The following is a 110093-nucleotide window of genomic DNA, read 5'->3' on the forward strand; positions in this document are numbered from 1 at the left end:
TTAATCAGACTTATTGCAGGGCCTTTTGATTCAGTTATCACAGAAACTATAGGGCCCGACCTTAATGCTGCCATCAATCTGAGGCTGGCTCTGCCAGGCCCCCTCAAAAAATACACTTGCTACTTGGCCTAACAACATTTCTGGGGGAAACCCTGAACTCTGTGTTCATAATGTAGATACTGCCATTTCCCATCAATATCCCCATCACTAAGTACTAGTTAAAGGCACTTCACTTTTGCAAAACACAACTCGAACTTGCTGACTCACAGGTGTTGTAATATTTATACACAGATTAAAAGTTTTGGCATCCATCATAATAAACAGGTAATCTGGTTATACATTAACAACAACAACAACGACACTGCTTTTCAGAGTTCTAAAAGACATTTTACATACTAAATAAGAAAAAAGCAATCATTTCCCTGCATGTTGCCAGGTTTAAAAATAATGGAGAGTGTTGCCTTATCTTAATCATGCAGGAATTTTAACCCAACCGTAATCTCCCCCTAAACAAGTTGATGTTGACCATCAGGATGTGAGCAGTGCTCTCTTGTGTCAAAATCCAACACTATTACCTTCATTGCTCTTGATGGTGAACGCGTCTTCGTCCCTTGAACTTAAGCATTAACTGAATTGGATGATGTTGTCATTGTTCTTGGGAGGCCAATCTCTCCAATCTCACTGATGGGAAATGAGAGAAACCCCAGAGAGAGTTGGGATGAAGCACAAACTATAACTGCTCTGATGTTGTTGGACAACTGAGCATTAGTTTCTGAATTATGTCTCTATTCACCCCAAATTGCACACTGATGGGGAAACAAGCAAGCTCATCGGACAGGCCAGTGGTTAGGCTGATTGGGGATAGAGTCTTGAGCCAGTGACTCTGCAAATAAAAGGAGCTGAAAACCCTTACAGTGCCATCAAAGGGTTGAAAGCTTATCAAGTGAGATTTGTCTAGAAATAATAGACCTGGGGTCCATAGTACAAAAAATGATTTCTGCTGACAGGTATCTTTGTGCCACAGCAGTTGAGTGGCAAGATTATGAAACTACTGGGTCCAAATTTCAGTAATGTTCATTCGTTATGTGCCATCATGACAACTGAGGACAATTTTTTTACCGGAAAATTGCTTCTTCAGGTGTCCATAAACCGAAATAACAGAAAGACGAGAGAAGCCACAGTCACCTCTCTTGGCCCAATTTGCACCTTACAACCTGCGGTGCACTCATTTAGGTTTGGTCCGAATGTAAAGACTGTAGTCCATTACCTGGTAATGTCAAATGAGCTTCTGAAAACAGCCACAAAATGTAATCACCAAAATTGGATTTTAAGAGGTGAGAAATGAGCGCATCGTATTCTGAATGATTATCCCGCCAGGTGTAACATCGGTCCATGACTAGGGAGAAAGCTTTACCTATTTTTCTTCAGAGAAAATGGCAAGGGGGAAAATGCTCCATCTGACAGACACACACACACACACACACACACACACACACACACACACACACACACACACACACACACACACACACACACACACACACACACACACACACACAATCCTCCTGCTTCCTGGAGAGAGCAGGTGTAGAGGGGAAATTGAATTTGGAGAAAGTATTCCAGGTAATAGAACTTATAAATGGGTGCATTATGTTCTATTTGACTTCTCTAATTACAGCAGAACATTCTTGCTTTTCTATTTTTTTTCCCTCTAAGCATATTGAATCTGATCTGCAGCACTAATTAACCTGCTGTTACACCACAGTTTGCAAGGGCCCAGTACCTAAACAATGGGAATGCTGCAATTAGCAGTAACTAAATTGGAATAGAAGTGCAATCGTGCAATTTGTACAGCAGCAATTTGTCCCAAAGTGTTCATCTCAGTGGGGTGGAGATGTACCAGAGAAACACTATAAGTGTTTGAAATGTGTTTGTCTATGAAAGTGCATTATGTAAACTCAAAAGTGCATGTGGTGGTTTTGTTTTCAGGTGCACATATAAAGACAGTGACAAACACACAGTACAAATCTGTGAATGTTCATTCAGTGTTTTTTTTAAAAAAACAGCACGTCATCGATTTTACATATAAGGTTCAGTTAACTTAACAATGATAGATTAATTTACCTTAGTAAATTATTAGAAAACGATGTGCGTAACAGCTTATTCATGTAAGTTAAAGGTGCCCTGCAGAGGTTTTGATCACTAGTAGTGCTACAGAACAATACTTTCAGGTCACTGTTTTGTTTATGTTGTCCATGCGTGTCAGCATGCAGGCAGCACGTGGTTGTTAGTTTCACGATATCCCGTTGATTGACAGTTGATGGCAGTAAAGTGCTAACACATGTAGTAATGCATCCCCTTGCATCATGTTACGGTGGTTTTTATTTTATTTTATTTTTTTAGTTTTCAAGAACTCCACAATTAACCTTGTAAGTTATTTTGAAGTACAAATACCAAACATTTTCTGTTTTTTGTAACATTGTAAACAGCACATGTTTTGGACTCCCGGAGATGCCACATTGGGCTCTCACAAAGGACATTTTGCATTATTTTGTATTCTAAATTAGGTATTGAATAATTGAAAAAGTATTGCAGTCATCTGTATTAGGGCTGCAACTAACGATTATTTTCATCATGGATTAGTTGTTGTTTTACAGATTAATTGATTAATCTGTGGGTCGATAAAGTGGCAGAATATTATGAAAAATGTCCAAAGTGATGTCTTTTTAAGTCATGTTTCATCAGTCCAAACCCCAAAGATATTCAGTCTATTATATAAACCCGAGACCCCATATTTGAGAGGCTGATGACAGCATTTTCTACAATTTTTGAACTTACTTTAATGATTGATCGATTTTCAAAATAGTTGCCTATTATTTTTCTGACAATCGATCAGTGGACTATTTGTTGCAGCTCTCATCTATATGCATTTATTCCATATCTGCTGCAACGTGTAAATCCCTGTTTATGCAATATTACCAATGATGATAGTCTCCAGTTGATGAATGTCATATGGTGAACAACCACCAGCATTTCTTTCAAGAAAGTATGCTTTTCCTGTTTCTTTATTTACACTCAGAAATAACTCACTAAGAAACAAGAGTCCCTTCATACCAACTCTAAAATCTAAAGAAAGCAAAAAAAAAGTAAAGCCATTATGCATTTCTGCTGTTTGCTCGATCTTATTTATGATCTACAGACAATGGACAACCTGTTTAGCTGGATTTTGCCGCTGCTGATTCAACTGTGTTCACTGAAGAATTTGCCTTTGCACAATCCCTCTTGAAAAATGATTAAATATCATTGTTTTTTTCAACACCTCCTTGCAGTCGGTTTGCTACTTTCGCTTCAGAATAATAGGCAATTTCCTGCCTGGAGTTGTTGCTAATGAGCTCAGTGTTGAGCAGAGGTCATACTTCCACAGTGCTTCTCAGTGAGAGCCGGCGTTTAACACACCACTTGTCCAGACGTCTGTAAGGCCAAATATGCTCTGGTGCATAACTAATGCGTAAACACTGTCACTGGTGCATGAAAAAACAGCATGAGGAGGTAAACACATGACAAATAGAACTCTATGACAATTAAATGTCCCAGTTATTATTACATTTGCCTTTTTTCTGTTCATGACAGCGCATAAAGCAGATACCAGCCTCTCAGAATCAGTCATTAAGAGATCCAGTGTCTCCAACAACAATAATCTCAGTAGATTAAAAATGCAGCTGAAAGACGGGCTGAAATTAAAAGGACTTAACTTGGCCCAAGATGTGTTTCTCCTGGTGTGATTTGAGGAATGGGTGACCCTTTTATACTTCTCAACTGTAATAAATTCAAACTCCAGGGTACTACAATGAAAGAGTAAATAACACCTCCGATAATTAGATATTTTCTGTAATTTGATGAATACCTTTAACAAAAGGACACCTTCTTTAATTAACTTCATTGTATATTGATTGTATCACGAGTCCTAAAGTTTTCTTTTAAATGTGAATATCAATTAAAGTTAATATAATTCGAACTGATAATGTGTTCGTATTGTAAAATTATTGATTAATTAATACAATAGAGGATTCTCTTTTAATTTGGACGCATTTGAACTTTATCTAAAGAAGAATGTGACCACTCTACTGTCCACTTTCAGTTGCACCCACAACATCCATCTGTGCACGTTGATAAATCACAATTGTTACTACACAATTGTTCACAGCGCAGTGAATGCAATTAGTGCCAACGTAAACTCTCACCCAGTAGATTGAAGCTACTCAAAATGAATGTATTTATAAAGTATGTTTCTATTTTTTCAATGGTTAACAATGAAGAGAAAAGGAGGAAAGATTATGTTCCACTGGACTTCCTGCTGCTTTGCTTACATTTGACATGACTTTTGGTGCCCTTAAATAAATAAAATAGGTAATAGGGTAAACATCACAAGTAAAATAGATCAAGCTACAAACTCTCACTAAGATGACTTCAACATTGACTGTATTTGCAATGTATTTGCTTATGGAAGAGAAAATTCAAAGCCAAATAATAAAATGGAAAAATATTTACACGTACATTTCTGCAAATGATGTGTCTGTCTAGTCCAGAACCACCTGATTTGTGTATCTGTCTTTCTTTGAGAGGAAACCGTGAAGTTAAACCAAATAGCCACACGTAGGAGATCAGATTGATCTGGCACACACGCCAGCCAGGAAGGTGTGGTTTATTGTGACGTCTTTGAGAAGCTTTCCCTGGGCAGCTGTCAAGTTCACATAATAATATAAAAGAAGGAACTAAGACGAGTTCCTTCAAAATTAAAGCACACAAATCTCACACTAAAGGTTGGTTTGGTTTGGGGGCTTGCCATCTTAACACTTCTTCTGTTTACTAGTGTGTTATTATTTTAAAAAAGTTGATCCGTTATCTATAGACATCACACTCCAAACTAGAAGGAAACAAATAAATGTAGATTTAGAAGAGCTTATTCTCATTTTTAGGCTATAACTGTACAAAGTACACGTGTGGCTCTTTTGTTTAAATGTAGCTGTAAAAACATGTTTTTAACCTTTGGTTGGGAAGTGTTGATGCACTGTCTACCTTCAAGATATTTATATCAAGCAAGCAAACTTTACTTAACTTCTCAAAGTTGAAACTTGGGGATAAGAGGGACTAAAAAAAAACATTATACAAATCAAGCAGTATTAAGTAAATTATGAAGCTATAAAATCTAGAGAAAGCCAACGAAAGCATGACACTAAATTTAGTATTTGGGGCCACCAGAAACAGTTTGACACTTTGGTTATTGTTTTGGTCTCTATGCCATAAGCACAGATTTATGAAGAAAAAAATAACCTCTCCTAAATCTTAAGAGAAGAATAACTGAATTTCTATTGGTGTATTTTTCCAGTTTGCTCATGTGTGTCACATTTCATCATGATAAGGTTGATGCCAGTGTTGATATAGAGGGTTACATTGAAAAGCATGCCCCCAGTGTACAGACTGGATGTGCATTGGGCCTGCAAAGTGGTTATTAAGAGTTAAATGTAGATGTGTTGCACTTTGCCAGAGTTACAGAGCACCTCCCAGTCCACTGATGTGCATTCAGAGTGGGCATGATGAAGGATTTCTAAAAATAAAACCCAGAAAAGTGTTCATGAGGTAGCATTTTATTTTGAAGGTACCGGCTGGATTGTGTGCACCTTGTTCTGTCTGACTTAACCCCATTTCCCTCCGGGCGGACAGCAACAGCCGTATGTCTTATATGAACGCAGTGTGACAGTCGGTGAACTTATTCTGTGTTCGGCCTTCCTGCAGCTCACAGCAGCTCCTCACGCACAGTTTTTATTTCACTTCACCAGCGCGTGACGTTGCAGCCGGACTTCATATTGTCAAACTTTGTCTGCAGCTGGTGTTTGTGGAGGAAGAGGTAAGAATAGTTTCATGTTTATATATACAACTTATTCATGTTGTTGGTAAATCAGGGGACGTGCAGTGCTGCAGGCAGGACATTAGACTGAGGTCTCAACTTTCCCTCTGATTTATTACTAATGTTGAGGCTGCAGGCGACAAGTAGAAGGCCTGTAACTGTGTATATGAGATGTGCTTGGTTAATAGGTGAAGGGAAAAACTCCAGCAAGAAACCATTTCCAAGAAGGTGCGATTACTAGATCTCAACTGGATGATCAGCATTTTTTAACAGCTTCTTGAAGACTTGGTATGAAAATGATAAAACTGCTAAGCCTAGAACAAGGGGTCATGTGGAATATGATTTGAATTGTGCAGGCAGAAAAATCAATGCTGCTTATCATACATGTATTTCTTCACAATTATCTCCTTAAACATCTTTTACAGTCTTAAGGTGTATCCATAATCATCTTAGAGCATCAGCACGAGTCCCTGATCAGATTTGTGTTTCTTTGTGGGTCAGTAATGTGGGCTGAGAATCTGTTTTTCGCATTTAAACGTGCCTAATGGGAATATTTGCCTACTTCAAAAAGCACTTATCTCCTGTGTAAACACGAGGCCGCTATCAGCCAGCTGCTGGATGCAGAGGAGCTCACAGCATTGACCCCACCTTTTTTGAACTGTGCATCTAATGTTGGAACACTAACAACATTTTCCAGTTCAATCATTGATTTATTCAAGTATTTTTTCATCATCAGAGTACTCACGCCAAACATACTACTGTCAAACAACAATTATTCTGGTTTTGGACACACCAAAACATAAATAGATGTGTGTTTGAGGTCATGCTTGCAACAGCTTTTTCAAGTAAGTCATTTTGATGGAATTTGTCATTTGTTTAAATACTTTCACTGTGAATATCTTAAAATGTACACAGTGTTGTAGTACAGTGTATTGCAGTGTACTAAATAATAGGAAATGAATACACTAGTGTTATATTAATGTAGGGAGGTTAAAGCTTGAGGTTCAGAAGTTGCACTTGAAGTTAACTTGTCCTCCCAGAATGTACTTGTGTGCTGAATTGAATTATTCATCACTGTCATTAAGAAAAGAGTATCATTTAAAGCATGTATCCAGTTATAGGTAGAAATTACCAACATTTCTGTCAGTTACTGCAAAATGACTAAGGTTCTCAAACAATGAATTTTCAGAGGCAAAGTTCTTGAGGGAACCCCCCCCCCCCCCCCCCCCCCCCCAAATTGCTTGTGATGGACAGAACAAGAACAATGTTTTGTTTGGTTTAAAAATTAAAATAATAATAAAATTGGGTTACAGAGACAAGGTAGTGACATATAAGATGGACACAAGAACAGTGAAAAACAGTCATGTAACACCAGCTGTATTACAGTCCACAAAACATTCACACTACAGGTAAATAGCGTACATATTTCAAGTAACAGATGATTGATTACTCACATTAAGAGAATTCTTCTTTGTATAAAACGTTTTCTTCAATTGTATTTTATATATGCAAATGAGGCATTATCTAATCTACAATATTTCCACTAGTCTGAAAGAAGATGTGAAATAGTCCAAAAGAATCAAAATTGATTTTCTATTTAATTTCATCCATGTTTTCTCACCCTAAACAGAATAAGGAGGTGAATCACACAACTTTAACTTTTTTACTACCCAGATCTCAAGATATAGTCCAGACCAAACTACTTAACAGAGCTTCTACAAAAGGTTGAATTACAGAAATCAAAAGTTGAACTAAAATGCCATTCATATTTTAATCATATCTGTCTTATCCACAGTAACTGCGGTCAATATAAAGCATAACTTGAACACGTAAATCTTTCAGCTGTCGTCTTGAGGTTTTTCTTCCGCGGGGCAAACAATCCAATGAGATATTTCACATTCTCTGGCTCTAATCACCACTCGTACTCCCTAACTGTATATAGTAATGCACGGCTTCTTCTGCTTCACATCCGTTTCCGTCAGGAGGCAGTGAAATTTTAGGATGGGAAAACGACATGGCCTTGAGCTTTGTGTAAAAGGCATGCACTTCTGGCTAATGACCAGGAACCGTTCTAACTTCAGATTTAGCTTCATTTGGCTTTGACCTTTGTGTATAATTTTGGGGGGGATACATGCCGTGTGTGTGTGTGTGTGTGTGTGTGTGTGTGTGTGTGTGTGTGTGTGTGTGTGTGTGTGTGTGTGTGTGTGTGTGTGTGTGTGTGTGTGTGTGTGTGTGTGTGTGTGTGTGTGTGTGTGTGTGTGTGTGTGTGTGCACAAGTGTTTAAGCTAACACATTTGTTCAAACTGTGTGAGGAGGTTGCCCTGTGTCTAATCTGCCGTACAAAGCCAAAACGCTGTAACTAGCCTACCTTTAGACCAGAATCTTAATGACATTTTTTTCCCATAGAAATGTCAAAATATAAATGAATACAGCATCCAAATCGCAGTGACTCACCCAGGCTAGTTATGGCTAGCTGGTGTGATAGCATTAGATACATTTCTCCACTTTATACCGTTTCCTACAGTGGACAAATCTATTTTGGTGCTCAAACATCTATACCGCATAAATGTGGCAGTTGCTAAATCAAATGATGACGTATGCAACTGCTCGGGAGAGTGCAGACGCTTTTATATATTTTATTTTATTTCATCTAATTTCTAAAATATAAATTTATGCTAAACGTATTTATGTAAATGTCATTCTAATTCTTTTTTTTTTGCCTTAGTACAGTAGGTCCTGACCGATATGGGATGTTTTAGACACAATTGATATTGATTTTCACCGATTACTGTTGTGGTGGCTGAAAGTTGAGCTGGAATGAAAACGGACCTGTTCTACTTGGATTGTGCAATAGGACTAATCTAAGGTACTCAAAAGGCTGCTTTCTTTAACAAATAACTTTATTATTACATCGTCAACCAATTATATAAATGAACACTGAGAAAGTATTACTCAATAGCTGACCATCTAAATTATAGTTAAATAGTTATATGACATCATTTATAAGTCACCCAAGCATTGTTTTCTGCAGTTTTCTGGAAAAAAGGTTTTCTTAACAGTGCATACTGGAAAACATATACGCAGATACTGATATGTCTGTGATGGGTCGATAGCAGTCCATAATATCAGCTGAGCGGTATTTCGGTCTGGCTCTAATGTAAAGCATGTTGAACTGTGTATGTGTTTGAAATGTGCTACATAAATAAAGCTGCCTTTGACCCATTGGAACATGGTCTTGCTCCTTGTGATAGCCCTGGGGCTGTAGTACTTGAGACCGGACTCAAGTCCACTTCTTTGAAGTCTTGCACTTGTCTCTGTCTCGTGTCTTGTTGGACTCGGCTATTGAGAACTGGTCAAAGATTTCCTGGCTGCTGATTCATGATCAGTTGCCTACATTCTATGCATTGGTTAGTTTGGATGTTAGAAGATACACCAACTTGTTTATAAATCCATCCTAAATCCGTTGGACTGTATTAGCATTGGAGATACATTATTGCTTAGTATGGTCTTGATAAGGCCTACATTTTCTCTGGACTTGGTCTTGGACTTGTCTTGGACCTGTTTAAGTTGGTCTTGACCTCACCCCTGGGTAGCCCTGTGAGGCAGTAATGTTTGGAGACCAGATGGTTGATGAGACTGGTTGTTGTGGTATTTGACTAACATTTCCCAACTGGTGTGGTGCTCTTCATAAAGACCTTTAAGTCATAGCTGAACCTAACACTTTAAAACTCCAGCTCAATAAATGAAAAACTTTATTTTTTGGCATCTGTTGTTCATGTTAGATGGTGTCAGTGGAAGCAGGATGAGTGGCATTGTGGAGGAGAGTTGGGAGGTTTTCTTTCACAATGAGCTGCCAGCTGCTTGAGAGTGTGTGACAGTGAGGAGGTTTGAAGGCAAGGTCAAAGCTTCAAAGGAAACAAAAACTCTTCCACATCTGCTTTTACCCCCAAATGGAAATTGAAGCAGCCAAATCTTGCCACAATCTCTTTTCTTTTCTTCTCAAAGTGACTCATTTGTTTTAGGAGTCAGTTCACTGGCGACGGACACAAGGTCATTGGAAACTTTGTGAAACTTAACAGCACTCTTTTACAGCACTTTTTGATGCTTTCAGCAACATACAGGATGGCTGTGGCTCAAAAGGTAGAGCTGATCGTTGACTGTTCGATCTCCTGTACGAACCCCAAGTTTCTCTCGATGGGCAGGCCAGCGTCTTGCTTGGCGTTGTGAATGAGACGCAAATTGTAGTGTTTCTGTCCAGTAAGGTAGAAAGGCATCATAAATGCAGCCCATTCACAATCTGTAGATTATATACAATATCCCTATCCTATGATCGTAGGGTTGCACATGTTGATGAGCCAGTGTATTACTTTATATCATCCATCATTCCCCATAATTCAAACAGAAACAGATGAGCTGGCGGGTGGTGTTATTAAAAATTCAGACAGAATAGCTTGAGCTCTTTGATTTCCTGGTATGTCATCAGTCTAGATGTCAGGTAGAGACTGATAAACCCATCGAAGCCAGAGGTAAAGCCATCCTCCCACTGCCAAGACACACTTGGTAATATCAGCCAGTAATGGATCGTTTGTCAAATGTCATTTATAGAAAAAATATTCTGTTGCCTTCCGGCTGTTGTAACAGCTGCGAGCAAGGTAACCTCTAAACTGTTCATTGTGTGTGTGGAAGCTACTGTGTCTGAATCAATAATTATCACTAATAACTGTAAAAAAAAAAAGTGCCAGGCTGAATCACAGTAGTGACTTTACAAAAGTACCTAAATGCATAGTGGCTTGTTTCATTTAGCATTTAAAGACTATTTTGTTGAAATGCTTATGGGATTTCAAAAATAACATTAACTGTTTTTTTCCCACTTTGCAGTGCAGTAAGCTGTAAATGCAGTATGGACATGGTATAGAGCAACATTAGCATTCATTTGCAGTTGTGTTCACTAAATACAAATCCAGTCTTCACTGTTCAAATTGCTGGGTGATGGAAAAGAGCGTCACTAATCGTGCACTGCATGTGAGTTTTCTCAGAAATGTCGCCAACCAGTTTGTGATACTGCAAATGCAAAGGTCTTAAGTCTGTGGGCCACAAGCTCAGTCACCTTTGCTGTCACCTCATTCGGCAATTGAAAGAAATATATTTAAATGAAAATCTTCAAGATTATTTCTTTAAAGATGTTTCAGTACCACACCCTAACAATAAATGTAGCCTGTTCATATGAACACCAGTTCCTGTTACTTACTTCCATACTTTTTCTCTTCAGCCTCAAACACTGCTAATTAATAGATATTAATCTGAACAAAATAAATTGTTCTAAGATGAGATTTGCCTGTTACAACTAGGCACTTATGTATAGATGAAGCTCTGTGTTTATATATATTTTTACAAAATGTGTTTGCTTCTTCCATATGCCTCATTCAGCATCATCTTTTCAAGAAAAGTAGAACATCTGTTGTATAAATGATAACCAGTCTTTACCCTCAACTTGTGCCACTAAAAAGAAGGACTGTGTTCCTCTGTTATGAAGGGAAAATTCAATGTAAAGCTTTTAGAATTTAGCTTTAATAATAAGACATTTGTAGACGCTTCAACAATGAAGCAAAGGCTCTAATTTGTGTGTAAAGCATCAATTTAAGTTAAAAATAAACAGTTATAGAATATGTGAAGAGTCAAAAGTAAAAAAACTTTGTCCAGTATTTGATATTTGTCTTAACTTTTACATACAGTAACTCAAGAAGTAGCAGACAGCCGGTAGTAAAAAATAAAATAGCTGTGAGGTTGTTGAAGAAAGTAATAAAATAAAAGTAATGCTCCGTACGCCTAAATAAGTCCATTTCCCAAAGTGTTTTCACAGCTGGTAGGGTTATGTCTCCGGTAACATTTTAATGTGATATCGTAAAAAATGAACATTTGTATTGGGCACTTTCCACAGTATTCATAAAGAGTTAATGGTCACTACTCGTTGCCGCTTTGTGAGTTTGATTACTGCGGGGCTCATTTTACGCTTACAGCACAAGAGTCCAGGTACTCCTACGGATTATTGAGTTTTGTTGGCGGGCAAAACTAAAGCCTTTCTCAGCCATTTGGGAAGATTAATTGACCCCGTTTTCTTCTGGGTGAATAACGCCTCCCTGAAGTGAGCTTTGTGCCAGAAAGGTGGAGACAATGTGACTTCTGCCACCCAGGAATGATTAACTCTGCTGGCTCAGTTTTTTTTCTGTGTCGTAAGAGTAAACTAACATGTCCTTAGAATACTGCTGTGTGAGTGTGTGTTGTATCTATTGATCTACCTGTCTACATTATAAATCCAGATTTTTAATTCCTCGTTATTTTTCACATTTAGAAGTTCTAGATCTTATACAGCGTGTGTCTGAATACTTGCCATCATCTGTTTTAATCCACATCATGAATATTGCATGCAAAAATAATAATGTTAGAGGAGAAATATCGAAATTCTTATAACAAGATTTTTGACAACAGCCAGCCAGACACTGTATTTTTAAAATGTGTCAAAAGAAACGTGTTTGATAAACTCTAAGGACTAAAGTTTTCCTGCATTTTCAGAATTATTCTTTATACTTTTTCTTCTTTTTTACTAAACCAAAGAACTACAATTATAGGTAAAAGGAAAAATATCCATCTTTTATTTCATTTTGCAGATGGTGATCTTTTCATTAAAAGAAATAACATAATATAAATTAATGCAATCATTGGTCAAATCTTGTTAGTAGAAAATCACTTGACATTTTTTTATTTCTTTAGCGACTAAATCTGCAGTTCCCTGGCAACTTTACGGCAGGGTTAGTAGTCGCAATTTATCTTGAGCCAAAAGTAAATATTTGACAAACTGTGTTGTTTTGTGTTATTTTTATTAAAGCAAAGCAAAGCAAGCAAAGGGAACTTGGTGTCATCACATTGTTCATGTAATAACAAGTGGTCATCATACCTGAGAAAGTACTCGGTGGGCACAGCTTCTAGTTTTTGGGAAAAAAAACCTAATTAAGAGTCACTTACAAAATTCACAAATGCAGTACACAACCACTGTTTCAGTACTTTATGCTTTCTCTTCATCTTCCAGGTCGTCTCCGTGACTCTGGCTCCACTTCAGGATGCCAGACTGCGCTGAGCGTCTACCCAACTGTCTTCTCTATCAGCTGGATCATTTCACAGCATCAACTCCCCCTGCTCATCAGGTTGATCATGTTATCCGTTCCAACATTTCACTGTGAGCCCAGTTATAGCAAAGTCAACCACAGTTTTGAATGAAGTCGCCCATCATTCTGGGAATTTACAATGTGAGCTTGTGAGTACCATTTAACATCCCCGGCCTGTGTAGGTAGATCTCCTGGTCTTTTTTCTTCTATTTTTCAGAGCCAGTACCTGCCATTACCATATAATGGCATTACCTTAGTGAACTTGACACCAGCAGAAAACTATATCCTAGACTCAGATCTTCATCATCTTTGTCGATGATGTGGTAAATCTTGTGATACTGAGACCATCTGTAGTTGCGATGGCCACTGCCTCCTCTCCGGAGAAGGATCAGCCCCTCCTCCAGCTCCAGGAGGTGGACTCCAGCCGAGTTAGCTGTTGCGTCCTCCCTCCGTTACTCAGCTCCTCCTCCACCTCTCCTGGCTTGTCCCTGGAAACCAGCCAGCCCATCTGCATCCCCTCTCCTTACACCGACCTCAGCCACGACTTCACCACAATACCTTTCTACAGTCCAGCTATCTTCAGTTATGCAGGTCCAGGTATTCCGGATTGCCCCTCCGTCCATCAGTCACTAAGCCCCTCTATATTCTGGACCGGTCATGGCCACGTGGGGCCAACCATACCCCTGCACCACTCCCAGGCTCGGCCTCAGCACGGGCAGCCGATCCAGAGTCCATGGGTGGAGCTGTCATCCAGGGACAGTGCCTTTACAACCAGGTAGGATGGTGCATCACTTCCTGACTGGCATTCTGTTTTATCTCAAATCACCCAAGCTAACCAGTCAGTAGCAGGACTGCAACTAATAATCATTTTAATAATCACTTAATCGGCTGATTATTTCTCACAGTCAATCAATAGTTTAGTTTTAAAAAATGTCGGCGTATTGTGAAAGGTGCTTGTCACAATGAGACAAAGGTTATGTCTTCAAATTGTGACCAAAAGTCCAACACACAAAAAATCATAAATACACAACAAGAAGTGGTTCCTCACATTTTACAAGCAGGAAACCCCAGATGTGAAGAAGTTTTGTCTGATAAATGACTTGAAGCAATTCTTACCTTTTGTGCATGTCTCAGTTAGAGCACTCAGCGCTTCCCTCCAAAGTCTCACCCTCTTAGCCCTGCCTGAACTCTGACGCTCCCTCCTCCCTGGACACGAGCGTTGAGAGGGAAAAGCTGCATTCAAGTGCCATGGGAAGTCCAAAGTTTTGGACCTCCAACTAGGAAATTTACAATGGAATGATTGTCAAAGTCGAGCCTCCTTATAGCAAATTCAAGGGAGATCGACCTACCCCAAGTAGTAGAAGGTTCACTTTGACAGGTATTCCAGTGCAAATAATTTTTATCGGACCGAATAAATGATTGGTCAGACTTTTATCAGAAATATATATAAGTTGGATATTGATGAGTTTTAATACCTGGTGGATTTTAGTGTGCCAGACAGTTTTTGGGAGCATTTTAAGATTACAAAAGAAAAGTGTAAAAAAGGCCAGAAAGGTAAAGAATAGCTTTAACTGATTATTAAGAAACAAAATTACAGACAAATATTTGTTGACCGACTAACTGATTAATTGACTAATTGTTTCAGTCCTAGTCAATATTCAATTGTATTTTTAAAACCCCCAAATTCTGACTTACCAGTCAAAATATACTGCTGTGAAAAAGGATCATGTCTCCTGTCTTTCTCAATGATTTTTTAAAATGTATTTTCTATTTGATTTAGCCTTTTATTTAACCAGGAAGAAGTTAGATGTGGATTTAACTGCTTCAACAGTCACAAGTCGACAGGCTGCAGTCAGCTAAAACAATCTGTAATCATACTCTTGATGTGGTAATGATCCATTAAAATGGAACATGCAGCACACTTCATCAAACAGCTTTGCGCACTGAGACCAGATGTTCTTTTGTCTTGTGTCAAATCATGACTGAAACTTATCTGTTAGTAAGAGTGTGAGGAGGCATTCTCAGGAGAGGGAGGAGGCCGTGGTGTCATCCGGCGGGAAGGCGGACCTCCACTTCTGTGCTGTGTGTAATGACTACGCCTCGGGCTACCACTACGGTGTCTGGTCGTGTGAGGGCTGTAAGGCCTTCTTCAAGAGGAGCATCCAAGGTGAGACACAAGCATGCTTTACTAGCATGTTGAGGAAAGGCTTTTGAAACGATCCCAAAACCAAAGAGAAACAATACAAGTTTGTCATCAGAGTCCTTCAGCAGTCGGAGTCAAGCTCCTGTGGCATTTGCAGGAAAGGTCGGTCATCTTGTCTCTTTCTTCTTCTTCTCCTGTTTTCAGGACACAATGACTACATCTGCCCAGCAACCAATCAGTGCACTATAGACAAGAACCGGCGTAAGAGCTGCCAGGCGTGTCGCCTTCGCAAATGCTGTGAAGTTGGCATGACCAAGTGTGGTAAAGGAATTTTTATTTTTTATTTATTTGGGGGTGACGATTATTTTTTTTAAAAGGCTCTCTGTGTAACTTTCAGAAAACTCTTATTATCAGCGACACTTGTGGCCACCAGTGAATGAATGAATAAATGAAATTACATTTTCATGTCGGGTCATGTTACCATGACCCATCCAACACAGGATTATACAGACAATGTATAATATGTATGTTCACAAACTGAGCATTAAACTGATGCGTTTACATGTAGGGTAAAATATAGCTTTCAGTTTCATCAAACCACAATAAACTACAAATATGGAAATACAATAAAATATACATGACACCATGGTCATTTAAAGTACAATTAGCTAAAATGGGTACAGTTCTGGTTTTCTTTAACCTGCACTTGACCTATATTTATCAAATACTTTATATCTGGAATTAATTGGATTTCAGTTGATAATGTGTTCCAGAGCAGACCGCCCATCATGGAGAAGGCTGATTGTCCAAATTTATATCTAAAATGTGGTATTTTACAGTTCACCAAACTCCCAGTTACTCTGTTACTGTCTTGTTTTTGGATATATCTGGAGAGAAACTCGAAACCAGGCCATCACTGTTCCCTGTGGCTGTGTTTGTTCTCAAGTGTTTCCCTCCTTTTCGCAAAGCAACATGTACCCACTCCAGCAGCCAGGAAAGGTGGTCCTTCATTTCCATGTACACTTTATCTGTTCAACAGCTGTATACAGTGGACAAGACTGCTGTTTGCTGAAGGGGATTTCAAGTGACCCAAACTGTATTTATCTTTTTTTAAATCAACCAGAATACATTTTATTTAACAACAATTTATCCCGTCATCTTTATGGAGCCCAGAACTATACTGTATTTCTTCACCCTCACTGCTCCCGTAGTGTTGCGCTTGACCACAGCAGGCGTTTTAAGTAGGATTTAAAACGATAAAATCAACAAATCAATTGCCACATTTCACAAATATGTTGTGTATAATACCGTTTCTTCTCAGGATTACGAAAGGAGCGCGGAAACTACAGGAACCCCCAGATGAGGAAAGTCACCCGTCTGTCTTCAAAGGGCAGAAGCAACGGACCAAAGGCGTTAACCGAGCCAGCGGTGGGTTCGTTAGAGGCGCCCCACCCTCCTGCACTGACCTCAGAGCAGCTGATTGCGCGGATAATGGAGGCGGAGCCGCCAGAGATCTACCTCATGAAGGACATGAGGAGGCCGCTGACTGAAGCGAATATCATGATGTCGCTCACCAACCTGGCTGACAAGGAGCTGGTTCACATGATCAGCTGGGCCAAGAAGATTCCAGGTGTGTGTCGGGGGATCCTTGAAAAAGAATAAAGGAAAATTACTATTTATTTTAAGTCATTACATTACATTCGTTTGGCAGATGCTTTCGTCCAATGTTACTTATAATAAGTGAAACTACGTAGGAGAGGGTTTAGACATGATGAAAATTTGAAAGTTCATCCCTCAGGGACACGGTTTGCAATTCAGGTACAGGGGGATTAGCTTAATTGGTTTAACAGCATTAGTTCTCTGAAAATCTCTTTCATATCCAAGTCAAATCGGCCGGAAATCGAACTGGGACCTTGTATTTAACTTTGGGACTTTAATCGATCTTGGGATCCCCAGCGCCAGGATAGGATCATTATTCAAAATCAACGTGTATTGAGATATGTATCGTATCGTCAGGTTATAGGCAATAGCCAGCCCTAATGTGTTTAAAACCGACCAAATCTCATGAAGTATGGGGAAAAGGCGCACTCTGAGGTCAATGGTAAGACACATTTTGTTGCGTTTACTTTAAGTTTACACAAAATTCCTTCAAAAAAGCATCAAGATAAAATTGCTTACTGTGGCATGTGACTACAGGGAACACTGAAACCCCTTCATTGTGCTTCAGGCAGAGACTTTTTACTTCACCCTAAAGTGATAACAGCATCGATGTGCTTGTTCTTAGCCTGCACTGTTAACAGTTATTTAAATGTTTTTCTTCTTTGTTTTCTAAATAAATGTTTTAGTTGACAAAATATAAGCAAAAATTGGAAAAATACTCAGAACCCAAGGTGACGTCTTCCCATCAAGTTTTAGACAGTTGGTCCGACAAAAGCAAAGATATTAAACAGTGCAATACTACAAGACAAGCAGCAAATCCTCACATTCAAGCATTTTTGTTTAAAGTTTTGCTTGATGAGTGACTATCAATTTCAGAATAATGAATAAATATAATGTCTGTGCGGAGCATCACTAGCAGCATCACTCACACTTTTGTCGTAAGTCTGCCCAAAAGTCGGCCATTTCCCCCGCTTGGGTTTTCGTCAAACTGGAAAATAAAGAGGTATTCAGATCAGCTGTATGTTGGCGGAGCGCCACCTACTCTACCGGAGGTCGAGTTACTCTCCTCCTTTTCCCATTCATCCCCCGCTCATGTATACTGGGGGAACTTCAATAATCAGATTATTACCTTAACCGGGGTAAGGCCATTTTCGGGTCACCGATGTGCATGTAAACGCACTGACAGTTGCACGTTATTCGTGTCTTTTCCTCAGGGTTTGTAGAGCTCGGCCTCTTGGATCAGGTCCACCTGCTGGAGTGCTGCTGGCTGGAGGTGCTGATGATCGGACTGATGTGGAGGTCAGTGGACCATCCAGGCAAACTTATCTTCTCCCCTGACCTCAGCCTGAGCAGGTACCACCGCCAACATCTCAGGCAGTTGTTGTTAGTAGCTTGGGTTAACCCTTTCCATCATAACCAGTATTTACTGCAAATGCTGTGTTCTGAGATAAAAAAAAAAAAACGGACTTACACAGCACATTTTGCCCATCACAGAATTGCTGTTAGAGAGGTGAATACAGATATATTGAGACAGACAGTTTGAGGGAAAAAAACACCACACAATGTATTCTTGAAAATTAAAGGAAAACATGTTCTAATAGAAACCCTGAAAGTACTGCTTTAGTGCCATCTTTTGTATCTTAGTGGAAGTTAAACCCATGCAGCGTTTTTTGCAAAAAGTCACCATTTCTTCCCAAATAGCATGGTTTCTAATAACTGTTGGTGTCTTTGCACGGTAGAGAAGAGGGGAACTGTGTCCAGGGCTTCTCTGAGATCTTTGATATGCTGATAGCTGCCACGTCCAGGGTGAGAGAACTCCAGCTTCAGAGGGAGGAGTACGTCTGCCTCAAGGCCATGATCCTCCTTAACTCCAGTAAGTGCGTGTGTGTACGTGAAACCACAGTCGAGTGTTTGATTGGTGTCTCAGCATGTAATCTTGTCTGTGCATGACTCTGCTCAGGGTTGGCAAGGGGACCGGCTAAATAACTCACCAGTGAAAAGCCTGATGGGAACACTGTGTACCAGTTTTCTCTCATTGGTTATGCTAAATGCCCGGAGTAACAGGCAGTGCCTGTTTGAGACTGAACAGGGTCAGAGCCTCTCTGGTGAGCAGCTACAACGGGGAGTAATTATCGTCAGACTAATGTTTCTGTTTTTATTTGCCTCCACCAGCGTGGTGGAACAGGGATTGTATTTTTAATGACTCTATTTTTAATCAACATTGAAACAAAATTAAAAGGTTCGATACTGTGTCACCTTTCACAACCAGGATGTAAAAACAAAAACCCTCACCAGCTGCACAGTAGTTTACACGGTCATGGCTGAATTTTGCTGACACATTCCTTACTTACAGACATTTCTCATGTTTGTTTTGTTTAACCTCTTAGCAGAGGTTTCCAGGGGGAGAGAAAGCAGATTGACACTAGATGTCACATAGAAGTGTTATGTATAAAGGCTTATTATTATGAATTATGATGGAAGTTTATGATTCCCAATCCAACACTCACTTATGTCTCATAAGTTGTTGCAGCAATATATGGAATAGCGTAGATGCTGCAATAGCATCTGTTTTACCAGAACTGGAGAGTTGTTCTTCATTGAAAGAAGAGAACGACACAGAAGACTTTTCTCAATGGAAAAGATGTCTTCGCTCTTCTCCTGATTGACTTTAGCGAGAGTTTGATCATCCAATCCAGTCAGGTATGTTTCGAAAGCTCCTGCCCTTTCCCAAACAACGTCCTCTTAGATGGTTCTGTGAAACAAACCATCTGTCGAGTCAGGTTACAAAAATCCCTCAAAATCCCACATTAAGACACAGAGACCTCGAGGAACACATAGAGAAATCCGTGCCGTGATTTGGTTATCAAACACTTTGGATATTTGGAGATTTCTGTATGAATTGCATTTTTGGCGATAGAATGGCGAGTGCTTGTGTTCTGGAATCTGCTCACAAACCCCCTTATTGTAAATATATGGAAGAAAGTCATCCATCCTCTGAATGTCCTGAGGCTAGGATTATCCTAGAGATCAAAACGGCTCATTTATACAGTGAGGTCAAGTTTCAAAAAATGCTCACTGAAATGAAATGGCAACTATGTCAACTAACATCATGACACATAAACACAACTGGGTTCATTCATCCACAAGAGTCTCAGCTTCAACAGTCAATGTATGCCATTCAACACTGTTTGTGGATCCCAGTGTGCGGAAATATTCAAATATTTAAAGCCAAAACGTCTTCCTTTCTGTGTGTCACCAGATATGTGCCTCAGCTCAACAGAGGGCAGCGAGCAGCTGCAGAGTCGCTCCAAGCTGCTGCGTCTTCTGGACGCTGTGACGGACGCTCTGGTGTGGGCCATCGGCAAAACCGGCCTCACCTTCCGCCAACAGTACACTCGCCTCGCCCACCTGCTCATGCTGCTCTCACACATCCGCCATGTCAGGTAAAAGGATTTATTCATTTATTCAGCGTTGGACTTTTAAACTGATTTTGTGCACTATTATCATACAAGTGCTTCTAACATCTGACGCCCCATAATCATCTCGACCAAACATTGTCATCGTCATTACGCCCACTGCTGTGCCACACACCTGCTTTTATTACTGTCTTCTTCTTTCTTTCCAAACGTGCAGTAACAAAGGCATGGACCACCTCCACTGCATGAAGATGAAGAACATGGTGCCTTTGTACGACCTGCTGCTGGAGATGTTGGACGCTCACATCATGCACAGCTCACGTCTGCCTCGCCAGCCTCCCCAGCAGGAGTCCGGGGACCAGACGGAGGGTCCTGCTCGGCCACACGGCTCCGGCAGCGGCCCCTCAAACACCTGGACTCCCAGCAGCACTGGAGGTGGAGGTGAACGTCAGTAGTCGGATACAATTAATTGCACAAAAGCAGTTCACAAGACTGATGAGTTTTACTGCAACATTGTGCTAGATTCTGTGAAGTCTCATAGGTGAAGCTTTGACACACTGTGCACTGATTCCAGCGAACTTTTGACTTTGCAGAGAGACCAAATGTAGCAGTACTCATTGCCTTATCGCCAGTGAAAACAAACTGTTGTGGCCATTAGCACCAGTTCATGCTTAAAGGTTCTGCGTGTAACTTTTGTATTGATGTATTAATCAGTTTTATTGCCAGTGGGCGAATGGCTTTTATCAAGAGTTAAAAAATTGTGGACAAAGTGCTAGCTAGCTGACATGAAAAATACTATCTTGAGTGGGTAATTCCGGCTAATTCTCCTGTGGATGATCTGGCTAGCTGTTTGCACATAACTTTTATGAGCTAACGTTACGAAGCAAGCAATCTCCGCGTCCGTCGGCTATTATTTCGGTCTTTCTGGTGTAACGGGCCAAGACTTCCTCTTCCAAACGGTGGCCATTGTTAATCTGATTAATTTAAGCCACAAGAATAGAGTTAGAGTTGAGAGATGGTGTCTCTATAAACAGATGTCTGTGTATGAATGCAGATCAATAATAACAAAAAGTCTTCTTCACATGACACCCGATGTTTTCCGCCTTGTTTACTCTCTGCACACTTGTGATTGGTAAAATACTCTACACAAACAATACTACAAACGGTGACCAGACCAGACCAGACCACTTCCTCAAACCAAATTTACGAAAAAAAACCACCAGATCCATGCAGGCTAGCTAAGTTGCAGCAAGCTGGCTAACCTTAGCATGTGGCTCGGCTGCACGGCATGTATCTGCCATCGGCCGCTTCGTGGTGTTGGCTGATGGAGTGATTTGCAAACAGCAAGCTAGCATTACTCTATGATAGTGATCGACTTTACAGTATTCTATAAACACGATGCCGGTTAATCACGGTCAGTCTCACTGTTTTGGTTCGATACGCAACAAGATGCTGTCTGCAGTTCACATAACAGCCACCAGTGTCGCTAATAACAAAATGTTTTCTAAAAGTTACACAGAGAACCTTTAAATGTCCATGTAATATGTCACTGCCATGATTCACATCATATTCATATATATTATATTACAAAAGGCTGAGAGACAAAGGAATTTTTCTGGCAATCCAATTTTCTAAGTCTAATTTAAAACATTTAATGACTTAAACAGTTAAACATGACCTGACCTGTATCAAATTATGAATATTGTCATATTTGGAATATTAGTGGAATATTAGTGTGCATGTAAAGGTAGTCAGTGATGCCAGTGAAAGTCTGGAAAAGTAATTGAGAACTGAAACCAGCCGTTCTGTCACAGCAGACCTCCCGTTGACCACTAGAGGGCGCTTTACAGCTCACACTCGCACTGGAGGGCAAGAATCATAACCACTATGGCTCTTAAAGACAACGTTGCACTGCTGTCTTCTTCATTTTTGTTCGAAGAAAAGTAAATATTTTTGTATGTTTAGTAATTTGTTAAAAGATAAAGCTCCAGAAAAAGCCAGAAAGTGGGCCTTGAGTAAAATGAACTTAAAAGTGCTCTTAACATCCGACTAGATTTTCATTTGTTTAGCGCATTAGTTCAATAAACAACGATTCCAGATATCCAAAATATTTTTTAATTCAATCCTGTATTGAATATTAAAATTAAATAGAATAATATTTCATAAAATGAATAGTTATTTAAATATGTTTATTTGCATTTTTCCCCACCAGAGTTTCATGTAGGCTGAACCAAATGTAATTTTATTTTTTACATTTGAAGCTTTTTTTGAGGTGTTCTAATGTCTGTCCTCATATTTGATGTGGGGGGAAAATCCTCAATTTGAACAAAGTGATGCAACAGATAAAATTGAATTAAGCTTATGCACAAACTAAAGTAAATAAAGTTAATTACCTCCAGGATCTAGCTCTGTATTAAATGTCCGGTAAACATCCAACTCTTAGATACATATATAGAAAACAAATCCCCTCAAACCCCTAAAATGTATCTTTTAAAGAGAAACTTTTGGGAGGTAATTCTTATTCTGATTTGAATGTTTTTCAAAAGACCAAAGAATATACGGTATCTCTCTGTCAAATGTATATTTATATATTCATTGTTTTTCATCTGTTTATGCAAATTGTAAAAAAAAAAAAAGCTTTGAGAAAATTGTTTAGACAATCAGTGTTTAATAGCAGAACATTTGGAGCATATTTCCACCGTTTTGTTATAAATAAGCATTATATTAATACATTCTGTACATACACATCATCCTGCTAAATCTAGTGTTTCAACAGTGCACATGGTCATGTCTGCTCACAATCTACGCAAGAAATATAGCATCTAAAAAAAATCATGGATCTACAATTGTGTGTATAAAACTGCCATTTTGTACAGTTGGCTTTATAAAGATTACAAATTTCACCAGTGTCTTTTGTTGCAAAAAATAAAACTTCAGTCCAACCTAAAAATACATCAGGCATGCTTTTGTTTACAGGGTCAAGTTAACATGTAAATGAGGACATTTTTATACTGTTTATATAGTGACGTTTAGACCATCAACTTTAAGCTTTAAGCACAAGTTCATCTTACTTTGTTTCCACCTCATTATCCAGTGGAATATGTTTTCTGGCTTCTACAGTAGTTGAAGGATATTTTAAATATCCTAATGGTTATTATGTGTCTTTGCTGCCACTGCTACAGTGTGTATGCAGCTTTACGCCCTCCATGAATGTCAAAACACCTTATCTACTGTCACTCCAAAAGGCTGCGGTGATTGAGTTCTTGGTCGGGCAGTTTTGTCCTTGAAATAAATACAATCTGTTCAAAGATCAATGTTTAAAAACAGAAATCTAATCTCTGAACTTTGGACTTCCTCAGCTCAGCAATTCATCAATTTTCCTTTTTTTTTTTTTTAATGTTTGTTCACATGTGACAAAAAGGTGGCTTGTGTTTCTCAGTAGGTTCTTTTTCCTCGTCCCAACTACATGACTATCAGGTGGGTGGTGGGCCGTTGGTGTAGTGTAACATGGGGTAGAAGGAACGGGCAAAGTTGTTGGCCCCAGTACAGCCCGGGTCGCCCTCTGACTGGGGGATCAGGCAGGGCAGGAGCAGGAGGAACAGGAAGAGGAGGTGGAGGGGGAAGGCAGCGCGAAGGACCCGGTAGAAGAAGGAACGAGGCGGGGACATGTCCCTCCTCTCTCTGCACGACACACAAGACACAACAGAAAATACACACACACTCCTGAGTAACTGCACTGAAAGAAATCAAGATAACTTTTCATCTACAAATCACAATTTAAAACACCACTGAATATTACTGTGTACCTTTGAGAAGAGGAACCTTTCTTTGGATCTGCAGAGGCGCTTTGGTCCTGGGCGTCTGACGCAGATTCACCATCCTGAATTTGAAACAAAGAAATGTCAGTGTTTCAACATCTCTTTTTCAACATTCACAGGGTGTCTGTAGGACCTCAAAAGGTATTAGAAAGCTTTGAACACCATTTTTCTGAGGTAATAAATTTGTACTAAACTGACTTATTTCGACAAATCAATACTAATATACTATACTATACTATATTATGCTATTTAATACTGTGACAGTCACAGTAAAGTACGTTGAAAAAAGTCATAAAAAGTCATACTGTAGTATGTCAAAAAAAGTCACAGTATAGTATGTCAAAAAAAGTCCAAATATATTATATCCAACAAATGCTTAAATCAGTCTTAAAGTTAAATTGCAATATCGGGGCAGCTTTTTGAGAGAACGTAAAGAAAACTTGATGGTAAATCCCTCACCAGGCGCTGTTGCAGGGTGTTGAGGTCCTGGTCCACCTCCCTCAGCAGCAACTTCAGTTTGTTACCCGTCACATGGAGCTTCTCCTGGGCCTCGTCGCTCTCCTCAGCCTCGTCCTCAGGCTGCAGCTGAGACCACAGAGCCTGGAGTGACGCCTGCTGAGTCTGCCTGCCCTGCAGCTCCTCCTGCAGCTCCTGCAAACCACAAACCACAAGAGATGGTGACGGTGCAGCCTAGCAGGAAAGGGAAAACTCAACAAAACACAATAGTCTGCTCACAGTGAGTGTGCTGCGGTGTTGTTGCAGGGCTCGGACAGGTGTGTCTGGGTCACTGATGTCCACTGCATAGCGTCTGCTGTCTGCGTGGGCCAGCCACAGCAGCAGTGAATGGAGGGTTTCATGGAACTCCTAAACAAAGATAAGAAAAGCGGAAGTCTATTAAACTTAATAGAACAATCCATCTTCTGTAATGCTTAAAAAGAACTTACAGAACAACAGCAATGGCATAGTTAGTGCAAAGTCATTTCACCTCATAAAGTCATTCTTATTTAAAAAGACCACAAGACTTGAGGCTGCTGTATTTCATAACAGTCTGTTAATATGAATAATATAAATCTTCTCACCTGTGAGCGCATCAGTGTCTTCCTCAGACTGGTGTCCCACTGATGGAGGCCTGTAAGCGCTCGGCTCCAGTCTCGGTTCATACAAACCAGTCTCTCCTGTAGTTCTGGGGCTTCCTGAGCTCGCAGGTTGACTGACAGCATGATAGACTTGTAGTGAGTAAACATCCTCTGCATCTCCTGCAAGAGAACGTCCATGAATACAAAAACACACAAGCTGCTCCTCATCAGATCGGCTGTATTAGGTCTTAAGCGTCACCTTTAGGTCTTTGGCTCTGGCTTCCATGTCCTCAACGCTGGCTGCTGGGTCGGACTGCTGGAGGCGCTCTAGCTCTGGGGTCACCTTTTCTAACCAGGAAGTGATGTCGTCAAGGTCAGATGTGAGGTGTTGTGGCTTCTGAGGGCCGGTGTGCTGGTCGCTCCTGGACTGAGCCTGGAGCAGCTCCCAGCGCTCAATCACACCTGAGAGAGCACAAACATTTACTGATGGAGAAGTTTGTTTGTTTTTGTCACAAGGATCGATGAGAAACTCCCCGTCACTAGCCATGGATCCTGTGAACGCAGAAATGCTAGTTTGCAGCTTGTCAAACAGACTTGAACAGCAGCAAATGGGGGTTTAGTTTACAGAAGGTTTTAAATCAAAACACAACACGGAATAACAACAAGGAATACATCTTTAGTGTCTTTCGGGTGCGTGGCTCAGCTCTCAGTTTATTTTTGAATACTAAGTTGTGGTTTAAATATGTTTTATTGACTATCTAATGCTTGCCTTCAAATGGAAGTTGACTTGTGGGTATCACATGGGAAGTCTTGCTCAACATACACTTTCACTATCGCTAGGCAACCTCACCGGCAACACAGACGCCAAAAGACTTCTCTAACAATTTAGCTAGCAAGCTAGTGAGAGGGAAACGAAACGTTAATGCGGGAAATGTAAAGATTTAATGAAAGAGGGAAAAGATGAGCCTGTTGGGAATATCAACATTTTCTTCTGACATATTAGAAAATTCAACTCTAAACTCTAAAATCAACTCTATACGGATAAAATTACTAATATATGAACTTGCAATCCATCGAAAAACAAACATAAAAACTAGGATGTCAAAGTATCTGCTGCATTCCTGTGGTTTCACATTTGTTTCATGCTTTGTTTTTCTACTTTAAATGCATGTTTTTACTGGTTCTATTCTTTTGACCTAACTATTTATCAGCAAATTTATTGCCACTCTCTTGTGAAATCCATCACAGTGAACATCAAGTCATTAATCACAGCGCCTCTCACCTGACTGTTTGTCTGAGGCAGTGAGTCCTGTCAGACCGAGCTCCTCTGGCTGCTCATCCTCATCCAGGATCAGAGAGACTCTTTTAATGTCCTCGATGCTGCCGCTGCACTGAGACATGAGACGTAACTGCAGACAAAACAAAATCACTTGTCAATGACAGCTGGGGATGCAAACAGGCTGCACACACTGCTATTTCACAGTTAACTGGTACTGGTTTTGACTTAACGTACGTAGCCCTGCTTTAGAGGGGTGCTGGTGAGGGTGGGCGGGGCCTCAGTGTGGCCCTCCAGATCAAGGTTCAGAGACTGTGTTTCCGTGTCCCCCTGCGATTGCCATCTTGGAGACTCATGTACGGCCATGCTTGAAACTGCAACACAAACAAGAGAAGAGGTTAACCACCAAGCCAATCTAAAAGCATTTACTACCAAATAACCTGTGTAAATAAACACTTGAGAAAAAAACCCACCAGGATCAAATTATGACTCATAATATGGCATGAGCCACAATGACGACACTCAGGGAAACATGCATACACGTTAACGGAGAACAAAACAAGGGTGCCAGCCAAGCATAAATCACCCACTCAGGAAATTGAAGAGCTTGTTAACTGTGTGGTAATGTTGACTTAAAGCCATCACATGCTTGAGCAGCAGGAGAGAGGGATATTGGCACCAAGAGCAGCTGGAAAATCGTCCACACCAGCTCTTAATTAAGGCAACAACTTTTAAAGATGTGAAGAAAAAAATTCAATTTTAAGAAGCAGTTTAAAATCCATTAGTCAGTGTAGAATGCTGATCAACGGCGTCATTAGGGAATTAATTTAAAAAATGGTTTCGCATCTTTCAATGGAATCGTATGATGATGAAATCACATATCGTGATACATAACTGCATCATCAAAATTGATGATAAAAAGCACATACTTACTCAATTTGTTCAGAAAACCTGAAGCACAAAGTTCTTAAGAAAATATTCTAGTAATACTCTGGTATTATATATATATAAATGGTATCATGATATAGCATTTAAAATAATTTCATGAATAAATAGTCTATATGAAATAACCACATGGTAAAGCCTATTTATCTATCTATATATATATATATATATATCTCGTTATTGAGATATGAAATTATCTATATTGAGAGTTTGCATGGATTCCCCGTGACTGCGTGGGTTCTCTCTGGGTTCTAAAGGCCCCTATACATGATATGCGATAAAAGTTCCATTCGTTTCCTATGGAAGAGGCGGTAGCGCCCATATGTAGCAGCAGCACTAAAGATGATGGATGATGATGGATATGGGCCATATCATCCAGCCCTATGTGTTATTTACAGTTATTAAAGGTTTGTCTAGAAATGAATGCAGGAGTGGAGTAGATGAACAGAAAGGGTACTAAGTCACAAGGGAGGAGGTAAATGAGGTAAGGTAAAATAAAAAGGAGGAAGTTAAACGACAGGATGTTACAACAAAACAAATTGGACTGTTGCATGCAAATTCTGTTTTTGTGGAAAAACTATTGGTTGCAATCGTACTTGCAAAGGCTGATAAAAACATCACGGTCACCCAAAAATGAAAAATATCTAATGACAGCCGCTGTATAAATCATCTGTCCAGCCAATTTCAACCCAAATCCGACCAAAATACAGAGGCAAAGAAAATATGCAACCCCGAACGAACACAGTACATGACATTTAGAGACTTTTGGCCTTTAATCACATCCAACCCATTCACCAGTAAGTGACCTTTTTAAAATTCAGAACAGTGTTTCTAAAATGAAGAGTACCTCGGAGAAAGAAGGTAGAAAGTGTTTGCTTTGGCATTGAAGGATTCTCCAAACCACAGCTACAGAAAGCAAAGTATCAGAGCAGCAGCATGACAAGCAAAGTGACGGATGAGCTGCTTGTTGGAAACTTATTTCACCACGAAAAGCTGGTGAGTGGATTTATTAAGTACAAGGAGAAGATGCTCTTTTGCCTACCCGGTGATGAGGCTCGTAGGGCCTCTGGGGCTTCGACAAATTCCTCCTGACTCTCAGTCAACTCCACATCTGGGAGGAGAGAGGGGTCAGACTAAAGGCGTATGGATGTCTAGGATTTTGTGTGTGTGTGTGTGTGTGTGTGTGTGTGTGTGTGTGTGTGTGTGTGTGTGTGTGTGTGTGTGTGTGTGTGTGTGTGTGTGTGTGTGTGTGTGTGTGTGTGTGTGTGAAATGGATGTTATATTTGGTCTTTTTCTAGCTTTAACATCTTAGAAATCCATAAAAATCTGACACCATCAGAGGCCTTTCCAGCCACCAAGGAACATTTTAGGGACTCAAAAGCTTTTCTTTCTTTACTTTTACTTAATTAAGGTTTTATAACATTTCTCGGTTTTCTCGAGTTTCCGAAACACCACAGTTGTGTTTCTGTAAATCTACCTGAAAGTGCACTGAAGTAAGTTCTGTCATCGTCATGTTCTGCCTCTTCCTCATCATCCTCGTGTGACGACGACCCTCCTACATCTCCGGTATGGTCCCACTCCAGTGGCAGAGAATCCACGCTCACCGGTGTCTCTCGCCCAGAACGCTCCAGCGGAGAGGCCAGCAGGTGGGTGGGAGTTGCCGGGAGGCTCCGCCCCAGCCATGGTCGGCCAATCAGCTCCAAGCTCGACTCAAGGGAGAAGGTGGTACGAGAGAGCTCCGGTTCTTCTTTGATCATCTAAAAGGCAAAAAAATAACAGGTCTTCAGCCAGATGTTTGAACCATGCAGTTATACAGTATTTTATTCAGTCCAAAGGCTTTTAAAAACTCTAAAGACTGAATCTTTGCACAGCTCGACAACCACTCACCTTGTCACTCGTCCATTTCACCAAATTTGCAACATGAAATAATTTGCTCTCTAGTTAATTTACAGATGTTTCACTCATCAAAACAACCACCATACTTGCAAACCATGTGTGAGGAAACAGGAGCCCTGTAGGACTCATTTGTTATCTCTATGTCAGCACTGCTCGCAAATCACCTTTAGTGAAACCAGCCACATGCTACTGTAGGAAAATCTTTACAAACTATTTTTTATAGAATTTGAGTTTGTTTTTTGGTGGTAGATTTTGTATTATTCTCCTCTTTGTTTTAGTTTTTTTATTTTGTGCTCTATTTCTAAAAAAATAATCTTGTCGTGACATTATTTATTATATTTTATTGACACTCAAGTTGGTATTACTGTTAAGCACTTTGTAACAGTTTTCTCTGCCCATTATTCAGCGTGGGCGATACTGTGATGTCTTTTTACTTGGATATTCTGTTTCTGATTTGAGTTTGTTTTTAATACAACTTTAAAGTGCCAATTTTGGAATACAATATCAAGTCAGTAAGGAGTTAAAAACTAAAAGCTAGCTTAGAGCAAAAGGAAACAACACATGAACTGAATCAGAAATGTACCAAATAAAAACTGAGAAAATAAATAGAAAATAATTGCATAAATCAAGTTACGAACGGAAGACAGGATGTAGTGTGTGCGTGTTTGATCCAGCTCACCGGTGGCTGGCTGAGGCGCTGATGGAAGCGGTCCACCCTGCTGAAAACCTCCTGGCAGTAGGAATGCAGCCCCACCAGCTCCTCTTCTATCAGCGCCGCATCCTGCGGTGAGCTCTTCTGGATCAGACCCTCTCCAAACACTATCAGTCCGTCAATGCGCTCTGTGTTCAGGGTGATCTCCTTCTGGAAACTCTGCAGGAAAGAAGGTTGGATGGTTGGATGGACAGAGATGAAAATGTGAAGAATAGAACACTAAAGCCAATGCCTTAACCATCTTAACATGCGTTTCTTCTTTAACGGCTACAGGACATAAGCCCCAACAGAAGTGACTGAAGAAATACTTTCTTCGGTCGTAATGGATTTTTTCTCGAAAAGACAAAAAAAGACTTAAATGTCAAACTGATTAAAATTAAATATGAACTGAGGAAAGCTTTTTTTCCTCACACACAGTGTGACTTGCAGTTTATGCTGTCCCTATAAAACATTTGTCTGTATGTGACACATCTGTATGGTGGCGGTTTGTCCTCACATTAAGCTGTTGGATCTTGTGATGGACGTCGCTCTCTGAAAAGTGTTCCACGTTTGTGAGCTGCAGGTCCAGCTCGGTCAGCCACACCAGCATGCTCTCCCTGGTGCCTTCAAACTCCTCCCTCTGGCTGGTGAAATGCTGAGAGACAGGTGAGAAAATAGACAGGTTTGTTGACATTTTATGACTTTTTAAAAAACTGTAAACAGTAGAGCAATGACAGGTGTGGTTCGCGTCATGTCCTCCGTCCTCAACTGTACCTTGAGTCTGCGGAGGATGGAAGCCACTCTGCGGTGTAGGGTGTCCCAGCGCCGGTTGCCTTCGTGGACCATGACTTTGAGCTTGCTGGCTCGGTCAGTGCGGTTCTCCCTGGCCAGGCGGCGGTACTGGATATTCACCAGCTCCAGCTGGGTCAACCGCTCATGAACCTGCCTTTGGAAACCCTACAAAGAACAGAGGAAGATGGGACAAAACAGGTTACATTAAAAAGGCCTTATTCCTTCAAATATTATTATTATATTATTGACCAGTTTATTTACGCTATTTTTTACAGAAAAATGGGACAAATTTGCTGGTTCTAGCTTCTAAAATGTGTACATTTTCTGGTTTTCTTAGTACTCTATAAAAGTAGTGTATCTTTGGGTTTTAAAAACAAAATATTAAACTATATAAAGTTGAATTAAACAAAACATTTAATATGTCAACTCTTGGAAACTTTGATTGCTCACTTTTGAATAGAATATGAACTGACTTGAAAAAAACTTTATTTTAACACCAGAAAGAACATTATGGAGAAAAGATATCAGTGATTGGTAATACAGTAGAAGTGGGTATTAAATTGATATTTGAGAATGAGAATATGTCACTTTGAGAAAACAAACAAAAATCAGAGACACTTCCGTCTGCCGTCCTCACAACTGACCTCAAACTTCTTGAGCTCCTCCTTGGCGACAGTATAAAGGATGTCTGCAGAGTTGGGGTTGGCAGCTGTGCGCTCGGACATCTTGAGCCAATCCTCAAATTGCGAGTAGTCATAGAGAAACTTGCACCAGAGTCTCCACGTCTCCTCGATCCTACAAGGAGATAAAGTGCTGGAGTTACACCTGTTCTCTGACATGGATGAAGGCTTTTATGACTTACTGTATGCAAGTGTTGCCTGAATCTTGAAAAAGATCATCTGCAATCATTTAAATTTTTGAAAGTTTAAGCATTAAATAAAAGTCCACAATCAAAAAACCTGATTTAAGTGATTAATTTGGAAATTATTATTGTGTAACATCCTAAAAACTTATTTGCATGTAGTGATATGTGTAAGATTTATGACACCATACAGAGTGAATGTGTGTGTGTGTGTGTGTGTGTGTGTGTGTGTGTGTGTGTGTGTGTGTGTGTGTGTGTGTGTGTGTGTGTGTGTGTATGTGTGTGTGTGTTTTTTAGTTCCTACCTGAGCCTCCTGTCCAGAGCCATAGCACAGATGGCCCTCCAGCGCTGGTCCAGGCTGTGGCTGGTTTCCTGCAGGGAGTCGCTCTCCTCCTCGGTGCCGCCAGCAGCATCTTCGTCCCGCAGCAAAACGTCGCACAGGCTGAGCACTGATGCGACGCCCTCCGTGTGCTGCTCGATGTCCCTCTGCAGCTCCTGGACAGACACGTGGACGGACATAAAGACAGACATCGCATCAGTCCACGCCGGTGAAACCATGTGTTAAACATCAGTCCACGGGCATACAGATGGAGGACAGGGGCTCACTGCATGACACCACCCACTCCCAAAATTAAACAAAGGACAGGAATGAATTATTAATCATACAGAGAGACAAAGACTGAGTGGGAGTGACAGTTAAGCAAAATAAATAATCAATTTAAAGTGCAACAATACAAACAATAAAGAGACAAAGAGATTACAAGAAATACACATAAAGAAATAAAATAAAAACGAAGAAGAAAGTTCAAACAAAAGAAAGTAAATTTCAGGAAAACAGAAAAAACTAAAATCCACACTCAGTTTAGTGTGTGTGTGTATGTGTGTGTGTATGTGTGTGTGTGTGTACCTGCTGCTCAGCCAGTCTCCTCTTGATCTCCTGTAGGTGACACACGCTGTAGGTGATGGGTCTGGACAGCTCGGCCTCGATGCGAGAAAGCCACGAGCGAAGGTTACTCATGTTCTTATCCAGCTGCTGCACTGTCACCAGAGTCTCCTTTAGCTTCTTCACCCTAAAACACGCACAGTTTTATAAACCGTCCAAAAATGTCCTATGTGGTAATCCATATTCAAGAAAGCAAGCCAAGTGTTTCTAAACCCTTTTAACATGTTACCCTAATGTCAATGGTTGCATTCTTTTTTATCACTTTTATTTATTCAGACGGGAGTTTCACTGAGAGCAACGCTCTCTTTTCAGGAACGCCCTGATCACATTCACACCGGTCTCATCTGCTGGCTACTGGAGCAGGTGGGGTGCTAAAAGGACGTATCAGCCACAAGTTCACTTCGGCCTCAGATGCCCAGAAAGGTTATTGAGTGACTATTTTTTTGAAGGCCTGAAGAGGTGAATTTGCCATTCACAAGAATATCTGAATATTGAAAAAATGGTTTTATACAATTTTGTCTCCTTACTGCTTATATTTATCTTATGACAACCCAGGACCACTGATCCTTTGTGGTGTTTATTTACCTTTTTAAAACACATAGACAATGAAAATACAAAAACAACAAAAAAGTCGTAGACAAATCTGGTAGCAAGCATCTCTTCCCTTTTGTATGTATATTTTTGACAGATAATTATAATTATATATATATAAATATAATTATATATATAATTATATATATATATATATATAATTATAAAGAAAAGAAAAAAACAAGATTGACAGACTAAAAACTGAAAAAAGACAAACCCAAAGACAAATAAAGGAAGACAAAAAGAGAATGATTAAAAAAGGGGAAAAAAAGAGAAATTAACGTAAGACAGGACAATGAAAAGAAAAAACACACAAATGAAAGAAAGAAAGACAGACAGTAAGAAAGAAAGTACAGTAAGAAAGAAAGACAAAAAGGAAAAAGAGTAAAAGAGAGAAAACAAAGTAACTGATAGAAAGAAAGAAAGAAAGAAAGAAAGAAAGAATGGGAAAGACAGAAAAGACAAGAAAGATAGAAAGAAGGAAGAAAATAACAAAAACAAAACCAAGAAACAGAAAGAAAGAATGAATGATAGGAAACACAAAGAAAAGCAAAAAGGAAAAAAAGAGAGAAAAATAAAACAAAGAAACAAAGAAACACAGAAAGAGTAAGAAAGTAAAAAAAAATCAGCTCTTCCCTAACCTAAACACTCTCAGGTATCTTACAGTTGAACTTCTAAAGTCGTCATGGCAACTGTTCCCCTTGTGAACACACACACGCATGCACGCATGCATGCGCACACACACACACACACACACACACACACACACACACACACACATACACATACACATACACATACACATACACATACACATACACATACACATACACATACACACACACACACACACACACACACACACACACACACACACACACACACACACACACACACACACACACACACACACACACACACACACACACACACACACACACACTGGCTGGTGTCATGGTAACGCTTGGGACAATAAGAGCTCTCTTCTGAGGCCTAAGAGCCTGAAGTGTGCCCCATTTGGGAGTGGGAGTTAATTTCCCCATTTGATCCTTCCTCTACTGTCGGGGTCCGGCAGCGAGACGCTCTCCTCCAAAATAACAAGAGCTAAAAACAGCTGTGAGTGGAAGTGGCAGGCTAAAGAATGCATGAAAGGGTCCCAACGGATGCCTGACGTTGGCACGACCATTAGATGAGTTGAGTGTGTGCATGTGTGAGAGGATATTTGTCCAATTGGATGGTTCTTACTACTTCAAGAGGTTGGTTTAGATTTCAGAGTAGAATCAGGTTTAACATCATAATCAGTCTTTATTGTAAGGAAATCCTTAAAAATAATGGATTGAATAATTGTATATTGTTGCCATTTGTAACAAAACACAGGTGTTAGATCAACTGATTCCAAGCCCTAGTTCAGGAATAATGTATCATTTATAGTCAGTGGACGTTTATGTGTGTAGTTAATGTGGCTCTGTGTCTATGTCCGTGTAATGGAGACAAAATAGTCCGTGTAAACTCTAACTCAGAAAATACTCTTCCCCTCTGCAGATAAAAACCATCTTTGTCAACTAAATTGTCTCTGTCTCTCTTTCACTCCCTCTCCACCTCTGACAGCCTAACAAAGGCCAGCAGCTTCATGCTGAGGCCCAACAAAGAGACAAAACCCGGTCAGGGGTCCTTGCACAGGAAAAAAAGGACAAGAGGAGAGTGGACGGAGGAAAACGGAGCAGAAAAGAGCTGCAGGATAAGGGAGATATGGCTGAAGTTAAAGTACAGCGGACCACAGGAGGGCTCAACATGTGAGAGAGAGACAAAACTCTTTTTCATGTTACTGTACACGTGCTTCTTTTATGTTTTGTGAATTCCATCATTTCACTTTTTACAAGTTTAGGTTGCCAGTCGGGCCACACAGCGAGCGCCGCCGAAAACTGTTGCTTTTTTATTTTTAACATCTAGAGATTTAAGATCTTGCCTATTTGTATGACAAGCACACAGAAAAAAGAGACATACTGACATTATAACATCATTTTCATTACTGTTTCAGTGTGAATAAATGTAGAATATGTCACAGACATATATTTTTACTGAATATTTTTGAGTTTCTGTTTGGTTGCTGTCAACAAAATCTGTCTAAAACAAATATAAACTACATTTGAAATGAAATGAAATATTCTATTATTCATGGCCATTATCAAAGGCAAACTCAATGTAGAAAGGCAGACGGTGCAGCTCTACTGCATGTGTGCACACGCACTGCTCATGCATCTAATGTGTATTTCTAAAATCAATATTTAAACATTTAATTTTTTAATATTGATTTCTATTGATTGATTTTTACCATTTTATTGTTGCAATGTTTTTGTAAATTTGGAATACAGAGTTACAGTAATCAACCTCTTCTTGGAGGGGACCTCCTTTTAGAGAATCAGCGATTAATGCATGCCGACAGACCCAGGCCCCTCCCTCACTTCATCCCACTCTGACAGACTGGCAAGAAAAAGGGGGGGGGACTTGACATGGGGACATATGGTACTGTCTGAGACGTAAGCGCAGCTTTTTTTGTGGTGGTGGGGGTAGCTTGGATGTGCAGGTCTGTATCTCCAGCTCTTCCACAGGGTTGTCCATCTGTCCCAGGGGGGAGGTCGGGGGAGGCAACAGTTTATCGTGACAGGGGCTTAACTTACAGTCTGTACATTAGAAGCCATGTATTCCTGACAGCTGCAGAGCACCACTAACACAACAGCAGGTGGATGAATTCACATTAGAGCGATTGTTTAATTACAGGCTCCCAGTTAAAGCCTCTCAGTCCATAATGATGCTCTTTAATGTAGAGTGGCTGTGAAAGGTGCTTGTGCATTAAGGCTAATAAGGAGATGACATTTGGGACATTTTCAGGGACGTTTTTAAAGTGAAAAATACACACACATACTCAGCCTCTGTGACAGCTGTGACTGCTCTCACCTGGCTTCGATGTGGTGGAAGAGATGGTGCCACCGCTGGTTGACCTCCTGCAGCGAGCCGTTCACCTGCGTCTGCTTGGCCTCGTTGCTGGCTAACAGCAGCTGCTCACCTAGCTGCTTCAGGTGGCTTTTATTCTCACTGAACAAGTTGATTTCCTCCATGCAGTCCTGGAAACGTGACATGATATCATTTTGTTTTATAAACATGACGTCCTTAAGAATCTTTGTATTCTTGTATTTATTTGTAAATAATACTAAATAAATGTCATTTGTAAACATTTCTACTAGAACATTTTACTTGCCTTAATGTTCAAAACACATTATTTTTCTCATACTGTCTGTCTGAATAAATCTGTACTCACCCTCTGTCTGAAATGCTCAGTTTTAGCGCCTGTCTCTTTAAGACCCCCTCCCCTAAAAGCTCACTGCAGCCGGAGAATAACTGTAATGGCACTGTAGCGGCACTTTCTACCTACAGTTTATATAGTATACTGTAGTTCTATACTGTAGTTGGGACATCACAACTGTACAGAAGTTCTGACGGCTCGTTCAAAGGCTTTAAAGTTTCTGAATACGGACTGTTTGCATTTCTCTGTGGAAATATCACTTTTGACATTATGGGACCTTTAATGCCCAATTATCATGAAGCATAACATTAGTAAACTGCTTGTTTTATATTCAAAGGTATCTCTTTGCTTCAAAAATAATTAATACTTCAAAGTTTCAAAAACTCCTTTCCTCAAACACCTGTTTCATTGCCCCGGAGCTCTCGTCAGTTATCACATAGGAAGTGCCATCCTTAGCTATCCACATAATTAAAAAGGGACTATCGAGTGCCACTAATTTTCTCATCTCATCAAACAGCCCTAAACAACAATCCTGCAACATTCAAACCAATTATTATCTTGTTGACTAAATGAGCATGCTTCATGATGAGACAGGAAGGTACAAAAGGCTCTCAGTCACTGAAAGGGCAACTGTTGTGTCTGAACAAAAGAGCAGCACAGCCATTCCATTCCAGGCCACCATCTGTTATTAACAACATAGTTCATGTTGCTCATGTGTAGAATTTAACCTACACAAGTGGTGTCCATGCCCTGAATCATTGGTTGATTGTGGGAATTACAGAATGTGTTATTAATGGGGGATAATGTGCAAGTAGTATCCTCATGTGCATAAAGGACCGTATCAATTAAACAATACCTGCAATGTAAGCTCTGATCCAGCAGTCATATGTGAAGTTAGGGAACTTCTATAACAGTCCGATGTCATCTAAATTGATTTTTAAATACTTCCCACCCAAACCAATGTTACGTCCCGTTTTGGAAAAACATTCTTCCATGTGTTTGCATAGGAAGATGCTTATATCAATTACATCTCTCAAGAAGTACCTTCTTCAGTTTCTCCACCATTTCCTCGATGCTCAGATCCCCGCTGTGGCACACCTTGTTCTCCATCTGAGTCAGCCAGTCACAGAACTCTTTGTTCTTGTCGTTAAAGATGGTCCAGGCATTGAGGCGGTCTGCGATTTCTTGTCTGCGCAAGGACACCTGAGAAAAAGTGATAAAAGTGGCATTAAGCAACTTAGCAAACTTTATGGCAGGGAGACAGATATCAGTATCAGTACATTACAAATAATCATATCTTTTATGATTTAACTTTCACCACACAGGAGTATTTATATATTACACACTTCAAGGGCTATTCAAACACTTGACTTTAAAGAAATATAAACCTTTGTAGCGCTTGCAGGACACCTGGGGTACCAGCTGCAGTTAGAAATGGACTGATCCTTTACCTACAAGTTACAAACACTGCATGGAAACTAAAATTGTACCGGCAGCATATCATTTTAATCTTTGCGCTAGCAACTTTGGATGACACTGTCATGCTAATTTAGGGTACCCAAATCCTTTTTCAGGGACAAACCAGGGATTATGGTCCCCCCTGAAGCAATAATTATAATTTATACTTTTTAAACAAACCATAAAACATATACAGCACAAAAAAACCTGTCTCATTTACAAAATTAGATACTGTATTCACCAAATTCTCAGACTTTCTTGGAAGAACTGCATGGAAAAATGTCTCGTTTAATGTGCACAAACAAAAGATCAAAAAATCAATCGAGTCTGAAACATGGTTATTTGTTGTGCTTCCTGATATTTATCAGGGATACTCTGACCTAATTCTACCACACAACAGTACATTCTGTAGATTTGAGCATGATTCAAAGGAAAACACGACCTAGGAATAAAAACAGCAAAATTAACTGAATATTAAACCTTTTTTTTTCAATGCGAGTGCCATGTAATCTCTTATCAGAGTCAGTAATCAACTGAATTGAGAGAAATCCCCAGGAGACTGTTCTGGCTGTTTGATAAAATTAACAAGGCCCATTTTCCAAATGACAGCTTAAGGCCATGAAAACACCCTATTACATAGCTGTGGAGGGGGCTGATGATCTTTTTGAGGTTAGCAGGGCTTAGCAAGACCACAGGGCATATTTGAACCGGCTATATTTTACTGTTCCGTGGCATTTATTTGATTTAAATGAGCCCAGCTTTGATTTTTAATGCACTAACACTGCAGGGCCTTTTGGGCTCTGGAGAATTTAGGGGTACATTGTGTGCTGCAGTCACCCTGTGAGGACCTTGTGCTTCCCTTGGAACAATAGAGCCTGTCCCCTGAATCCCTTTAGCCCAGCCAGGCCATCTGGTCTGCGGACCCATTCCAGTGGCTTCCCCCACCTACAACCTGTTAACTATGCAGAGGAAACGGTTGTGGCTCTGATCAATGGCCATGTCAGTAATTAATATGGATGAAAAATCTTCTGTGTGATCGAACAGCTGAAAATAGTCTATGCTTTCTCAAATAACCTTTTCCAGCAGCTTAACAAGTTATAAAAAATAAATGATAAAAAATAAATTTCGCGATTGGCTGGAGTATGTTCTTTACAATAGGAAACGACAATGATCCCACCTATATACAGCATGGATGTAGGCTTCTACATTTGATACTCAACAGTCAGTAACTGGAAGTTCTTTCCGTGATGAAGTAGTAGCAGGTAGTTAGGATGAGCAGCTACCATGGTTTAACAGATAACAAAGAGACTACATACAGAACACCAAACATCAACAGAAAACAGACTGGCTGCTGTTGCTGCATCTGTGGATCCCAGTAACTCGGGCCAAGACAGGAGCAGGTGGAAGCAGTCAGTCTAACGGTGGACCCAATTAGCATGACTGCAAATGATCCCATAACCCTGATAACTGACAAAAAATGTTCAGAGCGTGTCACAACCGTTGCTTTTCCAAAGAACAAGAGCGTGTTTGTGTTTAAGCCAAAAGACTTAACTGTAGGAATTTGAGCCTGTTTCTATACAGTAGAGCTAATGCAGTTACAGAATTAACAGCCTGTTCTGTTTAAGAGTTTCATGTGATTGTTCTGTCAGCACAGTGGATCTGAGCCAGGAGCTAATTACAACCTGTGAAGCTGGCAAAAGAATATTTCAAAGCATGCAAAAAGGCTTCACTTTTCTTTATATGCTGATAAAAGACCTTGTAGACCTTTCCCACACAGCGTGCATCTAATCCAAACACAAAGCTTACGTTTTGGCACTTTTGCAGAAGAAATATTTAAAAAAAAATAATTAATTTGAACTGTATGAAGGAAAGTTTCTAAAGTGTTAACAAAAGGACAAGATTTTGGAGTTTTCCCTCCATGTTGCCCCTTTCTCAAACAAATGAGTGTGTGTATGTGCATGTGTGTGTGTGTGTTCAGCTCCAGTGGTGCAGAGGCTTTGTGCTGCTGGTCACCGCCAAGACACTGCTGGTAGCAACTTTTCCCTCCTTCAATTCCCCAACCATTTCTCCCCTGTACCTACAACATCGACAATCACCATCTCAAAGTCTCTGGTTCATTGTAAGGCCTCCCTTTTTTTCTCTCTCTCTCTCTTGCTTTTTTTCTTTTTTTGTCAGTTCTCACCTTCATACACAGCTCTTCCCATTGACTGTGGAGTTGCTCCAGCTGCTGTTCCAGCAGAGCCGAGTCACCAGCCGTGACGTACTGGGACAGGTCCGTCTTCATGGTGGCCAATTCCTTAAATCCACTGGCCAAACGCTGCAGAGAGGTGTCTATCTCCTGCATAACACACACACATACACAGACAGACAGTCAGACAGCCATTTACAAGCTGCATGCACACGCTTCTTTACCTCTTTCTCACTCTGACCATCCAGATTAAAGGGCTATGGACTGGACAGGGGGAGGGTAGAAGGGGTAGAAAAGGGGGAGGGGAGTGAAAGCATGGGGGTATTAAATAAGGGAAAGGGGGGTAAACCCAGAGGCACTCTGGTGGGATAGTGGGTTGTTAATGATGGAGTTGAGGGGTGGGGAAACTTTGGCCGAGATTTCAGTGCAGCTGAACTGACCAACAGATGCATGCTGCTGATTTAATGGGATTTATAAAGCAACTTTATGCCTTAACATTACACACATTGTACAATCATCACTTGTTTTCAGTAAGATAACTCTCTGATGAAACCATTATTTTAAAAATGTTCCTTTGAAATTTCCATCCAAAACCATGACAAGTCTATTATTATATCAGGTTATGCAATAATCACTGTTAGTCACTCTTAGTGCCTGTTTTTCTGCTAAATCCACCATGGATACTGAGAAGTCATTTGGGCATTATATGATAATTCTTTAACAGCTTTTGCTGAAAATTCATCGTAAATGGGATCCTGCTCTTTAATGCAATGAGTTTAGGGAGAATCTCTCTTTGACTGCAGTTATACAGATTAAAATTTTAACTACAGGGATGTAGCAAGGATTTTAGAAATACTAAGGTCATGAGTTTAAGTGTTTTTCAAGTGTCAAATTGCATTTGAACTTACACCAAATTTATCCTGAAATCAGCCTGTAAAATACCCACCATATATATACAGTATATATTATATTCTAGTAGGATGAGCAACCAATCTATATATCAGGGACAGGTGGATCATTTGTGTCAGTGTTGTCATATTCAGGAGCCAACTGATAAAGGCTTTTAAAACATCATGTGTTTCTTTTAAAATGGCTGTGAAATAATGTCTTTCCTTTATGAGTAAGTGGTGTTAGGAATACCTATTTTATTCCTATTAAGAATAACAATACAGTCAAGGTTACACACAGACTTGCTGTTTTATAGTTACCTGAATGTGTTTTTCGCCAATAGAGTCCTGTTGCCTCTCAGACAGCAGCTGTTCCAGTGTGGCATTGAGCTCATCCAGTTCACATGCGATACTGGTTATCCCGTCCTGACACTGAGACCACTTCTAAATAAACAGCAACACACAGAGAGAGCAGATCTCAGGAGCCAGTTTAACAAATATCTGACACATTTTGATCATCACATCTCAAAACAACAATCACTGCAGCTGTAACCTGATTTTATGCAAGACATTCTATATAGTTATGTCTTAAAAAAAACATTATGACTTTCTGTTGCGGTTGCAGTAAAGAGATTAGAAAGTGTGCTCCCTGGAAATGCTTTTGTGAAACCATGTAAAAGGCAGAATTGTTCTTAATGTTTAAATATTTCCAAACACAAATCTCTCACATGGGGAAAAGAATGCTTTGTGAAGCTTAATCATTCATGTCAAGACCAAGACCGCATAATGTTTTAGTAACTTAAGTCTAAAGTGTGGTCATAAGCTCAATAAATCCACTTTATGAAGCAAAACCACAGCACCCACCACAAGTTTCTGTTCCTACAAACCTTTATTCACTTTACCATTATATGATGACCAAGTTGGTCTCTTGCTTGTCAGTTCTACTTTGTGCATTAATGCTATTCTCTCTGATCTTTGACATGTTGCTCAGAGGGATTTCCCTTTCCCGGGTGGATCATGTTCAGCTTAAAGGGTTAAGACAACTTTCCCTGACCTTTCTGGCCTTGGACAACAAAACATTCAGATACTGATATAGACACAGCTCATAAACACCGGACAGCATACTGTAACCCAGAGCCTCATTTGACTAAAAAAACAGCAATGTCCTTTGTCCAACATTTCTGCCTTATCACAATAAAACTGCAAGAATGTGAAAATACAGCTCTTTCCTCTATATCCTAAGCCCCTCCCCTAGATGAGCATGAGCACATGCAGGCACTCCATCCAGAAACCTGAAGAACTACTGGTCATTAATCTAAATCGGGGTTACCCAAACTATGTAAGCTCAAAAACCGAAAGAGAAATTGATGTCTCCCCCGGACCTAAATTTAAAAAAATGCATCATGAATTAGTACTAACTTTGGGAAGGACTGATCTAAGTCTTCCCAATTTTAATTGTTATCCAGATGCTGTTATATAGCGGCAATTCTATATGATTTTCTTTGCAAACTTATAGGTTTGTAAAGTCCTTTGAGATGACGTACTGTGATTCAAGAATCTAGGCAGCTATATAAACGTGAACTTGAATTAGCCGCATCTAATCTATTAGCAATATTTTCTCTCCACTTCTGAAACGTTCCCCGATATTGACAAGTTTTGTTGGGTTTATTGTCAGTCTCTCTTTTAGGTTCTCGTTTGAGAAGACCATCTTCCTTTATTGGGGAGTGGCTTTGCAGTGTAGGCAGTTGTTGCCAATGCTGGGGATAGCAACTTTTTCTGCAGGATTTCTTGCCATTGAATCAGGCGTTCACCAGGAAGTGCAGGGGTCTAGTTTTCTTCCAGAACACTTGAATTACAATATGTTGAAATGACGCCCAAAGAAAACCCTAGAAACAACTGCCAACCTCCAGCTTTAAAAACAGTATGTCCATGTCTTCCTGTATATGTGCACTGCTCTGTACAGTGATGGAATGAAAGGGACAGACACTGATAACCAGCCGTCTCTGGATGTGGATCATGGATAGATCTAAGCTTCTCTTTGATCCCTCTTTGCTGGAGGTCTGTGCCAGGGCATCACACCAGGTTTTTTTTTTGTGTGTGTGTGTGTGTGTTGGGGTAGGATCAGATACTGGATATGGGTCATGTAAGCGGACCCCTCCTACTCCCTTGTTAATACTGTAACACATGGTCCTTTTTTGGATTGTGTCAGTCAAAGCTGCTTGATACACTAAAACTGTGGTAAAACTATGGTTTACAACCACATCTGCAGAAGAAGACTGCCCGTGCAATATTAAAAAACTAACTAAAAAAGAGGAAGCTGAATCCATGGACATTTGAGGAAAATAAGGTCAGTGGAAGAAATTGCCTGCAAACACAGTCAGTATTTATGGTTTCAGGAGAACACAGGAGTGGTTCTTTACTGATCATATAGGCGCTGACCTTTTCCCAAAATGCCACTGGACAAGTTTTAATAAAGTAAGAAATGCCACACCAATAACTCTGGCTGTAGTTTAGGCTGAGTACAGAAGCTTAAAGGTCAAATCATAAAAAGATATATTGGTAGGAGTATACCATGTATATTTTATTTACATTTTTTTATTGTTTTATTTTGAAAAGCGTAATATTTAAGGTTTCCTGGGCTCTCAGTCGTCTGATCAAATAATAAGAGTAACAGGGAATAAGTAACATAAAAAATACAATAAATAGATAAATAAATAATGTAAGTGTTTTATGGAAATATGACTGTCACCTGAACAGTTGTGCTGAGAAGGTGTCTCCTGCTCTCCAGCAGTGAGGCAGTTCGTTCCCAGGCCTCCTGTACAGCCTTGAGCTCTGACTGCAGTTGGCTCTCACATTCAGACTCTGTCATGGTTTCACATAAATGTCTGCCAGCCTCCAGCGTCCGGTTGTACACGGTGGAGTGAAGACCCAGAGCGTCTTCAACACACTTGGAAAGATGTGGGGAGACATAACATTAACATATTTTAACTAATGTAAGAAGCTGTCAGTGCACTCTCACTGGCATCCATACATGCTGACCTGGTAATCATCCGCGCAGCTTTGAAGCTGCTGCAGCGTACACAGAGCAGGTCCAGCAGGCGGCAACAAAGCGTCAACGTCCCTCAACAGCTTCCACAAAAGTTTCGAGCCACGATGGTAGACTCTCCACTGGCCCAGTTGCTCTTTTATCAAGGACCTGCACTGTCCAGCCAGAGCCACAGAGTTAAACCAGCTCTCCCTCATACCGGTCACTTGTGCCATGAATTCAGATCTGTGAAGAAGCAACACAATCTCTTTGTTATATTTTGGAAATACAATCGTGCTTACTGTAAACTGTTCTGGCATCTATTGATATCTATCCAATGAGTGAAAAAAAAGAGTCAGAGAAAGCAATGGGGATGTATAGATTTTAGCATAATATGCTTTCCTTGTAAGAAAAATCAACACATAAAATGGTAGAGAAAAAATACAAATGAGTCCTTTTACAGGCAATTGCTAAATCAGAACAAAATCAGCAGGATTTTAAGACCGTCTTGAAGCCTTTAGTAGTGATCCCAGCAGGGGCTAGAGAAGAGACTTTCCATCAGTTCCTTTTAAAAAAAATAATGAGCTTTCCAAGACTGTAAAAAGTGATTTAAGGCAGCTTTGGGGTAAGATACATGGGACAGTTCCAGGGAAGGAAACATCTGCACACACTGCATTTTGTTGATCGTCTGCAGCGTTGACCCCTTATGAACGATTCATTCGAGCAAAGAAAGAAATGCAACAGGAAAAACTCAAATCTAATCTCTCTGTGACGAGGTCTCTCTAGAATGAAAACCTTGAACCTTGACAACAAAAAAGAAAGGGTGAGAAGGAGCAAGAAGAAACCACAACAGCCAACAAAATATGATTTCTTCAATGTGCAGTCTTGAACTATTTAATAACTTAGAATTGTGGGTGCAATTTTGATGCCAATATAGTGCAAAACACCTGCTGTTCTCACGGATTAGACTGACCAATCCAAGTGAGGAGTGTGCTGAACTGGGCACACTCCTGAAACTGAGGAATGCTATGATGCTTTGGGAATGTGATGACTTCATTCTAGTCCTGGAAGAGATACAGATGAAGGGGAAAATGAAGGCTTAAAGGAGTAAGAAGATGACCCACTGCTGTACAGGTGCATGCAGTATTTTGGACTCAAGCTTATTAAGTATGTTAGATGTTTAAAGGAGTTTAATGAAGTATCACAAATTATATTTAATGTCTCCCAAGACTTTTCCATCTCTGACCTTTTGTCTCCTGTTTCTGTTTCCATGGACACGACTGCATGACAGAGAAGACCCTGCAGAAGCTGGTGTCCAGTAATAATTTCAGCCTCAAGCCTCTGTGGGAGAGAAAGATAACAACAGGAGACATATTTAAACGTATCTGAGTCATTGCTGTACCACCACAAAAATGTTTTGCTTCAAAATAAGAGGCACTATTTAAATGAAATGGCACCTAAGCTTTCTAACGTACTGCCATAATCACAGTGATATATTAAACAAGTGTCTCTGCTGATGCAGTCATTAATTCAGCTAAATCAGGCCTTTATTACTAAATACGTCTTTGTCAACATGCTTATCATCTAGTAACTGATGGGCAGAATACAGATAAACGGTTGATCTAGAGTTCAGACTAATATGCAGATACAGGGGAGAAAGGGTTTCTATCAACAAACAACAGAATTTAACACTAGTTTTCCAGCAACAAGTTCAAATAGTTAGTGAGTTAGCTTTGTTTTTTTAAAAAAGACTGTCATTTAAATATAAGTAATTTGCCTTTTAGAAACTGGTCTCAGTTGGTCCGATCCAAATCTAATTAATGTTTCTGAAATGATAGAAATGTAGAGAATCTGAAAAGTATGTCGACAGAGGCTGACTGTACCTGATGGACAGCCAGCACTTCTTGGAGACTGGAGAAACTTTGAGGCTTTTTAGACGTTGATTCCTCCACAAGCTTCGTCTGGATGGACGTCAGGTTCTTACACTTTTCCTGGAAGTTCTGGGAACGGTGGTGCTCAGCTTGAAGCATTCTAGTAAAAAAAGATACAAAACAGGACAATTAGAGCCACCTGAGCTTCTTTCAAAATGGACACATTCACACAAAGCAAAAATAACTGAAATTACTGGGAACCTTCAATTTTAGGAACCTTCAAACAGCAACAATGACAAAATACACAACCCATTTGCACACTTTAGGGGTGTTTATTTGTGCAATATTTTTGAACTGAACTCTCTCACATGTTCATGTCGGATGTGCGAGTCATGCTTTCAACCCATTGCCCGCTGAGCATGTGCAGTCTCTCCGTCTCATGGTTGTTTAGGGTAACATGACCACTCATCTCTCTGACTTCAACCAGTGATGGAAGCAGATCACTGAGCTCCAGGAAAACCTGCTACACATACAAGAAACAAAAAGGCATAAAGCACATATTTAGTTAACTGTGGATCCCCTCCAAACAAACTTAAACTGATTTAAAACAATAAGCCACTGCTTTATCAGAGCACAGTCATTGTACAACAATGGCAGCCTATGAAAAACTTTCATTATTGTTTCACAGCCAGGAAAGATACAAACACGAACCACTTTTCAAAACCTTTTACCATCTATTATTAACTTATATTTCACCAAACTGCTAAAAACCACAAAGTTTACGTGGAGCAAATTGTCAGTTGGATCCTTCATTTTGCATTGCATTTGGTAATCAACTTGAATGGACTTTACTATAAGAGGATCTGGTACCGGGGCCACTAGGTAAGTCTTTCACTCTTTTAATAAACTCAAGGTTCACTAACTATGTTGAGTTTTATATGTAGGGACTCTTATCATGCTGCTGCAGAGGTTTGGTGTTATTTTGAGCAGTATTAGTGGTTAAAAAAGCTGTTTTCTTGCGTTCCCTGTGCTGCTCTGAGCTAAGCAGTGTTAGCCGCGGCCAGCTGTTTCTCCCGGATTTCTCTGTTAATAGTTCATACACGAAATAAATTGTCTCGATGGCTTATTTAATGACTGTATTTGCTGAAAAAGAGCCTGGGATGTTTTTACACCGGAATAACGCTTAAAGTTTCCTTATTTTCCAACCTATATTTGTTTTCATTTTTAAGTATGCTGAATTAGCTATTAGCCTTTCCTGTTTGCAATGTATCCATAGAAGTAAAGCCAGCTATCACTGGATTACTTTGATACTGAAGAAAACCTAAAAATGTGGTGATTTTGAGGCAAGTTTTGGAGTTTTAAGTAGGGCTGCAACTAAGGATTGTTTTCATAATCGATTATTAATCGGATAACAAGAAAAAAGCCTAAATGTACCACTCGCAGCATTTGATTAAGAGAACTAAAATGATTACTTGTCTTTGGTTAGTGCTCTTTTAAACATTTACAGTTCTATGATGATGCTGATGCAAGTACAGATAAGGCCACTACAATTAAAATAATGAAATACAGTTGTAGAAACAATAATTATGAAATTGAAATATACAAAGATAGTAAAACATAAACAAAGGAATGGAGAATAACAAAATCAAATCATATGGAGGAACTTTTTTCTATGATTTCTAAATGGATTTAATCAGGATTGAAGATTATCATGATATTCTTAGGAAGTTTAAAGCACCTTGAATTTAAAAATATATGTAGCACATCTCTCCTTTCTTCCTCCGCTTCATCCTTCAACTCTTTTTTACAGTTTGAAAGCCTCTCCTTTATATTTTAAAGAGGATGTGCAGAAGTAATAAACAGGGAATATAATTCATGGGAAATAATACAGATTCTGACCAACCTTCACTGACTCTGCGTCATTCAAGCTGGCCTTAAGTTTATGTTGTGTGTTCTGAGTGTGCTTCTCAAGGGCCTCCAGTCCAGTTTGAAATTGTTTCTGTTGCTCTATATCCTCCTGCACACAGACAGAAATGTGATAATGTTAATATTAAATCCTATATTTGAACAGTCTCACATCAAACGTCATTAGAAATTAGACAAATTAGATGTTAAGATGAAAGGTCAAGCAGGAAAGTTTCGATTGATTTCTTTACCTGAAGACTTTTCTTTTTTCCTGACATTGCCTGGCTCAGAAGCAGGACGTCACGTGACAGCAATCTGGTCTCTGACTGGATCAAATGTGCGGCCACTGGTTCCAGCCGTCCAGTAAGAGGCTTGGAAGCCGCAAGCACATCTCCCACAATGCTTTGCAAATCATCAGCAGCGTCCTGCAGCTTCTGAGTGTAAGAAAAGCAAAACAGTTAGATGGAGGAAAAGGAGGAGAAGATAAGTGCTATGGTTTAAACTATGTGTCTATTTCATGTTTTTACTGTGACCTTTAATGGAATTTCATTACCTCATTACAATTTCATTACTTCTATTTCCTGCTTTCCATCATCTTTAAACTAATATATTTTCATCAAATAACCTTGAACTTAAGCTCATAACATCCTAGCTGCTTTTTATCATCTTGAAAAATGGAAATGCTTTTTCCCCGAAAGATTCCGACTCAAATATCTAAAAAAAACAAAACCTTTTAGTGTACCTCTGAAGTGGGAGCAAATATAAATGGAGGGTCTAAAGCTTCATTGCATAAATGTGCAAAACATCATGTAATGCAGCATCTGGACTATTTGTGCACAAGAATAGGAAACTGAGGTAATGAACACAGCAGACCATTACTGATAATTCAGGGGGGGCGTATGCATTAACCACTGAGTCACAGTATACAGTGTATGTTGATATTTTGTAATCAAACTAAAATACACATCAACTAAAATACTAATTTTTTTATAAGCTGTGATCAAAAAATGATCTTTACATAGTTGTTTCTTATAAGAAAGGAAGGAATTGTAACTTGTCACGTAATTCTTTTCTTAACAAAAATGTTTTGTACATGTAATGTGTTCATGTAAATAAATGATTATCAGCCAATACAGCTGACTCAAATACTGAAATTGTTATTGGCTTCAAAATAAAAAACAATAGGTCAGGCTCTAATCCTTTCCATCCTTCAAGAATGCTCTGTTGAATTACATCATGCATGAGTGAGATGATAATTCTAATCAACAATGACTGAATTTCTGAGTACACACTTTCACTGCACATTCTAACACACCTTCACGGAGTTAAATGTAACCTGTGCCTCCTGCTGAGGTGAAGCTCTCCACAGCTCCTCCCACTGATGCCACAGTGTTTGCAGGTGAAGGGAGCATCGATCAGAGAGGCGAGTGTACTCCTGCCAGAGGGAAAGCGTCTCTCCAGTCTTTATGTGCTCATCCTTTAGTTCCTGCACCACGTCCTTCCACCTAAACACAGTAGATGAGTACTCTGTAACCGTCTAATGTTTTTGTGCATATAGTAAATCTTTTTTTTGGTCTTCTTTAAGTGTGAAAACCACCAATTGTGTTTCAGGCCACTGACCGTTTTCGCTCTCCTCTCATTTGACCATCGAGCGCCTGTGCTGTTCCATGATGAAGCGTCTTCACAAGACTCTGATATGATTTGTCCACAGACGCCCAAAGCTCTTCCCCTTTTGTAGCTTCCTCCTGGAGTTGCTGTGCAACAAAAAATGCATTTTTCATATTTTCACTTCAGAGGTGCATTTCCATCCATCCATGATCTTCAACCGCTTGTCCCTAATGGGAACGTGGGGGGCTGGAGCTGATCCCAGTTGACATTGGGCGTAAGGCGGGTACAACCTGGACAGGACGTCAGTCAATCGCAGGGCACATAGAGACAGACAAACATTCACACTCACATTCACACCTACGGGCAATTTAGAGTAATCAATTAACCTAACATGTGCATGTCTTTGGACTGTGGGAGGAAGCCAGAGAACCCAGAGAAAACCCACACAGACACAGGGGGAACATGCAAACTCCACACAGAAGGGCCCCAGCCCGGATTCGAAGCAAGAACCATCTCTCTTGCTGTGAGGCGACAGTGCTAACCACCACAGCACCGTGCCACCCAGAGATGCATTTCCTTCCCCAAAACCTATAGTGACTGGGAAGTATTGAGGGCTGTTTCAGAGTAAAAAAAATACATGTGGTTTCTTCTTGTAGCTGTAAATCCTTTATGTGCACATATAAAAAATATGATAGTGCTTCTGCTCACCTGGAGGAGGTCCATGTATCCTTCTGCCAGCTTCAGCGAGAACAGAGGCTGATGCTGCAGAGCACAGCACACCCTGGTGGTGTGCAGGGAAACCTCCCTAAGATTTCTCTCAAAACAACTCCACTCCTGCACATTCTGCTGCAGAGCTGGTCTCAGAGCTTCCATCTGCAAACGAAGACATGAGAGTATTGGCAAGAAACCCAATCTAGGTCTTCACTTATTATGCCAACACTTATATAATAATAATAATAATAATAATAATAATAATAATAATAATAATAATAATAATAATAATAATAATACCACCACCAATAATAATAATAATAATTACAATAATAATAATAATAATAAAAATAATAATAATAATAATTAGAAGTTGGGGGTTCGTACTTAGGATTTTATAATTTTCTGTTGTTGCACTGGAGGAATTCCTAGTTTTTATTACTAAATCTTTTTCAGGTGAGACAACTGCGTAAAGTACATTTTATACATTTTAACAAATAAATGTGGAAAATTTGCATGAACTTGTCTACAGCTGGAAAGTAGGTCTACGCTACTGTATTTTACATCTTAATAATGGTGCCGGTACTTGGAGATGATGTTCTGAGGAGGTATGCAGTTTAAAAAGTTTGAGAACCACTGCCATAGCAGATTAATTTTTACCTGTTGACTAAGATCCTCGTAAGCCTGACAAACACTCTCCGTCTGGCCAGAGAAGGAGATATCACAAGGATGATTCTCTCTGTTTTCAACATGCACTCGAGTGGCTTTCAACTCCTGCAAAGCTGCAGCCGCCTCTCTCACTCTGCCCTCAACAGCCTGGAAGAAAAAAAGGCAGGAGCGGTCTCAGATCAGAAGACAGCAGCAGGAGAGAAAGTTCAAACATACACCTGCTTACACCCTGTTATCATACCTCCCACTCCAACAGAACCTTACGAGTCAGAGTTTGACTGGTGGGCTGTTTCCACTGATTCAGCTGCTTTTTCTGCTCTTGAATCCAGCCGTGAAGACGCCGCAACCGCCTCTCTCTGTCTGCGCAAGTGTGATGTATCTGTTCAGCTTCATGGGTCTGAGAGGGAAAAGCCAAAGAGGGGATGATTCATGTGTAGGAATAAAAGTCACAAATGAAAAATTACATTTCTTTTTAGCCACTTTGGAGATCCGCACAGTAAAAGCTTTTTCCACTGTTGTTGGCATAAATTAAGTTTGTGGTTTGACTTATGGGTTCCAGTGATTATATAAACCATTAGCCAAATATTTGTTCTGATACAACATATTTGAGCTTTTAATAATTAAAAAAACTTTGGATTTCTTTGACTTGGTTGTATGGAAACACGCATCCAGATCCAGATCTGAGCCACCCAACTGTACTGCTTTATTCTTGTCAGATCAGCTCTCTTTCACTATATTTCACTCATGCATTTCACATATACGCACTGCAGGAAAAATACTGCACAAGAAAAATAATCAGTATATAGTTGGATTATTCAACTGGTCGTGGTGTTTTTTATTGTATACCGGTAGATGAAGAACAAACCTGTATCTCCAGCTCTCTCTGAAGGTGCAGCCACTGCAGTCTGAGGGCGCCAAGATTCTCTGCAAACATCGTACGTTCAGAGCGGACAGCCAGGACCTCCACTCCCACCACCTGAGGCCCAGACTGGCACAGGAAATCAAGAAGTAGCTGTCCGTTGACCATGCCTGCCTTTAACTCCTGAGACAGAACATTACAGAGAAAGAAATCAATACAGACACTCATATAAAAGAAAAAATAAATACTTACATATTTTTACCCTATATATTATGGAGGCACCATATTGTGCTTTTGAATAAGTTTTGACATACATTCCTTTATTATTTCAGGTATCTGACCAGTAACATATTTCCAGTGCAATATGTGTATTTCACACATTTCCTTACTGTTCTTTAGCGCTGTGAATCATTGGTGGTGTTTTTACTGCATTAATAAATATCTACTTTTTCCTTTGTTACCTTTCAAAGTAATAATGTCATCATGTTACTCGTTAATCCCAAATAAAAGAAAAAAAAAAGTTTTAATTTATGTTTCGAATATAGATAGTACTGTATGTTGACATACTGTAACTGCAGAAAGAAAGGGATGAAACAGAGTAGTGTCTGTTAAGGATGAACAAATGTGTAATTTTTATCTTCTTATCCACTGGATGTCAAGGAAATGTCTCTATATTTAGTAAATAGACAGTGTTTAAAGTAAAGACGCTGATACTGAACTAGCCACTCTTAAAACAGATGACGAGAAAAATGTCAGAATGTACAGTGGAGGTATAAGTACCTGGTAATGCTGCAGGATTTCAGTGATCTGAGCAGGGTCTTTGGCCTTGAGGACAGCTTCTTTCTCCTGGTTCAGCCGAGCCTCCAGCTTCTTCAGCCAGTCCTCTAGGTCAGACAGCAGCTCCACCGGCGGCCATGCTGCCAGCAGCCGCTAACACACACAAGACAACAGAAAAGAAAACAATTTCAATATACATGAATATTTTTTCTACATGAATACTTTTTTTATTTTTACCAGACGTGACAGTGATGCTGGTGTGTGTGTCATCATAACATAATAACATTGTGTTCTAGAGACACCTGTAGCAGGATCTAACGCAGATGTGGTTTTGAGTGCTCTGCAAGGTGTCTGTCTATCTGTGGACATATTTTGACACCATGATAACTTCACTATTGTGTAAGATACAGTCAGTGTAAAGGTATGTAGTTGAGATCAAAATGAAGGCTGAGTTCAAAGATGGGTGTGGTCTGATCAAGGGCGCTGGAGGTAGGGAGGCAGAAAGTAGAGAAGAAGCCCTTGGCCTTCCCCTGAACCGAATTTGGCATCATAGCTGGTGTGATCCCATCGCAAGAGGGTCTCTAGTTTATATCATGTATCAAGCTAGGTAGTCATACAATAAAAACAGGCTGTTTTTTAATCTGATTTATGTGCCTATCTAAATGATTTACTCTTTATTCTGTAGAAGAGATCTATTAATCCTCTCCTGAGGCTATTGCCAAACTGTATGAACCTTCTACAAGACAAACTTGGCAGGTCAGGTATAGTAATTATTATGTTGTAGAAAATCTGGTTCCATTCACTGGTGATAAATGGTGAGGAAAAATTAAAAGTGTCCTTCACCGCCTCTTTATGTCCTCCCATATTCTCTGTCCTTAATCACCCCAAAAACTGATTTCAGCAAGGATTACACTCCCATTCCTCAATGCCTAATTATTTCTGAAAAACCAACAGCCCTTTCATGGAATTTAGACCAGTATATTTTAATTGAAAAAAGTAATGTTCAAAGTTAATAAGACATTTGATGTGATACAGCCGTTTATATAAGGTAATGGTATAAAACTGTATCTATTCATCTTACAGTTACTGTGAAACTACTGTATATTTGAAACTGTGTTTTTTGGAAACTCTTTGTATCAACTGCACCTGCTGCAGCTGGTCTTGTATCTTGGACAGGTCAGAGGTCAGCTGGCTCCAGTTGATGTCCAGCTGAGTGAGCTGAGCTCTCAGCCCGGGACAATCAGCTTCCCTCAGGTGGAGCAGCTGAGTTGCTTCCCTGGATACGGAAGCCCTCTGCACTGACATGGCCTCAGTCTCCATGGAGAAGTCCTGGGCGATGTGTGAACAACCAGCGTCAGAAAACACGTCTATCACTTGTAATTCATGCACTTAAAACTGCTGACTAAGTTTTAATCTCAGCAGCTGGAAAAGGCCATAGTTGACAGTAACTTGTTTACGATTTATAAATATACTGAGTTGATAGGAAAGCCTTACCAGCAGCTTGATCAGATTGTTGTGAAGACACTCCTGGTTCAGGTCAGAGGTGTTGACCAAGTTCGACCAGGTCTTCTGGTGTTTGTTGGCACCAACCAGCCATTCACTGACCGAAGCAAAGTCAGTCTGGAATCTGTGGGGAGGATGAGAAAAACAGATAACTCATCCAATGGGGCAGAACATGACTGCTCCTTAACAAAGCGTGAGCTAAGGACTTAGGCATGGGTCCAATACTGATAAACAAGACTGCAAGTGTGTTTTATTTTTGTTGTGATGTTATGGATGTAAGCCAGATTTAAGAGTGTATTAATATTAGAACAGATTGTTGTAAAATGTCGAAGAAATTCAACGCCCATGTTGGTTTTCAGGTGGGAACAAAGTCTGTGTTTCACTCATATTTACTGACTAAATCCCAGGGTATATTCTTAGGTTACATATAACCGCAACATCACAGGTTCAATTCTGGCCTTGGAACCTTTGTTGCATGTCTTACCCCTCTCAACAAAAAATAGAAGATTGCAAAAACCTAATGAAGTACTATCTCCAAAAACTTTGAATATTAATAAAGCACCAAACCTCAATTTTTAATAGTGGAGTAATGACATCCCGAGCAGATAATAAAGTCACAGACATCTCACTCCATCTGTCTGTGCTATAATCTGGCTGTCAGATATGCCAATTTGTTTTGGTCTGAGATGTTGGTGCTCTATTGGGACATCTAGTGGTTCTAAATGTTGCATAGAATCTGTAAAAATATGTTTGTTATATATTTAAACATACGTACAAAGCAATACAAGACGCAGTATATCTTCACGCTGCAAACCCAAAACTCAGTATCTATGAAAAAAAATCACTGACGTGGTGGTTCCAGAGATCCAGACAATAAAATGTCTCAATTAAAACTGTCTGGCCTAAACTGATAGATAATAAAGTATTTTTATAAAAAAAACAAAAAAAAAACATAAAATGGAAGTTGGTATTTTTGATCCCGTCTTACCTGGCCCGGCTGTCCTGGATATCTCTGCAGCGTTGAATCTCCTGCTCTGCCCACCTGTAGGCGCTCTGCCATCGCAGCTCCAGAACACCCCCTGCATGAGCGACTGTGGCAGTAAACTCTGGCTCTGTCTGCAGCACCTTCCCCTGATCCAGGAGCAGTCCTAAAGCAGCTCTGTGCTCATCCAGCTGGACCAGCGTTCTCTGAGTGAAAAAGAGAACCGACGGTGATTAGTCTGAGTTTACATCAAACTCTGTGAGATTCTCTTGACAAGTCAATTCCACATTAATATTTGAAGAGACAGCATGGCATGACTGGGATGTAAAGTAGAGAAAATGATTTAAAAAATGACAGAAGAATGGCAGAGGATGACATACAGGTGAACAGAAGACAGGGGGAAACATGAATACAGAAAGACAAACCAACTAAATTATCACCCTGCAACAATGTCAATGATTAGTGCCACTCCAACTAACTCATCCACTGCTCTATGTCTCTGCTTTGTCCTATCATATCTAAGCTAACTGTGATTCATAACTGGGCCAACCTGTGAAGCCTGAATGCAAACACCCACTCACTTGTAAAGGCAGTATACCACTGTACGGTCTTGTTGGCCATGTATTGTTTTAAGTTGCTTGCAGCAAAACTTTCCCTTGGAGACAATAAAGTGCATCTTATCTTATACACCCAGTTAACATTTTCATTCCCTCCAGAAAGAAATCTACACCTAAAAAAACAGTTTCACACTGTTTATTATCAGCTTTTAATTCAGTGTCCGCACCATAGGCTGTATGGTTCACACCATGTTAATTCTAAGCCATGTTTGAATAAGTGGTCAAAATTGAATTTTCTCCTTTCTGTTTTGCAACCACTCAAGGTGCTTTTACACTACTCACAACATTCACGCACACATTCATACACTGATGGCATTATTGGCAAGCAAACTGGGGACAATAAAGACAATGACATGCAGACTGAAGGAGCTTGGGATCAAACAGCTGATCTTCTAATTAGTGGAAGAACTGCCCTACTACTTGAGCCATGAACTCAGATGTAGCTAGTGTTACTACAATTTTGTTGGAGTTGACTTAAGTAACTTTGTAGAAGCAGTTGCTCAAACTTTAAATATTTCCTAAAAATAAGATTTAAAAAAAGTGCAAGGGTCATTTTTAGGGTGTTTCACACAAACATTTAAAACAAGTTTGTAAAAGCTGAGGGAGAGACATCAACACAAAAGACTCAATAGCAGCATGTTGAGTTTAAAAATAAGTGTGACTATCGATTTTTCTCAGCTGGAAAAGTTTCCTCTCTTGCCCTCACTCTACTCTCCTTCACCTTCCCCATGAAATTAAAACACAGTAGTTCAGACAAGGTTCTCCAGAGGCTTTTTGAAGCATGCAGGGAAATGCAAAAAAGTCAGTAACAGAAGTCTGATGGGACAAAAAAAAAATTCAATGAGCAGTGTGACAGGGTTTACCTGACAGGCTTCTTGTCGGTGCTGTGCTAACCTCTCGTCCTCTCCCTCTGGTTCTGCGCTGCTGATGAAGGCTTCGACATCATCCAGCAGCCTCCCAAGACGACCACAATTATCCTCCCACTGGGTCCACTCCTGCAGCAGGTCCAACCGTGAACCCACACATCCATTTTTTGAATCCACAAATTTCCACATTTGTTTATGTATGAATTTATATAGCCCTCAGCAAATGTGCACTACAAACCTGCATCCTCCTTTGAGAAGCCACCTGCTGTTGCTGCAAAGCTTTGGCTCTGACTTCCAGCTGTACTCGCTCAAGTTCTTGACACTTGAACGCTTCTGGCTCACGTTGAAACAGATGCTGCACGAAAGCTAACTGAGACTTGAGGACCCGCAGGAGCTTCTGAATCACCAAGAGACCAGATTTATGACAGAGGTGAAGTAAAATAATTGCATAGTAGGCCTGTTATAAATTAAGGCAGAGTATTGAAAACACTGGCTGTGACTGAGGAATATTCTTGTGTGAAATCTAATCATTAGCTGTTTTTTAATACTGGACGTCCACTTTGAAAACCACCAAGAGGCTTCCACACACTCTTGGGAAAGTGCTTAGTTTAAATCAAGTCTGTTGAAGAACTTGCTGAAAGCACAGGGAGATACCTTGTGTCTGCAGAGAGCGGCTTGAAGTTGGCTGCGGTTGTGAACCTGGCTCATCTGCCTCCCTGTTATGTATTCTTCGCCGAGTTCCAGGAGGCGAGTTATCCCCTGAAGCAAGGACCGGGAAGCCTGCTGTAGCTTGGCTTCTACCCCTGGACTCTGCTTCAGATGTCGGCCCAGCACACACCGCTGAGAGATACAGGAAAAGCAAAAGTTTAACTTTCGAAACAAGGATTCTGACTTTGACATTAATCTGTGATTAGGACTGTTATATTTATTATAATATATTTATTATATTTAAACTGAGATTCTTCCTATTTTCTAAGAAAAACTGCACCCACATTAGGTCAACCACCAGCAACAAAACTCAAATTAGTCCTTCCTTTTCATGTAATATAGTAGTCTGAGAGTTATATGCTCTTTAAAGACCGGTACAGACAATACAGGTATTTACAGGACATATTATACTGGTGTACATATACATGGGAAACTGTGCAAAGACACACAAACAAAGCAGCATAGCACTGGTTACCTCCAAACTGGGAGCATCCTTAATGCTGGGGAATATCTCACTTTGTCCCAGTTCAAATTCATCCAAAATACACAGCTGTGTGAGAAAAAGTAGTGTGTTGTTTCAGAACAGTGGTGGAAGTAGTACTCAGATCCTTTACATAAGAACCAATATAACAACTTCAAAATACTCAAAAATGACATTATTTTCCTCTGAAAGGTACTGTAGCATAGAACAGAGCTTTGCTTCTCTGTGGTCACTTTTATTTATTTTTTGAATGCTTATTTTCAGTTTAGTCAATCAATAATATTATAATATATAAATAATCATTTGAATATCGACATTTGACTATAATTTTCTTATTGATGTCTCGCTGCTGTTTGAAAATCATGTCACTGACAAAACAGTCCAGAAACTTCTGACTCTCATTAATGAGGAGAAATGTTATACAAGCTCTATTTAATCATATAGTCATATGACAGTTTTTGGGCTGTGCTGAACATTTGACAAGGCCCATAATAAATGTCTGAAAAGACCTTAGTTGACTTTAGCTTTTAATGCATTTATTTAGGTTTTACGGGGAAATTTAGGTTTTTAACCAGGCTCAGGGCTGAGCTCTGTTTTGTATGGTCCGATCATAGCGCTATTGTAGACGTATGAATTAGCAAAAAATAGTAAATGTTCCGTAAAATTGTATTTAAGAATGCTACTTAAATAGTTCAGATATGTTCTGATACTGGTCATAACAATTTACTCATTCACATAAAAGAATATAAATGAATGGCATCAAAATTGCACTGCCATTTAGAATTATAACTGTAGATTTACAACCATAATAATAAACTCACATCCAAAGCCATAAAAGCCAAATTCAAATTTTTGAATGATAATTATCGCTGTGAGAAATTAAATAATCTATTTAATTGAATATATCGAACTCTGAGACTGATTTGTGTTTCAAACCTGATGTTGGTATGTGCGTCCCAGGTGTTTAGTGAGCTGGTTGTGGGTGGAGGTAAAGACCAGCTGGACTGTGTGTAGACAGTCCTGAAGGGAGGTCAAACAATGGAGAGCTTCTGGTTTTGCAGGTTTGGTGTCTGCCTGCACTTTACTCAACAGCTTGGACAGAGTCACCAGCTCAGTTGATACACACTACGCAGGAATGTAGTCAGAAACACACACACATGAGCTGTTTCATCACCTGTTTTTTTTAAAAACATATTTTGCATAATAGAAAGCCACCAAAATGTGAACTTATTGGCATTATGGTCTGTCACCTCCTGCTGTAGGAGCTTCAGCTGGGGGTCGTCCTCACCAGCAGTCAACAGAAGGTCAGTCAAAGCGTCCAGACAGAGGAGGACCTTCCGTGCAGCCTTGTACAACTCCTCGTTTACACCCGGCGAGCTCACCTGGGAAAAATAAGCTACTTTTTATTACCTTGTTAAGTCAGTAAGTTAAGCATTTGTGTGGCAATTTATATATATATATATATATATATATATATATATATAAACATAGCCAGTCAACAGTCTCTGCATCACACATGTATTCTCAGGTTTAACCTGTCACTACTGTACGTACCATTTGTCTCAGTATGGTGATGGACTCATGTGTCCGCTGGAGAACAGCTGAAGCAGACCCGGTGGATATCGGCTCCCTTTCTGGGTCCTTCACAAAGACAGGAATTAAAAGTTTCATAGTGAGTGAAGAAAAAAGGACGCATGGAGGGAATAATTGGACAAAGTGTGCAGGGAGTTTAAACTGCTGCTGCACTCGCTAATTATTCTGTCAGGACATTTTTGACACAATGATATTAATTTTCCTTCGATTCCAACTAATGGAATACAATATGTAAAAAAGAATTCACAACATCTGAATCAATCATCCTAAAATCTCACTATTTGTCTGTATTTTAATACCTTTTCATGGGTCCCTCTATCCTCTGAGCTGGTCTGATGCTCCTCCTTAACTTTTTTTAAAGTGGTCAGTTTCTGAGAGATCTCCGTATAAAGTCGACTCCACTTCAGCTGCTCCTCGTCATCTTCTTCACGTCCAGCCAAGCTAAGACACCAACAAGAACACACAGTATGCCTGAGTCTGTGGTCTGCTAAGTGCATATACGGTATATGAGCATATGTAAAACTTATAGTCATCAATTCCTATGTCTGTCTTTTACCTGATTGGCTCCTCAGATGACTCCTGGGCCTGTTGGGATACTTCCATCAAACTACTTTGACTGGTGACCACTTCACTTTGCTCCTTCAGCAAATTGAGAGTATCCTGGACATTGAAGAGGAACAAGGGAAAACCCAAACAAACAAATAAATTCATTGCGGTTGTGTTACTTTTCGGATTATGTATTATTTGAATGTTTTGTTTTGCATTCATTTTCGGACATTTTACATCCCTATGTCGTAGTTTTCTTGTAATAGTCTGTGGTAATTTTACATCTATTTTTTTATTAATTTTAATTTATTAGATTTTTCTAATTTATTTTTTAACAAATTAGGATTTTATTATTAATTTTGTGTGTCTTTGTCGTCGTTTGTTGTCTCTTTGTTGTTGTTTTATGTTTATTTTCAGTCATTTAGCATCTCTTCATGTTCGTTTTGCATCCCTATAGTCCTTTTTGTCTCTTTGTGGTCATTTTGGGTCATTTGTAGTGATTTTGTGTAAACTTGTTGTCATTTAGCATCTCTTTGTGATCATTTTGTGCTTTCTTTCAGGCACCTTGCCCTGTACCCGGTAGGCCCGTTAGTAATCCATCCATCGTTAGACACAACTCAAAATGCACAAAATGCTCAAGGTTAATGTAACAATAAACATGTAATCTTCAAACTTTTTTTTTTTTTAAAAATCATTTGTACAAAAAGTAAGGAACTAATTTAAAAGCATCTCTACCGTCTCAAACTCTTACCAGATTTGAATGGGGAGCGGCTGACAAAGGCAGATGTTCGTCTCCTTCCTCTATAAACTCAGATCCTCTCGTGGCAGCGAATGGAGTCCGAGGTCTCGCAGGAATCAGTCTTGTGTCTTCCACTGCAGCTGCTGCCTGAAAGGACTTTGCATGATGTTCGGTGACAAGGGTTTCATGTTTTGGTGATCCATGTTGGTTCACTGTGGCAGCAGTGAAATCAGCTTCTGGAACGGCTGCGGCTCGAGCGAGTGGCTCAGCTGTTACAGTTTTAGAATTTAGTGCTTTGCCCTCTTTGGAATCCATTGTTATTAATCCACTTTCAACATTTTCTGATCCAGACTCTTTTGTCTCAATCTCAAGTGTCACAGATAAAAGCCCAGTTGCAGCACCTTTTGCGCCTGACTCCACTTCCGAGGTCAACTGACCAGCCACACTCTCCAATGCCTGAAAGACATTTAAGATTAGATTATACTGAACATGACCAGATTCTGTAATAATTAGAGAATAAAGATGGCGTCTGAATTTTTAAAGTCTATCATAATTTGTCATCATCCTTGTGAATGCCATATTAATTCGTCTGGGTAAGTGTGTACTTTGACCATGAGGAAATTCAAACAATGCTGACAATTTTTAGGAAAAAATGAACAGTTAATGATGCAAAACAAGTGTGCTCATAAAACAAGTCCAATCTCTGAAATTAAAAATAAAATCTCACCTTCACTTCTGATAGTGGCTTAATGTCTTCAATATCCTCACTTTGCACATCTGAAGCATCCAATCTCTCCTCTGGGTCCTAACACACGAGTCGTATTAGTATACAAATGAAAATAGAATCCTTGCAAACACACATACGCCATACGCAGTGTTTGTTTGTGTGTGTGTGTGTGTGTGTGTGTGTGTGTGTGTGTGTGTGTGTGTGTGTGTGTGTGTGTGCTTATGTGTGCGTGCATGCGTGTGTGTGTCTGTGAGAGGGAGAGACAGCGTGTATGTGCAAGGACAGCAACATATTTCAAGCAGCTGCCTCTGACAGTATCAGAGGTGATTCATCCAGTAACAGGGCAGCCTGCCTGAAACAGCTTCATATATACATGCAATAATCTGCTAAAACCCTCCACAGCAGGAAAGAGAAGGAATATCAAAGTTGAAAATCATGAAGTGAATCAAATTATAAATAAGAGAGGAAGGAGAACCAAGACATTTTGAATTTCATCCCAAACATGTTATCAGTACTGTGTGTATTGTCAAAAATCCTTGCCAAGACATACATGTATCTACTTGTGTGGATTGAGATCATTAATATTCAATGATTGTTTAATAATGAAGTTATTTTTGACACTGTTGAGTGTGACATTTAGGAATGAAACCCAAAATAAAGAGGTACTCAGAAACATGCTCTCCTGAGCTGTAATTATATCTCAGATTTACCTCTGGAATACTGCATGTTAGTGTGTCAGAGGACGACGAGTGACAACTCTCGTTTTCCTCATCCTCCTCTTCCTCTGAATTAGACCAATCAAAAGCCTCCTGCTTTCAGTGATAAGGGTGAATAATGTGATCAAAATTCTGATTTAAAAGAATATGGAACAAAAAAACCTTTCTAATCACGCGATCCTTAATATGAGGAGGAGAAAACTGCCTTTTAGGATGCAAACCACCACAACACCATTAGGACTCATCCACTCATTGTACTGCATCGTGCAGCAATTATTATTTTATTTGATGTCAAACCTGAGTTTAAGGGTTTAAGTGTGATGTGTATTCAATGGGTAGGATATCCGGATACATACTGTATATATATCAAATAAATTTGCAATTTGCGAATTAAATGAATTATGCCATTTCTTCTTTCTTGTTGTCTATTTTGTTTTATATGTTTTCAGCAAATGCTGTTGTGTTTTTTTTGTATTTTACAAGCTCAAAATAAACAAAAATATTTTTACAATAAATATTATTGTAAAAAAGTACTTCATATGAAGTAATTTCACTACTAAATACTAAATAAAATATATATGAAGGAATGCATGTTTATTTAGTGAACATATACTTGTTTAAAAGGATTGTTCATTGTTTTCAAATAAATAAATTATTATTATAAGTTATCTTCCGACCTAGGAAACGACTTTTATTTTTTAAGTTTCATCGTAAAGTCTTAAAGTAATCTGAATGTAATACTACAGATGTCCCAAAGCTGTGCTACTCTAACTGAGCTAAACTGAGTTTGGATCTATGACAAAATATACGATATGCAGTCATTGTGTATTCACAGTAGGACAATAATAGGATCATTTCCTCCCAAAATTCTGCGATTCTGCGTCACAGCCCTGCAGAACGGATGTTGTTTTAGGGAGACAGGATTGTGACAAAATACACCTTTCAAAACAAAGTAACCAGTGGGAATCTTGGACTTGGCTACTGCCGTTTTTAAAACAGTTAAATCAAAAAGTAGTGGACTGCTGCACAAATGCCTAAAAATGAAATATTTTAAATGTTTTAATTAAAAGATATCTACAACTTATAAATTAAAACATTGCACTTATTGTTTTAGCTGATTTTTGATGATCATTCCGATCATTCATTTGTAATGATTGTGATTATTATTACCTGGACAGCGTCTAGCTGCTGTGCTTCTTCAGGAGAATCAGAGACTGTGGTGATGCCAAGATCTTTCTCCTCCGTAATCTTGTTCTATGTCGTTCAAAGAGACGACACAAACAGAGAATGTGACAAAGAACAAAAACTGATGAAAAACATGCAATGTTATGTGTTCTCTAAAGAAACATTACACAAAGATACACACTTTAGTTAATATGAAACATCCTAGAAAAGTCACAGTTCAATGTGAAGCTTGTGCAAAAAATAAGTTTCATTCTTTCATCATTAGGATTCATGAAACCGCTTTTATCTAACCTCCTTACTCTACAACAGTGTCAGATCAATTCAGTTCTTTTGTCTGATGTCTTTGATTCTGTGGACGTCATGCTATACCTCCAGCAGTGTAGCTTGTTGCTGGGTGAGTTCTTTCAGCTCCTCTAGCGGCTGAAGGAGCAGGCTGGCTCTGGAAAAGACAAGCAGGCCCTTCTCTGATCCCTGTGGGAGGTGAAGCTCTGATTTGCATCTCTCCATCTCGTCCAATGTCCTTTGCATTGACTGCACGTTGGCCAGGATCACCTTCAGGTTGAAACAGAAAAACTGATTCAACTTTAATCTTTACATTTTTGTTTTATTATAACATCCTATGAGACTATTTATATGTACCAATAGGCTGCTATATACTTTTCATAAGATATCAGGCAGTCCTGTTGTCATTAAAAGTAAGGCACAACAATTTCAAATAGAGTGTTGCAGCATCGAATCAAGGGAACCGGAAGTGCAAAAACTGCTCATTTTTAGGTTTGTGTTGCAGTGCATCTTCTGTACTGCCAAACTCTAAATTTCTAAAGCATGAAAAACGTAACCAATAATCTTATGAGAGTGACTGACACGTATGGACATTTGAAAGTTACGATGCATCACTATTTCCTCATACCAACATTAACTGTATTATTCTGCATCCATGGTAAATCATTATTGTGTAACTTGATGAAAAAAGGACTTAATTTATTCCCTGCAACATTGTTATGATGCTGAGCGACTCAAAAAGACATCAAGAAATCGACAAATCTGATGCAGCAGAAACAAGAAATCCTGGCTTCAGACTTATTTGCTCGGCTGGCTTGGTTAAGCAACAAAAATGATGGTTCACATGATTATCAACTGTTTTCACAGAAGGAGTGAAAGTTTCCCAACTGTGGGACCAAGAAAGGATTATTTTATCTCAAAATCAGTAGTGCCCCAGTGGTCATAGTTTCAAGACAAACTTTTTGCTTCCATCCTTAATGAAAGTCCGGCATTGAGATTTAGACACAGCTACATACAGTTGTTTTTAAATTCAGTCTGAAGTTTTTCATATTTTACTATTATACTTCTGTGTGCGCATTGCTATGAAAAGAAATCAGTAGATAAGAATTATAAATGGATTGTATCACCTGTCGGTTGTTGAGATGCTCCATCAGAGGTACGTTGGAGTTGTCTACGGAGGATAAAATCGCTCTGATCTTCGGGACGTTCTTCTCCATGGTCTTCAGCTCCACCTCTATTGCCTCCACCACCTGTAATGAAGATTGACAGAAACTTTTTTCAGCAACCTTTTAACTCTATAATGAATCAGGCAATGCATTTCATGATGCTACTGATTTCATTTCTCTTGAGTTCCATGTCATGTAAAAATTATGTTGCATTCTCTCTGATGTTTCCAGTGTTTACTACCGCCTACAGATGTATCAGTCAGTTAATCTGCCCAGATGGAGGTCATGTGTTAGATCTGGTCCCTGAGTGGAAGGGAACCAAAACATAGAAATAAACCAACAACATTCCAGCCGTTTCCTCACTTCCATTACTTTATCTCTTGCTCGCATCTTAGCTCTGCCCTAAGACGCAAGTAGAGATGCGAGTACAGAGGAATGCTCAGTTTGGAAAAGGAACATCCACGTTCACTCAAACAGCACTTTTAAATGATGTCCTTTACTTAAGCTGCATCACCTGTCAGTGGGTTTAACACAAAATAAATCCAACATAGATCCTGGTTCATTTTTATATGTTTCTAGAAACCTATTTATTTATCTCTTTTTATTCACTTGATTCATCATTTTTTAAATTTCCGATGTGTTTAGGGATAACACTTCACCCCATAGGTAACACTTGTGTATCCTTGCTTCCTTCTCCTCTGTAAGCCTCCTCTTTCCTCAAGGAGGGATACTGGAACAACTTGGGGTCACTAACCACCTGAAATTCCTCTCTTACCTCGGCAGCCTGCAGGAGCCTCTCCAGCGGTTCTAGCACCTTGTTTTGCATTTTTTGGACTTGTTTGTCATTCTGGTTCAACCTCTCCTTGTGGGTGCTGATGTCACACACAGCAGAGATCTCATCCAGGACTGGCCTGAAGTCCTGCAGGGTGTGTCTGATCCTCTCAGAGTCGTCCAGGACCAGCTGTAGTTCAGGATTTAAAATTAAATTAAATTAAATGTATTCATCATTAACACAAACCTAGGAATATTAAATAGGAACTACAAGGGAAAAAAAATAATATTTTATATTGTTTATGAATAAACTGCCAACATTTAGAAATAAAGCAAAATGCAGAACCTAGACATGGTGTGCAAAAATGCCACGATATCATTATGAAAATAAATATGTTGTAACTCAACTAATGCACAGTACAAAACAGACTGAATGTATTTAGGATCAAATAAATGATGAAATATGAGAATACAGAGAAAAACACAATACAGTATTAGAAGTTGTGTTTCCTGTGTTTGGTTCCTTGTTAATTGGGATCACTGACCTGCAGTGAGTTCGCATGATTCTGAAGGCCTCTAGCTGCTGTGAAGGAGCAGGGAGCACTGAGCCACGACTGGGCCTCGTCCAACCAGCAAGTGGCACTGTACAAAATATCTTCCAACTCCTGAAGACAGGCTGGGATCTGATAAAGGAGTATAGAAAATATAAAGAAGCGAAACAGATGTTTTAGAAGCCCATTTTAGAAGCAACGGCCACAGTGATGCTCCTTTGATGAGGAGCATTTTTTCAAGATACATAATGAGTCAAAACATGGTTCTATAGAATGCCTGACCTTGCTGAGGAAGGTGGTGCGTTGCTCAGTCATCTGCGCTGCTTTTTGGTAGAGCTGCAGTGGTTGGGTGAGTTGGTCCATAAGCAGGTGTGTTTGGTCAGGATGCTCCTCTGTAAGATCCTGCACTTCACTCTCCAGAAGCATCAAGCAGCTGTGCCACTCATCCAGCTCATCCCACACGCGCTGGAGAACAAACAAATGTAAAAATTTGTAGGGGCTCTGAAGTGAAAATGTAATCCTGGATTGTCATCAGCTCTTGGGAGGCAGTGGCTGTCTCAGTTGTTCCATTTGTATTGTCAGAAATGAGCAGACATGTTTGGGTATTATTTTTAATTGGAAAGAGATAATTTAGACACTAGAAATAATTTTGTGATTAGTAGTTCTAATTTTAATTGATTTTTTGCAAGCTTGCTACACCGTAATTTCTTCTTTTAGTCTGCACACATTTGCACAACAGCTCATAGAAACTATTATTGGTAGCAGTCAGCTGTGTGCAAACAACGTGTAACATTTACACACTGGCACACAAGAAAAACACAAACCAACACACACACACCTTGAGTACATTTTGAGCTTCATTGACTGTCAGGCTCTTTTGCTCCAGTAACACTGTCACTTTATCCAGGCCAGAACCCAACTCCGCCACTCGACCAGTCAGCTTCCGAAATGAGCTGCTCTTCTCCATGAGCTGTACAATGACCACACACACACGTTTAGAAAAACATAAGAGTACTTTGTTGGGAGGTAGCTCACATGACATAAATAATTTATTTTCTGTTTCCAGTTACCTTCGCCTCCTCTCTTTGCAGAGAAAGTTGCACCTCTTCTAACCTTCTGCTGATATCAGCTGGTATCTCAGCATACCGGCTCTGCACGCTCTCCGTGATACACATGAATTTGGCTTTCTGGGAGGACAAATCCTTCCTGAGCTCCTGTCAGAGTGGAAATGCACGAGAATAAAATCAGAAGGACAGGAAATTTAAAAGACAGAAAGAATGAGGATAGTCAAAAGTTCTAAAGCCATTCTTCCCAAATTTGTTTAACTTATTTTCCAGTTAAAGGTTGAAGGTAAGCTCTATCTGAGAAGGATGACTGGCAGTAAACCATTTACTGAATTTGCGTTTAGACTGACGTCTACTTGAAGAGACTACTTCGGGTCTTTAATCTAATTATTGAAGCTACATGTGGTCAGTGGCTGCAACAGACAAAAACTGTCTTGTAACCACAATTTATATTTCTCACTGGCGCTGTAAAGGGCTTCTGAGCAGACCCTGACCTAAAATAAAATTCTTAAATAAAATTAAATCCTTACCATTTCATCAGTGATAAATAACCAAACATATACAAGTAAAATAGGCTGAAAGACATTTTTTAAATTCTCACACTTGTTGGACTTGAAAGCATAAAAAAGGACCTGTTGTTTGAATGGACTTGAGCAGACTTCCAGAGAGGAAAGAATGGCGAACATGTGCTGCTCCACCTCTCCTATCTCCTCTTGGACTTGCTCTCTCTCTTTCTCCTCTGCCTGGGCTGCAGCTACCACCAGCTGATTTCTCTCTTTCAAGCTGCGGAGAAGAGCATCACCTCAGCATCTCTGACATTAACAAGTTATAACTTTTCTATGTCTATATTACACAAAACCCCACCTCCTGACATTCTCTTGGATCTTTACTAGTGTTTTGCCAACAGGTCCAGGGCTGATGGGCTCCAGGGAGCTCGATAAGCTAAGGGCGTGCTCCAGTCGATGCTCCAGGGAGGCTAAGGCCTGCTGCTCCTGCTCCAGCCCAGCCTCGTGCATCTCAGCCTGAGCCAGAAGCTCCAGGGGTTCCTCTTGAGTGAAGCTCACAGTGGACGAGTCAGGGACATCGGCCTGAAGACTGGTCAAAAAGCTGCAACACTGCTCCATCTAAAGAAAATGGAATTCACTCCTCAGTATGTCTAAATATTACTCTTCTCTGTGCTTGTATGTTATGCTGCAATTACCCAAATGTGCCTCAGAAAGCAACTAAAATCACTTAACACAGTAAACCTTTCCAAAGAAAGGTAAAGTGGGAACTAAGAGAAGATGACACACTGTAGCTTGATGCTTCAGTTCTGTAACCTCGCACACATGTGGAAGCCGAAAAAAAGGCTTTTTATACATGTGCATTAGGTCATTTTTAAATGCAAAAGCTGTAATATGTTTTGTTGTTGGTAAAACTCACACTTGTAGTGATGTCCTTCCATTCCTCTCCTCTCTGTTCCGTGTGTGCCATCAGGAGGCCAACACCACGGCGTAATGACACCCAGCGTCTCCAGACGGCCCCCAGCTCGCCGCCCTTTCCAACCCCACAACCCTGCATCGTACATCCGGCTCTCAGCTCTTCTATCTTACCAGCAAGGCTGCGAAGACCTTCCATTAGAAGCTTTATGAGGAGGTGAAATTAAGTTCAAATTAAAGTGTTTACATGTTTGTCAAAAAAATCCAGTGCATTCCTGTGACAATGGTACAGGTACATGTGGTGCTTCAAACAAGCAAAAACAGATTCCACAGATTTGCTCCAGCATTGTAAGGTTGTACTTAGGCAAAGAGGTACTTTGATAGGTCAATTCTAACATACTTAAAACAGCTGAGAAGGTTAAACTTTACCATGTTCACCATATACATTATAAGTACAGCTGAGGCTATTATTTTGCATACTTTTGGTAACCCATCCTGACATGGGCGTCTGTACCAAATTTAATTGATACAATTCACTCAAAAATATTTTAGTCTGGGACAAAGACCGGCAGACCGATGAACGACTTGCCATCCATAGAGCAATAATAACAGCTTGAGAAAATCTACTATAAAATATCCCAATCTATGACAGGCAGGGTTCATGTAGATCCAATATATGTCAACAAATGCATGTTGAAACATAAGCTAATCACCAGAAAAAAAATACTGTTGCATCAAACCTACCTTAGCTTCTTTTTGTTGGGCAACACATTTTCCATATGATGTCACATGTTTTGCAGCACACTCTGAAAGCTCGGCTTCAAACCCTGAAAGCCGCTGTCGTATGTCTTCATGGTACTTCCTGTGGCTTTGTTGTCTTATTTCACACCTGTGAGAAAGTTGTCTTTAATTTGTTTTTACTTTATTAAAATTATGAACGAGAAAAACTCAACAAAAGCTGAAGCACAACAGCCAGTACCTCTGCAGGGACTCCAGCCTGAGCTCGGCCTGGGCCTCCAGTATGGCTCTTCCCACCAACAACTGACTGATGATGCTGATGTGGAGCTTCTCTGTCTTTGGGCGGGACAAGCAGGGTTGTTTGGGTACCCGATCCACAAGGTGGCAGATATGAGCCTGAAATCCATCTTCAAGTTCTTCTAGAGCCTGCTGAGTCTGTCTTTGTTCCTCAGTACAGTCCAAAAAGGCTCCAGGAGCTGATAAGAAGGTGGCTTCAGCGTTAAGAAGGAAGCCTATTGCTCCCTGAGCAGCCCACTGGTAATCTTTCAAGGATTCTCTCGCCTGGCATAAAATGTCCTGTTGGATACATGTTATACAGTAAAACACAGTTTAGAAAAATAACAACAAAAGTAATAATTGCAAAGTTAAAAATTCTCAAAATTAGGCTGGGTGAATCCAGAGTATTTAGGTTTACCATTTGTAAACGGCACTCCTGCATGGTTGCTTCCCTAAGTGAGAACAATTCCTTATAGTTCTTTGGTTTAATTTTTTCTTTCCGTCCCAGACCTTCCAACACCCTCATCCCAGACTCCATATTTCTCCAAACAATCCAGTTCCTTCTTAGTGCAATATCTATGGCTTTTTCATCTGGATCTACTGGTTCAGCTCCCTCCAGCTCCACTCTTGTTCTTTGGAAAAGCTCTGTTAAGGCAGGAAGCTCGGAGGAGAAACGCAGGCCAAGCAGAAGCTTGGCCTCTAGATTTTTGATATCATCTGTGAGAGAAGACTCCCAGGAGACTAAAGTTTCCACAGTGCGGCGAATCCTCTGCTTCTCTGAATTAAGTTCAGATGGGTTCAACTCCTGAGCTATGGCCTCTAATTGGTCCGCTGCTTCTTGACACTGTGTCTTCACCAAAGGAAGTTCAACCAAGAGTGTTTGGCATAGTCTGAACCTCTCGCCCACATTGATTGTTTTGTCTTTGGCACGCTGGATTTGCTCCTTGGCAATGTCGCTAGAATCCTCCATTTGTCTCCTCAGGTGCAGATACTTTTCTTGCTCAATGGCATTCATACTAAGAGATTTGCACTGGTCTTGCAACTCCCCAATGGTGCACAGCAGGGAGCTTCGCCTGGCCTCCTGACAGTGCTGAAGCTCTTGCACTTGACACTGATGTTCCATTAGCATGTCCTTCAAATGTGCAATTGATGAAAGGATGTCCTGTGTTAAAGGGAACCGTTGCTGCTCCAAATCAGTGGAAATTTGGTTTAAGCTAGCCTGGATCGTCGATAACTCCTCATCTGAAGTGGTTCGCTCATGAATCAGCTCCTCCAATTCCCAACTGGCTGCTTTCTCATTAGCTAACAATCCATCTAATTCTGTCCAAAGGCCCGACAGTCTGTTGACAAGGTAGCGGCTCTCTCCTGGACTCAACCCGACAGCTATTTCCCTGCAAATGTCTGCCATTGCATTCATCTGCGTTAGTTGGCTCTCTATCTCCACTGTGGCTAATTTGTGACCTTTCAGCTCGCTCTCCAGCTTTCTGATGTCAGCTGTTGAAACATTTTCAACATGACCGCAGGGGTCTCTTTCAGCATGTGTTTCTGCTAGCCATGCATCTATGTTAGCAAGCTGGCACAACAGTTTCTCCCTCTCCTGCTGATTTTTCCTCATGGTGGCAAGAACATGATCCAAGCTGTCAGCAATAGCTTGATACAGGTCTTCTACCGTCTTCAATACTTGGTCACTTTCCTCGTTTTCCATATCCGAGGTGACAGCCTTCATCTGCTCTACTTCTACCTGCATCTTGGATCTTCTGAACCAAATATCAGTCTGAAATTTCTTCATCTCAATAATCTGAATACGAGCCTCCTCTGGGAAAAGAGCTAACTTTTTCCCAATAGAGATGTGATTTTCCGCCTGCTTGGCCCATATGATCAAGTCTTGTAATTGCTTGTTGATCTTAGGTGAAGAAATGCTGCCACAGCTGTTTGTTGAAGCGACAAGCTTGCTCTTGGTGACATTTAGCAAGGACCTGAGTTCCTGAAGACTACGTTTGACCTCATCCTTCTCTTTCTGACCCAATGAGAACTGGACAAGACCGTCTGACTGGGACTGTATGTGCAGATAAAGCTGGTTGTACAGTCTTAGGTCTGTGGTCAGACAAATAAATTCTAAAGGGCTTTTGCTGTCAGGGCTTTGAAAGCTGGATTCCTGAAGAGCTTCGAGTTTGGCTTTAAGCTGTTCGGCTTCTTTTATAAGCAGAGAGCACTGTGTAGTGGAGCTTGAGGCGTGCTGCAGAGCTCTCTTGATCCTTCCTTCTAAAAGCCTCCATTCCTCTTGGACATCTCCGAGTTGGGCGAGAAGGGCACCTGAACTCTCAGCGTCGCTCAAGTGGACCGACAATTGGCTACTTAACTGGAGGAGCTCTCTCATCATGTCTTTTTTTTGTAACATGGTTTGCAGCAGAGTGTTGAGTTTCTCAGCTTGAAGGCAACTACTTCCCAAAGTACTTCTAAAAAAAAAAAAAAGACAATAAAATAATATTAGTGTATCGTGTATCAGGCACACAGTGATGTTAATGCGACTAAAAGCTCACTTTTTATATTCAATGATTACTTACAGGCTCATCTTTTCCTTTTCAGCTGCAACAGACTCCATGAAAGCTCTGGTGAGCTCCATCTGTTTGTGATACTGTTTGACCTGATCCAGCTGCGCGGCTTTCACCTGCACTGTGGCAGAGGCATCCAGCAGTGCAGCACTCAATTGGCTTTCAGCTCTTTTCAAGGCACCTGGGTCACAATTCCTCACACTGCTCTCGCTTTTCATAGTAGCCACTTGCTCCTGCACAGAGCACCTGTAGTCCTGCAGCGACAAAAGAGACATCAGATAAAAGATATTCATGTCAATACTGATTTGGGGGATGGTAGATAGCTGTGTTTTTAACTTCATTTAGAAGAAAAGGTCAGTTACACCAAGAAAACCAACCAAAAGATGTACATACCTCTGCGTCCTGCAGTTGTTTGGTCATGGCCGTGACATTGAGTTGTGCTGGTTGATATCGACATGCCAGAACTTTTTGGACAGTTCTTACCAATCGAATCTCTGGTTCACCAGGAGTGGACTTCAGGTACCAATTTAAATCAATATGTGGTGTCCGCTATGAGAACAAACACAATATATACAAATAGGGGGGTTATTAATGGTTATTATTAATGGTTGCCTCCTCACATTTAAGAAGCTGGAACTAGGGAATGTTTGGTATTATTGCTTGAAAGTTCAATTATCAACTGATTACTAAAGTTGTATTATTTTCAAACTTAGTTTGCTTAGTTTATAATGGTTTAGTTTTCTCTTTTTTCAAGGTTAAACATGCCAACATGATGAATAGTCTTTCCAAAATTAAACAATATCGCACTTGGCATCACAAAAAAAAAAAAGTGGTACCGTGTTAGTGCTAGTCACAGACTGTTTATTGTGAGTAATTACACCCACTAATGAGGCAGGAAATCATTGTATCTCATATGTCCATCCTGTGGACCTTCCTGCCAGCAGCATTATGGGAATATACACAAACATCCATCAAAACACTGCTGCTCTTATCTGTTCACTGTTGCAATTAGAATTGACTCCTTTAGTTTTTTAGGACACTTAAAGCTATGCAATTATGTTTAAAGTCTTAAAACTTAAACATTTAAATGATAATTTGTGCAACTACAGAAAACACTTCAGTGCCATGAACAGTGCACAAATAACCTTTGTTTTTACTTTAATTCCTAGTTGAGAATTAAACCTTTTTAGGCACATACTCTAATGTTTCAGACTTCAACCTAAAACAACAGTAGAAATAACTCTAAAGGAAGATGCAGCAATCTATTTAAAAAGAAAAAAACAATTGATACTCACATTTAATATATTACTTCTTTCCACCAAGCAGTGGACCTCAGACAAAATATCCTGCATGCTGAACTTGTGTTCATAGGACTCTGGTGATCCACCTGTTGTCTCCCCGGTCCGCAGATCAGCTGCTGAACCCGGTGCTAGCCTCTCAGGCTCCATGCTTTCTTGGATCTCGCGCTACACACACAGATGACAGGGGTGGTGTCACATTTTAGCCTCTGTGTTTGTCGACAGATAATAACAGAGCTTCCTGTTCTCTCCCTGCTCCACAGAGGTAAATATTACTATGTTGCTGGTGCAGTTAACACAAGAATGTGCTTGTGTAAGGAGCAGTATGCCCCGAGGGAGAAGGACACTATTCATGGATAAAGTGCTTCCTCCCTTGCTTCTCTGAAGAAATAAGAGATATGTTATAACTTGGTTAGACAGGGCAACCACCAAAACATGACATGAACTGCTAGGTTACTGGATTACAAACAGGGGAGGTACCTATCTTAAATATTTCGGGCATGACCAAGGTGTGCCTTGAAGCAGGGAGCATGTAGAGCGGGAGGATTTGAAAAAGTACAGCCGGTTTCTGACTGGCTACAAAGAAGAACAACTGTTTAAGCCTTCTCAAAGTGGTGTCAAGATTTAGGTGACTAATGTAACAACTTTAAGTAGAAGATGATGACGTTAACATTTATTTATTTCTAGAAACTCAATGTACTTCCCTTGCACTTCTTTTACAGATTGAATATACTGAACACTTTGTGTGTCTAAATACTATATTATAGTACCTTTAATAATTCTGGTTAAAATAAATTGTTCTATTCTTTATTTTATTGGAACTGTCCCTTCAGCTGCATCTGCTTGTTAGCACTAAAAATAGGGAGAGCAAACAGCAAAAACGTTCATCACAAAATAAATACAATTTTTGTGCTGTTACAGTCAGAACATAATCCAGACAATGTTGCCTGTGTGTTGTTGCATTTACTCCTGTGTGCACATTTGTTAAAGAGACACCACTGAAGCAAGCTAAGTTTTTTGACTGTAGGGAGAAAAGTTTGACTAACCACTTAACATCGCAAGTTAATGTGCAAATGAATTCAACCGGCAAAGAAACAGATAAACTTGAAATTTGTACATTAGTGGGTCTTTTATGCCATATTTTCATTATAAGGCTGATGCATAACTGCATAGTGTCTTTATAACTCAAAATATAAGTTGACTACAAAGCCCAACCTGGCAACCACTTTTTAGAAAATAATCTTAAGCCGAAAAGTTACATGTGAAAAGATTCAGGCAATTTTACTTTATTACATGACAAGCAGTAAAAGCAACACCAGCATTAAGACTGACTTTTAGTGGACCCCTAAAGATGTCAAGGGGGCTAAAATGCTTTTCCCCCTGGTAGTGAATTTAGATACTACATTTGTTTTTGTAGATGTCATTGCAGGTTAAGCTGCCTGTCTCACAATGTTTATTTTGCCATTTTTGCTTTCATACCTCATTTATTATTCATTATTTTTCTTGTTGTGACCTATGGTCATGACTGAGGGTCTATGCAGGGTGCAAAATTCACTTTTTTTTTCAACTTGACCAATTGCTGTGAATGTTCAAATTTTACCAGCCACTCAATAGCTTTCTGTTGTTTCCTTTGGCTAATGAGTGAAGCAAATATACTAGCCACTTGTATATTTTACTAAAATTTGGCTGTTAAACATGACATTTTTGTGATTTGTTGTATACTGTATTGCATCATTTTGTTCTGGGAAGTGTATAATTAATTCTGTGCATTAATAAACAAGACCATATGCACAAAAAATGAATGCAAAAATGCTACTGGATTTTGGCAAAAGTATGACACTAAAATGCCAAATGGTGGGAGGAATAAATACTGAATTTAGGATAAAATATCACTTGCAAAAATGTCAAAAATACTAAAGTTCTCTGAGCACACTCTCTCTAACAGGGATGGAAGAAGAATGAAAGTAGAATGGTTTGTAAATGTCAAACATGGGTTGTCTTTGACATTTACAAACCATTCTTCTTTTCTTCTGTTTGATAAGTGAAAGCAAAGACTATGGATTTAGCTGGGACATGGAGGTCTTCTGCCAGCAGGGCAGTCAAACCTTGTAATTACAATGGCCCCAGTTTGAGTCCAACTGAGACATTTGTCGCATGCCCCCCCCCCCCCCCCCCCTCTCTCTCTCTCTCTGCCTTCTTATATCCTGTTTCCTTCCTGCATTTAAATACAGTTATTACCAGTGGAACACAGTTCTGAAAAAATGAAGGAGGATTTCAGGGAAGATAAGTAATATGACATCTACCTGTCTCTCTGTCACCTCCAGGTCCAGATCCAGCGATGCAGGCACCTTCCACTCACTTTCTTCAAATAGCGGTAAAGCTTTGTCTCGACTTTTTGTAACTTTCAAATGTTTCGACTTAGGCCGTTCCGGGTCACTCACATCTCCTTTGTTTTCTCCCTCTGCCACCTCTGACTGTCCTGTACCTGTCCTCTGTGCAGTGTCAGCAACAGTCAACTGTTTAGTGTCACCAGCAGGTACTTGTTCTTCTCCCTCCACTGTGCACAAGACTGAACTCATTGTTAGCTCTTCGGCGTGACAGGAATCTGTTGTCTCCTCTTGTTTGACATCCAGTAATGTTGTTTCTGCTACGTGTGCACCGTGGAACTGACATTCAGGAATAGTCCTGTGTGACTTTGAGGAATTCAGCACCTCGTTGTGCATTAATTCATGGCTTTTTGAGTTTACTTTCCATGGGAACTTAGCACTTGTAGACTTTACCTCCTCAAATTCTGTACGTACTGACTCAGAGGGGTTTTCTGGCAGATAGTCCATCACTTGAGACTGGTTTAAGGCATTGCTCTCTAAATAATGGTCTTTCAGGTCTGTTTTATCTAATTCAGGACTTGATAATGTTGTAAAGTCACAGAGCACTGCTCCCTGTGAATATCTGTGTGCATCTGGACTGCTGGCTCCAACACTGTCCTGTGGCTGGAACTCGGGCAGTTCCATGTCCAACACTATTGTGAACACTTTGTCTGGGTGCACACTGTTATCCTCACAGTATTTCTCCTTTTCTTGAGCATCAGTAAATGTCTTTGATTGTGCTGTTAGATGAAGGCTTTTCAAGTCTGTTTTGTCTGGGTCAGGGCTGATTAGGAGTGCAGATGTCTTCTCAGGAACACTTGAAGCTACCTGGGAACACCAGAGTGCATCTGCACCAACACTTTCATGTATCTGCGTGTCCCATGGCTCACTGTTCAACACTATTGAAAACACTTTCTTTGGGTTTGCACTTATGTCCTCAAAGTGTTTATCTTGTTCTTGAGCGTCTGTAACAACCTTAAATGTCTCAGATTGTGCTTCTAGATGTTCAGATACCTTTTCATGGGTAGAAAGAGGGAAACTGTCCGGCTTAGTTGCTGCAGATCCAACCCGGGGTGAGAAAGCGTGTGTTGAACTGGTTTCTTTGGTATTGTCTAACAATTTTGAGCCACGGGTTGAGGTAGTGTCTTTCTGCAGTGGTTCAGTGTTCTCTTCCTGAGCTATTAAACTCTTGTGGAGATTAGGAAATGAGTCTGACATTAAAGTGTTATTTCCAGAAAGTGTCTTGTGCCCACCTCTTAAAGGATTGCTATACTTTGGTGGAGTTGATGTTAACTGTTGTGATTTGAAATCATCTGGGATTTCTGCGCATGAGAACTGAAGAGGGACATCTTCTTCTGATTTAAATGTGTTGTCATTGTGATCACTTCCAGAGTTTTCATTGTTGTCTGTTGCAGAAGGAGAAGCAGGAGGACACATGGCCGTAGCTAAATAAGGTGCATCACTCTCACTTTTAAAAGTTTCTTCAACAAATCTGCCAGGCAAACCTTGGTCCGACTCAATTTGACGATGACCTTGACTGATCCGCGAAACCTGGCAAATGGAACCAAAAATATTAACCACACAATCGTTGTATTATCGTCATTATCTTGTGACTGAGGAGAAACTCACCAGGCATTCGAGAGTATGTGTGCTTTCACGGAGAGCAACTGATGAACTTTTCTCTAGTTCCTTTGTCACTTGTGGTCCAAGACAGTTTAGAAGAAAATCTTGTTCTGCGAGCACTTCTCGAAGACTTCGTTGAATCAACAAACCTTGATCCAGTGCTGCCTACGAGAGCACAGACAAAGATATAAACTCAATAAAATACTTTTTTGCAGGTAAAGTACATTTCAGAATTGAAGTACTTAAGGTTATTATAACTTATCCTGTGAGGAACATGAATGTCTTTACACATTCTCATGCAAATACATCCAATACCTGTTTGAGACATTTCACTTAAAACCACAAATGTCAACCTCATCGTGGAGCTAGAGGAAAAGTCGGGGGATCGCCAAAAGAAGTAGGGTATATCATCTGGGAACGATGAATGTTATTCATGATTGTGTGCCAGTCTATCCAGTAGATGTTGAGATATTTCACAGGATATGTAAACATGTTTGACATGCTGGTTGAAATGGATGAAGTACCAAGGGATCGATCAAATGATTAGGGTTCATCCTCTGGGGACCACGAATGCCTGTACGAAATGTTTTGGTATCAATGTAACTGCTGTTGAGATATTTTATCATCAACAGATGGTATTTAACAGACATGAATTAATTACTTTACATAAACAAATTAAGACCATCACTAAGAAATTTGGCAAAACCAGAATATCACAACAGCAACATGTTTATGATCTTTAGTAAAGCCAAAGAGCAAACCTTTGACATAATTAGCCACATCCTCCCCCTGAAGACTATCCATAATGTTCACCATGTACCAGGTGGCAGAGAAGATTTTTTTAAGAATACGGGATGAACCGGTGACATTTTAAGAGCAGCTCTAGATAAGATGTTCTGCTGAGTAAAAAGAAATCATAGGGTTTTGTCCTAAGCCACATACAGCAAAAAGGTAATAGTCTTGGTATTAACACGTGCAGGCCAAGAAGGGATTGGATGGCTATTTTTTTTTTTGCATGCGTGGGATCGAGACAAAAAATAAGGGCATCAAGGGCTGGTTCATATACTTACAGTTTTTACTTGATATTTTATGGATATTTTTAAAATTATTATTCAGAACAGTTTTAAAGACTCTCAAGGCTACATCGTTGTATTCTATGTGGAACATATAATTGATAATGTAGACACAACCTTATCTTGTAATGTTTATAGAATATAACATAGTATGCCAATGTGGTGTATACAGTTGATTAGGGATTAAGGATAAGGTTGCCCATATTAAACTTTTTTAATTGACAACAAGCCCCATGAAAAGACCAAATAGTACTCCAATTTAAGTAATGCTCACTTAAAACAACAGTGCCCAGCTGGAAACTACTGCATCTTTTTTTTCTACAATGACACTGTAGGTGTGTTTTTACAGATTTGCATCATCAGTAGGAATTAATGGGAGAGTCCTGAAGTATTAAGAAATTAACAAACCCATTGTCAGTTTTAGCTTTTCATGGTATTTTCTTACAATACAATTATCAAATGAGTCAGCCTTATGCTTAAAATTGAATTGAATAAATAACATTTAATTATTTGTTTTAGTTTGTTAAATGTATTGCAAAAACATCTAATTCTGCAGATTTATTGAGAAAAAAGGGAAGAAGAACTTTTTTTAAGCTTGTTATATAAATAGAATCCATAAGACAACTTAAAGGACACGGTGTTGTGTTTTTACCTGACTGTGTGATGGTGGTTCAGCTTGTACTGTTTGGCTCCACTTCTGCACCTTGTCGATGACCTGTCTCACCCTATTAGAAGTGTTTTCAGCACAATCCTGCTTCCTTTGTAGAAGAGTGGACGTGAGGCTAAAGTGAGAACATGAGAGAAATAACAAAGAGTCTGGGAAAATGGAATGAGTTCAAATAAATACAGCTTTGCCTCCAGTGGCTTTTCTTGGCATATCTGTGAATTTGTAGCATAAAACAATTTGATTTTGGACATTTTCCCCTGATAGCAGATAATGAGGTAAAGTACCTGTCAAGGTCTTTAGCACATGCATCAACAGTCAAAGTGACATTTGCAGGAAGCATTTCTTGTGTGATGCTCAACTCTCCGGTCTTCTGCAGGTCTGCAAGTCTCGCAGACAGATCTGTCAGCCTGGTATCACAGTCCTGAGGGAGAGGTTAATATCTCTTTAACTTCTGTGCTTTCCAATTAACTTGTTATACACAGTTATTCAGCAATAACGCAACATTTTATAGGATCTTTTAAAAATACCTGTAATGTACACCACTGCTGTTTGAGCTGGCTGATATCATGCAACACTTCACGGTTCCCACACAGATTTTTAGCCAGGTCTTCCAGAGCTGTTTGTACACAGGTGACCTCTTCTTCCACTCGTTGAACTCTCTGGTTGTTGTTTTCTGTAAGCAGTGCCAGACTTTCTCTGATGCTAATGTCTAGTGCCCTCTTGTGGTTTTGGAGGTTGCTGACGTGCTGGGAGAGGCTGGCCTGGGCCTCATCTGTGGAGCTGGCTGTGATGGAGTCCTTGAGTGTGACAATTTGTAAAAGGTCTTTTTCTATGTCGGATACTTCTTGTAGCAAAGCCTGAAATGTGGAGAGAGAGTGTCAGATAAACATGTTGTTGTTGGCATTTTGGGAAATTCTCCATCCCTATCACAAAATATGTCTTTTTTTCTAAGGGTTTTAATGCAGAAGAAATGTGAAAATAAAAAATGTTACAGAGATGATTCCTGATTCATCGGGTCAGTTAACTTAATGGACATCACCTCCAGAGCTGGTACATCAGTGATCAGTCCAAATGAGCTTTCCTTCTGGGCTTGACAGGCTGACATCCTTTCCTGCAGGGATTTCAATTTATGGCGGCAGTCCTGCAGTAACCGGTTAAAATGTTCCTCATTACACACACCTTCCTCAAGGCGGGAACACACACCCTGTGGACAGTTCAGGCATTTAGTCAGAGGACTTATATATCATTTTATGTATTTTTTGCTGTGATACCGGTGGTTCTTACATCCCATCAGATGATCCCAACTATCCGTTCATCAGCCCAAATGGTCATGCTCCAAATAAAACTGTTTATATGTTATTTTTAATGAATAATTATACTGTTTTCCATCTGTATACTGTATACTAGTTTATCCATCACTTTATTGTAATTTATTCACCTGTTTATCCATTAATTAAAGCAAACTGTAAACTAACATGAAACTAGTTTTCATGCAAGAATCACAATCTCAATTCTCCCCCAAAAGAATCGTCATTCTCATTTTATGAGATAATAACAATCGAGTAGCCCTGCTAAGTTTCTCTACAATCTTTCCATGTACTCTCTGACAACCGCAGAAGTACAAGTAATCCTAGTTGGTAACCCTCTTTACTAAAACTAGATTATCACTTGAATATGAAAAGTTTTACCTTCAGCTCATCCATCAGTGATGACCAGTGGGTCTCCAGCTCAACTGAGGAGGGATGTTTCCAGATGGTGTCGCCGGTTTGTTCAGCCAGTTCCCTGCTCTGCTCAGCCAAGCTGGTAAGAATTAATTGCAGGGATTCAGCCTCGTCCTGCAATTGACAGGCTTGAAGGCAGATTTGTCTGCGCTCAGGAGAGCTGGGCCAGTGGAATAAAGTGGGCAGCTGAGCGGTTCTGTGATGCAGCTCCTCCACTTTGTGGCAGGCCTGCTGTCTTCGGGCTAAGTAGGAGGGGGTGAGGTCTGGATCAACACTGAAACACAAAGAGAGACAAAGCTTCAGGGAGGACAGCACTTACCACCCATGAGGGTGCACATGGGTGACATGATAAACATCACTACCACAGCATCAATTACCAAAAGGCTGCAGAATAAACTGAACGCTAACGAACTGAAGGTTCAGCTAGAGAAATCATGTAATATTTTAATTCTAAAGGTTGTGCTTTCAAGTAAGAGTTTTTTCAAATCTAAATCAGGAGGTAATTCCAACAGTGTCAGAGAATATTATGGTAGGTAGTATGATGCAGCCCTTGGTGATAAGGAGCAGGAGCTGAGATAGAAGGGCATTAACGGTATAGAGACGCCGGGCATTCCAGACAAACTCAAATGATGTGGCCCCTGACAGGGTATGACGTGAATATGTCAAAGTTTAAGAAGCAAGAGCTATTAGAAAGTGCCCCACGCTGCCTCAGCAGTGTGTAAAGGGTCTTTTGGAGCCCCTTATAACCACTTGCAAAAGCGAGACTGAAGATGACGCTGTAAGACAAGGAGGAAGTGGAACGTAAAGGTACAGGCTCAGGCAGCACTTAGACATAGGGATTTTGTTAGGCAGGTACAGCATGAGCATGGGGGTTTGACTAAATATACCACAGCCTATACTCTACTTGGAAGAAAGTATCAGCACTTGACAGGAGGAAACTGATTGTCGACAGATTTTCAGACGTAAGAAGAGTCTGCTCGATGTGCAGGAGCAGTCTCACAGGAAAAGCAGGGCCAGTGGATGAGTTGGGGGAAAGTAGAGAAGAAGAAACTTAGCTTGGAGGGAAGTGTGGGGCATGAAAGCATATAAGTAAATGGATAGGTGAGGACTCAACAAGTCCTTTATGTTTAGTTACAGTATAGAAGTATATCAGGGTGTAAAGCAAGCCTGTCTCAAAAGGTTTTATCTGATTCCACTCACCCGTGATGAGGCTGATCCCTCCACTGCTCCTCTGTTTTCTGAATGCTTTCCTGAATGTCCCGCTTCAGCTCGTCTCCATCACGCAGTGTGCGGCTCAGACAGTTTCCAATATCTCTGAGCTCTTTGTGGCAAGCCTCCCCCTCTGCCGTCGCACTACCCACAGCCTGAAATATATATATTTTTACAGATTAGTTAGACTGCAATCGCACCGATCTGCAGGGCCTGAAGTGCATGTTGCTGATTGCTTTACAAATCCGCCATTCCAAAAATGTTTTCAGCAATAAAAAACAGACACTCCTTATTGAAGAACAAGTAGAAACAAATATAGATTAAAAGAAACCACAGACCTGTGTGGCCACACCCTCGTAAGACATAACACACTACTGTAACAACTGCCATTCAAAACAACATGATAACAACGTCAAAATGTGTAATTTAAATACTATAATTAATTTGGTCTTACTGTAGAATGTCCACACAGGTACTGGACTAACATGTGATTCAAACTTAAGGAGTTAAAGAGATATGTAGGGAGAGTGGGTAATGTTTTCTTACTGGGGCACAGTGAAATCTCTGCTCGATGGGACACTGGATGCCAATGTTTTCACCAAGTGGAGAGTCAACAGCACGTCTCGAATCTTCGTCACATGATTGAGTGGACACCTTGACGTCCTCGCTCAGAGAGCTCTGCTTCTCTGTGGAGCCATGCAGTATGCTGGTTTGAAAGTTGTCGCATCGTTCCAGCAGTTTTTTGCTATCTTTCACCACAGCCAATTGCTGAAGTGTGCTGCTTTGTAAGTACGACACAAGCTGATTGAGGGCTTCTGTCTTCACCCTGCATGTGAAAAACATTGGATTAACACTCAGTTACTCACACTTTCAAATGTCAGAGGTGGGACTGAAGCTTTGTCTTTGTGAGTGCAAGGTTACCAAGGGATGTACTGAAGTGTTAAATTGTAGAGAGGGGAAAATGTGCATCACAATGTGCAGCTTCTTCAGGGGGCACAAGAGGAAATTTAGTTTCACAATGAAATAAGGATGAGGGAGTTTCTGCATGAGCCAACTTGGAGTACACGCTGTGCTGTGCTGTGCTGTGCTGTGCTGCTGCACCTTATTCAATACTTTATCATTATCTCTCTAATTAAAAATAATGTATGGCTTTTAAAATTGCTGGCACAGTTAATGGAAATAACAAGCAGGATAAATAATGAGTTGTGTCAATAATTATACCACACAATTATACCTACAATTTTCCAGCCCGTTGTGTGACAACAAGCACTCCTGCAGTTATGGATGAGTCAGTTGGCTCTCAGTAATAACAGGCTATACAACTTCCATCATGCCTGACTCATCAAAATCACAACACCCAACTACTGCAGACAGTTGAAGCGCGCTGGATTACATTTTAGTTACTACTTTCTACGACCTTCTGGGTCTATCTGAATGCATTTGCATCCACATTATCCCTTTATTATTCTGTCTTGGAGGATGTTATTATCATTCACTTAAGTCCACTACAAACTAAATATACAGAATATAAGAGTGCACACTGCCTGATAACATAAACATTATACCTTTGTTGAAGTGCTTCCTCTTGCACAACACAAAGATCCTCCTCCTTCGCTGCTTTGTCCTCAACGGCTTGCAACCATTGTTCCAAATGCGCACCCTCCCTTTGCAGCCTACACACACACACACACACACACACACACACACACACACACACACACACACACACACACACACACACACACACACACACACACACACATACACTATAAATGTGCTGTATACAGTATGCACAATACAATGTAAATTAAAGTGACATCAAAGTGAGAAAATGGTTCTGCCGCAGAAAAAAAGACTTCAGAAAACAGGCTAAACTCGTCCTGCTGTCTGATTTTATCTCCGTAGTTTAAACTGTATGAATCCTTGGGACTGTTTGTACTCAGAGTTTGTGTCTGTTCTAAGATAAGTCTGATGATATTTTGTATTTTTCTTGCGAGAAAACCCATGAAAAGACCAAACAATGAAATGAACCTACCAACACATACTGCCTGTATGGCCAAAGTCTCATACATCTTATTCCTCCGTGATTTAGCCATTATATTCCAAAAACTATAAAAAAACACATAAATGAGCCTCACTGTTGTGTAACGCAACAAATCTGCAGCTGTTAAAAGAGCCCAAGAAATACAAAAACTACCATGCCCATAAAGTTGGGTTGGCCCGTATACAAAGAAACAGAAAGCATATGAACAAGCTCCAGAAATACCCACCCAGCAGCTCTCGTATGCCCTTATTGTAATACATAAATGTTGAATGTTATGTTGAATATGTGCATGCATGCTACATAGTTGTGAGGAGACATGAACCTATATTTCTGTAAACATTAAATGACAGATGCATTAATACATGAGATTGTTACCTGTCCAGAGCCTGGATATAGCTCTCAGTCTGTTCTTCCACCTCGGAGAATAGCCGGTGGGTGTCTCTGACTTTATCCTGCAGCTGAACCCCATCCACAGACAGACTCTCGAGGTTGACTGGACTTGCTATGGAGGACATAACATGCAGATGCTCCAGCAGATTCTCTGCCTGCTCATCCTGCTTCTGGAGCTCGAAAAGTAGATCCTACAGAGAAACATAAGTTAATGTTAGCAACAGATTTCACACTCTTTTCTAGAGATCATTTCCAGGACGTTTCCAGTGATGATCAAACAGGTATGATTGACAGGGATCCCACCATACACTAATATTTTCCTCTCTGTGGAAGTCAGATTTAAAAGATGTGCAGTCTATGGCTATAACTGACTGATAGCCTGTAGGAGAATGTTGAAATAACTCTCCAATTGTAGATGTCACATCATGTTTTCTTTTTCTCTCACCGTCCATGTTTTTTCCATGACTGGAAAGTTGGTCAACTGTTTTCCAGGATGTGTGGGAACCCTCAGTGATTAGTATTTTAAAGAATATGCTATGAATGTCTATTCAAACAGTAGCTTTGTTGTCAAACTTTATAGACTATGTAATTATAGCTTCTGCCAAATTATTTCAATAGTACAGTATGTTTTAAGTAAGTTAAGTGTGTACTTTTCAACACGTAAAAACTAAATGCAATTTTTTTTACTTTGAGTTTGGCCAGGACTGTTGCAACATCTGGACCACTGAGAGAGAGGAGGGAGTCCTGAATGTTCTGAAGGGAGTTGTAGCATTCAGCCATCCTGGCAGTGATTTGTCCCTTAGCAGCCACCATCTGCCTGTAAACGTCCTCAGCATCAGAAACGACCTCCTTCAGCTGCTCCATCTTCTTCCTAATCTGAGTCTCCACAACCTTAGACCAAACAAATACAATCAAGAGACCTGTGTCACTCCATCTGACCAACGGCATCTGCCAGCCTTATTTCAGCCTTAAACACAAATGCTGCATGCTGTACCTGCAGCTCCAGGGGGGCCTCTGTGCTTTGTAGCAGTGCCTGAAACTCAGTGACTCTTCGGTGAAAACACTCCATACTCTCCTCTTGGGCTACAATCTCATTCTGGAGACAGCAGGGGAAGATGATCATTGTTTAAAGTAGATATCTAGAGAATATGAACTTCCCATAAGACAAACCAGGCAGGTATATAGTCACTTTTGTATTACAGAATGAAACAGGAAGGCAGTTTTACCTGCAGATCCCTGATGTCGTCTTCTGTTTGAAAGGATGGACACTGAGCAAATACTGTTAGTTTATTGGCCACCCAGCTCTCCACCTCTGCTCCCAGCTGGATGACCCCATCCCACAGAGTCAGGCCACGGTGCAGGCTTTCAAGGTGGGAATCTGTTCTTTCTGATATCTGCAAGAATTGGAGTTGCAATGAACTCTCATCTTACAACACACAACCAAGTCAACATATGACCTTAGAAAGTAGATATTTGCAATGTAAATTATCTACTATACAACATTTTAGTTTACATGTAGGAGCAGCAACAAATAAAAAACTAAAATAAACTATTTGTGTCATAAATCAGTACGTAAAATATGGAACAACCTGCAAGAAAACCAGTAAGATATTATCTAAAACCAAATTCACAAAAAGGTTAAATAAGAATACAAAACTAAACTTTTCTGTAATACAAACATAAAAAATAAAATTGTTATATTGGCTCATTGTAAAAACAAACATTTTTTTTTTGATGAATTCAAATATAAAACATCACAATCACAGGAAACAATAAAAGCAAATAATAACTTTAAAGTTTTGTAAAAACAAAAATAGTAAGTTGAAACTTTAAAGTAACTCACATCCAGCCAGCGGTCCATGAGAGCATCCGCTTCCTCCTCAAATGGGATGACAGTGCATTCTGGGATCTGACGAAGATGAGTGTGAAGCTGCCTGCAGATACTGCGGACCTCCTCTACGCCGTCTCCAAGACCATTCAGGTCGTTTTTTGTTTCCTGGACCTGAGAAAGCACACACATACAATGCATATAAAACACGATGATTTATTAGGGACACAAATGATTGACAACCCAAAACCTATAAAACCGATGTCTCCCTTAATCATCTTAATCAAACCGTGTAGTGTACCTTAGTGTGCAGTCTCTGCAGGTTGTCTTTCCCCATGTAGGAGGCTTGTTCACTGATGGTGCTTTCTGCTCTCTGCAGGGTCCCACTCAGCTTCCCACGACTGCTCTGAAACCTTTTCAGCAGCTCTGTCAGGGTGTAACACTGCTCCAGCCTGTACATGATCCATAACACAACACACACATACACATACACCAAAGTCAGCAAAGTAATATAATTTGACATAATAGGAAATCACAAAGGACTGAAACCGCTCCCTTTACCTTTCAATTACAGCTTTTTTGGCCTCCTCCCAGACATCTTCCACCTCTCTGTTTTGACTCACATCATGGATACCTGATTGTGAAGATGCGTCTTGTATGAGCTGCAGCTCACCGAGGAGGCCAGCAAGACGACTTTCCAGGTCTGTCAAGGCACGTGTCCTGCAGGGGATGAAACGATCATTAGTGTACAGGACCACCCGTCCACAGTGGGAAACAGAAAAGAGGTGCAAATGGACTGATATTCACACCTGGAATACCAATCAGGCAATGTTTGAAAAATAAAAGAATGCATGATGCAGTTGGAATGTTTTCCTTTTGATGTTGTTTTGCAGCGATAATAAATCATCTTGGATTGTAACTGCAAGCATGCTGCAATGAAATGCTGCAACAAGCACATGCAGAAATATAAATGTCTTTTTTTTTTACTTTAAAGCTGTGTAGAAGAGAACATCCTGATTTATATGCTTAATATGATGGACTGAACTCTAACAAACACTAAGGATGATTGGTTTTTGGAACTGGAACAATGTTGTACCTGTGTTGCAGAGCAGGCAGGGTGGGCTCCTGTAAGCTCAGCTGCTTCGCTGCCCCCCTTATGTCACTCAGAGCGCCTAACAAGAAAACTCTCCTCTGGACAAAACTCTCCTTCTCTTCCTCGTTTTTCTTAACCTGGCTGCTTCTTCTTCTTCTCTGGTCCTTAGCATTTAGGAAATCCCCTTCAGACGCCCATGTTGGATCCTGTTGTTCGGCCTTCTTATCTCCTTCCAGTTGTCTCCTTTTGGCCTCCAACTCTGCCTCCTCTTCCGTCGTACTCGGAGTGGGATGATCCTGTTCCTCTGCTCCCCTCCGATGTGGTGAATCATCCCCAGTCTTTGTCTGACTTTGCTCCTTTCCCACTGGAAATAACTCATCTTTTATGTCCCTCTTCCTTTCTCTCATCAGCTCTTTCTCCACGTCCACAGCTTGCCGGGACAATGATGTCACTACATCCTGGCACGTCACTGTTGCCCCATGCATGGTCAGAGTCATCCCCGCCGCCTTTAAAGTGCAGTCAACACTATCAGATTGTTCCGCAGCACTCTGCAACCTCTGCTGCATTGCTGCCTGCCAAGTATGTCTCTCCTGCTCCCACTCTGCTTCATTTTGCTGTCTGCTGGGGTCCTGGCTCGCCAGAAGGATTGGGATCACAGACTTGATTTCCCTCACTGTAGCCAGGAAGTGATGCAGAGCCTGGGCAGCTGACCGAGCCTTCTCCAGCCGCTCTCTGAGCTGCTCAAGATGATGAACATTGTTGTGAAGAGCCTGGCAGAGGGATGAAGGGGATGTGGCTTCTGGCCCTCGCCTCTCCTCTTCAGCCCCTCGTTCAGACAACTTTCTCATTTCAGCCTGCAGTCTGTCATCTATCTCCTGGGTAAAGCAAGAGGGATTAATCATTATTTTTGCATATTTGACTGACTTGATTTAAGCGTTATTCTTTGGAAAAAACAGATGTACCTTAAAATCAGGATCAGACATGCTGAAGGAGGAAACGTCCACAGACTCCCTGATGATCCGGTCCAGTTTCTCTGTCATCAGGGCCACCTGATCATCCGTAAACTCCATCAGGCCAGCAGTATTCTCCAGAGGAGTCATCCTGACACAAACCAGAGAACATTATAAATTATCATCATGTACAGTACTAAGATGTGATATTAATTAACTCCCATCTTCTGATATAGATAATAATAATACAATCGGAAGCTCCAGAACAACAACTAAATACTGAAGAGAGAAAGCCGTTTCCAAGGTCAAGAATAAATGTTGAAACTAAATTGTGCTTAAAGTGCTTAAAACGTTAAAGATAACTAAACTGGCCAAACTCAATCTGCTGATGAAGATAATATGATAATAATATCTTTATTTATACAGCACTTATACAAACAAACAGACAAACAGAATTACAAAGTGCTTCACATTAAAGGAGAAAAAAAGAAAGACGATGTCACATTTTCTGACAATGAAAGGCTAGAGTCTGCTATGAAATCTACGACATCAAGTTCATCTCACTAGTGTCTGTTATTCTTGTTTCACTTTACTGAAAACAAAGTGCATTGCACGCTGTTATGTCTTTCTGGTAAGTCTGTCGTTTAAATGAAAAAAAAAAAACATTTGAGATGTAAATAACATGCAGTCAATTGTATATATTTCTTCAAAATAAGATGTATAAAACTTTCACTGTCAAAGGAAGATGCTGATCCAAATGACTTCCTTAATGCCAACTGATGTTCTTCTGTGCTCATCTTTCAGGTCTAACTTTATCTCTCTTACCCATACCTTTCTAGTACTTCTTCTTTGGAGGAGTGCTCTTTCTGACGGTGGGCGGCTATCTCTGGGATGACGGTCCACTCTGCCTCCTGCTTGGTCTCCACAGTGTCACCCCTGACAACCGCCTGGGGAGATGGGAGAGTCGCATAGTAACAGTCCAATGCAGAAAAGAGGAAGGAAGATTGAGCGGTTAGCCTATTCAATCACTGAGGATTAGTGCCCTGCAGCTGGTGCTGTGTCTTGTACCAGTCTGCCACAGCCAATGAAACTGCTGAGTATTTTTCTGACCAGGAAGACTTAAGTACAGGCCACTTTAAATGCTATGTATGAAGTAAATAAGATAAATTCAGGGTAATTAACATATGCAACATACACAGTCAAAATACAATTGGCTTTCTACTGCAAGTCACGTCGTAGCATTTTACTTTGTATCAACATTTCGCTGCAACAGTTACAACAGACCTGTCTCATATCAAATTCAAAGCTGCACAGGCAAATATTTTAGATAAAGAGAACATTTGCACTAGATCTGTAAGGTTCCAGTTAAAAGCTTGCCCCAGCGTTCTAAATATTATTTCTTAGTACTAAAGTACTAAAATATCTAGTGTAGCTGAATATCAAGGAAAACAATATGGAAATCTGTATAAAAGCACCCATGTGCTACCTTTATACCTGTATATGAGTTTGGGTTTGCTGGTTGCCCTCTGTGATGTGCAGCAGACGAGCTTTCAGGGGCTGCTCTTTGGCACCACAGCCTCTGTAATGTGTCAGGTCGTCCTCCCTTGGGACATCCCGAGCTTGAAACTGGAGGATATCAACATGATACTGCACTGATGCAGCAACACACACAGGTGAGAGGTCTTGTTGTGGGCTGTCCACGCTTTGTTTCTGCAGGAGATCGTTGGTCAGCGTTGTGTCGGCCGACACACCAGTTGCTCTCAGCAGGGAGTCACCCCGGAGCTGCCGTCCCCTGCTGAGTTAAAAAAGCTTTATCAGGGGCAGATCGGGGCCAGTCAGTTAGAACTTCTCAGTCCTGCAGGAGTCTAAGTAAGATTAAGACTTGAAGGATTACAGAGTGACAATTGTTAATAAATAAACTGTCTGCTTCAATTGAACAATGCCATTCAATTAAATTAAATTCACAGTTCATAGAGGATACACACTTGGTGTTAATTTAATGCCAAAAAATGCTGTCCAACTTTAGCCAATTACATGAATGAATGAATGTCTTAAACAAAAATCTTCTACCTACCAAAATATAGAATGCTAGCTGCTAGTTTAGGCTAACATAATGTTCCGTAGCATCTAACGACAGCAGACAGCCGACCCAGGAGGGCCACCACTTCACAACAGGCCGAACAAGGCCCCAGTCGTCCTGTTGTTAGTTATTGCTGAAATATTATTACACCCTAATGATGCATAAGACCTTATCTTACCAGTAAGGTGGGTGCGCTGTGTCACTGGATTGTGTTTCCTGTACTTCATCTGACTCCCTCAGTTGGTCTGTTGCTAGGCAGGAGGACTGCCCTGGTGCAAGTGTTTCACACAGCTCTCGGAGTGATTCAACCTCAACAGATACAGCTCCATCAACGACGACCTGGGAGGAATGTGAACTTCTGAGAAACTGAAATCATGTATCTTTCTGATCTTTTGCCAAAATCATACAGTTTGCCACACAGCCACAATCAGATGTTAATGGAGTGTTACAGAGGTATGACAAACAGGCTACCTGTTGCTGCGGCACAGAGTCACAGTCAGTCGGGTCAGTGGCTTCGTGCAGAGTGTTAGTTTGTGTTTCACACTGTACTACAGAAAATGACTGCTTTCCCTCTCTGATCTTAGACCACAAGATGGGAACAAAGGCGGCCATCTCTCCACGTACATCCTGAGTGTGACACAAATAAAATGTAAGTAGTGCCAGGTTGTCATGATATATCATAACTGTTAAAGGGAGTTACAGGTGGGATAAAACACTTACATGAAACCTTACTGGATATTATTTTATTAATTTAAAGAAATAGTTTGACATTAATCTGCTTTTTTGCTGAGAGTTAGATGAGAGGATCAATACTATTATCCTTTCTAGTGGGTGCAACAGTCTTCTGTGTACAGTCCCTGTCATACCTCCCACTGCTTTTTGACTGAGTTAGAGAGGAGCATCAAGTCCTGGAGTTGGGGCCCAGTGTAAAAGGCCCCCAAACCCTCCACGGCACCGAGGAACTCGTCAAGGATGGCAGGCTGCAGAATCTTTAAAGCCCTCTGCACAGAACGACACACAGCTGGACAAACAGGCACAAACAAAACAGACAACTGTGCAAAGCAGAACATCACAGACCTTTACAGATTGTGTCCAAATTGTGAGATTTAACTTTGAGTTTCCAAAGTCTGGATGTTAAAGCATGAAAAGCATCTGCTCTGTCTTAACCAACACGTGGACAGAAAGCTCACAATAATCAATTTTTGGCGATTAAAAAAAATCTGAGTAAAGATTATTGATTAAAGCAATTTTTTGGGAATAAAAGAATAACTTATAAGTTACACTTTTTTACGACAAAAAACATCAGTTATGGTTAGTGATGCTCTTCTTATTCTTCTTCATTTATCATTTGAAACTGTACCTGTTTCTTTTTGGTTTGTGACTCTGAAATCTGCTTGCCACCAAATAACTTGATGGCTTGCTTGATGCGTCCTTGCAGACGAAACCTGGCCTTCTCCAGTCTGCTCCTTGCCATTGACTGGGCTTTTGAATGGACTTCACTGCGGACCAGCACCGGTGGCTGTGGAGGTGTTTCATCACTCTGTACCGTGTTTGGTCGCCCTTTGATTATGGATTTCAAAGTTTTAGTTTGTGAGAGGGGTGAATCTTCCTTTCCCCCTTGACTTGTCACATGTTTAGACAGAACAGGACTTTTTGGACACTTTGATCCAACAGGAGTCAAGACAGGTAGAAGCTGATCACAATGTCTCAGACTTGAAGCTTGGGATTGGGATTTGGAAAATGAGTGAGGTTGGATCATGGGTTCAGTTTCAGTTGCTGCAGGAGAGTGAATATGAGGCACTGGTTCCCTCAATGGCTGAGACAGCATTTGGATTTTAACAATGGTTGGTTCATCCTGCGTGTCCAGGCGCTGTTTTTTAGGCCAACCCTGGAGCATTGTTGTCCTTTGTCGAAGTGTCTGAGAAGGAATCTCAAGTGAAGCCTGATTTGGGTCTTGGGTTTGCATCATAACATTCCCAATGTGATCTACATGTTTGGTTCTGGCCACAACAACTAACCCTACCTCTGGCTGTCTCTGTGTCTGATGGGCTGTTTCACCATGTTGCAGAAACCCAAGGGAACTAAACATTCCAAGAATCTCCTAAAAAATGAAACACATACAAAATAAGTCACGTAAAAAAATTAGGAACTGTTGAAGGACTATAAAAGTTTACCATACACTGATTTAACTCACCTGGCAGTGGGGGACTGCCTCTGAGATCCTGTCCTGTATGCTGAAAGTACTGAGGTGCTTTAGTGGAGATGTTTTCTGTACTCGCACCACAAGGTCCTGAAGATCCTGTCCCTCAGTTACAACCTGGCTCTCCAGCTGCAAGCCTCGAGAGATCAGCACCTAGAGAGGATTATATAACCTACATTGTGTTATCTGTACGTTACTGTTTCATTCTTAGGGCTCAAACTAAACATTAGCATAGTTTTACAACTTTACAGGACACGTGGGCTTTATATCTGCCCTTAAGTCACACAAAAGGCGCACTTTGTGCTAGGTGTGCACTTAATACGACCAGATTTGCGACATGAGTTTGTTTCCTCTTGCTAATTTTGTTTCACTGATCAAAACAAACACTATACTTTAGACTAATGAATGAATCTGTGAGCGGCAATAGCTTGTGGATCGTATTGCTGTTAACCATTCACAACTTGCTATTGTATAAATGGCTATAGGCTCATTTAACATAAGAATCAAAATAATGCCTAATGAGAAGTTCTGGTTTGCTGACTTTGATTGTAGGTTCCAATGTAGAGCATCCTCTGTGCTTTTTCTCCTTCTGGTGCTGGTAACAGTCCAGAGCCTCTGTGCTCCAGTGGTCCAGCTGAGCCAGACGGCCCTCCAGCGTGGACGCAGCCCGTTGCAGTTCTCCACAGGTCCTCTCTGCTTCAGCAAGCATCTGTCATACATACACAAAAAATCAGGACTGAACCCTATCCTTTGTATATCAACAAAAAATCTTATTAAAATGTTGCAATTGTAACAATGGCTACAACTGCAGTTTTTCCTCTCACTGGTCTTATATAGAAATTGCACAGTACTGGATGTTTACCTGTGCACTGCTTAAATAAAGCTTCAGCCTATTGAAATGCAGTTAGTCAGAGTTTTTGCAGCAGAGTACCTGTGGGACAGCTTGCTGGAGGTTCTCTGTGTGGCTTGTTTGAAAGTTTGGGGATGGACTGACAGATGAATGATCCATCTCGGCCATCTTTTTACTCAGAATCTGATAAAAAAAAGTACGAGTCAAACAGAGAGACTAGCTAAGGCATGGAAAGGTATAAAAACTGCGTCTTTTTTTGCTGCTACTCATCCATTAACGAATTTGTAACTTTTCCAACCTGTAGTTTCTGCCTGTTAGCTTTCAGTGGGACGGACGCCACCTCCAGTGGCTGCCTCAACAGCCAGCTGGCCTCCTGGGTCAGTGAATGCACCATTTGAAGACACAGGGGACCGACACTTGGCTCAGATGACACTTCCTAAGAAAGACATGCTTCATGACTTGCAACCTTTATTGATGTCTGTGTCCTGTTATCCCTATGCTTAAATTTAAGTCATATTTAAAATAAAACAATAGGCCTTAACAGTTTGAGATTAATGCTGTAAATGATTTTAAATCCTTTCATGTACACTTTGTGCCCGTGTGGAAAGAACAGCCAGAACTTGCATACTTACAAAGACTGTTCTCTTCATGCATTCAGCCCACTGCATGTTGACTTTGCTGAGTTGTTCGGCCAGAGCGAGGCTGGTTGGAGATTCTGTCACTTCAATGAGCGAGTTCCCCGCCTCGTTTAACTTAGCCTGACATGAAGTCCACTCACTCATGTCCTACAGTCACCGATCCAAAAGACAAAGAAATAATAACTGCAGCTTCAAATACTGGACTTCCTAGAGAGAGTCATAATCTACTTTGAGTTATTCATTGACGGAATTCGAGATAAGAGGCTACCTGCATTCCCACAGCAGGAGACTGGGAGTGTGAATGTATCTTCTGTGCCAGCCACGTCTGTAGAGATGAAAGGCACTTGTCGTAAGTCTCCCATGCAGACACCACTCTCTCCATCGTCCCTCTCACAACCGTCACAGCCTGCGTGACCGATTCAGCTTCACTTTCTGCATCCTTCACCTGACGAGTAACAAACTTGGAATCTTCACCTGGGAATGAAGAGTGAGTGGGGGGTCAAGTCTTGCCTTTTAAAAATAAAAAATATTCTATCATCTACAGAATTCACAACAAAGATTAAGCTGGGATATTCTGTTTACAGGACTCTCGTTACACCTAGCTCATACCTAGCGCTGCCTTGCTGGTGTAAGCATCCGCCTTCTCCTTCAGGTTTTGGAGTACGTCCATCAGAATTAAAAGCCAGCCTTGGCGCTCCACAGTCTCCTAGAAAACAAATAGACAGAAGTCATCACTTTTGTTATTATTTTTTCAGGAAGCATAATGTCTTCAATTTCCCAACTGAGGATCAATGAAGTATTACTATTCTATTCTATTCTATTGTATCAGAAAAGCTAACTTTTAAAAAATATTTTGTTCTAGTTCACACGTACGTATTTCTTTTTTTTTTAGAAAATGTTGGTATTTTCCCTGCAAGTAAAAAACCCAATCACACAATTGAAGCTCTGGCAAAAAACAGGCTGTGATATAAAACCATTTTGGCTGTAAAAAAAGCTTCCTGTCTGCAATGGTGCATCGATCAATTTCTAGCAGATTTGGACAGCTCTGTTTCTCAATGTAGTAGAAGAGAAACTGTACGTTTATGTCTGATTGAACAAGTAAAAAGTCCTGTTAGCAAGGTTTGCTCATATACGCAAAGGATTGTGGCCAGAAAAGCACGCTGATTTACAAAATCCGACCGTGTGCAGTAGGACATCTGGGTATGTTTGGCAAACTGCATATGACATACTATGTATTGGGACATACTATATTTTTTCTGACATACTTGCAGTATTGGAACAAAGGGTATGTTTCTGGTGTAACAAGTTTTCAGGTCCTGATTTTCCAGATACGTACATGCCAGTCCTGCAGAAGCTGAATTACTGTCTCCTGGGAACCGTAGGGAGCTTTCCACGTCTGCACCTTAGCACTGATGCGCCCCAGGAGATCCAGTACAGTGTGATGGGATTCCTGGTATTCCAACTTGATCCCTTGATACTTGGCTGTGACCCGGACATTAGTTAAGCTGTTCTCAAATAAAAAATGTGTCAATACGTTATTATATTATTTTATTGGGCCCAAACTGCAGATCATTTTATTACAATGACTTTTTGATTAAACCCCCATGTGGGAATATTGATTTGAATAAAATTCTGTGTTAGCAGAAGTTGAACAATTATGTCACGTACCGTCTTTTTATATCATCAAACTTTTCAAGGGGCACTAATATGTTCCCTGAGTCATCCATATTTTGGTAGGTATCAAGGATATTGACGTGGTGGCTCATCTCCTTAATTAAAGTCTAAAAAGAAAGAGGACAAACAAGATTATGAGCACATAAACGTCATAATGTGTCAAGTTTCACATCATACACTTACACAAATATTGGTACACTACATAGGTCAAGTAGTTTCAACGTTGCTTCAGGGTTCAGAAAACACTGGAAAATTGTAAATTTTATATTTTTGAAAACTAAAAAGCTCATATTTGCTCTGCAGCTTAAAAATAAAAATGACCTTTTGCATGTCCTGTTGAGCTCTTGCTTCTTTAGCAGCTTCTGCATGATCTTTCAATCTTTCTCCCTCTTCTGTTAGCGCTGCCTCTGCACGCTGCAGCCACATGACGACGGAGTCCAGAGGAGGAGGAAGGCTTGAGTCCAGGTCTGCTTTACATCTCTGCAGCTGGGGATTCATACACACACACACACACACAACACACACACACACACACACACACACACACACACACACACACACACACACACACACATACATACACAACCTGGTATAAGCATAAACCCTGGTCACTGAAATGCAGTCTAATGAGTGCTCTGTAAACATTTCTAATTCATCTGGAGAGAGACAAAGGAAGTGAATCAGCAGGAGCCATTTTCCAGACTTAGGAGCAACAGTAAAAAAAAATCTCAAAATATAGCACATGATGCATATATGATGCAATAAGGAAGTACAGATTTCCTTACCTCATTTTCCAGACAATCCCAGGCTGTCCTGAGAGCACATTGCTCTTGGCTCAGCTCAGGGCAGCGTCTTATGGCGGCAAGGAGGGTCATCACCGGTCTCCTTTGCTCAGTGAAGGAGCCAGCGAGGTTCTGAAATACCTGATGAACCAAACACAGCAACAACTTCTAATCGCTGTACAGTAATACAGAATAATGTACACCAATGAATGTTTCTTTTTTCTTTTTAGCTCTTGTGCTTACATAATATTTTTCTGCAAAGCTGGATTTCTCTGTAGCCGACCGTGCCTCTGACAGTTCCTGGTAGGCTTGCTGCAGCCAGAGAGTCACCTCTAGCGCTCTCTCACTTGAAGAGACCTACATTTTTTCAAAATTGAATCCGTCAGTTACTGCACTTTCTTCTTAATTAAGTTGAATAACAATATTAGCACTGCATAATTATTGGACAAATGGAAGAAGTGTGTGCCCAGGGTTTCCCCAGAAGATTTGACAGGCCAGGTAAACTGACGGCAGCAATGAGATAGGGTCATGTAGTTGTTGTAATATCAGAATTGTAGGAAAAAATATATCAGAGATTCCTAGAGCCCTTAATTAAGAACTAAACGATGACTGGAGATTTTCCAACTGAGTAATCTCACTGTAACTGTATTGAAAACATCTTTAAAATAGACTTTTTAAAGTCCCCAGATGCTTTGGCCTGGTGGGAGTGAACCTAGGCCCAGTGGGCCAACAGTCTTACCATACATAGAGGGAAACCCTGTGTGTGCCATACTGATACAGACCTGACAGACCCCTGGAAACATCAGCAGAAAACCGTTTTTCAAAAACGGAAAACTCATCTGCAGCAATGTATCTTACAAACAGCTGTATTGTTTGCCAGTACCATTTGGCTAATGCATGCGAATTACAGAGTGAGAGAAAAAAAAAAAATATGAATCGAAGACGGACTTCTTTGTTTGGTGTGTAGCTACCTGACGTAACGGTGAGACAGCAATTGCTGGGGTGAAGTGAGCGGGCAAGTTCACAGGTGAGAGAGAAAGGGGCTGGGCCAGAGGAAACAGCTACACCACAGCCAACAGAAGAGAACAGGAAAAATAAATAAACACCCCTCAGTTTTCATGCAGGAGATTTTGGGTTCAAGCTCTAAAAAGGGAAAAGGAGCAGCATGAAACAGTAGCACTTGTACTCTGCAAAGTTTAAGAGGGCCGATATAGACTTGAAAACAATGCTTTCCGTTCTGCAATCAAGTCTTCAAAAGGTGTGAAAGTCAAAGTGAAACTATGATTAAAAGGTAGAAGTTTGATTCCCTACCTGGAGATGATCATCAGGTGCCGGCATGTCATTGGAGTACTGTAGAAACTGGGCCACGTACGTCATAATGGACTTCTCATCAGGGTCTTTAACATCAACATCTGAGGTGTAGGTAAACATATTGTTGCTCAGTGTGGCAGCGACTCAACTGTCACTTTAAATTATCTTTTCTTAAATTAAGCGCAACCAGTTTGCGGTTTGTTGCTCAGAATGTAATATAGTAGAAAATAATGTAAAATAAGAACACTACGTTTTTCTCAGTGCTTCCTAGGAGAAATCGTGTAAAAACAATGGAGCACTATTACCACAGGTTGCACGTTCTCTTCAAAATAAATCAAGGTAACACAGTTACGTCCATGGTAAAATGGCTAAACAAAGTAATATTCATTGAAAATATCCTGTTATAATTATCATAGCCAAAGGACTACAAAAAAAAGAGTCCATGGTAATTTGGTATGTTACTTACGATTTGAAATATTACTGTGAAAGACTATTGTAACAACTCCACAAGCCTCACCCTGGGGCTCCAGCAGGCGGGGGATGTTGAGCTCCCTCTCGGCCAGGTGAAACGCCTCCTCCAGGTTCTCCTGGTTGCTTCTGGACTGGACTAGTGAGAGATCAGCCAGCTGTGGTCTGAGAGAACACAGGATAGCCAAGAAGGCCTCTCCGCTTCTCCAGCTCGACTTGAAGTTCTTCACACTGACGGAGCAACCAACCCTAAAGAGAGAAAGACAGATGGAGAACAAAAAAACAAAAGGAAAAGAAAGAAGTGGTGTCCATGACATTTTTATGAAGATGAGAATGCATGATAAACCAAAGAGGTTCTGAGCCAGTTTGTCAGCAAGACGTCAGTCATTACTTTACTCTAACTAACATTCAACAAGCAATCTGTCTTGCATCTCTTTGAACTGTTGGGAGACAAAGGACGATTAAGTTGCATAAACACTGGGAAAACGTGCAACTCATAGAAAGGTGTAGTTGGGAGACCTCTGAGCCACCATGATGCTCATAACACTCCAGGTCACCAGTGTTAAACAAAGATGTTTTAACTTGCACCCTCTTTCCCATAATTAAACACTTGTATCATGCCTTTGTTTAAAGCATTAACAGTAACCACCTACTTTTGGCATTGGTCCCTGACCCACATGAGCAGGGCCTTCTTGGCTGATATCCGGAAGCGTTTGTGTAGAGGCGATGTCCGGCCTGCAGGTACTGGACTGGCTGGGACTGGGCTGCCAGACCAGGAGTCCAGGCTGGCCAGAGAGTCAAGGGAGGAATGACAAGAACTGTAGGAGAGAGTGTTGGCCAGCTCCTCAATCTAAAACAGAGATAGTCAAACAATATATTGGATATCAAATCATCAGCATCTAACCAAACTTTTAGTCAGTATGGGCTGACTAAAGTAAAGTAGCTATGCTATTGAAGTATGCCGTTGCTTCTGTTCCTCCTCCTACTTCCTGTTTCACAATAAACCATTGATGCTCACATGACAGTGGAGGATGATGGTCCATATGAGTCCGAGGATGATAGAGGGCCGTCCATCTATGATATCTGGGATGTTTATGTTCACCAATTTGATCTACACCAACCAGCCAACCAGAACAAGTGTTAATAAAACATGCCGCAGATTCAGATTGTGTTGTTGTTTTTGTGGAAACTTACTGATTTCTTCTTGAGAAAGTTCAGCGCTGTCTCAATGTTGGCCCTCTGCTGGAAAACCCCTCTGCCCCTTTGTCTTTTCTGTGGAAACAAATTACAAAATCAGCTTTAAACAGATGATAATGTTAATTTTACCTCCCCTATACTTTTATAAATTATATAACTGGGGGAGGAATTAGGAGCCTATTGAACTTAATAATATCAGAAGCACATTGTAGCAACTCACCATAGGTTGGCTACTCATCGCCTCCAACAGGTCAAGCAGCTGTGAGCCATCTCTGAGGTCAGAGAACAGGTCTGACACATGTGAGGGCGGACATCTCTGTAACAATGGGCAAAAGTCTTAATAATAACACAGTGGAATAAAGGGGTGGGTGAGTTACGGTAAAAACTATGATCTATCATTAAGTTCCACCTACTATAGTAAGTGTCAAAAGAACTCATGGAGGAGGGAGTAATCAGTCAGCGACAGAAAAGCCTACCCTGATAGTGATGTTACGTTCACAAACACTCCGGTTCTTTCGTATCAACAAAGGGAACCGTGTCGTACTTGAGAGCTGTTCTGTGTGTGCACCAAATTTCACTGCTTGCCCTACAGCCACAATGCCAGGTTCACGCTTGTGCAAGCGTTTAATTTGGTGCTATCAATATTTGATAGCATCAAATTAATTTGGGACCTTTTCAAATATCAAATAGATAACCGCTGTATATAAATAACTCTGGGTCATATATGGTGCTGCCTCATATTATACAAAACAGGAAGTTGTTTCGGGTTTCCTGATGTCATCTGTTAAATAAAAGGCTGATCTGAAATATTTATCTTTTTGCAAACCACAGGAAAAAATCTTAAGTGCAACAGGAAGCAAAACAGTTTATGGGAAATGTGATCTACTTTGTGGCAAACATAGAAATACTGTGCATCAACATTTATTCTGCAATGACATGATTTTTTAAATGCAACACATTCAGTAGCCACTTTACAAATAATCCGAAAAAACAGAGTCTACAGATTTCTTTCATCCAAAACCTTCTGCCATGAAAGTATAGTGGATTCATTCAAATGTTTGTTAGTCAAAGCTTTAGGCCGAGTCACAACAGTGAACACTGTCCTCTAGACATAAAGGAAGTATCCCCTGTTGGGGGGTTGTCGGTGGACTCAACTGGTGTAACAGATGGCAGGTTATGAACCAGTGATTTTAGAGCACAGGCATATGGACACGAGGTTATAAAGAGGTGGCTGGATTCAAATTACATGCTGTTCTGCTTCATTGAACCACTATTTATACTCCAGCCGAGTGTCACAAGCAGCTCAAGGTCTCTTTCCAATGAGATCCACGGTGAGCTGCTTCACTGCACCTAACTGTCAGAAGAATGAATCAGCACGTCTACAGCCTGCTACATAGGGTATCATTTACAGCTCGACCACAGCATGACATCATTTTTTAACACTCTCTGTAGAAATCTCCATAACATTCTTTTAATATTTTTATTCTTGTCCAAATATTGCATATTGAAAAGCAGCTAGACTCTGAGAAAAACATAAATCTGCACTTTTGATAAAGTTTTGCTTGCCACAACCTTGCATGAATGTAAAAGGCCAACAAGTAGAGTATTTTAAACGCTAAGAAAAGTAAATCCATACAACAAATACAATGCATCACTACTCCAGCCTCTCTCTAATCAACTCACTGCCAGAAAGATAATCTCCAGAAGATGCATCATATTTCTAAAGATTTTTTTTTCTCGCAGTTTTCAAGCCTTTTTTTATGGGGACAGACAGGAAATGGGGTGAGAGAGGGAGGGGGAGACATGCTCGAACCTGCAGCCGCTGCCTCAAGTAACTTCAGCCTCTTTACATAGGGCGCCTGCTCCAACCACTGTGCCAATGCATTGTATTTGACAGCTGAATATAAACCTTTGTGTAGGGGTTTCTTTGATGAAGCACTTTTTAAAATAAAAAATATCAGCTGTTCGACACTACCCACAGTAGTATTACTGATTTGACAAGTGTAAAATAGATAGAATTTTTTGTCCAAAGCATTAAAACCATCTAGAGGCTTTTTGATTTTTACAAATGTTTTTTTTTTTTTACTAAAATAAGTTTAATGTTAGCAGTTTCTTATTTTCTCCAACAAATGCCAGCATCACGCATAAATATGATATCTTAACATACCTTAGCTAGTTGAGCATTTATCCAGTTGGTGAATGTCCTCTTCTGAATCTGTTCATGCTCCACTGTCGAGGAAACAGACAAAAATAATAATTTGTACACATTCAGAACAAATGTATTTAATTGAGGTGGTTTCTGATCTGTAGCATCAATACAGTTATCAAGTACTGGATATTAAAATCCTCTTTCTCAAATGATATTTGATTGCTGTAATATGCTGTAAATTATGATTGTCTATTATGAACACTTTGAGGGGTGCTTTTATGATGTTTTGTTTTTCTAAAAAAGGGAAATACAAATTCAGTCCACCCGACAACTAATGCTAACAAATGTACAAAACGTACATACATAATACATCCTCAAAAGCAACCTGACTTTCGCTGACCTCATGCTGCTGTAAAGTCCATAATAAGTTAGGAATCCTGATCCAAACTGCAGGTACTCACCCACATCAGAGCACTGAAGGTGTTTTCGAGCCTCCATGCTTATGATAAATAGTCAATAAATCCATATATAATGAGTGAAGAGGCTATTTTAACCAACATATAACTTCCTTCGCTAACACTAGATGACCCAGAGTGGCAGGCCTTCCACTTTAAGCTAAAGAAAGGCTACTGGCTGGGATCTGGCTCCAAGACAGTGCCAGACATAGATACTTAGGCTGACACACACTCACAAACAGACACACAAACAGATATATGCACACACGGGTACACTCAGGAGATTTGGGGCATACATGGTGCTTGCAAGAAACTAGACAAGATCCAAAGCCTCTGTTGCCAAAACATGAACCTTTTACTAAATATAAAACATAATAAAGACTTTCCTTGTTAAGTATTATGAAACAGAACGCTTCAAGAAATATGCACGTAGTTTGGGAAACTGCCCACTTTTAGCTTGAAGAGAATATTGACAGGTTAAGTTGAGCCAATGAGGGAACACGTGGATAATTGTCCACTGTGTATTTTCATCACAGGACACAAATGGTGTCAATTATCGACTCAAAGTCTTTTACCACTTTAATTGAAACTGTTCTGATTCTGTTTTCCTGCAGACCAAACGTGGCTATGATTACAAACAAGCTGCTAAGGCTATTTTGTGATTCAGTCTGCAGTTAATAAAGGAACGTGATGTCCGTCTGAGGCAACCCGAAATGTCACATTAAGATTTATGAAGTAACACTTGCAGATATCACATTTGGCTGTGAATCATAATCAGTAAGTTTGCTGTTTGTTTAAGAACATGCCGAGGCAGGAAACCACTGAGCATTTGAATCACTCCACTCCAACCAGTTCACCTGACATGCACACTACAAAAGAAAAAAAAGCAGAAAGAGGTTTCACTACATTAATAATAACATTTTTCTAGTTCAAATTACAATCATGGCTATTTATACATGTTTACAATAAACATAATACTGATTTAATGATGGGAGAGTGTGTAAATATGTCAAGATATCAACATACGTACAAGTTTGGTCACCACTTTGATTCCCCACTACAGCACATCACATGTAGGAACATATATAAAAGTACAGGGATAGACTGACCTTGGAGGAGCATGTGCACGTTGTCAATGTCCAATGGAATACCTCCATCATCTTCCTCTGCTCCACCTGAAGCCATGTAGCCTCAAACTGCAGCACAAAACAAACCTCAGACAACAACCTCAGAGAGGTCAAGGAAGCATGGGTTAGTAAATAGTCCACTAAAGAGAAATCCACCATGCCAAAAAAGGAAAAAAACAAAATGCTGGCGTGTAAACGTTTCTTCCGCAGCATTTAATTTAGCCGCCTCCGCTGCCTGATTAGAACACACCCTTACATTACCACAGACACAAGTACACACATGCAAACACTCAAACAAAGAGCTCAAAGAGGGGGAATAACCAGGCTGCATGGAAGGAGCCAGTACCACACTAACATAACATAGATATACAAAAATAGACAACATGGTTACAAATCTTCAGCATACCTGCAGCAGAGAAGTAGTCACTGAAGACAGCTAGTGTATATTGTGTTACAATGAAGAACCCAGTAGAGTGTGTACCATGTCCAATAAATGTCCTCAGCTGTGTCCTTTCATATTGGCACAACTCTGCGATCATTCACTGTGTTGAGTCCCTGCAAATAGGACTTGGCCTTAGGTACTCATAAATGAAACAAGGTGCCTCTTGCCTATTGGGGCATGAGGACAAACAAGGGTGGAAAGTCCCGCCCACGCTCACTGCAGGCCCAAGTTTCTTCAGCAGGCTCTCATACAAACCGAGGATTCATGGGTAGAAAGTAATCGTGTGCTCACAAATCCCAGAGTGAACTCGTTTTTTTTTTGTTAAATAGGTTTTCAGCTCCTTGTTACTGACGTTTCAGGAAACAAAAACACAACAAGTTTCTCTACTCATATCTTCCCTCTCTTATTCACTTGAGCAATAATGTACCATATGAGAAACAAGGTTACTGGGAAACACCTTTGGTTTGATGCAATCATGGGAAACTGCTTCAGGTTACTTTTAGGGTTGAGGAAAACTCATGACTCTGAAATAGTCACTACTTAATACAAATTCAATTCTCCTTTTTACTTTTTCAGTAGGTTTCATGTTGTACAAGTAGGAGCATGTTATACAATGTCATCTTTACCCTTGAGAGCAGTGCCAGTGTTTTATTTGTTGCTTCACTATGGTGAGCAGACAGAGCTGGTGGACGGTCTGTGTGCCACGTAGCAGCTGCACCCTCACCTCAAATTCCCACCTCTGTTTTGGCAGTGGCACAGGCAACAAAAAGCAGAAGAGTGCTCCTCTGGAAAGTCTACATAACAGCAAGTTTTGCGGGGGAATTCACCATGATAACAGTGTGATTAAAATTGAAAGTGAGGCAGTGTCCACAGTGTTTAAGGAACAGAGATTAGAAAATCAACAATTAAAGAAAATGCTTTCAGGCTGAATTGTATGAACATGTGACAGCCTTCAAATTCCAGCCAATGTGCGACAATAACCTTCTAACAAGATAAAACCCCATTGCTGTTATTGCTGAAATGTCGATAAACTAAATTTTAACAAAAAGTAAGGCATTTAAGTCTGGTCATAACATTATAATATCTAAAGTAAAAATATTTTTATTAATTAAATCTGAATTTGAGAATATGAAAATGATGGTGGACTTGTCATACAAGCGTGGTAAAAAACAGAACATAATACCCATATTTCATAGAAAACCAAAATGATTCAAGGATGAAAAGGATTTAACATGTATGGACAAATCCATACCCTGTAACTATCATGACATTTTAGTTGCACATACTATATGCACAATATTTATATAGTGGTATTTTTATTCGTAATTTGTATGATTTGTGTTGTTCATTATATTGCTGTTATTGCTGAAATGTCGATAAACTAAGTTTTAACAAAAAGTAAGGCATTTAAGTCTGGTCATAACATTATAATATCTAAAGTAAAAATATTTGTATTAATTAAATCTGAATTTAAGAATATGAAAATGATGGTGGACCTGTCATACATGCGTGGTAAAAAAAACAGAACATAATACCCATATTTCATAGAAAACCAAAATGATTCAAGGATGAAAAGATTACTGCGTTTAACATGTATGGTCAAATCCTCAAGGTGGAGCCAAGAGCTAGCAAGACATTTATGAAACACCTTTACCGTGTACCTCCATTTGGTGGCGCTACATGCCAAAGGGAATGAAATACTACACAGTAGAGAGTAGAAGAAGACTTCCCCCACGACTTTGAGGTTTAACATCCGCAGCTGTCCTGACCTTCTCTCTGCAGCGAGACAAACTGAAAGGTAAGGGAGGAGTGGACACTTGATAAGTGAAGTCACTTTATTAATAACAGAAAAACAGTTGTTGTCTCACATCAGCAATTAAAAAAATGAAGCCAACCTCTCTACTTACTGTAGTCATGTGTGCAAAGTTTGCAGGTGTACTCGGCTAGCTAATGTTAGCTTCTTGCCAAGGAGAAGAAGCTAACATTAGCTAGGAGCCATTAATTGATTCAAATGTTGTGAGCTAAACTAGTTACATGGTCGCAATGCAGATAAGTGAAATGTCTGCTTTAAAATACATTCGTGATTGGCTTAACTAATGTATAAATATTTAATGTTAAGGGTGACTTAGTTAGTAAACGTTTAAGAGTCGGGGTTGTAATGTTAGCACTGACATTAGCGCTAGCCATTTTTTTAAACAAACTTTATTTATTTAATAAATATTAAAAGACAAACGTATTGAAAAAATAATTCTGTGTTGAAAATAAACAATAGACACGAGAGAAGAATAAAATAAAAAAATAAAAAGAAATAATAATAACAAAAGGTAAAGTGGGAAAAAGACACAAAGTTAAAGGCAGAGACCAACGCCAGGGGGAATACAGTTTGACGTAAACACCTTTTTAAGGGTAGTACAAGCTGTTACAGTTTTAATTGCTTTATAATAGCGCGAGCTAAATACGTCAAGTTATCTTAAGTAAAGATACGTTATTGGATACGTCAATGAAACGTGTGTCTTTACCATTTAACAGTAAGAATAGTGAAATGATGCTAATGTACCTTTTTTCCTTTTGATTAGTGTTCCTCCTAGGTGGTCAAAGTCATTAGCTAGGCCTGACACAGCTAAGGGTCACGGCAGCATTCAAGCAACTAAGTTAACTATGTTAAATAATAACATAAATAATGTCTGAATGATGAAAACAGTTTCTAAAACTTCAGTCAATCGTAGTGCAGCCTAACGCATTGAATTCGGTTAAAAGTACAAACTACTGTGATTAAATATACAAACTTGGATCTACCAGGTAAGCTTGAGTTCAATTTTTAGTGTCAAATCAAAACAAAGATTATCTCAAGACACTTTACATATAGAGTAGGTTTAGTCCACACTATCATTTATGATTTAGAGACTCAACCATTCCTCTATGAGCAGCAGCAAGTCGCTGGATCTATATTAAGGATAATAATGTCTATACAGTATTAATCCAGCAATCTTGTGCAAACGGTGGCAATGAAACTTGTGAATTGAGTTTGCTGTGATATTTCTCTGTATAGAGAATGGATGACACAATGGGCTAGGTCTCCGAAGGTTCCAGTCATGCCTGCAATGCACTGAAATAAACTGCTTTGTTTTATTTTACTGACCTAGTACATGAGCACTGTTTTAAAACTATGCTGTTGCTTTCTCCCACAGATGACTGGAGGCGCGTTTGCTGGTTGGTGGGCCAAGATGAGCCCCTACTACACTAAAGCGTACCAGGAGATTTGGGTCGGCATTGGCCTCATGACATTCGCATACTACAAAATTTCCTATGGAGGTGAGTTCAAGAATGACTCAATTGTACAGTATGTTGAAAAAGCTTAACTGTAGTGGTTTCTGCAAGGTGAGCTGGATAAATCTGTAAAAGTCACAAATGCATAAAGCACCACAAAGGAAACTGTACTCAGTTTCTGCACAACATATTGTAGTATAAGAATACTGATATTTATTACTTAATATATATTTGCAAGCAGCTGTAGTTACTTAAAAATATTTTAAACTGTTCTAGTCTCAGTTGTTTTGGGTAAATGTGTCTAATAAATAACATCTCTTTCTATTACAGGCAAGAAGGCTGTGAAGGACAGTAAGTAGTCAAACATTTTCTTTATTCATGCTCAATAATTAGGGTTGGGTGATTATACATAATGTGAGATGATATAAATCGGTCTATATGGCAATATTGAATTTGTTGTGAATGAGATTCTTTCATTAATTATTGAGCTATTTAATTAACTGTTTGGCATAATGGAAAATAAATGCAAGTTTATTTTGAATACAGGTGTTAGAGTGGTCTAGTATACTGCTAGATTAAAAGGTTAGAGAATCACTTGTCAGATGTTTGTGCAACAACATAGGGTTTCCTCTAGATGTCACTGACAGATGGGTAATTGAGTCATTATGGCTGATATGTTGGTGCTGGAAGAAATTCACCATAATCTGCCCATGCTAGGTAGGACAGTTGATTTCGTTGATTTGTGCCCTCAAATGCGTTTTTTTTGTTCCCAATTTTTCAGAGCCTGCCCATTGAGGTTTCCACCATGCTGACTACCTCTTCCTCCACCTGTGAAATAAGGCCCAAACGTTAGTCCCGAAGTCCAGCTTCAAATTTGAATTTTTGTTAATATGAAATAAAGTCAGTTATTATTTCACTGTTTGCTTTTTTTATTTTTATATTGATGTGGTGGCAGACTCTTATTAGGCATCAATAACTGTAGACATTAAATGTTATTAATAAATGCTGTAATCAAAAGCAAGGTATGAGAATCGCTTTAAGCCCTTATATAAACTGCAGTATATACAGATTATGGTGTCTCCACAGAATATATATTTAGCATATTTCCACATGGTCAACACATCTTTTGCTTCTGCCTTTACAGGCATGCTTACTGGTGTAGAGTTAAGACTGAGATTACACATCAGAGCACAGTCCACATGTGGGACTGTTAAGCACTGATGATTGGCTGTGTTGATGTAAGTTCAACTTGTGTCTTGCTCAGTGGTACATTCAGTGTTTAGGGTGGCAGAGAACAATATTCACTGTTATTTCTACAATCATTATTCAAGCTGTTTGGTTCAGTCCAGGTTTATGGGATGCTTTTAGCCTTTTATTTTGGAGTTTGCCATATCCACTTATGGGAGAATGAGTGAGTTATTAATAGCCAATGAATCAGTTTGGGTTTATGTTTTCACTTATTAAACAGAGAATAAACCACATCCCACTTGATAACAATGATAACCTGCATTCACACAATTACGGTACATTAGATATTTTCAATGGTGGTCTAATTCACACTGGTAGATTTAACATCAGTTCTTGTGAACTGCGCACTCTAGGTTTTGGCACAAATGACTAACATCACAACTTGTTTGTTGGCAAAAATCGATAGCAAATTAATCAGTTTCTGTTTACAGTTTGGTTCACTGAACTGAGAGTCAACCAGAGTCCTGCCTGGGGCCAGAGGTTTAGTGCTGGGTGAAGAGGCGGATAAACTGATTCCACTTCTGCAACATCACTACTGTCCATTGATTGGACTATATGGATATGAGCAGTAATACTTAATAACCTGCACGTTTTACTGCCCGTTATAACAAATTATTTTAAATCAATTTCAATGTTGCGTTCTGGGCTCGTCTTGCTTCAACATGTCTAGTATGAAACCAGATTTCTGTAATGTACATTAGTTTTGTAAGTAAAACATAAAATTCACCCTAAAACAGACTTTTTCCAAAAGTAGAAATCATATAAACGGTCTATTGGTGACGCCATAGATGCTTTTGTTATTTGCAGAGTAGCTCTCTTGGGGCCGAGATTAATGAATTGTTTTAAACGGAAGTAATGACATACTAGTTCGGTGTGTAGGCGTTTTTCCTACTGTAATACTACGTCACTTAACACCCACACACCAGCTCAGATTAACCTCTGTGGACAAAGTGGTGCAATAATTGATTAGGAAAACATGGATATACGGGCAGGTTATTAAACAACAAGCTTAGGAATATAACATAGATAGGAAGTTTCTTGCTTGGTATATGATCTAGAAGTAGACAGATTAATCGGCTGATTATTAGGGGCCGTTTTTTGCTGATTTTTAAATAATCGGCCAACACCAAGAAGGTTAAACCATTTATCACGCAGTTACAAACAAATAATATACTTCAGGACAGTTTTGGGAAGACACTTAAAAAAGAACCCTGTAATATTTCTACTATTAGGCCAAACTATCATGTACCTTAGGCTACTATAAACATTTACCCAAATTCCATCAATCATCTGGATTTTCTTTGTTCAAAATATATTAAAGGAAGAGAATGCGAGCTGTCCTTGTGAATGCCTCTTTCTTTAGTTTTTCATGAATGTTAAAAATAAAGTTACTGATCTGATTAGTCTGATCAGGGAATGTGTCAGTTGCGTTTTGTAGTTGCTTGTTGCTACGGTAAACAGGAAGAGAGCGAGTTGCTCTTCCCAATAATACCTATGTCTTAAAAAATACTTTTTTAGGAGATTTATAGTAATGCCGTATTGGGAAAATAAATGACAGTCAAGGGATTAACCCGTAGCACCCCAAAACATAATCCGTTTTTCATCATCTGCAGTCACTACGGCAGGGTCACACGTTAAACCGAAACACCGGCAAGTCGGTCTGCTTTAAGTTTGATGTCAGTGATGGTTGTCAGTGTGCACGCGTCAAAATGTAGCAGTTTTCACCACTACGACGTTGCATCTGTGGCTTCTGGTAATGCAATGCAGGTATTATTTTGTGTGATTATGGCACTGAGGTCCAGGGCTATAGTCTCTAATGCCCAGGTCTAACTGGAGTAGATGGATGATAAATCTAATCCCCCTTTATTTGTCTATATCATCTGTTAATATTAAACTTTTATATTTTATCAGGTGTAGGGAAAAAAGAAAAATCGGCTTAAAAACAAAACAATCGGCATCTTATATCGGCCTTTGGCTGCCCTGATTTCTAAAGATCGGCATTGGCCATAAAAAAAACACCCATATCGATC

The 110093-nt window shown here is 40.0% G+C and overlaps 2 protein-coding genes across 11 annotated transcripts; one reads left to right on the forward strand and one right to left on the reverse strand.

Moving 5' to 3' along the window:
• Window positions 1–5781: 5781 nt before the first annotated feature.
• On the forward strand, window positions 5782–20738 carry esr2a (estrogen receptor 2a; the record flags this gene model as incomplete). Its single annotated transcript, XM_083934071.1, has 9 exons — window positions 5782–5905; window positions 12990–13840; window positions 15066–15232; window positions 15413–15529; window positions 16530–16838; window positions 18082–18220; window positions 18607–18740; window positions 20127–20310; window positions 20501–20738. Exons 2-9 carry the CDS (start codon window positions 13425–13427, stop codon window positions 20736–20738), a joined length of 1704 nt encoding a protein of 567 aa, XP_083790197.1. The 5' UTR covers window positions 5782–5905; window positions 12990–13424.
• A 35-nt stretch (window positions 20739–20773) lies between these two features.
• On the reverse strand, window positions 20774–103183 carry syne2a (spectrin repeat containing, nuclear envelope 2a). Of its 10 annotated transcripts, none has more exons than XM_083934062.1 (112): window positions 103089–103183; window positions 101543–101604; window positions 99596–99691; window positions 99373–99450; window positions 99197–99289; window positions 98832–99028; window positions 98228–98427; window positions 97711–97811; window positions 97371–97460; window positions 96643–96756; window positions 96403–96540; window positions 95939–96103; window positions 95612–95724; window positions 95280–95448; window positions 94553–94649; window positions 94212–94417; window positions 93938–94090; window positions 93604–93741; window positions 93387–93488; window positions 92997–93164; window positions 92450–92608; window positions 91616–92356; window positions 91122–91256; window positions 90727–90882; window positions 90434–90594; window positions 89670–89967; window positions 89007–89122; window positions 88188–88326; window positions 87229–88100; window positions 86694–86852; window positions 86434–86584; window positions 86148–86306; window positions 85531–85698; window positions 85299–85400; window positions 84992–85195; window positions 84290–84495; window positions 83436–83543; window positions 82417–82696; window positions 81862–82025; window positions 80629–80935; window positions 79980–80144; window positions 79468–79797; window positions 79225–79361; window positions 78926–79055; window positions 77207–77365; window positions 75515–77128; window positions 73209–73379; window positions 72307–72462; window positions 71926–72167; window positions 69780–71817; window positions 69327–69661; window positions 69092–69236; window positions 68352–68552; window positions 67794–68053; window positions 67562–67712; window positions 66936–67079; window positions 66704–66835; window positions 66148–66330; window positions 65860–65997; window positions 65319–65504; window positions 64505–64627; window positions 63465–63647; window positions 63081–63164; window positions 61905–62006; window positions 61195–61272; window positions 60480–60923; window positions 59739–59842; window positions 59482–59623; window positions 59144–59230; window positions 58840–58971; window positions 58526–58714; window positions 57584–57658; window positions 57055–57240; window positions 56639–56797; window positions 56398–56529; window positions 54924–55123; window positions 53927–54059; window positions 53579–53761; window positions 52436–52585; window positions 51662–51838; window positions 51038–51193; window positions 50788–50943; window positions 50125–50289; window positions 49429–49562; window positions 49124–49313; window positions 48060–48242; window positions 47807–47920; window positions 46272–46426; window positions 45916–46063; window positions 45279–45373; window positions 44047–44278; window positions 43757–43954; window positions 41329–41451; window positions 40115–40270; window positions 37519–37677; window positions 36129–36295; window positions 32547–32709; window positions 31944–32134; window positions 31422–31572; window positions 30760–30942; window positions 30503–30640; window positions 29974–30165; window positions 28876–29155; window positions 28441–28509; window positions 26691–26827; window positions 26460–26586; window positions 25437–25639; window positions 25181–25357; window positions 24837–24965; window positions 24561–24752; window positions 24090–24163; window positions 20774–23964 (listed from the first exon to the last, which is right to left on the reverse strand). In XM_083934062.1, exons 1-112 carry the CDS (start codon window positions 103162–103164, stop codon window positions 23757–23759), a joined length of 22566 nt encoding a protein of 7521 aa, XP_083790188.1. In that variant the 5' UTR covers window positions 103165–103183; the 3' UTR covers window positions 20774–23756. The 10 variants fall into 10 exon arrangements, with proteins under 10 accessions (XP_083790188.1, XP_083790189.1, XP_083790190.1 ...); XM_083934063.1 differs by having other exon boundaries at window positions 61905–62003; window positions 89670–89970; XM_083934064.1 differs by having other exon boundaries at window positions 46272–46423; window positions 89670–89970.
• Window positions 103184–110093: the final 6910 nt, after the last annotated feature.

The sequence above is a fragment of the Echiichthys vipera genome (assembly GCF_963691815.1).
Source record: "Echiichthys vipera genome assembly, chromosome: 19".
NCBI classification, from domain to species: domain Eukaryota; kingdom Metazoa; phylum Chordata; class Actinopteri; order Perciformes; family Trachinidae; genus Echiichthys; species Echiichthys vipera.

What these genes read in the sequence shown, in the direction of transcription:
- syne2a (XM_083934060.1), bottom strand. Translation starts at nt 103,164, where the DNA reads ATGGCTTCAGGTGGAGCAGAGGAAGATGATGGAGGTATTCCATTGGAC. An exon ending in TAAATGCTCAACTAGCTAAG is followed by an intron (nt 99,692 to 101,542) that starts GTATGTTAAGAT and finishes CCATTGTTACAG; the next exon opens with AGATGTCCGCCCTCACATGT. An exon ending in AAACCCAAACTCATATACAG is followed by an intron (nt 89,123 to 89,669) that starts GTATAAAGGTAG and finishes CCATCTCCCCAG; the next exon opens with GCGGTTGTCAGGGGTGACAC.